At 44.9% G+C, this 144,179-nt stretch overlaps 1 protein-coding gene, 9 non-coding genes and 2 pseudogenes across 10 annotated transcripts in view; 11 read left to right on the forward strand and 1 right to left on the reverse strand.

Annotated features, from left to right (window-relative positions):
- Positions 1–4,565, reverse strand: part of FAM43A (family with sequence similarity 43 member A) — a 5,106-nt gene extending 541 nt beyond the window's left edge. The window contains exon 1 of the mRNA XM_069213162.1: positions 1–4,565. This exon is cut by the window's left edge and continues 541 nt beyond it. Within this exon, the coding sequence (XP_069069263.1) occupies positions 2,267–3,379 (1,113 nt within the window). The 5' untranslated portion in view covers positions 3,380–4,565 and the 3' untranslated portion in view covers positions 1–2,266.
- A 38,845-nt stretch (positions 4,566–43,410) lies between these two features.
- On the forward strand, positions 43,411–43,468 carry LOC138266749 (U7 small nuclear RNA). The gene has a single exon (XR_011199678.1). It is a non-coding gene; the product is annotated as a U7 small nuclear RNA (small nuclear RNA).
- A 3,077-nt stretch (positions 43,469–46,545) lies between these two features.
- On the forward strand, positions 46,546–46,603 carry LOC138266751 (U7 small nuclear RNA). The gene has a single exon (XR_011199680.1). It is a non-coding gene; the product is annotated as a U7 small nuclear RNA (small nuclear RNA).
- Positions 46,604–49,679: 3,076 nt separating this feature from the next.
- LOC138266756 (U7 small nuclear RNA) lies at positions 49,680–49,737 on the forward strand. Its single transcript, XR_011199684.1, has one exon. It is a non-coding gene; the product is annotated as a U7 small nuclear RNA (small nuclear RNA).
- Positions 49,738–51,250: 1,513 nt separating this feature from the next.
- Positions 51,251–51,308, forward strand: LOC138266748 (U7 small nuclear RNA). The gene has a single exon (XR_011199677.1). It is a non-coding gene; the product is annotated as a U7 small nuclear RNA (small nuclear RNA).
- A 1,508-nt stretch (positions 51,309–52,816) lies between these two features.
- Positions 52,817–52,875, forward strand: LOC138266753 (U7 small nuclear RNA). The gene has a single exon (XR_011199682.1). It is a non-coding gene; the product is annotated as a U7 small nuclear RNA (small nuclear RNA).
- Positions 52,876–55,285: 2,410 nt separating this feature from the next.
- LOC138266755 (U7 small nuclear RNA) lies at positions 55,286–55,344 on the forward strand. The gene has a single exon (XR_011199683.1). It is a non-coding gene; the product is annotated as a U7 small nuclear RNA (small nuclear RNA).
- A 5,353-nt stretch (positions 55,345–60,697) lies between these two features.
- LOC138266750 (U7 small nuclear RNA) lies at positions 60,698–60,756 on the forward strand. The gene has a single exon (XR_011199679.1). It is a non-coding gene; the product is annotated as a U7 small nuclear RNA (small nuclear RNA).
- Positions 60,757–63,189: 2,433 nt separating this feature from the next.
- LOC138266752 (U7 small nuclear RNA) lies at positions 63,190–63,248 on the forward strand. Its single transcript, XR_011199681.1, has one exon. It is a non-coding gene; the product is annotated as a U7 small nuclear RNA (small nuclear RNA).
- Positions 63,249–69,384: 6,136 nt separating this feature from the next.
- On the forward strand, positions 69,385–69,442 carry LOC138266747 (U7 small nuclear RNA). Its single transcript, XR_011199676.1, has one exon. It is a non-coding gene; the product is annotated as a U7 small nuclear RNA (small nuclear RNA).
- A 1,511-nt stretch (positions 69,443–70,953) lies between these two features.
- Positions 70,954–71,008, forward strand: LOC138266757 (U7 small nuclear RNA; annotated as a pseudogene).
- A 1,518-nt stretch (positions 71,009–72,526) lies between these two features.
- Positions 72,527–72,581, forward strand: LOC138266758 (U7 small nuclear RNA; annotated as a pseudogene).
- Positions 72,582–144,179: the final 71,598 nt, after the last annotated feature.

The raw sequence follows: 144,179 nt of genomic DNA on the forward strand, positions 1-144,179 counted from the left end.
AATACAATGTCAAAGTAGGTCACCTAGTGCCGGGCTGGAGAAGCCCAAGTATTGCACAATTGTCTTCCTCAGGCACGTGAGACCCCAGCGTAGGGTTCAGTCATGAACTAGAGAGGGCTGAGGCCAGGACACGTAAGTGGTGGCAGACAGCAAGGAACAATCAGTGCCTCACATTCAGAGGAACAATCCAGGTCTGTGAAGAAAAGAAACTAGTGTCCTTGGCACAAGCAGTCCATAACAAAACTTCTGTTTCATTGCTCTTCAGAGGAGTTAAGAGAGATTTTCAGCTGAACTCTACCATTCAGAAAAGATGTGTGAAGAAGAGTTTGTCGTTTGTCACCCTAGAAAGGGGCATCTGAGGAGGAATGGAGGGTTCATGGTTCACTTTGCCTGCCCACATTGTGGTTGGCAGTCCTGGAGCCGAAGCATAAGCGTGACAACTGGGGTGGGCACAAAAGTTGTCCGGTGCCAAGGACCCTTTGTAAACAATAGGTGAAGCCTGGATGGAAGACCCACCCACTCCAGACGGACTGCACAATCCATCAGTCCTACACTTGTGGAAACAAAATGGCACCTTTTATGAGCATTTCCTAGTGGTGGCAGTCACGTTGTCCTAATAACGCATTTGAGTGTATTCTTGGTTCATCACAGGAACTAGTCTCCAAAGCAATGTTAGAGATGGTTTGTGTCAGCTCTGTTGCCCCTCCAGCCCCCCCACTCAGATTGGTCCTCTCTCTACTAGAGCCCTTTCTTGTGTAACCAGCCTAAGGCTCCTGACACTCGCCCCCTGCTATTTGTGCAGATGCCCATACTATGCTCTGATCTCCAAGTCCCTGTACTCTGCAGTGCATGAGTCATTATGCCCTAAATGCATGATACCATGGAGCCAGGCCCTTTAGCCATGTGGAAGGGTTTAGGAGTCCTTATGGCTTTCCCCATCAATCACCGTGCATCTTGATAAATGTGTGTGCACACGTCCAGATACCAAGTCCTGTCCAGTGTATTGCAAAACTGAGTGCCTCATTTACAAGTCTGCGCAGCCCTGCGCCACGGGAAAAGGGCAAAAATGTGCAGTATCTTCAAGATACAGCTCATTTCTGTCCACTCCCCCTGCGCTGCCGTACAAATTCCTGCCTAGCACGAACGCATGCACCTTTGTACCATGTGCCACGGCCTCTGCACTCTCTGCCTGCCTTGTGGGGATGATTATTTTTGTGCAGGAAGGAACACCTTCCTACACACACACCAAAAAAAAAAAAACACAAGAGGTGTTTTTTTTCTCTTTCAATGTGTGCTGCAGTCATAGAAAGGGGAAAAATAAAAATATTTCTCCCCATTAAGTCATTCCTACGCCAAGCCTGAGGTGGTGTAGGAATCTGACGCATATCCAGACCTGTAAATCTGGGAATGCACCAGATTCCTTTGGGTTCCATGGGTGTTGCGTGGGAGCACCCCAAGCAACACCCTTGGATGTCCTTTTCACCTGGTGCTATGCGTGAATGGGGTATATATTAACAAGGCCATGAAAAGCCACACAAGGTGGCTTTCTCTGGCCTTGCAAATATGGACTGGCACGCTGCACCACTGAAGCGTTAAAAAAAAAAAAAAAAAGTCGAAGCTCTGGTGGTGCAATGTGGTGCTGAGGCCTTGAGTGCATTTGGCTCTAAGTCTCTACGCCTCTGGCTGCGTAAGCATCTATGCGGTCATTCTAATACAGATCTAAGTCTGACTCCTTATGCAACATGTCCTTCAATAACTGTGCCCCAAGTTAAGAATGTGTGTGCTTAGCGGTCCCCTGTGCAATGTGCTGTAAGCAGATGTGTACAGCGCCCTGTGTCAGCACCCTTGTGCAAGACCCCTTATGCCTTGAACCCTCGTCTCTAAGGTGAGCATCTGTTCATTGGCCCCTCAAGCCCATGTCTTTAGTGCACCAAATTATGTCTTTTCGTTCCGTGTGATGCCCTCCATCTCGATGCCAGGGCCCTTTAAACCCATATCTCGAGGCCCCTGGGCCTAGGCTCTTGCATTAATCCTTGGGTCCCAGAAAATGGCCAAAACACTTGGCGATCTTGTTGCCCCACCCCCCTGCCAGGCCCTCAAGGGTCCTTGGGTCTCTGGTCGCCTCAGTTCTCGCGGCCTCAGGCAGTCCAGGGGCGCTCAGTTCTCGCGCCCCAGTGCTCCGGTCCTTGGGCCTCGCGTTCCCTTAATCCTCGCAGTCTCGTGAGGTCCTGGGCCCCTTAGTTCTCGAGTCCTTCCCCTCGGCCGTTCAGCCTGTGTCGCCCCCCTCTTCCTCCTCCTCCTCCTCCTCCTCCTCCCCGTCCTCCTCCTCGTCCCCCACGGGGCTGGTGGGCTCCTGACTGCCGCTGCTCTCGATGGAGGACTCGCTGCCCGTGCTCTCCCCGGACAGCAGCCGGGTGACGCGCAGGTCTGCGCGCAGGCTCTGCAGGTCGTTGCCGATGCTGAGCGCGCCCAGGCCGTGGATGAGCTGCGCCAGCTCGGGGCTGCGGGCCCGCTCCTGGCCGGGGCCCCGCGGCTGCAGCAGCGTGTCGTCGCAGTGCTCCCTGCGCAGCGCCTCGCGGCGCTCCTCCTCCTCCCCGTGCACGTCCTCCGCGATGCAGCCCAGCTTGGGCGCGCTGCGGCTCCGCTCCACCGGCGGCTTGTAGCAGCACTGGCCGTGCAGCAGCAGCTTGCGCAGGGGCACCAGCGGCACCCCGCTCTGCTCGGCCCCGGCGCCGCCCAGCAGCAGCTGCTGCTGCTGGTGGCGCGCGTCGTCGCGGCGCTTGAGGCGCTTGAACTCCTGCAGCGCGGCCGCCGAGGTCTGGTAGAGCAGCAGCGCCATGGCCCGCGCCTTCTCGGGCCGCGACACCAGCACGGCGTGGCAGCGCAGCATCACCGCCTTGTGGCGCATCTCGTGCCGGTACACCCAGGCGAAGACGCGGGGCAGCCGGGGGTCGGCCACGCAGTAGGTGACCCGGTGCAGCAGGTAGAGGTGGCCGGGCCGGGGCGGCTGGCGGTCCTCGGCGTGCACCATGCGCAAGCCTTGCGCGCTGACCGTCAGGCGCATGCGGCTGCCCTGCCGGCCCAGGCCGCTCTTGGCCCAGATCTTGGCCACGGCGGCGTCGGTGCAGCCCTCGCCGCGGGACTGCAGCGTGGTGGCGTTGCCCAGGTAGAGCACGGTGTAGCTGGGGTCCTCGGCCGTGATGCGGATCTTCTTGCGCCGGGACTTGAACATGCTGCCCACGCGGCTCAGCGCGCTCTCCGGGCAGCCCTTGGCCAGCGTGGTCAGCGCCGAGCAGTGCAGGCTGACGGCGTAAGCCTTGGGCTTGCTCTGCTTGTCGTCCTCGATCAGCTCGAACTTGTTCTTCTTCCAGGGCAGCATGTCTGCCTCGGGGCGGCCGGGCTGGGGTGGGAGGTGCCGGGCTCAGAGCGGCCGCATGCCAGAGCGAGGGGTGTGTGGATCAGCTCCTACCCAGGGGGGATGGATTTGCTGTCAGTCTTTCGGATCCACTTACTTTGCACACACCGCCCTATTCGTCCAGCGTTGCGGTCACTCGGCTCCAGTGTTTTCTCATTTGCACGCACCAGGCTCGGCTTCCTGCTTTTTTTGCAGCTCTCGGTCTGGCCCCCGTCCGTTTAAATCTTTTGCAGCTCACAGTCTAACGTTTATTGCATGAGGGGAGTCTTTGCACGCAGTGTCTGTGCTCTTAAATTTCTATTTTTGCATGCAATCGGACTCGAATGTTGGGTCGCCTTGCAAAGTATCTGAGATCCAATCATTTATTCCATGCATGCACCGATTTGCTTTCTTGGTCGACGCCAGCGCATCCTTTCGCTGTGGACGCTGCACGTAGTGGCCGAGGTTCACCACTTTCCTTGGTTGTATTCACAGTTTCTCAGACATAGTGCTTCATGCTCCAGTGTGCAACTGTGCCTCAGCTCCAATGTTTACACTCAACCGCTGGCTGCATGCAGTGTGTTTCTTGCACGACCCCTCTCTGTAGATGCTCACTACATCTAGTGCTTAGACTCAGCCCCTGTCGTATTCCCACCGCAGGCAGTGTGCCTTTGCTGCACGATGTCCCTTATTAGCCGGCTGGCTTTCGCCTGCGGTGTTTCGCCCAAGCGCTGCGATGCCCTTTCACTGCGCGTAGCGCTGCTTGATCCGCCGATGGAGCTCACTGCCTCAGCCCCCGTGTGTGCCCGGTTCAAGTGCCAGGCTCGCGCGCCTCCTCCAGCTGCACGGCGTTTTCTCTTGTGCGACTTCCTTTGTAGCTCATGGAAACTGCTCCGATGGAAATAAAGGTCGGCGTCCCCTCCCGCGCCCCAGGTATCAGCTTTCCTGGCACGCTCGGGTCCCTGTCACAGCCCGTGTCCTGTTTCTGTCCCGGGATGCGGAGGTCTGTCTGCCGCCCTCAGTGCGCAGACGCTGCTGGCTCGGCTCCTGCACCGCTTCCCTTCATTGAATTGAGAGCAGCCTGCTGCTTCCCCTCTCGGCTGGGACCGACTTCCTCTCCCCCCGGCTGCTCCAGAAATGATGCTGTCAACCCACGAGAGCCAGTAAATATAGGCAGGAGCGAACCATGCTCACAGGTGGGGGAGGGGAGGCGTGCGCGCAGGAGCGTGCCACTTCTTTAAAGGGACGACTTTTTATTCCTGAAAGGATTAGGGGAGGAGGGGCGGGTTTACAGCTCGAGTCTGACACAATGTGGCGCAGCCTGAAGAAAGTGTATCAACAGGAAACAGTTGGAATTGGTACACAATCGCAACAAAGCTATGGTTTTGTACAGTAACAGTGTGTTTGTTTAGCCGTTGCACAACTCGCTAATAAAGCTTATTACAGACGGTGGAAACCTTATTACAATTTGTAGCAATTACATCTTGCTATGGGTTATGTTTTCGGTTAGGATGCAGAGACTTCTGAATTTCCCATCACTTCTCCCAGCGAGGGCACAGTCGAGTCCTTAAGGGGCTATCGCACGCCCCCTACTGGTGCGTCAGTAAGCTTTACACTGTCTTGCCTTAGAACCAGCTGTATAGGAACAAGCATTAGCAAAGCCAATTGTACTATGTTTCATGTGCTGATCCATTCAGCGTTAGCACCTAAGTGTGAGGCACACAGGAGAGAACCAGCAGTAGGCAGAAAAGGCTGTAGTTGTAAAATGCCAGGGTACTTACCGGTAATCTTCATTGCTCCGAGCCCTTGTCCCGATTCCTTTCTTACACAAGAGCATTTCTCTTGCTCTACAGAACCTGTCACCTAGCTAAGGTCAAAATGCTTCCTCCAATATGGCGTCTGTTACCCAGCATGCATAAAGGGGGAAGTATGTCACCAAGACAGATTGAGCATGCCAAAGAAACGCCTAAAAAAAAGAAACACAGGGAGGGTTGGAATGGAACGGAAAGACCGGGACTCGGAGTAATGAAGAGTACTGGAAAGTAACCAGGCACTACCTCCTCACAGGGGCTGCCTGTCCATTGGGGCAGAGGAGCGTTTCCCCTGTAGGAAATCACCATGAGCCGCAAAATAAACAATCTGAAAATCACTATTACGTTTGCAAATTTGCTTGCTCTCCGTCCCTACCACAGCACTTCAAGGGTTCTGGTTAACAATAGCGCCAGAGTGGGCAGGGCAAATTCTATCGACTGGCAGACGCAGGCCCCAGGGATGACTTGTATGAGTTTAGATCAATTGAGCATGTCAGGTTTGACAAGTCTTTTGCTTTGACCAGTCTGTCATGCATATAGTCCCTTCTAACATGCACTCGTTCGGAGAACTGGAGGGAGCACGCCACAGCCCCTCTGTCTCCTATGGAGCACGAGCATCCCCTGCTCCACCCAGTCAACATGCTTCAGTCGTGCTGTTCAATATGATAAACAGCATGGAAGCAATGCATAGATTGGTTTGGGTGATGGTGGTTGACCCCTGCTTACAAGGCAGCGCTTGGGTGGGAGAATTACAGAACATGGCCAACCACTGTGTGACCGTATTTTGAAGCCTCAAAGCGATTGTCCATGTTTCTGTTCCCGGCTCTACGCTCCTCATGCGCTGCGCTGATGAAGGCATTACGTTGTTCATCTCCAGCCTGCAAGCACGTTTGTTGGCCCTGCCTGTGAGAGGTAGTCAAGGCTAGTTTTTCTACTAGACACTGAACATGCTCGATTTCTTCAGTCTTCATTGTGGCAATGGTTGCTGGTAAGAATTAAATTTGTTTTATAAAGTTAAGTGGTGAGTGTCAAGGAGACTTGATTTTATCGCGCATTGAATTGGTGTGTGTGCCACAGCAGCCTTAAATTTGCTAGGTTAGTTACTTCTGGCCTGACAAAGCAACACCCGTGGGCCCATATCTTAAGCTTTATCGTTGATGCTTTCCTCGGCCACTTGTTCTACAGTGCAGATACCTTACCAGAAATTGAGTTTTACAGAAAAATGAAGCCCGTACTACACGCTGCTCCCTTTTGGTACCTGGTTGGGACTCATGGCTCAGTGCTTCCTCATTACTGCTCCAGACACAAAAGTACAGGTCCCTATGTACACCCCACAAATAGGTTTAAAGCTGCAAAGCAGGTTCCTTATAATGCTTTTCAGCACTTTAGCGGGTGAAATAGAAAGTGAACCAGAGCAGCTTTAAATTGGTATTGTGCCCAGTCATTGCTTAGTTTGCCTGGGTTTAATTAACTCTAGTTTCTCTGCTTGGTGCGTAGCAGAGTCTCCTGTCTTAGAGATGTTCCAACCCCATCTGTATATACACCTTTACAATTACTTTCAATCTACTGTTGTGGCTGCAGCACGCTGAGGAAGGCCTTTGAACCATCTTCTGTGTGTCGTTGCAGCTTCTGAAATAGTCTTGAGGTTTAGCAACTTTAAATAGCTGTTCTTCGAGTCCCTTACATCCTTTTCCTATTTCTTTATCGGGTGCACATAGGGAACGCTTTGGCTACAACATAGGGGCTGTTTAATAGATTTGGACGAACCAAGAAAACTAAAAGGAGAGCTGAGCCATTAAAACATTTAGCATGTAAATGGTCCAGAAAACGCCCTGTAAAACATGGCACTTACAGATTGAAGACAAAATATTTAGTGAACGCCTTTGGTAAACCACAGGTTAGATTTTTTGAAACAAATTCTTTCATGCTTTTTAGAATAATGCTGTGATCAGTGTCTGGATTAAGGTGGACTGTCAGAGTAGTTTGTGGATCAGTCCAGAGTGTGTTGAAGTGGGCTTCACTGAGAGAGCACTGGCCTAGTTCGTAACAAGGATAAATGTGAAGATATTTCTGTTCTGGAATAATTAGTTGGTAACATACAACATACATTCAAAACATTAAATGGGATTAAGGCATCTTCTACGGAGAACCCTGTGCACCCACCATGGTAGTTCCATCCAGTTTTCTCAGGGCAGAAAGGCCCTGAACCATCCTTATATCAGTTTGTCATGCCCACTTCACTTGCTCCTTTGTCCCCAGTTTTTACACCCCACCACTTTGAAAAGTCAGCAGCCGCCATTGCCTCCACGTCTGCCTTCCATACACATGCGCCCATACCCAAGCGCATGATGATTGATTCACACTGAAACCAAGGATGATGCAATACATGTGAAATGCTTAATGCAAAAACACACCATAAATTACAAAGCAATAGCAGAAGATCCCAGGGGGGAACTGGGGTATGGGAGATAGGCCCCTGATGCAAAAAAATTGCTCAAGAGTCATGTCACCAAGGGAGAAACTGGACATATTAGAACCACTGAAGGCACAAACGGCGGACCACTGGACCTGGATATTAGAGACAGCCAGATCCAAGAGAAGACCATCCCTTTAAAAAATCCCAAACCTTGACTGGAGCACAAGAATCGGGAGCCACCCCCTTCTGGCACCTGGAGGCAAGGTTCTTTTAATGACGATTGTAAGATTTAAGGGTGGAAGGCCTACAAGACAACTGAATGCACTGGGCGACCTCCAGCCAACAAACCTGTGCCAATAAAGTCAACATTTCAAGTGCCAGACCTCCAACCAGAGTCGTAGGAGAGGGGAAGTTGAGAAGAGGCAGCCTCGATGGAGATGAACAAATGGGAAACCTCCAGTGTGGGCATGTTGCCAAATACTGAAGAAGGAGAAATCGCTGCACCCTGGAGCATCCTGGCATTACCAGCAGAACCTCAGCCCAATCCACCCGAAGTTTCCTGAGAACCCTGGGAATCAAGGGAAACTGGGGAAAAGGCAAATAGGAGACCAAAGCAACTATTGCCCAAGCAGTCCTAGCAGGGGATAGGCTACAAAACTGAGGGAGCAGGGCAGTCTCCTCTGAAACAAAAAGATACTGCCAGGGGCGGGCAAATCTGGAGCAAATCTGTGGAAACATATTAGATGACAGACACATGGGGAGTCCGCAGGCCCATTCTCCTTCTCCAGAAGTTTGACTGCCGAGCGAGAAAGGAGACTCCTCTTGGCCCACAGGTCTCAGCCACAATGATCCCACTCGCCCCCATCGTCAGGAACTTCAGCATGAGCATCGTCTCCTACACTGATTACAACCAGTTGATCCTTTCCCTGACCAAGAACACCTCTACAACCATGAAGAATTTCAGAGATGGGATGGAAGCAGTCGCCACCTGGCTGAGGGAGAGCTGCCTAAAGCTGAACTATGAAAAACCCAGATCTTCATCTTGGGACCATCCCCTTCAGCTGGGGATGACTCCTGGTGGCCCTCTACACTCTGCTGCACCCCACCTCAACAGAGCACACTAGAAACCTTAGCGTCATCGACTCAACGCTGACCAAGACCAGGCAGGTAAACTCCGTCATCTCCACCTGCTACCACACACTCTGACTCCTCCAAAAGATCTTCAGATGGATACTAACCGACTGCAGGAAAACTGTGACACATGCCCTAATCCCAAGCAGACTTGACTACGGCAACGCCCTCTGTGCTGGAACTTCCAAGAAGGACATAAACAAGCTGCAACCAATTTGCAACGCCGCTGCCAGACTCCTCCTAGACATCCCCCGCCGTGAACAAATCACTGAACACCTGAAGAACCCCCACTGGCTCACTGTCGGGAAGAGGATCAACTTCAAACTCCCTGTACACGTCTACAGATCCCTCCACAACAGCAGACCCATCTATCGCAACCACTGCATCACCTGGTACTCCCCGTCCAGACCTCTCTGGTTCCTCTGCTGGAGGAAGATCATTCTCATACCTGGCAGCTAAAGGTTGGAACACCTTACCACTGCACCTCAGACAGTCGCCAGCACTGCCTCAGTTCAAAAAGGACCTCAAGTCCTGGCTCTTCAGCTGATCTCTGAGGATCCTCCCTAGTGCTTTGAGAACCTATGGGTGAGTAGTGCGCTCTACAAATGATTGATTGATTGATTTATCTATCTTTTGGAAGAGGAGAAACAGGCCCTTCCGCATGCCATCCCATCCCGTTTGCTGTAGGCATGCACAAACTGGTTGTCCATCTGGACATTATCTGCCTGGTTCCGCAGGAGAGGAACAAACAAAAAAATGCCTGCCAAACCACCCTTAACTAGAAGCGGGACCATCTGCCCTGGGCCATGTAATCCCCAAGAACTGCACCCATCTTTTGGTGCTCGCATTGGTGGACAGGACCACCGACCGAGGAGATTGAAACCCCTGGAGAGTTGGTAAAGAGACAACTACCACTGTAGAGATTCCTGAATTTCTGGCGTAACAGGGATGAGAGAGTCGTTTCCTGAGGAGGCGGATCCTAGTGGTGTGAGGCATGAGGGGATACAAATGGAGACAGGCCCACAGGAGAATTTATAAAATGAAGGCCATCTCCCCCTGACTCCGCAGCCAGAGATGGACAGAAACCTGAGGTTTGGACAGAACTGAAGAGATGTTGGAATACAGTTAATTGTCTCTCAGGAGCAAGGACCACCATTCCCAGATCTATCCTGTTGAGTGCCCAATGAATTTCAGGGACTGAGAGGGTTGCAGAGAGGACATCTTGAGGCTGATGAGAAATCCAAAATCTTTCAGAAGACAGCAAACCTGCAGCACCTCCTCTGTTGCCGTATTAAAAGGAGAGGCAATCAGCCAGTGATCCAGGTGAGGGTATATTTGAATACCCCGAAAATGAAGAATATCTACCCGGGTGCAAGAGTTTTGTAAAAACCCTTGCTGCCATTGAAAGACTGAAAGGAAGCACCTAGAATTGGTAATGCCTTGTGTCGACTGGCAAAGCAAAGAAACTTCTGATCTGCCAGATGGCTGGTAACGTGTAGGTATGCATCCATTAGGTCTAGGGACTCCAGGAAGCTCCACTGATGAACTAGCTGAAGGAATGGCTGTAGCTTCACCATCTTGGAGTGCTCACGAGATCTAAGTCTGGACAGTATTCGCCCAAGGCTTTCTGCACAAGAAACAGGATGCAATAATGACCCAGTCCCCTCTTCTGGGGAGGAACCTCGATTACTGCAGCTTTCTTCAAAAGAGGTCGAACACCTTCCAGCAATGCGGCTCGCTTCACATGGTCCCGAAGCAGAGGAGTCTTCTTGAAAACGTAAGCAGGGTGAGATGAAAATTTGATTCAGTAATGTGAGGATGCCGTCTGAACTGCCCAGGCATCCGATAGTCCGTGCTGCTGGTGACAGAAGGCATGGATAGTCACTGCTTTAGAGAAGGAGTGGATGAGGCCACAACAGACTGAGACCAGGCATTGTCTCCTCCAAGGGCCCCCTGGCCACAACCCCTGCCTCAAAAGGGTTGGCTAGTACCCTTAACCTGAGGATGGACAAAAACACAACAATACCCAAAACCTTTCCCACTGGATGGAGGGTGAACAGAAGCAACCAGCTTCCTATCTTCCGTCGACTGCTTCACCATCTCCTCAAGTTGGGACCCAAACATCTTCGAACCCTCAAAAGGCAACTTCAGGAGGACAGAGCTTTGTTAGGCCATCATCCAGATATGGCATTGTGCTGCAATAGATGCACCTGATGCTGCAGCAGTGGAGCACAAATTGTCGAAAGAAATGTCAGACAAATAGCAAACCTGAAGTTCCATCAAGGTCAACAGAGAGGTTGTGCCCCCCGCTTCACTCATCTGCTAAGCCAAAGTCTGAAAATCCTTCAAGAGGGACTGTACCATGTATTTAGTATAAGCTATTGCCCTGATGTAGAAATTGGAGGTCGAAAAGACCTCTTTACTACCCCCTACGCCTTCTTACCTGCAGGGTCAGAGGGAAGGGTGTCATCAGAAAGCACAATGCGTTGTGAGGATAGACCAGCCATCAGGTTATTGACCTTGACAGAATGCGGGAATTTCACTGAAAACCCCTCCAAGGCATAAGGCTTGCTGAGGAAACAAGGAAATGTAGGCTTATCAATGTCCTTTCACTCAAGAGAGAGCACTTTGCATACCATACTATGCAATGGCAAGGACTCTGGGTGAGGGCGCTGCTACTGGGTAAAAAAATCCTCTTACAATTCTTCTTCCACAGGAGTAGGAAATCCCAGATTATACCGAACACAGAAAAGAGATTAGAGAGCTCAGCCCCCTGCACAAATCAACACCACCTTCGTTCATTCTCACCTGGATCCTCTATGCCATCATCGGGATTAGGCCTTGGCACCTTAGCAGGTGGCCCTTCCACCTCCCTGGCCCTGAACGCAGCATCAGTGATTAAGAGACGCAAAGTAGGCACCTCCATAGAGCTACACGTTGCAGTCTCCATTCTGCCAAAACGCCACCAGGGACGTTTCCTGCATCGTCCCTGTTTCTAAGGAAACCAACTCTTGTGCCTCCTGAGATACCGCTGTAGCTGCTGGCATGCAAGAAACACCCATAGAAATGAAAAACTGCCCCAAATGTGTGGCTGCCACTCAAAGCCAAATGCTTCACAGCTGCAGAGGAGCTGCACGCTACGTGGAGCTGACATGCAGAGAACGCCCGTGTATGGGCCATGGACCCACAGGGGAGGAAAGCGGGTGAAAGGACGCTCATTGTCACAGCCCAGCACACATGGACTGACACCTGCTGTGCATAGCAGTTAGTACCCCTACAATGTCAGACTGATGGAGCAAGTCCCATGGTGAGGGAAAACATAAGATAAGTAAACAAAGCATGATTCTACCTTACAGCTTGACCTCACTAGAAAACAGTTCTGCAGTACAGAAAGAAAAAGACTGTCTTGGTGACATACCTACCCTTTATGCATGCTGGGTATTCTGAAGCATATTGGAGGAAGTATCTTGCCCTCAGGTGATAGGTTCTGGGGAGCAGGCGAAATGCTTACGTGTAAGGAATGGGACGGTATGATGGACATGGCGGTAATAGTCCCTTGTAGGCAATTCATTGCGGGCACTCGATTAGTAGAAGGAGGATACACCTAAATAACCAATGACATTTGGTGAGATATGAATACTCCACGGGGCTGAGCCAAGACATGATTGATGAACTCTCAAGACAGTTGCTCAAAAAGAGTGGTAAATAAAGTCAAGGCTGAAAGGGGCAGATCCAAAGGCACTCTATGTATTGATATCAACAGGTCTGTTTGCAGCTATGCTGTCAAACACCAGACCTACGAATATGTAAATTGTGAGCAAGGGCATGATCTTATCAGTAGAGCTATATTAACCCCACACTATGATCTTAGCTTTGGTTGCAGCTTCTAAGCAAGTTTGGTTTAAGCCACATCAAGGACATTTACACTGATTGGCTGGACTACAAGGGGACTAAGTAGTAATTTATTCACTCTTAGCACTAGTACATATGACTAGCTGAGCTCAAATTGTTCCTGCCACTGCTTTCACCCCGCGCTTTCCACCATCGTTCCACTGTGTTAAATGCCCCCACTAAACGTGGTAATGTGGTATTAATGCATACAGAACTGAGGCAAAATTGTTTGAAATTATTACTTCCTTTATTTACCACCACCAATGCATAATGAGGGCACAAATCATACACAATGAGTGGAGCTAGTGTTATGCGTATTGTGTTGCTTTTGCACTCATTTTTACCAGTAGTATCTTTTTGTGACCCTTTTATTACAGCCCATTAAGCTTTTCAATATTGCGGTTTTGTTTTTCTTGAGTTTATTACAAGTGCCATAGAGATAGGGGTGGGATAATTATTGCTCCTGGTGAAATTGAAGACCCCAGGGTTTAGAATTTATCGGGTGCTCAATTATACACTTGAGGAATTTCCCAGTTGGGAGTCCTGTTCGTGAGAATGGGGCACAATATGTAGATTTTTTGTGCTTTCCACAACAAAATCCGCATGTTCTGGTGTTAATCGGGATGTGTTCCCCATGTATACTGCGGAAGGTTTCAATTTCTAAAGGGGGACCTAGAGAAAATTAAAGGGGGGAATAGGTCAGTGCACCTCTTAACTAGCAAGTGCGCTAAACTCCACACAATTTGTAATTTTGTTCCCTGCTCAAACAAGGTAATGAATAGAGGTAATAATTATTTGGCCCACTTGTAATCAGGACCTAAAAGTTTTCAAAATAGCAGCACAGTTGCACTCTAAGATCTTCCAGTGTGACTGTCATCAGTAACTATCTATCATCTTTTACAGAACCCTGCTCATTTGTTGCAGTTTTTCTGTGCAAGGCATTCTTCCCCTGTGGAAAGAGACATCATTGCAGCAGAAACAAAACACCAGAATAGGACAAAACCTTAATGTGTACGGTCTGCAGGAATGATTTGGTTATGGACATGGAAACAGTCAGTTGTTAGTGTGGCGTAACAAAACTTGAGAGGCCCTCCTGCAAAGTACATGGTACCTCCACCTTGGACTCACTCAGGAGCGCTCAGGCCAGGGTACAGTGCTGAGGGTGCCCCCTGGAGCTTAGGTCCCCCACCGCACCATGGCGGCTGTGGGGGCCTTTGTTACATCACTGAATGGTTAGGAAACAATGTGGGTACAGCAACTTCCAACAGGCAGGTCAGCATGTCGGGGTGATGTGCATGCCTCAAGGTTGGAAATTTCTTGCAGAGTCCAGTAGCACGTGCACCAAAAGCTTTTTATTGAGGGAGTTTAGGGCCACCTATGAGTCTGCGCCAAACCCCCACAGACAAAACCTAAATAGTCTCTGTGTTAAATTGGAGGTAGAAACTTCTTTAGTCTGGTCTCGTCCTGCTACATGCAGTACCAGCTGATTTACCTGAAGAAACCAGGTGGGCATGGGGAAAACTACCCCTGAAGAACATGCACATGATGGTTAATCCCAGGAGCTGAAGCACCAATGGGAGCGTGGTCTTTTATCTTTCTCCACTGTTGGGACAGCCAGTATTGTTTGATCGCGTGCTCAAGGGAGTAGCTCTTTTTGGTGCAGCAGGTGCAGTGACACTGGGGCCCACAGCCCTAGGGGGGGCATTGAACCCTGCCAATGCTGCATTTTACTACACCAACAGCAGCCAAAGGGGACATAGTCCTTGCCTGCGCTCGGGCCCATTGCATCATCGCTACAATATTGCGTGTCCTCCACTCACAGAACAAACTTCTTAATTGGAAGGTCATCCACTGTTCTTGTGAAGGCATCTTGATGTGGGCCTTTCATTTTAACAAATAACCTTATGCCAATCTGCTACAAATTCGATATGTTGTCAATTCCTCTTCTTCAAACTTGTTTCTAGTTTTTACAAAGCAACGTCCAGCAGAAAGGTGGGTGTGTGCCTAAATAGAGAAGGACTCAGAATAATGAATTCATGCAATTGGGATATTATTCTGTGAGGTTTTTTTGGGTGGGGGGTGTGTTTTTGGTTTGCATGTATCAACCTCCTCCCTGAAAGTTCACTGCCAGATAGAAATAAAAAAAAAGTAAAAACGATAATTATATTGCCAATCCAAGAATATTAATTTTCAGGACAGTTTACACAGTATGAGATCTCTTTTTTAACATTTGAGATTATGCATCCTCTGTGCAAGTAAGCATGAAATTCAAAATTCCAGGCGGATAAATAAAATTAGAGTTTTTCTCTGAACACAGAAATGAGTGGTCTGCTGTTTAATTTATAACACATGCTTTCTGTACTTCTTAGGCTGGTGCACCAACATGTATTGCGCTCCTGCTTTGCGGGAGGGGAGAGGCTTCATGATTAAAAAGACGTGTGTGTTTTTTTAGAGTATTTACTAGTGCAGTTTTGCCCATTTGCACTCTTGTAATTAGGTACTGTCGTTATCCAACTCATTTTTTTAAGCTTATGAAATCGACTTCAGAAGGATGAAGGGCTGATGCCTTCTGTTGGAATTCAACTGTGGCCTGCAACAGATCTCCAGAAGGAATGCTTGACTAGCAGCTTTTGCAAAATCTGCCCCTGATCAACAGCAGCAAAAAAACACTCACGTTCCAGCGTTAGAAATCTGACGCAATGCCTGATAGTCCATCTGCCAGGTTCCATGTGAAAATATTTATGAAACATATAGAGAGCGATTTGGAAATTCACAGTAACATAATGTCTGTCGAGCCCCAGCAGATCTCCTGTGTGGGAATGTTTCTGCATTAATTAGCTGATCCCTTCTACTAAAGTGGTGCCTAACCTTTTGACTTCCGTGGACCTCCACTTTATCATTACTGGAACTCGGGGACCCCCACTGAATCATTATTGGAATTCAGGGACCCCCCTCCCCCACTGAGTCATTACTGAAAGCTGGGGACCTAATCTGTTAATATTATTTTATTTTCTAAGCAGCCACGAACCCCGTGAGGAGGCTTTGTGGACCCCCAGGGGTCCTCGGACCACAGGTTGGGAACCAATGTTCTACTGCATTGCTTCGTAAATTCTGCAGGTACTAACCCCACGGATGCCAGGGAGTCCGCAGATTTTACATTATATCTCTCCTAAACATCACAAGCCCAGAGTCTGCAGAAAAGGATCTAAAAAAAGGTGACATCAGAATATTAAGCACACATAAATATCCCTCTACAGAAATTTCAACTCGTTTTAAACTCCTGTATCTGACCTAAGCTGCTAATTACTAGGGGTGGGCATAACTCTCATAATTCACTGTAGCGCAAGCACACAGATTTACCCATAAATTCTGTGAGATTACGCATAATTACATAACGGGTAATTCTGCCTTTAGCACTATTTCTTAAAGCAAGAATGCCCCCTCGCACCCAAAATGGACGTGACACTGCATTTTGCACTACGAATTATTGCTGAATGGAGCAGAGTACAAATAGCAAAGGTGAGCAGCCCTTGTACTGGCTAAATATGCTCATGGGGTACAGTGTTCCCCCAACCTACTCCCTCAGCATTTAGCACTATTTTCTTATCACATAATGTCCCCTCACATACAAAATGGATGCTAGAAAGCATTTTGTGCTAAGAAATCCTGCTAATTGTGCTGTTAAGGTCAGAATTGTCCCCCAGTTTATGTATAGCTCTATTTTCTGACTGTAAAATGTACCCGCTTAATGCAGCAGAACACATATAGCAAGCACGAGCAGCAACTCACAGTCTCTATATGTGGTTTCGTGGTAGGTTTGTTTTCCACCAAATTACTCTTAGTTACGTGTTTAGGCATAATTCCTTTATTATCAGTAATTCCACTTCAAAGGGTAACATGGAATTACTGCAATTACTCCAGCACAATTAAAATTACATCCAAGCTCACTAATCACCTATTGTAGGAATTTGTAGCACACCTGATTCATCGCATTATGTACGAGCTAACAATTCTGTGGCCTATTTAGGCCTTGTCAGTGAGGTATAGCTTGAGTTCTGTTGCACATTGAGCACAGGGCCCACATCAGGGCACGCCTATCACACTTAAAGTGTTGCACCGAGAAAAACAAAAAGTGATTGACGGAATGCTTGAATTAATTTCATCCTTTTGGAATTAAAAAGTGAAAGATGACGTAGGCATTTTCCTCTAACCAATAATTCAAAAATTGCATAAAGTAGGCATGCCACTGGTTCGGTAAATCAAGCAGTTTCAATTTTATTTCTGAAATACTTATTGTGCTTAATTTTATTTCTGCTGTTTGCCCTTACCCCCTCCCACTGCAGAGGCCATGTGAAATGGGGCATTTTGGTCCTCTTTGCCAACCTTACTCTACCACTTTCACCTGTACAGGGCTAACTGCTTCTGTAAGATAAGGTCTCAGCACCCAGTGGCACTAGATGACTGCAAAAGGTTTAAAAAAATAAAAATGTTTCTCCAGAGTATGCAGAAACGCTTGAGGATACAAATTTTATTTTGCCTCCAGCACTGAAAACTCTTGCGCCATTCCTGATCTTGGAATGTGCAGGGATTACCATGGATGTGCAGGTATTTGTTAGGTAAACATCGGGTTGGACTGGGTACTGGCCCAATGATCTCTCTCTCTTTCTCTCCTAGTTGTATTTCTTAGTGCAGTGCATCCTATAAGACATGCCATTCATTCATTCATTCAAACATGGCCAAATTAGTTTGAGATTGGTGTGTGTTTACCTAATTTGTATTCTTCTACATAACTGCTCACGTAAAACCCCTGGAGCTTGGCACTAGCGTAAACTATAAAAAGTAAAAAGACACTCCATATGCCTATATCAAGTATTCATTATGAGCCTTAGCATCAATCCCGCTTTGTTCAACCATTGTAAACAAAGCAGTGCTTACTTTGTGCCTGTGATTGCAGATGGTGGACACCAGCGGCTGTATGATGAATATGCCGCTCTTTCGCTGTTTGCACCATGACCCACCTTTCAAAAGGTGTACCGGGAGCAAACAGGATGTGCGCCATATTACTAAGAATACACTGTCTCTAGGGCAGACGCGAACTTGCTTTATAAAAGCTACTCCGTGTTTCACAGGGCATGTGGCGTACTGCCCGCACTTTCAAGAGGGGAGAGAGATCCCCTCGTGGGCAGGTGCACGAGCCTGCATATGGGCATCTGGGGGTGCCATGGGACCCCTCCCTCCTGCCTTTACGATGCATACTGAAAGTTCACCATCCTTTTGTGGCACACTTTCAGTATGCCCCCTATAGAAGGGTGACCAGATTTTGAAAATAAAGACCAGGACAGGTCAGACATAAAAGTAAGACTAAAGCACTTAGGCCCATAGTTATACTTTTTTAGCACTGCATTTGCATCTTTTTTTTACGCAAAAGCGGCGCAAATTTACAAAATGTAATTGTATTTTGTACGTTTGCACTGCTTTTGGGTCACAAAATGATGTCGGAACACCGGGACATTCCTCTAAAAACAGGGACTGTCTGGGGAAATCTGGGATGTCTGGTCACCCTATCCTATAGGCATGTTTGCCTCTGCACCCGCGTCCATAGTATGGAGCGGGTCCAAAGGCAAAGTGATTCCCTCATTTGCGTGGGGCCACATCCCTATACAAATGAGGATACACTCTCTCATGATAGCGCTGGTGCAACATGTGCGTCAGTGCTAGTGGTATTACAGAAAGGGACGCACAAGCATCTGCAGCACCCTTTGTCATAAAATTGTGCCACAGGGGTTCACAAAGCGAGTACACATGCCCGTTGTGCCACTGGGACACAATGTATAATACAGGCCCAGCACTTTTCTTGGGTTAACAGGCTTTATTTTTCCACATCAGACTTTGCCCAGCGAAAGGCAGGAAAGGGAAAAATAAGAGAAAGATTGGAATACTGCGGCAAAATGAAGAAGAAGGAATGACGAGGCACCAGCAACACTGAGATGAAGAGACAGGAAGTGTGGGGTGATAACAAAAATGGACATGAAGTGGAATGAAAACTAGGGAGCTTTGGTGTTCGTAGCCCCCATATTTGGCAGAGAACGTTTGGGATTCTGTAGTTTTATTTTAACACATTAGACTCTGAAGTGCAAAGTGTGCATAAAATACAATTTATGAATGTTTACTCTTGGAATGGCCTCAAGTTACTCATGCATGTCTGCCATTACCCATTTAATATAATTTACACATACACAAGCTAGGTCTTCTCAGGCATGAGTCTGGATTACTCCTGGTAAAGCAGCTATGAATCAGGCAATACTTGGCAGTATTAGAGTGTATCACTTGGCCCTAAAACTCTTAGGCCCATCTAGACCGTCATGGACAAAGGCCAGGTGCACTGTTCTCTGCAAGGGAATGTCCAGTGGTACGATGAACTTGTAGGTTCGGCTCCATAATTTGGAGACACCTTGACCATGGCTAGTTCCCACAGTAATCCGTTGCGGCATGGCTTGAGTCAATGCTTGTCCAACAGCTCTTCAGCACATGGAAGGAGAAATAGCAAACCTTAGACACGTGTTGTACAGTCCTTTTGGCCAACTACGAGGTTATATTGCAATACATTAAATATAATGTTTAATAAAAAAAGTTTTCTAGCTGCATTTCGCATATTAATTTGTATGCACTTCACCTATTTATTTTTTACTAATATGTTATATAATTTGAGGCTTTAATCGATCATTGTCTCCCCTGCCTGACCCCTCCTCCTAGGCTACCTAATAGTATACTTTTCATATTGCTCTCAGTCTCCTGTTCATTTATAAGTCAGATGGGTTGCAAACACAGGCCAGCGATGCACCTCCATAGCGTAAAATATTTCTGTTTTCCTGATTCACCAAGGTTCAGCACTTATAGTTTCCACGTCCAAGACACCATTCCCGCGCCCTTTCACAAGCATGGGTTTGTAATAAATGAGCAAGTGGTCTGCACACACCCTGAGTGGTGGGCTATCGAGTGTGCCTTTGTGAAGGACAGAATAGCATGGCAGTATAAGAAAACTGCAGACTGTAGTTCCATGAGGACAGACATCTGTGTGGTATAATGTGTTACTATCATGTCATCCTCTGCATGAGACATGAAGGGACATATTAACAACATGGAATTGAGAACCCTTGTGTAAACATGAAGACGCTGAGTAAGTACTTTACTGGAAAAGGCCTGTCCTCCTCTCTAGGTTCCCCAGGTAATGGGGGGGGGGAGAGGTTGGTGGGGGGGGGGGGGGGGAGAGAAGATGCGTGGGGGGGGGAGGTCGAGCGTTCCCGGCCACAGTCCATCTGCAAAGTGCTGTGTAAAAAGACAGCACTCTGTTAATGGATGTCTGGGGTTCACATGGTTGAAGGGGTGCTTAACCTTGTCCCCTGACACAGGCAGAATCTATATTATTTAGCAGATATACTGCATAGGCCACCGGCTCCACTGTATATCTGCTAAAATGAGGTTGTCAGGATGCTGATCAGTGCATCCCTGTGGCCGGCAGAAACCCACACACATCAGCAAAGGCGGGATCCGCGCCCACGTCCCAGCTGCCGGTGGGGCTGGGCTTCCGGTGCTATCAGAAGCTGGGAGAGGGCTCGAGGCGTGCCTTCCTCTCATCGGTCCTGCCCCTGCTGCCTGGCCCGGCTCCTCGCGGGGACACTAGACACCCGGCCACAGAATCTGCTCTGCGGCCGCCATGAAGGAATGGAGACCGGCGGGAGCGGAAGGAAGTGGATTAAACGCAGTGCTTTAAATGGGCCGGTACTGTCCGGTACTGAGTACCGGCACTTTTTTATTTTGAGAGGGAGAGTACCGGCACATCTCAAGAAAAACGCAATACTTTTAATTGGAGAGTACCGGCACTTCTCGGAAACACTTTAATTTTCCAATTTCAAGCACTGATTAAACGTACATTTCAAGTGCTGCTCCGACTGTGAGTGAGAGACTGAGTGAGCTTAAGACTAGTCGAGTGAGAAGGTTTTAGAGTAGGTGAGTGAGTGCCTGAGCGAAAGTGAGTGAATGTGTGAGAGAGTGACAGCATGAGTGTGTGAGAGTGTCTATTGAAGTGAGTGCATATGTGTGTGGTAGGAAGTGTGTGAGAGAGAATGAGTGTCAGAGCAAATGAGAGTGAATGAGTAAGAGTGAATGCGTGCAAGCATGAATTTGCCTGAGTGAGTTTGTGAACGTGTGAGTGCGTGAGTGATTGTGGGTGAATGTGTGTATGTGTAATTGAATGTGAGTGTGTGTGTGTGTGATTGTGTGCATGCGAGTGTGTGTGTGTTCTGCTTGCAATATGTGGCTCGTCTACGAACACAGTCGCTAATTATTAACGTGTGAGGCACCAATCGCAAAATGCTGGCCCTGGTACACTAGAGGTAATTCTCGGCATATGGGGATATTAATGGCAAAACGCTAGCCGAGGCATACTGAAGGTAGTTCTTACATTTAGGGGCATCCGTGCTTCAGGAGCACCCATAACAAATGTCTGCCTCTGACATTTTGTCCATGGCGCGCTTGAGTTAATTATGACACATTTTCACAAACTCCCGTTTTTACTACTTGAGCAGTTTTAAGCAAGAGCCCAAATATATGTATGTATATGAACAGGCAATGTACTGTGCAAAACATCGACTCCATCAACTACTGAGCTGTACACTGCCGAGCTATACTTTCACGTTTTTAATTGCGCAGTGCCATCTATTGGATTACTTTGGTAATGCACCTGTTTCATACATTTGACTCTCTGTTGCGACCCCATCCCCGATATCTGGCAGATCACGTTACAGAAAGCAGCTCGTTGGTCATATGATCATCCATATATTATTATAGTTAATATATAGATCTTGCCGCAATTTCTTTACTGACAAAGTGACTCGGGTAGTGACTAAGGTTCACATCCCGACCAGGCTTTAGTGATCGTCGATCGTACTGCATGGTTCTCTCCACGAACCACGGAAGCAGATACTGTTGGCCACTGACACCAGAACACACAGATTGGTTCCTGTAGTCTTCCTCTTCTGGTATACCCCACAATGCTGGGATCATGATGTCACCTGCTTTTCCTGGACAGTCACTCATTCTGCAGGGTTGGCATCCTCATTTTTAGTTGTTTTATTTGACATTGGTTAAGTGCAACAAATCACCCTCAAGAAGGTCTCTTGGCGCCGGTGAACCCCACATGAGTCAAAAATAAGAGTAACAGAATTTTAAAATTAAAAAAGTCAGGTTTTAAGGGATTTTAGAGCTAGATCAGAGCAAGAGCGTATGTGCAATGGTAGCTAGTTCCAATGTATGGGGGGGGGGGGGGGAATAAAAAAGAATGCCCCCACTAGCTGGACGTACAAATACTCCTTTCCTCTTTCAGCAGGCAGGCTGGTTTGTAGGTGCTTCAGGACAGATGAACAGGTCTTACAGCAATGGGTAGACAAGTGATTTCCTCTCAACTCTGGGATGCCGTCTGTCAGCCAGACATCAGCTCTGGCTGCAGAGCGGTACTCTGAGAGTTCTGTTGAGAACTGGCGACTCCTCCATTTGGGTGGAGGAGCATCGCCCCCCACCAGCAGCAGAAGTTGCAAACCTTTCACAAGGAAGGGATAATAAACATAGCTTATTGTCCCTTCCTTGTGAAAGGGGCATGGCCATGGGGTGGCGAGCAGTGAGGGGATTGCACTGTTCACTCCCCTGACTGCACATGTATGTTTGGCCGACCGTTGCGGCCCGGCCAAACATACATGTGCAGTAGGCTCTCTCCTGCCGAAAATACAGTTGCCAGGCTGGAGAGAGCCTGCACAGTCTCCCAGTCTGCCTGGGAGTGCCCTAACTGGGCGCTCCCAGCCAATCCTGTTGCTGCTCTGAGCAGCGTCAGGATTGGCAGCAGGGCAGGCTGGGACCCTGTGCCTGCACTGCAGGACTGAAGAGAGGAGCGGTGCGGCGAGAAGCAGCGCAGAGGTACGTTTATTATTATTATTTTTTTTAAATTAAAAATCCTTTACCACCACCCCCTCCCACCTCCACACCCACGTGCCTGTAGAGAACATGGGTCAGTGGGTTTCACTTTTATATGGTAAAAGCAGAAAAGAGATTTGCATCCACTGTCTGTAGTTTAAGAACCAGTTTGAGGTGGTTTTCACGTCAAGTGTCTTTTGAAGGCTGCTCTCCAGATACTGCCTTCATGTAGAGTGATGCTTGCATAGCAGGGTTACCACCAGCCCGGAATACTCTTAACAAAGGCACAAAGAGGTGTGAGGTTTCTGCAGCTAGTTACCATCAGCCAAACTGAAGGGAGTTTGTTCAGGGAAACACAAAAGGCTGGAGCTCACCTATGTGATTCCCCATTACCTTGCACAACAGAGTCTGCAGTACCACCTTTCACCCCGCCATCTATCAAGTGACGGGTCTTCAGGCAGACTAATTAGCAGTTCTTTACTCAGCAGAAAGCTTAGCTGAATTTCTAACTGAGCTTTTCTCCTCTTTCCTCACCTCTGAGTTTAGGTCCCCTCACTCTAGCTTTAGTAATGTTAGCAATACTCTAACTCTCTGGAGAAAAACCTCACCTTCATCTTGTGTAGTGAGTCACGGTTGAGGTATCCAAAATGGATTTCACAGACCTCCATTTCTTTGGCTCACTTATATACACCATGAATGTACCACACAGGCCACATGTGCAAACCACACACACATCCACTTGGGATGTGTGCGCTAGGGTATGGGTAAGTGCCTGGAAGCAGAACTTTACATGAGTTCACCAGTATGCCTCTACTCCTACCACACAGATAAAAAGGTTTGGTGACAACGGGTTTCACAAAATATTGTATGCTGTCAATAATGCTCTATTTGCTAAACCTGTGACAAGAATAGTAGTTCAATGTAAGTTCAGATAGGGCTGTTGTGGCATGCCCTTACAGTTTACACAGATCCAGCATTTGAAACCATTCAAATTTGTACGTATTTTGACATTTTGATATTTTTACGGGCTCCATCTGGCATTTTTGGGAAAGAGCTTGGGTCACTTGAAATGGCAATTGTCTCTTGATTATTTGCTGTGATGTTTGCAATTTTTCCCCTAAATGCAAGTTAAATATTTTGGCTTCCCTTCGTGTTGTGTTTTATATGAACCGGTGGTGCAATGGCACGCAAAAATCACCTCTGCAAGCAGTAGACAGGAGAGCACCAGGCCAGACGCCATGTAAGGGTAACAAATGCCATAGTTAAAAGAGAAGTTTATCCAGGGGGACCTGGATAGAGCACGACCCAGCAATGGACATGGAGAACTGGCTAAAAGCGTAAGCACAGATGAACCAAACATAGTTAAAGTCTAATAGTGCTTACAGTATACTTGTTCCCTTGGTACATTGTCTGGCCTATATTGTTTTATGGTTGCAAATGTGTTGCTTAGTAAAAGAAGAAAGGATGCACTCACTTGTCATCTGGATAAGAGATGATAGAGAATACCATTCGGTTGAGAAAACAGGATTGAGAACAGTCCTGTGAACAACAAATATAAGTGTGAAACCATGGTTTAGAGTGAACGGGCTAACAAGGGAGATAAGCAGAAGCACCATGATCCTAAGAACAGACTGTTGAAGAATGACTGCTAGAGGAGGAGCAGTGCTTAATTTGTGCTTGTTATTTCGGTGCGGAGCACCAGCACGTATATTTAGGGCTGGCGCTTATTCTTCTGCCTCAAGCATTTGCTGCGAGCAAAAGACAAACATGGGAGAGACGAGGAAGAGAAAAACGAAAAAACGTCACAATGGGAGAAAGCAGAAAGCTATAAAAGTGAGCTGAAGGGGCAGGGAGTGGCTTTAAATGGACTGACGAGGCCCGAGACGGCTTCAGGATTACGCTGCCTCAGTATTCTGTGTTCCCACATGTAATTGCAGAAGCCGCCTGTTTAATAGGAGGGCTTTGGGCACCGGCACGCTTTTATGTACAAATTAAGCACTGAGGAAGAGCATCAATGATTTAGCTGTCCTGACCCCTTCAGAAGCCTCTCTGAGTGCTGACTGATGTCTCATTGAAGACATGGGGATGTTTGTGTGTGAGTGTATAGTACCGCCCCTCCCCTTCACAAAATCAGCTAGTAGAGCTATAACTGAGGAACCCTTTCCTTCCTTTCCCACCGCCTCCAAGGGATGAGCTGCGTGCCCGAGGCTGACCCTTTTCCTTTTACCCAGGTGTGAGCAAGTGATGAGGAGCAGATATGGGGAGAACAATCTCAGCATTGCAAACCTCAACCAAAAGGAACTTGTACCCATCATACATACCAACAATATGGTGAGGCATGTGCCAGTACTTACGAGAGTGATGGGACTCACTAACAAGGATAGGATGGGAAGAACTCCTTTCCCAAGCATGGTACCTTTTGATATAGAGAGATTAGCAAACTTAAAGAAGAAACTGAAGGATCCTAAAAATAAAAAAGATGCAGAACAATGGTCTCTCTTGCTCATAGGCACCAGCATGAACTCCTAGTCCAAAGTATGAGAAATACCCAGGAGAATATGAAGTATCAAATCAGTCACCTTAGGAACACAGTTAGAGTTGTGCTCCATCTCCTCTGTCTTCTCTATGCCACATGATGGGAACAGCGCTGCAGCCACTGATACACCTGGAAATAGAGCGCACCTGCAGGGTCACCGGTGGCTGGAGCACAAGGAGGTAATGCACAACAAAGTACTGAGGTGCAACCATTGACAGTAAAGAGGTAGAGGGTTGTGAGCAAGCGGACAAGAGGCTGACTCCACTACCATGGATGGGTCTAGGACAAGGGTATGGTCCATCCCAGAATCCCTACTAATACTCTTGAAAAGTTGAGACATATCGAATAACGATACTCAGGAGGCGTTCCCATTCTCAATGACACAATACCAATAATGAGAACTTTTCCTCCTTTATCATCTTCACCCACGCTCACAAGGCAAGGCACAACATCGGGCCAGAATACCTAAACTGACGGCTCTCCTTCTACATCCTGACCCGACAGCTTCGCTCCACTGACCTTGCCCTCACCACCGTCCAATGCATCCACAGAATGACGGCCGGTGGCAGATCGTTCTCCGACCTCGCTGCCAAGACATGGAACACTCTTCCCACCCACCTGCGACAGACACAGGACCTACTTACCTTCAGGAGACACCTCAACACGTGGCTGTTTGAGCAGTTGCAGCCCCCCTCTCAGCGCCTTGAGACCCTCACGGGTGAGTTGTGTGCTCTACAAATGCTTTGATTTATTGATCCTACTCCTCAGAGACTACCCAGTGGCGAGGAGTAGAATTTTGGTCCTCGTTCCTTGAACCCCTCTGATCTAAAGGGTTTTAGGAAATAATACCCTAGCATCCAAGAGAACCCAACTCAGTTCTGAGAAGAACTGCAGAGTATGTTTAAAATATATGACCAAACTGGGCAGATGTGAATCAGTTTTTGTTATGGATGGTAACAAGTTATGTGACAGAAAGAAAGGTGCAAAAGCCAGTGAGGCCAAGGGTTTCCTCTTGTAATAAAGGAGAGTTGGGTGCCCTAAAGGATGCGCTGCTGAATTCTATCGCAGATGTGTGCTCCATGAAAACAGATTAAACTAATGTCTCAAATTCTAAGCAAGATAAGAGTGAAACAATGGCTGATATATAGACAGACTTAAGGAAGTATTTGAAAGATACTCTGATATAGCCCTTTTATGGAGATGGGTCAGGAAACTGTAGTCACTGCATTTGTGCAGGGAATGCTACCGAACGGTACAAATGGATGACAGACTACAAAGTTAGCTGAATTGGTGCAGTACTAACCGTTGCATAGCGTTGTCAAAGAGAAAGAAAGAGAATGTAGAATAAAAACTGTTGTCACTGAAGTTGCAGAACATGCAGAGAACTGTTAAGGGTGTTGGGTCGGGAGCCTTGCAATAGGAGGAATAAAAGAGGGAGGAAAAGAAAGGAGGCTGAGCTGGGAAAGGCTATGGAAAGGGTCATGGAGAGGCCCCCCCCCATAGTGTGAGGGGCATGTTTTACATGCATGCTGCTGAGGCAGTGGAAATTGAACTGTCCCAACGTTGTATCTAATGCACCAGTCTGATCAGTCTGGGTCTTATCAGATTGCTCAAAACACTTTCACTGAATTTTAGGGCAGCCCAGGAGTTTTCAACTGTGCCATGACTACCTTTATCTCAGTAGATAAAAAGGCCACTACATAGATTGAAGAGGAAGATACCCAAAATATGCCAGTACCCATTAAAACTTAAGGCAGAGGAAGGGATCCACTTTGTAATAGCAGATTTGATTAAGCAATGGGTTTTATTATCTTTTGTTATTAGATGCAGTACCTCAATTCTCCTGATAAACAAGGTCAGGCAATTCAACCTGTACAGGTTCGTCAACGACCTTAGGGTCCCTTAATAATCTGGTTATCCATAGTCTCCGTTTGGTCTTCAATCCTGCAACCATCCTTTGTTGCATACCTGCAAACACCTAAGGGCTCACCGTGGTTGATCTCTATTCTGCTTTCTTTAACGTCCTCAGGAAGCAAGTCTGTATCTCTTCTTCTTTTCATTTTGAGGATCTGAACTTTCATGAAGCTGTCTTTCTAAAGGATTTATGGAAACCCATTCAATCTTTTCCCAAGACCTAAAATAAAAAATAAGATATGGACACGTTGGTTTTCCCCCTGGTTTCCACTTTAGTCCAATTTGTCTAGATGCTTGCAAGGTGGACTCCATCTTTCTCCTCATGGAACTGGTTAATAAAGGGCACAAGACTTCAAAGGAGAAGTTATAGTTCTCTCTTCTTCAAGGGTGATATCTTAGCCATGGTCTTAAAATCTCTGCTAGTAAGAATCACCGGGGCCCTGATCAAGTTGACGTCATTCATAAGTTGCCCTGTCTTGTAATTTTATTCCACATACATAATTGTAAGAGCAAAGGCTGAATATTCAGACAGTAGATCCTAGGCTACACAAAAATGGTGTAACCTTTGCATTTCTATTGCCTTGCACATAAAGAATTTGTCCGGGGAGTATTAATTTAGAGTCATGTAAATAAGAAAAAGCCAATAGACTATTATTCCTCTACCAGGGACACAGTCACTGGTGGCTTTCATCATATATATGCTCTGTATTGACTACTGCAAATTTTGTTGAAGCATCTGAAAATATTGTGTTGAAGTCTCCATTAAGTGTTACTGTGTCTCATTCTGTGGTTGCACTCCTCCTCACTATGAAAACTCAGCACCTTTCAACAAGCTGATTATCCTGGTATGAACTGTTACTATTGTCTGCTTCACAAATCACCTTAGCCCAGAGTCTGTACCTATCTCTTTAATGCCCACCGACGAGGAGGGGAGACCCACAACTCCATCCATGTTACTGCTCAAGTGACCAAATCCTGTGTGGATTTAATGGATGTGTCTATTCCTAATGATCATATCCCAGAAACAATGATGGTGTCCTAATTGCTGGTTATTTTATATGTACTGTGTACCAAATTGTGGAATGATGTCACTTGCAAAATGTGAACTCTGCTTAAGTTGCATACCTTGTTGCTCCTGTCCATCTTATCATATCCTGTATCTTATTTGAGGAAAAAACTTCTGACTCTGTATATGTACTCAAAGTATTTCTTTGGAGTGACACACAACTATAGGCTTTTCTTGATGCAGAGGGGGTGTTATACACGACAGCCTTATGTAGTCTTTCTCCCCAATTTTTGTGTACCTCCGTCACTTTTCCTGACCTCCTTTTTGCTGGCTTTAGAACTCAGTGCACTTTACCACTGCTAACTAGTGCTAAAGTGCTTGTGCTCTCCCCCCCTAATCATGGTAACACTGGATTTTCCCCAATTAGCATATTAGTAAAGGGTACTACATGTGCCCATGGCATGTCAATTAAATGCTACTTGTGGGTCTGCAGCACTGATTGTGCCACCCATGTAAGGATGTATTAACCATGTCTCAGGACTGCCATTGCAGAGCTTGTTTGCAAAGTTTTCCAGTGCCATTTTGACCTGGCAAAATAACCCTTTTGCCAGGCCCAACCCTTCCCTTTTTATACATATGTCACCCTTAAAGTAGGCCCTGGACAACCTAGAGGGCAGGGTGCAATGTATTTAAAAGGCAGAACATGTACTTTTAAGATTTATGCATACCGGTAGTGAAAAAGGCCAGTCATTTTTCACTACACCAAGGCTTATCTCTATCATTAAATAACATTGGCATTACCTCATTACTGCTCATAAATGTAATTCACTATCTGGAAGAGATAAACACTTCCAGTTTGCTGTCTCTGGAATCATAATTTAAAATGACAACTTATGGTGAAGTCAGATTTTAAATTGCAACTCTGAAAATGCCACTATTAGAAAGTAGTCATTTTCTTACTTTAGCCATTTGTTGCCTGCTGTCTGTCTCTGATCACTTGTCTGGGGTAGGTGACAGCTGGGCTTTGTGTACTTCCCCTAGACACGCACCCCCCCCCCCACACACACACACACAAAATGAATGAAGAGATGTCACTTGATGGGCCATGCTGGGAAGATGGAAGGGAGGAGCTGGACACAGCCTCACTTACACCTGAATAGACTGTGTCCTGTACCCACACAAAGGGCTGCACAACCCCCTGTAGTGATTCTGGAGCCAGTGCAGCAAGGACAGGGCCTCCATGCATTTCAAAGGCCTGTCTTTGAAGTCTCCCCCTCTTTAAAGGCCCAACTGGGTATAAGTACTGGATCTTCGACACAACCAACTCAGTCCATTTCTGGACCTGTGAGAACTCTGTCAGGAATAAGGACTGCTGTGCCTCTGAAGGACTGCCACTCTGCAGGACTGTGGCTTTGTTGGACTCCTGCCTTGCTGCCTGTTGCTTGCTGTTCTCCTGCCTGGGTGAGAAGGACTGGACCTGTATCACTTGAACTCAGAGTGACTCCATTGGCTAGCAGGCTGGCCTCGTGATCTGAAGTCTCAGGGACATCTAAGACTTCCAACCATTCTGCTCCGGCACCTGGTCTCGCCAACTGTGAGTCTACCCTGCCAAGTGGTACCACACCAGTCCTGGATCCTTGGTAGTGGGCCTAAGGTGTTTGCTCCATCCAAACTGATACATCCTCTAGTGCGGCAGCAGAATCAACACATCAGTGCTGTTGTGTGCAACAGAACCAGCGCACTGCCTTTGGAACAGCCACTGCGATGCTTTTCCCGGTGCAAGATCCTCACATCCCCATTGATGGCAGCCTCAACACCCCTACCGAATATCTGCATCGCAGCCTCTGTACTCATTGGGACCGGGGCATCATTGCGACTGCACAATGCATCCTCAACACTGGTCTGCGCATCTCAATCCTCGATGCCTGGATCCTCAATGTTGATGCTGTAGAAAATCACACCATAATCTGCTACATTTCAGAACCGAATCATCACCACTATTCTGTGGTAAAAATTGATCACCTCTACTGCGTGGTTCAGAACCAACGCAACGCTCTGCAACCAATATTTAAGGTGCTTTGGTTCATCCAGACCTAAATGGGACCGCGTGCCAGCCCAAGTCCCATCACAGTTGTCCTCCACTTTGATGTTGTCCCGGTCCGGCATGACCAGGTATTTCTGATTGGTGCTTCTTGCTTATCAGTGCTATTTTACAGTTTATTCTTTAACAATCCATAACTCAAGTTCTACTTTTTGGATGTTTGTGATTTGGCTCTTGTTTTTTTTTAAAGTCTACTTTATTGTTCTAAATTGGTGTGAATTAATTTTGTGTAGTGTTTTCACCTTTTTACTGTTTCAAGTGTTGCACAAATACTTTACATACTCCCTCTAAGGTAAGCCTGACTGCTCTGTGCCAAGTGACTAGAGGATGAGCAAAAGTTATTTTAGGGTTTGCCTGTCACTTACCCTGACTGGGATTGTGGTTGCTGTTTGACTCAGGTTTATACCTCAGTCAACTAATGACCCAGTTTCTAATAATGGTTTGTAACATGTTAGACTTTTTATCCTTGGCGTGGTCTCCCCTAACTTTGTGCCTCTGTTTCCCAGGTTGTTGTTGTGTGCTGGAATCTGTTTTTGCTGATTTTGTTACTCTGGTCACTTTACCACTGCTATCCAGTGCTAAAATGCAAGTGCTCCTATACAAAATGTGTATGCAATTGGTTCATCCGTGATGGGCATGTTTGAGTTACGGTGCCCAGGGCCTGTAAATCAAATGCTTCTAGTGGGCCTGCAGCACTGGTTGTGCCACCCACATTAGTAGCTCTGTAAAAATTACTCAGACATGCCACTGCAGTGTCTGTGTGTGCAGTTTTAAGCTGCCAATTCAACTTGGCAAGTGTATCCACTTGCCAGGTCTAAACCTTCCCTTTTCCTACATGTAAGACACCCCTAAGGTAGGCCCTAGGTAGCCCCAAGGGCAGGGTGCAGTGTATGTTTAAGATAGGACATATACTAATGTGCTTTATATGTCCTAACCGTGAAACACTGCTAATTTTGTTTTTCACTGTTGCAAGGCCTGTCCCTCTCATAGGTTAACATGGGGCCTTCCTTTAAATATGATTAAGGTGTAGATTCACTTTGGGAGCGGATAAACATGTGGAGTTTGGGGTCTCTGAGCATTTTCTTGCTTAAACCATTCTGTGACTCTGCCTGCTTGTGGATTCCCTGTCTGGGTCAGTTTGACAGTTGGGATGTTTGCACCTCTCTCAAGACAGTGATACAAAGGGAGCCGGGGTGTAGCCTGCATATTCTGATGAGCTAATTGTGCTAGGAGAGAGGGGAGGAGTGGTCACTCACGCCTGAAAGTGCTGTGCCTGCCCTCACACAATGAAGTCTCCAACCCACTGGTGTGTGTCTGGGGCCTGGCCTGGGCAAGGCAGGATTTCACAAACAAGATAGACTTTTCTTTGAAGTAAGCCTACTTCAGAGGGCAAAATGGGTATAAGAAGGACACCCAAAACTAAAGACTTTAGATCACTTCTGGAAATCAAGAGGAACCTCTACCTGCAGAAGAGCTGAAGAGCTGAGGAAGAGGAGCTGCCCTGCATGTGCTTTGTGGAGCTATCCTGCAGTTGCTGCTTCTGCCTGTGCCAGAGGACAAAGACTGGACTTTGTGCGTCTTCCTGCTTGTGTAGAACTCTGCAAGGGCTTGTCCTGAGCTTGCCTCCTGTTGTTGAAGCCTCAGTGCCATCAAAGACTTCCCCTGCCAGCACTTGGACTCTCTGCTGAGACTCCTGCCCTGCCAAATGTTGCCCTATCCAGTTCCTGGAGCCCTGACAGGTAAAGCTGGCAGACCAAGCCTGCAAATCCACGCACAGACGGCCGTGTGGGGAAATATCCGACGCAACCTCCGAGAGCGGCTGAAGAAACGGCGTGCCGCCGGCTCTGCGGCTGAAATTGACTCAGCGCTTGCAGTGCGGCTGGGAGATGAATGCACACAGCTGGAGAAACGACACTCTGCATCACTGATGGAGGCTTGTATAATCGCAATTCACACAGTGGGCTTTTGCTATCACCGTGCGGCACGATTTAAAATGGAAACCTTGCTGGGTATGGAAAAACAACACAACGACTGCCCGGACCTGAGTGCTGCCCGGATCGACGCATCGGAGGAAAAACGACACCCAGAGGTCCAACCGGAGAAGGAGAAAAGACACCTTTTTCGATGCATAATCGCTGTGCGTATTATTTTAACACGACCCAGGTACTTTTCAACGCTAACAGTGTTTTATCTGTTTACCAAAGCATTTTAAGACTCTTTTTGCTTTTTAATTAATACCTTGACTTTTCTATGGTGGATTTTTGTCATTTTGGTCTTGTTTTGTTTAGATAAATATTACCTATTTTTCTAAACCTGTGTTGTGTCATTTTGTAGTGTTTTCACTGAGTTACTGTGTGTGTTGGTACAAATACTTTATACATTGCTTCTGAAGTTCAGCCTACATGCCCGTGCCAAGCTACCAAGGGGATGAGCGGGGTTTAACTGAGGGCGATTGTCCTTTACCCTGACTAGAGTGAGGGTCCTTGCTTGACAGGGGGGCCTGACTGCCAACCAAAGACCCCATTTCTAACAAGAAGGTAATATAAGAAATGTAAAAATGTGTGCAACTAATAATGGCAGTGAGATTCGACTTACTAAGACAGGATGTAAACAGAACAAATAACAGACTCACACAGAGCTAGAGAGACAAACTGCTTAAATGAAACAGAACGAGGAAAGTCGAGAAGAAGAAATAGCCTAACATAAATGTGAACAGAGTAAATGGTAGAAAAAGATCTCTGAACAGAGTTTTAATTTCTTCCAAAATAAAGTGACAGAATGTATATTATTACCAGTTGCTCTTTCAGGGTTTAGTTATAACATTATCAGTGTGGACTCTGCAATGGTAAAGTGACTGCCTTGTCCAATTGAAATCTTTATTCCACTGCACTCATATTGCCTAAACAAGACTATTTTCAACTATCTGGTCCTTCTATGAAATAATAATGTGAACAGGATCAAACTCTGCTAGAAGAGAGGGCATCCTTTGTTACTTACCTGCGATAACAGAGCACTTTTGCTTCAAAGAGGTTTGTTGAAAGGTGTGCCCTCTGTGTATAAATTAGCATATTGCATTCTGCAAGATCCACAAAATCTTACTGCTATCTGCGGACCCGAATCAATAAATCAAGTTTTCTAGCAGCTGTTCACTGTTCTACAGTTGATCTTTACACCCAAATATAAATTGCACCATCCATGTATTGCCACCATCACAGTGATAAGAGATCCCTGGAATTGGGCTCTATATTTGAGCTTATCTTAGCAATGCTCAGCAATTACACCATTTACCCACTTCTAAGTAGTTTAGCTCAGAGGTGGGGTCTCTGTCTATAACTTAGCATATGCCAGTTTCCTACATCTTCATGATCATTATATATTTTGGTGGGCCTGAACTAAGCAAATCAAATGCTTTCTCAGAATCTTCCAATTCTAGATTCTTTCTTCAGATCCTTTCAAAGATTGCAGTGTCTATGCTTTGCCGCCATCACAGTGATAGGAGATCCTAGGAATTGGGTTACAGGTTTGATTTCTTTTATATTAGATATGATAGCTTTTTTGCATTTTGTCTAGCATGTTCTTCTTTAATGAGGATCCCATTTTGTTAGTGAATCATTATAGGAATGTCTTCCTTTTTGCCCTGGTCACCCCACACTTTTTGGACTGGCGCTGGTGGTTACTGACTCTTGACTGCTTACCAGTCCCAGGGCCAGTGCTCTGTGTAAAGTGGATATTCAAATTAGGCTAATTATAATTGGCAAAGTTAACCTACCTATAAGTCCCTAGTATATGTTAGGGCATGAAGGTTTAGGGACCCTAAAATGGGTAGTGCCCCCATAGGTGCACCGCTGAGGTGCCCAGTGTCATTTTAAAGGCAGGCCTGCCTTGATGGCTGCTTTTAAGTTCAAGTTATATGCAAATTCGACTTTGGAAGTAGTTCCAAAGTCTTAAACTACCTTATTTGTACATATAAGTCAACCCTAAGGTGTGCCCTATGCGCCCCTAGTGCTGGGTGCCATGTAACTATAAGCAGGGTCCTTATAAAATAGTTTTATAAGCCCTGGTGAGGTAAAACAGCCAAATTTGTTTTTCCCTCATTGTAGTGAATGGCCTCCATAGGCTAGAATGGGGAGACTTTATTTTTAATTTTAAAAGTCTCCTTAAATGACAGATACCAAGAGTTGGGTATCAAATTAATTATTATAATAAATCCCTCAACTTCCAGTTGTTGGATTTAATATAACTTGTTCAGGTAAAGAGTTTTAAACATTACCTAAAAAGTTGCCAACTTCAGCCCTGCAGTGTTTTTGCTGCTGTGCTCTGATTGGCCAGCCTCTGGCATCCTGGCCAGGCTGCCTTGTTGAGGTGTGAAGTGGCCTGGCTTGGCTTCACACAAAGAGATGTGCCTGGGGGAGGAGATCTCCCCTCAGCAGATGGTGAGGCAGGAAGAGGGGAGGGCTGCCAAACTGGTCTTCAAAGGCAGAGAAGGACATTTAGTTAGGTGCCCCATTGATTAGATTAGGAGAGGGCAGGAGAGGGGTATGTTTAGGATTTTTAGCCACACCAGTGGGTGGGCTCAGCCAGATGTAACCTCCAAAAATCACTTTCAGCCATGATCGATTTTTGAGGAATGTTGCCTCCTGAGATTGATTTTTGCCACACTTCCCAGGAAGTGGTCATCACAGGGGGAAGGACCCTGCACCTGATTGGAGAATGAGGACCCCCCGGTTTTTCACCCAGGAGCAAGGATAAAACTGGCAGGCCTGCACCCACACCTCAGATCCCCATCAGATTCCAACAAGGAAGAACCACAGAAGAAAAAGGACTGCCCTGCTGGACCCCTGGCCTGCACCTGGACCCTGCACTCTGAAGGACTGCACCAGCTGCACACTTGGGCTTCGCCACAAGAAGGACTTTACCTGGCCTCAACTGGTTCAAGGAGGGACTCCTTGTTTGCTACAGGTGAAAAATTGCTAACCAGAGTTCCCTGCACCAACTCCTGAAGAAATCAACCAACTGACCACTGTCCAGTGGCCAAAAAGGAGTTTGCCCCAGGTGCATTCTGGGAGTTATAGTCCACACCCCCAAGGATCATCTCAGAGCTTCTGGAACCTTGGGGTGAGCTTTGGACCCCAAAAGAACCTTAAAGGAACAGCTGGAAAAAGATCCAGAAGTTTGGAGAAGTTTGGAGAAGTTTTGAAAAAAAGCTCCATAGAGGGACTGACCCGCTGCGGCAACTCTAACCAGCTTGCCTCAACCGCGACCCGGCCTGATTTGCAGGTTCGTCCCGGTGAAGAAAATCTCCCAAAAAGAGACTAAGGGCCTGATTAAAACTTTGGCGGAGGGGTTTGATCCGTCCCAAATGTGACGGATATCCCACCCATCATATTACGAGTCCATTATATCCTATGGAACTCGTAATACAGCGGGCGGGATATCCGTCACATTTGGGACGGATTAACCCCCTCCGCCAAAGTTGTAATCAGGCCCTAAGTCCGAACGTAGAAAGTTGCGGGACCTCCCAGCCAGCGTATCCGAGGAGGGCTCCAAGGACGTCGGATCAAGATCCAGGTTTGCCTCGGTTGAAAGATTTTCACCTCGAAAAAATGACTAAGTCCGAAGGTAAAAGTCTCCACCGAGGGCTCCCGCGTCGCGTATCCAGAGGAGAGTTCCAGGAGGTCGGATTGGACTTGCAGGTTCGTCCCGCTGAAGAAAATCTTCAGAAAAACAACTAAGTCAGAACGTAAACTTTAGACCGAGGTCTCCCTCGCTGTAGCCGAGCTGGGTTCCATCACGGTCGGAATTAAACTTTGACTTTGCCCTGGTCGAGGTGCGACAAGAGGACCAAATTGGCGCTTTTTGTTTCTAGGCGCTAGGAAATAATAATTCTTTAAAAATTCATATCTCCGGTTCCCCTTATCCGATTGTATTAGTTTTTGTGTCATTTTAAAGATAAAAATACAATCTATTCTTATACATTGGCTTTGGATTTTTTAAATGTTTCCTGTGTTTTATTTAATTAATGTTTTGTGATATTTGAATGCTTTACACTCTGTCTCCTAAGTTAAGCCTTGTCGCTCGTTGCCAAGCTTCCAAGGGTTGAGCTGGGTTTAATTTACTGAGACCTAACTGGACCTAAGTGGAGGTTAGTGGCCTATTGCTAAGTGTAGGTACCTACCTGCCCTTATCAATAACCCATTTTTCAACATTAGTAGATTATGAATTGTTGTGATCTAAAGCAAATCATTAATATGTATTAATTAAAAAAAATTGTTTTATTCTTGTATAGCATGCTTCTATAGATGTTAATGTAGTTGTGTACGTACATTTCTTTTCAAATCATGGATCTCCTGTCTTGCAAATTAGTTGTTTGTAGAGAAGGTAATATTAGAAATGTAAAAATATGTACAGCTAATGTTGGCATCAAGATTCGACAGACTAAGACAAGATGTAAACATAGCAAATGGCAGACTCACACAGAGCTAGAGAGACAAACTGCTTAACTGAAACAGAACGTGGAACGTCGAGAAGAAGAAATAGACTAACATAAATGTGAACAGATTCAATGGTAGAAAAAGATGTCTGAACAGAGTTTTAATTTCTTCCAAAATAAAGTGATAGAGCATAGATTATTACCAGTTGCTCTTTCAGGGTTTAGTTATAACATTATCAGTGTGGACTCTGCAATGGTAAAGTGGCTGCCTTGTCTAATTGAAATTTTTATTCCAATGCACTCATATTGTCTAAACAAGACTATTTTAAACTATCTGGTCCTTCTAAGAAATAATAATGTGAACAGCTTCAAACTCTGCTAGAAGAGAGGGCATCCTATGTTACCTGCGAGAACAGAGTACTTGCGCTTCAAAGAGTTTTGTTGAAAGGTGTGCCCTCTGTATAAATAAGCATATTGAATTCTGCAAGAGCTACAAAATTTTACTGCTATCTGTGGACCCGAATCAATCAATCAATTTTTCTAGCAACTTCACTGTTCTACAGTTGATCTTTACACCCAATGATAAATTGCACCATCCATGTATTGCCACCATCACAGTGATAAGAGATCCCTGTAATTGGGCTCTATTCTTGAGATTATCTTAGTAATGCTACCATGGAGCAAGGGTGTCCATGTTGGCATATGGTAGCTTCTATTGCTCCAGTGTAGCGGTGAATATAGGAATGAGCTGCTTTTTGCAGTTATTGTGCATTCCTGCTTTTTTTTTCCTTTGGCTGTATGGCAATGCAGTTAGTATCTTTATGATACTGCTCTGCACGAAAAACCTAGTAAATGAGGTCCTAAATGCACAATGACCTATTCCATAACATAGTTCTCAAACTATTGAAGGTATCATCTTCTTAAATTAGTAGTACTCATATGAAATTATAAGGTGACCAGGTGCAAGTACAGCTGAAAGATGTTAAAGGAAAGGCCATCACATTTTCTTTGCCAGCAATTACACCATTTGCCCACTTCTACGTAGTTTAGCTGAGAGGTGTGGTCTCTGTCTATAAATTAGCATATGCCAGTCTCCTGCATATTCATGATCATTATATATTTTGGTGGGCCTGAACTAAGCAAATCAAATGCTTTAGATTATGAATTGGTGTGATCTTAGTCAAATGATTAATATGTATTAGTTTTAAACTTTCGTTTTTTTTATTGTATAGCATGGTTTTATTGATGTTGTGTATGTAAAATTATTTTCAAATCATGGATCACCTGTCTTGCAAATTAGCTGTTTATAGAGAATGCAATATAAGAAATGTAAATATGTGTACAACTAATGTTGGCAGCAAGGTTCGACCAACTAAGACAAAATGTAAACAAAACAAATGACAGACTCACACAGAGCTAGAGAGACAAACTGCTTAACTGAAACAGAACGAGGAAAGTCGAGTAGCAGAAATAGACTAACATAAATGTGAACAGAGTCAATGGTAGATAAAAATGTCTGAACAGAATTTTAATTTCTTTCAAAATAACCCCTTCGCTGCCAGGCCTTTTCCCCCTCCTGTGCCAAGCCTTTTTTGGGCTATTTGGGGCAGTTTGCGCTTAGGCCCTCATAACTTTTTGTTCACATAAGCTACCCACGCCAAATTTGCGTCCTTTTTTTCCAACATCCTAGGGATTCTAGAGGTACCCAGACCTTGTGGGTTCCCCTGAAGGAGACCAAGAAATTAGTCAAAATACAGTGACAAATTGTTTTTTTTTTTTAAAAATGGGGAAAAAAGGGCTGCAGAAGGTAGCTCGTGGTTTTTTCCCCTGAAAATGGCATCAACAAAGGGTTTGTGGTGGCAAGATCACCATCTTCCCAGCTTTCAGGAACAGGCAGACTTGAATTGGAAAACCCAATTTTTCAGTACAATTTTTACATTTTACTGGGACATACCCCATTTTTACTATTTTTGGTGCTTTCAGCCTCCTTCCGGTTAGTGACCAAAATGGGTGAGAAACCAATGCTGGATCCCAGAAAGCTAAACATTTCTGAAAAGTAGACAAAATTCAGAATTCAGCAAGGGGTCATTTGTGTAGATCCTACAAGTGGTTCCTACAGAAAATAACAGCTGAAATAAAAGAATATTGAAATTGAGGTGAAAAAAACAAACATTTCACTCCACGTTTTACTCTGTAACTTTTTCCTTGCGATGTCAGATTTTTAAAGCAATATACGGTTACGTCAGCTGGACTCTTCTGGTTGCGGGGATATATAGGGCTTGTAGGTTCATCAAGAACTCTAGGTACCCAGAGCCAATAAATGAGCTGCACCTTGCAATGGGTTTTTATTCTATACCGGGTATTCAGCAATTTATTTGCTGAAATATAAAAAGTGAAAAATAGGTATCAAGAAAACCTTTGTATTTCCAAAATGGCCACATGATAAAGTGTTGAGAAGCAGTGGTTATTTGCACATCTCTGAATTGCGGGGTGCCCATACTAGTATGTGAATTACAGGGCATTTCTCAAATAGACGTCTTTTTTACACACTGCCTTATATTTGGAAGGAAAAAATGTAGAGGAAGACAAGGGGCAATAACACTTGTTTTGCTATTCTATGTTCCCCCAAATCTCCCGATAAAAATGGTAGCTCACTTGTGTGAAAGGCCTAGCGCCCACGAAAGGAAATGGCACAAAACACAATGTGGACACATCACATTTTTTCACAGAAAACAGAGGTGTTTTTTACAAAGTGCCTACCTGTGTATTTTGGCCTCTACCTCAGCTGGCACCTGGGGAAACCTAGCAAACCAGCGCATTTTTTAAAACTAGACACCTAGGGGAATCCAAGATGGGGTGACTTCTGGGGCTCTGACCAGGTTCTGTTACCCAGAATCCTTTGCAAATCTCAAAATCTGACCACAAAAACACTTTTTCCTCTCATTTCAGTGACAGAAAGTTCTGGAATCTGAGAGGAGCCACAAATTTCCTTCCACCCAGCGTTCCCCCAAGTCTCCCGATAAAAATGGTACCTCACTTATGTGTGTAGGCCTAGGGCCCACAAAAGGAAATGGCCCAAAACACAACTTGGACACATCACATTTTTCATAGAAAACAGAGGTGTTTTTTACAAAGTGCCTACCTGTGGATTTTGGCCTCTAGCTCAGCGGGCACCTGGGGAATCCTAGCAAACCAGCACATTTTTTAAAACTAGACACCTAGGGGAATCCAAGATGGGGTGACCTGTGGGGCTCTGACCAGGTTCTGTTACCCAGTATCCTTTGCAAACCTCAAAATTTGGCCAAATAAACACTTTTTCCTCTCATTTCGGTGACAGAAAGTTCTGGAATCTGAGAGGAGCCACAAATTTCCTTCAACGCAGCTTTCCCCCAGGTCTCCCAATAAAAATGGTACCTCACTTGTGTGTGTAGGCCTAGCGCCCACGAAAGAAAATGCCCCCAAAACACTATCTGGACACATCAAAATGATCAAATACAAAACTAACTGTTTTTGCAGGGGGGCACCTGCGTTTTTGGTCCTGGGCTCAGCAGCCTTCTAGGGAAACCACCAAACCCAGACATTTCTGAAAACTAGACACCTGAGGGAGTCCACTGAGGTGTGACTTGCGTGGATCTCCCAATGTTTTCTTACCCAGAATCCTCAGCAAACCTCAAATTTAGCTAAAAAATCTAATTTTTCCCACATTTTTGTGTGGGATCACCACACTGGGACACATTTCATACCACCCAATGTTCCCCTCAGTCTCCCAGTAAAAATGATACCTCATTTGTGTAGGTGGGCTAAGTGCTTGTGAAAGGGAAGAGCCAAAAACATGTTGATAATGAGGGGAGCAAAGGGGGTCCAAAAGGGCAGTTTGCAAAAAAACATTTTTAGGCTGACAAGTGCAGCAGAATTTTTATCGGTATAGATGAGACTATGCTGGGTGCTAGGAATTTTGTGGATTCGGGCAGATTCCGGAAGGATCCATCACAAAAACGTGGGAAAAATGTGTGATTTCCAGCAAAGTTGGAGGTTTGCAGGGGAAATGGTGCGGGGTGCATGTGAAACACACCACCCTGGAATCACCCAGATGTTTAGTTTTCAGATGTGTCTAAGTCTTGTGGATTTTTCTACATGGCAGCGTCCCAAAGTCCAAAAAGTGCAGCCCTCACCATTCCAAGTGGGACGATTTTGAGAGTAAGCCAAGTTCTAATGGCCCAAATGTAAAACTAAAACCCCAAATAATCAAATGTCTTCTTGCATGCTGTGGGATAAGATGCTTTAGAATGCGGGGGAGAGCTGAAAGACTGTTACCCCCTTCAGTTGAGGTGGGGGCGTAACCAGGCCCATACTGCTTGGTAGCCACCACACCAATATTTTTTGTTTTTTTAAAATTCCCAGGCATCTAGTAGACTTTCTGCCCCCCCGGGTGTGGACCACTGGTGGGCAGAACAACTTTGGCCCCATTTACTTGGGGTGGGTGTATGACCATACCCCCACCCTCTTATTTTAGAAAAAAAAACTTCCCTGACCTCTGGTGGGCTTTCTGCCCCCCTTGGGGGCATATGGGCCTTCCAAAAATAGGCCCATCTGCCCCCAATGGGGGGCAGATATGGCCAACAGTAATGTGCCCCCATGGGGAGCGACCCTTACCCAAGGGGCTGCCCCCCTAAAGAAAACACACGCATACACACACACCAATCTCTGGTGCCTAAGTGGTTTCTGCCCCCATGGGGGCAATTGGCCTAACAAAAATCGTTTGATCTGCTCCCAAGGGGGGCAGAAATGGCCTAAATACAATTTGCCCCTCCAAGGGAGCGACCCTTGCCTAAGGGGTCGCTCACCATCTTTAAAACAACAACAAAAAAGAAAAGTCCCCGGTGCCTAGTGGTTTGCAGATCGGCCTAATTGAAATAGACTGATCTGCCCCCCAGGGGGGCAGAAATGGCCTAAAATAAATTTGCCCCCCAAGGGAATGCCCCTTGCCTAAGGGGTCGCTACCCTAGGGTGAAATTCACAAAAAAATTATACCTCCCTGGTGTCTAGTGGTTTCTGTCCCCCTTGGGGGCAGATTGGCCTCATAAAAATGGGCTAAATATAATTTTCCCCCTAGGGGAGCAACCCTTGCCTAAGGGGTCACTCCCGACCTCTAAAAAAAATAAAAAAAAAATGATCCCTGGTGCCTAGAGGTTTCTGCCCACCCCCCCGGGGGCAGAAAAGGCCTTAAAAAATAAATGCCCCCCCTGGGAGCGACCCTTGCCCAAGGGGTCGCTCCCTCATGCCAATTTCCTAAAAAAAAAAATCCCTGGTGTCTAGTGGACGTTTTAGCAGCAGGATTGCTTGCAATCAGGCTGCTAAAACGCTCAGAGAGACTTCTAAGGGAAGGAAATTCATTCCCTTCCCTTTGAAGCCTCTCCGGCCTCCTCCAACTGATCAAAAGAGAAATGCTTTGCATTTCTCTTCCGATGGGAGGAGGCCTCTGTGATAGTCAGCGCGTGATCGCGCACTGATGTTACGGGGGATGGGAGGGTAGGGGGTGGAAGGGGAAGGGCTTCTCCTTCCATCCCTGCCTTGGGAGGGTGGGGAGGAACCCCACAGAGCGAGCACTAGCGCTCCCTCTGGGCTCTGCACCCAGGACGTAATGGTTACATCCTGGGCACACGAGCACTGTGCCTCAGGACTTAACCATTACGTCCTGGTCACAGAAGGGGATAAAGTGGCAGAGCATAGATTATTACCAATTGCTCTTTCAGGGTTTAGTTATAACATTATCAGTGTGAACTGTGCAATGGTAAAGTGACTGCCATGTCCAATTGAAATTGTTATTCCAGTGCACTCATATTGCCTAAACAACACTATTTTCAAATACCTGATCCTTCTATGAAATAATAATATGAACAGGATCAAACTCTGCTAGAAGAGAGTCCATCCTATGTTACTTACCTGTAATAACAGAGTACTTCCACTTCAAAGAGGTGTGCTGAATGGTGTGCCTTCTGTGTATAAATTAGCATATTGCTTTCTGCAAGATCCACAAAATCTTACTGTTATCCGTGGACCCGAATCAATTAAATCAATTTTTCTAGCAGCTGTTCACTCATCTACAGTTGATCTTTGCACCCAGTGATAAATTGCACCATCCGTATATATGTGTCTTGCTCGCAGCAAATGCTTGAGGCAGAAGAATAAGCCCCACCCTCAAAAATAAGTGCCGGTGCTCAGCACTGGAAGCACAAACCACAAATTAAGCACTGGATCTAATACAAATGATTAATATGTATTAGTTTTACATTTTTGTTTTATTCTTCTCTAGCATGCTTCTATAGATGTTGATGTAGTTGTGTATGTAAATTTATTTTCAAAGCGTGGATCTCCTGTCTTCCAAATTAGCTGTTTGCGGAGAAGGTAGTGTAAGAAATGAAAAAATGTATACAACTAATGTTGAAGGTGTCATCTTTTAGAATTAGTAGTACTAATATGAAATTATAAGGTGACCAGGTGCAAGGACTGCTGAAAGTTGTTAAAGGAGAGACCATCAAATTTTCCTTGCCAGCAATTACACCATATACCCACTTCTACGTAGTTTAGCTGAGAGGTGTGGTCTCTCTCTATCAATTAGCATATTCCAGTCTCCTACATCTTCACGATCATTATATATTTTGGTGGGCCTGAACTAAGCAAATCAAATGCTTTTTCAGAAGCTTTCAATTCTAGATTCCTTCTTCAGATCCTTTCGAAGATTGCAGTGCTGTGCTTAGCCCCGACACAGAGCTATGAGATCCTAGGAATTGGTTACAGGCTTGATTTCTTTTTCATTCGATATAATAGCTCTTTTGAAGTTTGTCTAGCAGGTTTCTCTTAAATAAGGAGCCCATCTTGTTAGTCAATAGTAGATTATCAATTATTGTGATCTACTATGAATGATTAATATGTATTAGTTTTACATTTTTGTTTTACTCTTATGTAGCATGCTTCTATAGTTGTGTATGGATTTGTTTTTCAAATCATGTATCTCCTGTCTTGCAAATTAGCTGTTTGTAGAAAAGGTAGTATAAGAAATGTAAAAATGTGTACAACAAATGTTGGCAGCAAGATTCGACTGACTATGACAAGATGTAAACGGAACAAATGACAGACTCACACAGAGCTAGAGAGACCAACAGCTTAACTGAAAAAGAATGAGGAAAGGAGAGAAGAAGAAATAGACTAACATAAATGTGAACAGAGTCAATGGTAGAAAAAGATGTCTGAACAGAGTTTTAATTTCTTCCAAAATAAAGTGGCAGAGCATAAATTATTACCAATTGCTCCTTCAGGGTTTAGTTATAACATTATCACTGTGGACTCTGCAAAGGTAAAGTGGCTGTCATCTCCAAGTGAAATGTTTATTCCAGTACACTCAAATTGCCTAAATAACACTATTTTCAACTATTTGGTGCTTCTATGAAATAATAATGTGAACAGGATCAAACTCTGCTAGAAGACAATCCTATGTTACTTACCTGCAATAGCAGACAACTTGCGCTTCAAAGAGGTTTGTTGAAAGGTGTGCCCTCTGTGTATAAATTAGCATGTTGAATTCTGCAACATGCACAAAATCTTACTGCTATCTTTGGACGCCAATCAATTCAATCAATTCTTTCTAGCAGCTGTTCACTGTTCTACAGTTGATCTTTACACCCAAAGATAAATTGCACCATCCGCGTATTACCACCATCACAGTGATGAGATCCCCCGAATTGAGCTATATCCTTCAGATTAATTTAGCAATGCTATCATGGAGCAAGGGTGTCTCTGTTGGCGTATGGTAGCTTGTATTGCTCCAGTCTAGTGGTGAATGTAGGAATGAGTTGTTTTTTGCAGTAATTGTGCATTCCTGCTTTTTTTGTCTTTGACTCTAGGGCAGTGCAGTAAGTGTCTTTATGATACTGTTCTGCACCAAAAACCTCATAAATGAGATCCTATATGCCCAATTACCTATTCCATAACATAGTTCTCAAACTACTGAAGGTATCATCTTTTAAAATTAGTAGTACTAATATGAAGTTATAAGATGACCAGGTGCAAGTACTGCTGAAAGATGTTAAAGGAGAGGCCATCACATTTTCCTTACCAGCAATTACACCATGAACCCCCTTCTATGTAGTTTAGCTGAGAGGTGTGGTCTCTGTCTATAAATTAGCATATGCCAGTCTCCTACATCTTCATGATCATTATATATTTTGGTGGGCCTGAATTAAGGAAATCAAATGCTTTTTCAGAAGCTTCCAATTCTAGATTCTTTCTTCAGATCCTTTCAAAGATTGCAGTGTCTGTGCTTTGCCCCATCACAGAGACATGAGATCCTAGGAATTGGTTACAGGCTTCATGTCGTTTTCATTAGATATAGTAGCTCTTTTGGAGTATGTCTAGCAGCTTTCTATTAAATGAGGACCCCCATCTTGGTAATCAATAGTAGATTGTGAATTATTGTGTTCTAATATTAATGATTAATATATATTAGTTTTACATTTTTGTTTCACTCTTATGTAGCATGCTTCTATAGTTGTTGTGTATGGATATTTCTTTTCAAATCATGTATCTCCTATCTTGCAAATTAGCTGTTTGTAGAGACGGTAGTTTAAGAAAGGTAAAAATGTGTACAACAAATGTTGGCAGCAATATTCGACCGACTACGACAAGATGTAAACAGAACAAATGACAGACTCACACAGAGCTAGCGAGACAAACTGCTTAACCGAAACAGAATGCGGAATGTCGAGGAGAAGAAATAGTCTAACATAAATGTGAACAGAGTCAATGGTAGAGAAAGATGTCTGAACAGAGTTTTAATTTCTTCCAAAATAAAGTGGCAGAGCATAAATTATTACCAATTGCTCTTTCAGGGTTTATATATAACATTATCAATGTGGTCTCTGCAATGGTGAAGTGACTGCCATGCCCAATTGACATTTTTATTCCAGTGCACTCATATTGCCTAAAAAACACTATTTTCAACTATCTGGTCCTTCTATGTAATAATAATGTGAACAGGATCAAACTCTGCTAGAAGACAATCTTATGTTACTTACCTGCAATAATAGAGTACTTGCGCTTCAAAGAGGTTTGTTGAAAGGTGAGTCCTCTGTGTATAAATTAGCATATTGAATTCTGTAAGATCCACAACATCTTACTGCTATCTGTGGACCCGAATCAATTAAATCAATTTCTTCTAGTAGCTGTTCACTATTCTACAGTTGATCTTTACACCCAAATATAAATTGCACCATCCTTGCAGTACCCCCATTACAGTGATGAGATCCCTGGAATTGGGCTATATCCTTGAGATTAATTTATTAATGCTACTATGGAGTAGCGGTGTCTATGTTAGTTGCTTGCTGTTTCTATTGTTCCAGTCTAGTGGTAAATATAGGAATTCGTTGTTTTTCGCAGTAACTGTGCATTCCTGCTTTTTTTTGTTTTTGGTTGGAGGGCAATGCAGTAAGTCTCTTTATGATACTGTTCTGCTCCAAACACCTCATAAATGAGGTCCTATATGCCCCATTACCTATTCCATAACATAGTTCTCAAACTATTGAAGGTATCATCTTTTAAAATTAGTAGTACTAATATGAAATTATAAGGTAACCAGGTGCAAGTACTGCTGAAAGATGTTAAAGGAGAGGCCATCACATTGCCCTTACCAGCAATTACACCATATACCCACTTCTACGTAGTTTAGCTGAGAGGTGTGGTCTCTGTCTATAAGTTAGCATATGCCAGTCTCCTACATCTTTATGATCATTATATATTTAGGTGGGCCTGAACTAAGGAAATCAAATGCTTTTTAAGAAGCTTCCAATTCTAGATTCTTTCTTCAGATCCTTTCAAAGATTGCAGTGTCTGTGCTTTGCCCCCATCACAGAGACATGAGATCCTAGGAATTGGTTACAGGCTTGATTTATTTTTCATTAGATATAATAGCTCTTTTGCAATTTGTCTAGCAGGTTTCCATTAAATAAGGAACCCATTTTGTTAATCAATAATAGATTGTGAATTATTGTGATCTAATATTAATGATTAATATGTATTAGTTTTACATTTTTGTTTCACTCATATAGCATGCTTCTATAGTTGTTGTGTATGGACATTTCTTTTCAAATCATGTATCTTCTATCTTGCGAATTAGCTGTTTGTAGAGACGGTAGTTTCAGAAAACTAAAAATGTGTACAACAAATGTTGGCAGCAAGATTCGACCGACTACGACAAGATGTAAACAGAACAAATGACAGACTCACAAAGAGCTAGAGAGACAAACTGCTTAACCGAAACAGAATGCGGAATGTCGAGGAGAAGAAATAGACTAACATAAATGTGAACAGAGTAAATGGTAGAAAAAGATGTCAGAACAGAGTTTTAATTTCTTCCAAAATAAAGTGGCAGAGCATAGATTATTACCAATTGCTCTTTCAGGGCTTATATATAACGTTATCAGTGTGGACTCTGCAATGGTAAAGTGACTGCCATGTCCAATTGAAATTTTTATTCCAGTGCACTCATATTGCCTAAAAAATACTATTTTCAACTATCTGGTCCTTCTATGAAATAATAATGTGAACAAGATCAAACTCTGATAGAAGACAATCCTATGGTTACTTACATGCAATAACAGAGTGCTTGCGCTTCAAAGAGGTTTGTTGAAAGGTGTGTCCTCTGTGTGTAAATTAGCATATTGAATTCTGCAAGATCCACAAAATCTTACTGCTATCTGTGGACCCAAATCAATTAAATCAATTTTACTAGCAGCGGTTCACTATTCTACAGTTGATCTTTACACCCAAAGATAAATTGCACCATCTGTGTAGTACCACCATCACAGTGATGAGATCCCTGGAATTGGGCTATATCTTTGAGATTAATTTATCAATGCTTCTATGGAGTAGGGGTGTGTATGTTGGTTTCTGGCAGGTTGTTTTGTTCCAGTATAGTGGTGAATATAGGAATGAGTTGATTTTTGCAGTAACTGTGCATTCCTGTGTTTTTGTCTTTGGCTGTAGAACAGTGCAGTAAGTGTCTTCATGATACTGTTCTGCACCAAAAACCTCATAAATGAGGTCCTATATACCCAATTACCTATTCCATAACATAGTTGTCAAACTATTGAAGGTATCATCTTTTAAAATTAGTTGTACTAATATGAAATTATAAGGTAACCAGGTGCAAGTACTGCTGAAAGATGTTAAAGGAGAGGCCATCACATTTTCCTTACCAGCAATTACACCATATACCCACTTCTACGTAGTGTAGCTGAGAGGTGTGGTCTCTGTCTATAAAGTAGCATATGCCAGTCTCCTACATCTTCATGATCATTATATATTTTGGTGGGCCTGAACTAAGGAAATCAAATGCTTTTTCAGAACCTTCCAATTCTGGATTCTTTCTTCAGATCCTTTCAAAGATTGCAGTGTCTGTGCTTTGCCCCCATCACAGAGATATGAGATCCTAGGAATTGGTTACAGGCCTGATTTCTTTTTCATTAGATATAATAGCTCTTTTGCAATGTGTCTAGCCGGTTTCCATTAAATAAGGAACCCATTTTGTTAATCAATAGTAGATTGTGAATTATTGTTATCTAATATTAATGATTAATATGTATTAGTTTTTCATTTTTGTTTCACTCTTATGTAGCATGCTTCTATAGTTGTTGTGTATGGACATTTCTTTTCAAATCATGTATCTCCTAGCTTGCAAATTAGCTGTTTGTAGAGACGGTAGTTTAAGAAAAGTAAAAATGTGTACCACAAATGTTGGCAGCAATATTCGACCGACTACGACAAGATGTAAACAGAACAAATGACAGACTCACAGAGAGCTAGAGAGTCAAACTGCTTAACCGAAACTGAATGCGGAATGTCGAGGAGAAGAAATAGACTAACATAAATGTGAACAGAGTCAATGGTAGAAAAAGATGTCTGAACAGAGTTTTAATTTCTTCCAAAATAAAGTGGCAGAGCATAGATTATTACCAATTGCTCTTTCAGGGTTTAGTTATAACATTATCAGTGAGGACTCTGCAATGGTGAAGTGACTGCCATGCCCAATTGACATTTTTATTCCAGTGCACTCATATTGCCTAAATAACACTATTTTCAACTATCTGGCCCTTCTATGAAATAATAATGTGAACAGGATCAAACTCTGCTAGAAGACAATCCTATGTTACTTACCTGCAATAACAGAGTACTTGCGCTTCAAAGAGGTTTGTTGGAAGGTGAGTCCTCTGTGTATAAATTAGCATATTGAATTCTGCAAGATCCACAAAATCTTACTGCTATCTGTGGACCCGAATCAATTAAATCAATTTTTCTAGTAGCTGTTCACTGTTCTACAGTTGATCTTTACAACCAAAAATAAATTGCACCATCTGTGTAGTACCACCATCACAGTGATGAGATCCCTGGAATTGGGCTAAATCCTTGAGATTAATTTGTCAATGCTACTATGGAGTAGGGGTGTCTATGTTGGTTTCTTGCCGTTTCTATTGTTCCAGTCTAGTGGTAAATATAGGAATTAATTGTTTTTCGCAGTAACTGTGCATTCCTGCTTTTTTTGTCTGGGGTTGGAGGGCAGTGCAGTAAGTCTCTTTATGATACTGTTCTGCTCCAAACACCTCATAAATGAGGTCCTATATGCCCCATTACCTATTCCATAACATTGTTCTCAAACTATTGAAGGTATCATCTTTTAAAATTAGTAGTACTAATATGAAATTATAAGGTAACCAGGTGCACATACTGCTGAAAGATGTTAAAGGAGAGGCCATCACACTTTCCTTACCAGCAATTACACCATATACCCACTTCTATGTAGTTTAGCTGAGAGGTGTGGTCTCTGTCTATAAATTAGCACATGCCAGTCTCCTACATCTTCATGATCATTACATATTTTGGTGGGCCTGAACTAAGGAAATCAAATGCTTTTTCAGAACCTTCCAATTCTGGATTCTTTCTTCAGATCCTTTCAAAGATTTCAGTGTCTGTGCTTTGCCCCCATCACAGAGATATGAGATCCTAGGAATTGGTTACAAGCCTGATTTCTTTTTCATTAGATGTAATAGCTCTTTTGCAATGTGTCTAGCAGGTTTCCATTAAATAAGGAACCCATTTTGTTAATCAATAGTAGATTGTGAATTATTGTTATATAATATTAATGATTAATATGTATTAGTTTTTCATTTTTGTTTCACTCTTATGTAGCATGCTTCTATAGTTGTTGTGTATGGACATTTCTTTTCAAATCATGTATCTCCTAGCTTGCAAATTAGCTGTTTGTAGAGACGGTAGTTTAAGAAAAGTAAAAATGTGTACAACAAATGTTGGCAGCAAGATTCGACTGGCTACGACAAGATGTAAACAGAACAAATGACAGACTCAGACAGAGCTAGAGAGACAAACTGCTTAACCGAAACAGAATGTGGAATGTCGAGGAGAAGAAATAGACTAACATAAATGTGAACAGAGTAAACGGTAGGAAAAGATGTCAGAACAGAGTTTTAATTTCTTCCAAAATAAAGCGGCAGAGCATAGATTATTACCAATTGCTCTATCCAGGTTTATATATAACATTATCAGTGTGGACTCTGCAATGGTAAAGTGACTGCCATGTCCAATTGAAATTTTTATTCCAGTGCACTCATATTGCCTAAATAACACTATTTTCAACTATCTGGTCCTTCTATGAAATAATAATGTGAACAGGATCAAACTCTGCTAGAAGACAATCCTATGTTACTTACCTGCAATAATAGAGTACTTGCGCTTCAAAGAGGTTTGGTGAAAGGTGTGTCCTCTGTGTATAAATTAGCATATTGAATTCTGTAAGATCCACAAAATCTTACTGCTATCTGTGGATCCGAATTAATTAAATCAATTTTTTCTAGCAGCTGTTCATTATTGAACAGATGATCTTCACTCCCAAAGATAAATTGCACCATCCTTGTATTACCACCATCACAATGATGAGATCCCTGGAATTGGGCTATGTCCTTCAGATTAATTTAGCAAATCTACTGTGGAGTAGGGTTGTCTATGTTGTTTTCTGGCAGGTTGAATTGTTCCAGTCTAGTGGTTAATATAGGAACGAGTTGTTTTTTGCAGTAACTATGTGTTCCTGCTTTTATTTTGTCTTTGGCTGTAGGGCAGTGCAGTAAGTGTCTTTATGATACTGTTTTCAACCAACAACCTTGTAAATGAGGTCCTATATGCCCAATTACCTATTCCATAACATAGTTCTCAAACTATTGAAGGTATCATCTTTTACAATTAGAAGTACTAATATGAAATTATAAAGTGACCAGGTGCAAGTACTGCTGAAAGATGTTAAAGGAGAGGCCATCACATTTTCCATACCAGCAATTACACCATATACCCACTTCTACGTAGTTTAGCTGAGAGGTGTGGCCTCTGTCTATAAATTAGCATATGCCAGTCTCCCACATCTTCATAATCATTATATATTTTGGTGGGCCTGAACTAAGGAAATCTAATGCTTTTTCAGAAGCTTCCAATTCTAGATTCTTTCTTCAGATCAATTCAAAGATTGCAGTGTCTGTGCTTTGCACCCATCACAGAGATATGAGATCTTAGGAATTGGTTACAGACTTGCTTTCTTTCCCATTAGGTATAATAGCTCTTTTGCAACTTGTCTAGCAGGTTTCTCTTAAATGAGGAACCCATCTTGTTAATCAAGAGTAGATTATGAATTATTGTGATCTAATACTAGTGATTAATATGTATTAGTTTTACATTTTTGTTTTACTCTTATGTAGCATGCTTCTATAGTTGTTGTGTATGGACATTTCTTTTCAAATCATGTATTTCGTGTCTTGGAAATTAGCTGTTTGTAGAGACGGTAGTTTATGAAATGTAAACATGTGTACAACAAATGTTGGCAGAACGATTCGACTGACCACGACAAGATGTAAACAGAACAAATGACAGACTCACACAGAGCTAGAGAGACAAACTGCTTAACTGAAACAAAATGAGGAAAGTTGAGAAGAAGAAATAGATTAACATAAATGTGGACAGAGTCAATGGTAGAAAAAGATGTCTGAACAGAGTTTTAAGTTCTTCCAAAATAAAGTGGCAGAGCATAGATTATTACCAATTCCTCGTTTAGGGTTTACTTATAACATTATTAGTGTGGACTCTGCAATGGTAAAGTGACTGCCATGTCCAATTGAAATTTTTATTCCAGTGCACTCATTGCCTAAATAACACTATTTTCAACTATCTGGTCCTTCTATGAAATAATAATGTGAACAGGATCAATCTCTCATAGAAGGCAATCCTTTGTTACTTATCTGCAATAACAGAGTACTTGCGCTTCAAAGAGGTTTATTGAAAGTTGTGCCGTCTGTGTATAAATTAGCGTATTGAATTCTGCAAGATCCACAAAATCTTACTGCTATCTGTGGACCCGAATCAATTAAATCAATTTTTTCTAGCAGCTGTTCACTATTCTACAGTTAATCTTTACACCCAAAGATAAATTGCACCATCCTTATATTCCCACCATCACAGTGATGAGATCCCTGGAATTGGGCTATATCCTTGAGATTAATTTATCAATTCTGTGATGGAGCAAGTGTGTCTATGTTGATTTCTGGTAGGTTGTATTGTTCCAGTCTAGTGGTGAATATAGGAATGAGTTGATTTTTGCAGTAATTGTGCATTCCCGCTTTTTTTTGTCTTTGTCTCTAGGGCATTGCAGTAAGTGTCTTATGATACTGTTCTCAACCAAAAACCTTGTAAATGATGTCCTATATGCCCGATTACCTATTTCATAACATAGTTCTCAAACTATTGAAGGTATCATCTTTTAAAATTAGTAGTACTAATATGAAATTATAAGGTGACCAGGTGCAAGTACTGCTGAAAGATGTTAAAGGAGAGGCCATCACATTTTCCATACCAGCAATTACATCATATACCCACTTCTACGTAGTTTAGCTGAGAGGTGTGGTCTCTGTCTATAAATTAGCATATGCCAGTCTCCTACATCTTCATGATCATTATATATTTGGGTGGGCCTGAACTAAGGACATCAATTGCTTTTTCCGAAGCTTCCACTTCTAGATTCTTTCTTTAGATCCTTTCAAAGATTGCAGTGTCTGTGCTTTGTCGCCATCACAGAGATATAAAATCCTAGGAATTGGTTACAGGCTTGAATTATTTTGTATTAGTTATGATAGCTCTTTTGCAATTTGTCCACCAGGTTTCTTTTAAATGAGGAACCCATCTTGTTGCTCAATAGTAGATTATTAATTATTGTGATTTAATACAAATGATCAATATGTATTAGTTTTACATTTTTGTGTTATTCTTATGTAGCATGCTTCTATAGTTGTTGTGTATGGATATTTCTTTTCAAATCATGCATCACCTGTCTTGCAAATTAGCTGTTTGTAGAGAAGGTAGTATAAGAAATGTAAAAATGTGTACAACAAAGGTTGGCAGCAAGATTCGACTGACTACGACAAGATGTAAACAGAACAAATGACAGACTCACACAGAGCTAGAGAGACAAAGGGGCATATTTATACTCTGTTTGCGCCGGATTTGGGTCGTTTTTTTTAACGCAAAACTAACTCCATATTTATACTTTGGCGTTAGACCCGTCTAGCGCCAAAGATCTTGGAGTTTGCGTCATTTTTTTGCGTGGACACCTTCCTTGCGTTAATGATATGCAAGGTAGGCGCTCCCTTCTAAAAAATGACTCCGAGGCATGTGCGCCGTATTTACACTCCTGTGCAAAAATGACGCCCGGGAGTGGGCGGGTCAAAAAAAATGACGTCCAGCCGCTTTAGCGTCATTTTTTAACGCCTGGTCAGGGCAGGCGTTAAGGGACCTGTGGGCTCGGAAGGAGCCCAGAGGTGCCCTCCCATGCCCCCAGGGACACCCCCTGCCACCCTTGCCCACCCCAGGAGGACGCCCAAGGATGGAGGGACCCATCCCAGGGAACTTAAGGTAAGTTCAGGTAAGTATATATATTTTTTTTTTGGGTGGCATAGGGGGGTCTGATTTGTGCCCCCCTACATGCCACTATGCCCAATGACCATGCCCAGGGGACATAAGTCCCCTGGGCATGGCCATTGGGCAAGGAGGCATGACTCCTGTCTTTGCTAAGACAGGAGTCATTTAAATGGGGGTTGGGAGTAAAAAAAAATGGCGCAAATCGGGTTGAGGCAAAAATTTTGCCTCAGCCTGACTTGCCCCATTTTTGGACGCCTAAGCTCCATTTTCCCCTACGCCGGCGCTGCCTGGTGTAAGTCATTTTTTTTTACTCACACCAGGCAGCTCCGCCGGCTAACGTCATTCCATAAATAAGGCGCCCGCATGGCGCTTTGGAATGGCGTTAGCCGGCATTAAAAATGTTTACGCACAACTGCGTTGGCGCAGTTGTGCGCCAAAAAGTATAAATACGGCCCAAACTACTTAACTGAAACAGAATAAGGAAAGTCGAGAAGAAGAAATAGACTAACATAAATGTGAACAGAGTAAATGGTTGAAAAAGATGTCAGAACTGAGTTTTTATTTCTTCCAAAATAAAGCGGCAGAGCATAGATTGTTACCAATTGCTCTTTCAGGGTTTATATATAACATTATCAGTGTGGACTCTGCAATGGTAAAGTGACTGCCATGTCCAATTGAAATTTTTATTCCAGCGCACTCATTGCCTAAATAACACTATTTTCAACTATCTGGTCCTTCTATGAAATAATAATGTGAACAGGATCAATCTCTGATAGAAGACAATCCTATGTTACCTACCTGCAATAACAGAGTACTTGCACTTCAAAGAGGTTTGTTGAAAGGTGTGTCCTCTGTGTCTAGATTAGAATATTGAATTCAGCAAGATCCACAAAATCCTACTGCTGTCTGTGGACCCGAATCAATTAAATCAATTTTTTCTAGCAGCCGTTCACTATTCTACAGTTGATCTTTACACCCAAAGATATATTGCACCATCCTTGTATTACCACCATCACAGTGATGAGATCCCTATAATTGAACTATATCCTTGAGGTTAGTTTATCAATTCTATTATGAAACAGGGGTGTCTATGTTGGTTTTTGGCAGGTTGGATTGTCCTAGTCTTGTGAATAAAGAAATGAGTTGTTTTTCGCAGTAACTGTGCATTCTTGTTTTTTTTTTGTATTTGGCTGTAGGGCAGTGCAGTAAGTGTCTTTATGATACTGTTTTCAACCAAAAACCTTGTAAATGAGGTCTTATATGCCCAATTACCTATTCCATAACATAGTTCTCAAACTATTGAAGGTATCATCTTTTAAAATTAGTAGTACTAATATGAAATTATAAGGTGACCAGGTGCAAGTACTGCTGAAAGATGTTAAAGGAGAGGCCATCACATTTTCCATACCAGCAATTACACCATATACTCACTTCTACGTAGTTTAGCTGAGAGGTGTGGTCTCTGTCTATAAATTAGCATATGCCAGTCTCCTACATCTTCATGATCATTATATATTTGGGTGGGCCTGAACTAAGGACATCAATTGCTTTTTCCGAAGCTTCCACTTCTAGATTCTTTCTTTAGATCCTTTCAAAGATTGCAGTGTCTGTGCTTTGTCGCCATCACAGAGATATAAAATCCTAGGAATTGGTTACAGGCTTGAATTATTTTTTATTAGTTATGATAGCTCTTTTGCAATTTGTCCACCAGGTTTCTTTTAAATGAGGAACCCATCTTGTTGCTCAATAGTAGATTATTAATTATTGTGATTTAATTCAAATGATCAATATGTATTAGTTTTACATTTTTGTGTTATTCTTATGTAGCATGCTTCTATAGTTGTTGTGTATGGATATTTCTTTTCAAATCATGTATCACCTGTCTTGCAAATTAGCTGTTTGTAGAGAATGTAGTATAAGAAATGTAAAAATGTGTACAACAAATGTTGGCAGCAAGATTCGACTGACTACGACAAGATGTAAACAGAACAAATGACAGACTCACACAGAGCTAGAGAGACAAAGGGGCATATTTATACTCTGTTTGCGCCGGATTTCCGTCGTTTTTTTTTACGCAAATCCGACGCAAAACTAACTCCATATTTATACTTTGGCGTTAGACCCGTCTAGCGCCAAAGATCTTGGAGTTTGCGTCATTTTTTAGCGTGGGACCTGTGGGCTCGGAAGGAGCCCAGAGGTGCCCTCCCATGCCCCCAGGGACACCCCCTGCCACCCTTGCCCACCCCAGGAGGATGCCCAAGGATGGAGGGACCCATCCCAGGGAACTTAAGGAAAGTTCAGGTAAGTATTTTTTTTTTTTTTTTTGTGGCATAGGGGGTTCTGACTTGTGCCCCCCTACATGCCACTATGCCCAATGACCATGCCCAGGGGACATAAGTCCCCTGGGCATGGCCATTGGGCATGGAGGCATGACTCCTGTCTTTGCTAAGACAGGAGTCATTTAAATGGGGGTTGGGAGTAAAAAAAAATGGCGCAAATCGGGTTGAGGCGAAAATTTTGCCTCAGCCTGACTTGCCCCATTTTTTGACGCCCAAGCTCCATTTTCCCCTACGCCGGCGCTGCCTGGTGTAAGTCATTTTTTTTTACGCACACCAGGCAGCTCCGCCGGCTAACGTCATTCCATAAATAAGGCGCCGCATGGCGCTTTGGAATGGCGTTAGCCGGCGTTAAATTTTTTTACGCACAACTGCGTTGGCGCAGTTGTGCGCCAAAAAGTATAAATACGGCCCAAACTACTTAACTGAAACAGAATAAGGAAAGTCGAGAAGAAGAAATAGACTAACATAAATGTGAACAGAGTAAATGGTTGAAAAAGATGTCAGAACTGAGTTTTTATTTCTTCCAAAATAAAGCAGCAGAGCATAGATTGTTACCAATTGCTCTTTCAGGGTTTATATATAACATTATCAGTGTGGACTCTGCAATGGTAAAGTGACTGCCATGTCCAATTGAAATTTTTATTCCAGCACACTCATTGCCTAAATAACATAATTTTCAACTATCTGGCCCTTCTATGAAATAATAATGTGAACAGGATCAATCTCTGATAGAAGACAATCCTATGTTACCTACCTGCAATAACAGAGTACTTGCACTTCAAAGAGGTTTGTTGAAAGGTGTGTCCTCTGTGTCTAGATTAGAATATTGAATTCAGCAAGATCCACAAAATCCTACTGCTGTCTGTGGACCCGAATCAATTAAATCTATTTTTTCTAGCAGCTGTTCACTATTCTACAGTTGATCTTTACACCCAAAGATATATTGCACCATCCTTGTATTCCCACCATCACAGTTATGAGATCCCTGTAATTGAACTATATCCTTGAGGTTAGTTTATCAATTCTATTATGAAACAGGGGTGTCTATGTTGGTTTTTGGCAGGTTGGGTTGTTCTAGTCTTGTGAATAAAGAAATGAGTTGTTTTTCGCAGTAACTGTGCATTCTTGGTTTTTTTTGTATTTGGCTGTAGGGCAGTGCAGTAAGTGTCTTTATGATACTGTTTTCAACCAAAAACCTTGTAAATGAGGTCTTATATGCCCAATTACCTATTCCATAACATAGTTCTCAAACTATTGAAGGTATCATCTTTTAAAATTAGTAGTACTAATATGAAATTATAAGATGACCAGGTGCAAGAACTGCTGAAAGATGTTAAAGGAGAGGCCATCACATTTTCCATACCAGCAGTTACACCATATAGCCACTTCTACGTAGTTTAGCTGAGAGGTGAGGTCTCTGTCTATAAATTAGCATATGCCAGTCTCCTACATCTTCATGATCAATATATATTTTGGTGGGCCTGAACTAAGGAAATCAAATGCTTTTTCAGAAGCTTTCAATTCTAGATTCTTTTTTCAGATCAATTCAAAGATTGCAGTGTCTGTGCTTTGCACCCATCACAGAGATGTGAGATCCTAGGAATTGGTTAAAGAGTTGCTTTCTTTTTTCATGAGGTATAATAGCTGTTTTGTAACTTGTGTAGCAGGTTTTTCTTAATTTTAGGAACCCATCTTGTTAATCAATAGTGGATTATGAATTGTTGTGATCTAATACTAGTGATTAATATGTATTAGTTTTACATTTTTCTTTTACTCTTATGTAGCCTGCTTCTATACTTTTTGTGTATGGACATTTCTTTTCAAATCATGTATTTCCTGGCTTGCAAATTAGCTGTTTGTAGAGACGGTAGTTTAAGAAATGTAAAAATTTGTACAACAAAGGTTGGCAGCAAGATTCAACTGACTAAGACAAGATATAAACAGAACAAATGACAGACTCAAACAGAGCTAGAGAGACAAACTGCTTAACTGAAACAAAATGAGGAAAGTTGAGAAGAAGAAATAGACTAACATAAATGTGAACAGAGTCAATGGTAGAAAAAGATGTCTGAACAGAGTTTTAAGTTCCTCCAAAATAAAGTGGCAGAGCATAGATTATTACCAATTGCTCTTTTAGGGTTTACTTATAGCATTATCAGTGTGGACTCTGCAATGGTAAAGTGACTGCCATGTCCAATTGAAATATTTATTCCAGTGCACTCATTGCCTAAATAACACTATTTTCAACTATCTGGTCCTCCTATGAAATAATAATGTGAACAGGATCAATCTCTCATAGAACACAATCCTATGTTAATTACCTGCAATAACAGAGTACTTGCGCTTCAAAGAGGTTTGTTGAAAGGTGTGTCCTCTGTATATAAATTAGCATATTGAATTGTGCAAGATCCACAAAATCTTACTGCTATCTGTGGACCCGAATCAATTAAATCAATTTTACTAGCAGCTGTTCACTATTCTACACTTGATCTTTACACCCAAAGATAAATTGCACCATCTGTGTAGTACCACCATCACAGTGATGAGATCCCTGGAATTGGGCTATATCTTTGAGATTAATTTATCAATGGTACTATGGAGTAGGGGTGTTTATGTTGGTTTATGGCAGGTTGTTTTATTCCAGTATAGTGGTGAATATAGGAATGAGTTGTTTTTCGCAGTAACTGTGCATGCCTGTTTTTTTTTGTCTTTGGCTGTAGGACAGTGCAGTAAGTGTCTTTATGATACTATTCTGCACCAAAAACCTCATAAATGAGGTTCTATATGCCCAATTACCTATTCCATAACATAGTTCTCAAACAATTGAAGGTATCATCTTTTAAAATTAGTAGTACTAATATGAAATTATAAGGTGACCAGGTTCAAGTACTGCTGAACGATGTTAAAGGAGAGGCCATCACATTATCCTTACCAGCAATTACACCATATACCCACTTCTACATAGTTTAGCTGAGAGGTGTGGTCTCTGTCTATAAATTAGCATATGCCAGTCTCCTACATCTTCATGATCATTATATATTTTGGTGAGCCTGAACTAAGGAAATCAAATGCTTTTTCAGAAGCTTCCAATTCTAGATTCTTTCTTCAGATCCTTTCAAAGATTGCAGTGTCTATGCTTTGTCCCCATCACAGAGATATGAGATCCTAGGAATTGGTGACCGGCTTGATTTCTTTTTCATTAGTTATAATAGCTTTTTTTGCAATTTGCCTAGCAGGTTCTCTTAAATGAAGAACCCATCTTGTTAGTCAATAGTATATTATGAATTATTGTGATTTAATACAAATGATTAATATGTATTAGTTTTCCATTTTTGCTTTACTCTTAGGTAGCATGCTTCTATAGTTGTTGTGTGTGGAAATTTCTTTTAAAATCATGTATCACCTGTTTTGCAAATGAGCTGTTTGTAGAGAAGGTAGTATAATAAATGTAAAAATGTGTACAACAAATGTTGGCAGCACGATTCGACTGACCACGACAAGATGTAAACAGAACAAATGAAAGACTTACACAGAGCTAGAGGGACACACTACTTAACTGAAACAGAATGAGGAAAGTCGAGAAGAAGTAGACTAACATAAATGTGAACAGAGTAAATGGTAGAAAAAAATGTCAGAACAGAGTTTTAATTCCTACCAAAATAAAGCGGCAGAGAATAGATTATTACCAATTGCTCTTTCAGGGTTTAGTTATTACACAATGGTAAAGTGACTGCCATATCCAATTGAAATTTGTATTCTAGTGCACTCATATTGCCTAAATAACACTCTTTTCAACTATCTGGTTCTTCTATGAAATAATAATGTGAACAGGATCAAACTCTGCTAGAAGACAATCCTATGGTTACTTACCTGCAATAACAGAGTACTTGCGCTTCAAAGAGGTTTGTTGAAAGGTGTGTCCTCTGTGTATAAATTAGCATATTGAATTCCGCAAGATCCCCAAAATCTTACTGCTATCTGTGGACCCGAATCAATTAAATCAATTTTACTAGCAGCTGGTCACTATTCTACAGTTGATCTTTACACCAAAAGATAAATTGCACCACCTGTGTAGGACCACCATCACAGTGATGAGATCCCTGGAATTGGGCTATATCCTTGAAAATAATTTATCAATGCTACTATGGAGCAGGGGTGTCTAAGTTTGTTATTGGCAGGTTCAATTATTCCAGTCTGATGGTAAATATAGGAATAAGTTGTTTTTTGCAGTAACTGTTCATTTCTTTTTTTTTTTGTCTTCGGTTGTAGGGCAGTGCACTAAGTCTCTTTATGATACTGTTCTGCACCAAAAAACTCGTAAATGAGGTCCTATATGCCCAATTACCTATTCCATAACATAGTTCTCAAACTATTGAAGGTATCATCTTTTAAAATTAGTAGTACTAATATGAAATTATAAGGTGACCAGGTGCAAGTACTGCTGAAAGATGTTAAAGGAGAGGCCATCACATTTTCCTTACCAGCAATTACACAATATACCCACTTCTACTTAGTTTAGCTGAGAGGTGTGGTCTCTGTCCATAAATTAGCACATGCAAGTCTCCTACATCTTCATGATCATTACATATTTTGGTGGGCCTGAACTAACGAAATCAAATGCTTTTTCAGAACCTTCCAATTCTGGATTCTTTCATCAGATCCTTTCAAAGATTGCAGTGTTTGTGCTTTGTCGCCATCACAGAGATATGAGATCCTAGGAATTGGTTACAGGCTTGATTTCATTTTCATTAGTTATATTAGCTCTTTTGCAATTTGTCCAGCAGGTTTCCCTTAATTGAGGAACCCATCTTTTTAGTCAATAGTAGATTATGAATTATTGTGATATAATACAAATGATTAATATGTATTAGTTTTCCATTTTTGTTTTACTCTTATGTAGCATCCTTCTATAGTTCTTGTGTATGGAAAATTATTTTCAAATCATGTATCTCCTGTCTTGCAAATTAGCTGTTTGTAGAGAAGGTAGTATAAGAAAAGTAAAAATGTGTACAACAAATGTTGGCACAAGATTCGACCGACTACGACAAGATGTAAACAGTACAAATGAAAGACTTACACAGAGCTAGAGAGACAAACTACTTAACGGAAACAGAATGAGGACAGTCAAGGAGAAGAAATAGACTAACATAAATGTGAACAGGGTAAATGGTAGAAAAAGATGTCAGAACAGAGTTTTAATTTCTTCCAAAATAAAGCCGCAGAGCATAGATTATTACCAATTGCTCTTTTACGGTTTATATATAACATTATCAGTGTGGACTCTGCAATGGTAAAGTGACTGCCATGTCCAATTGAAATATTTATTCCAGTGCACTCATTGCCTAAATAACACTATTTTCAACTATCTGGTCCTTCTATGAAATAATAATGTGAACAGGATCAATCTCTCATAGAACACAATCCTATGTTAATTACCTGCAATAACAGAGTACTTGCGCTTCAAAGAGGTTTGTTGAAAGGTGTGTCCTCTGTATATAAATTAGCATATTGAATTGTGCAAGATCCACAAAATCTTACTGCTATCTGTGGACCCGAATCAATGAAATCAATTTTACTAGCAGCTGTTCACTATTCTACAGTTGATCTTTACACCCAAAGATAAATTGCACCATCTGTGTAGTACCACCATCACAGTGATGAGATCCCTGGAATTGGGCTATATCTTTGAGATTAATTTATCAATGGTACTATGGAGTAGGGGTGTTTATGTTGGTTTATGGCAGGTTGTTTTGTTCCAGTATAGTGGTGAAGATAGGAATGAGTTGTTTTTCGCAGTAACTGTGCATGCCTGTTTTTTTTTTGTCTTTGGCTGTAGGACAGGGCAGTAAGTGTCTTTATGATACTATTCTGCACCAAAAAACTCATAAATGAGGTTCTAAATGCCCAATTACCTATTCCATAACATAGTTCTCAAACAATTGAAGGTATCATCTTTTAAAATTAGTAGTACTAATATGAAATTAGAAGGTGACCAGGTGCAAGTATTGCTGAAAGATGTTAAAGGAGAGGCCACCACATTTTCCTTACCAGCAATTACACCATATACCCACTTCTACATAGTTTAGCTGAGAGGTGTGGTCTCTGTCTATAAATTAGCATACGCCAGTCTCCTACATCTTCATGATCATTATATATTTTGGTGAGCCTGAACTAAGGAAATCAAGGGCCATATTTATACTCCGTTTGCGCCGGAATTGCGTCTTTTTTTTGACGCAATTTCGACGCAAAACGAACTCCATATTTATACTTTGGCGTTAGACGCGTCTAGCGCCAAAGTCCATGGAGTTAGCGTCATTTTTTAGCGTGGACACCTACTTTGCGTTAATTATATGCAAGGTAGGCGTTCCCGTCTAAAAAATCGACTCCGAGGCATGTGCGTCGGATTTATACTCCCGGGCAAAAATCACGCCCAGGAGTGGGCGGGTCAAAAAAAATGACGTGCGGCTGCTTTTGCCCCATTTTTTAGCGCCTGCAAAAGGCAGGCGTTAAGGGACCTGTGGGCTCTGAAGGAGCCCAGAGGTGCCCTCCCATGCCCCCAGGGACACCCCCTGTCACCCTTGCCCACCCCAGGAGGACACCCAAGGCTGGAGGGACCCATCCCAGGGACATTAAGGTAAGTTCAGGTAAGTGTTTTTTTTGTTTTTTTTTGTGGCATAGGGGGGCCTGATTTGTGCCCCCCTACATGCCACTATGCCCAATGACCATGCGCAGGGGACAGAAGTCCCCTGGGCATGGCCATTGGGCAAGGGGGCATGACTCCTGTCTTTGCTAAGACAGGAGTAATTTCTATGGGGGTTGGGAGTCGTAAAAAATGGCGCAAATCGGGTTGAGGCGAAAAAATTGCCTCAACCTGACTTGCCCCATTTCTTGACGCCCAAGCCCCATATCCCCCTACACCGACGCTGCCTGGTGTACGTCGTTTTTTTTAATGCACACCAGACGTCGCCGGCGGCTAACGCCGGCTAACGTCATTCAATAAATACGGCGCCCGCATGGCGCTTCAGAATGGCGTTAGCCGGCGCTAATTTTTTTGACGCAAAACTGCGTTGGCGCAGTTTTGCGTCAAAAAGTATAAATATGGGCCCAAATGCTTTTTCAGAAGCTTTCAATCCTAGATTCTTTCTTCAGATCCTTTCAAAGATTGCAGAGTCTGTGCTTTGCCCCCATCACAGAGACATGAGATCCTAGGAATTGGTTACAGGCTTGATTTCTTTTTCTTTAGCTATAGTAGCTCTTTTGCAATTTGTCTAGCAGGTTTCCAGTAAATGAGGAAACCATTTTGTTAATCAATAGTAGATTGTGAATTATTGTGATCTAATATTAATGATTAATATGTATTAGTTTTACATTTTTGTTTCACTCTTATGTAGCATGCTTCTATAGTTGTTGTGTATGGGCATTTCTTTTCAAGTCATGTCTCTCCTATCTTGCAAATTAGCTGTTTGTAGAGACGGTAGTTTAAGAAAAGTAAAAATGTGTACAACAAATGGTGGCAGCAAGATTCGACCGACTACGACAAGATGTAAACAGAACAAATGACAGACTCACACAGACCTAGAGAGACAAACTGCTTAACTGAAACAGAATGCGGAATGTCGAGGAGAAGAAATAGACTAACATAAATGTGAACAGAGTCAATGGTAGAAAAAGATATCTGAACAGATTTTTTATTTCTTCCAAAATAAAGTGGCAGAGCATAGATTATTACCAATTGCTCTTTCAGGGTTTAGTTATAACATTATCAGTGTGGACTCTGCAATGGTGAAGTGACTGCCATGCCCAATTGACATTTTTATTCCAGTGCACTCATATTGCCTAAATAACACTATTTTAAACTATCTGGTCCTTCTTTTAAATAATAATGTGAACAGGATCAAACTCTGCTAGAAGACAATCCTATGTTACTTACCTGCACTAACAGAGTACTTGCGCTTCAAAGAGGTTTATTGAAAGGTGTGCCCTCTGTGTATACATAGCATATTGGATTCTGCAAGATCCACAAAATCTTACTGCTATCTGTGGACCCGAATAAATTAAAGAATTTTTTTCTAGCAGCTGATCACTATTCTATAGTTGATCTTTACACCCAAAGATAAATTGCACCATCGTTGTATTCCCACAATCACAGTGATGAGATCCCTGGAATTGGGCTATATCTTTGAGATTAATTTATCAATGCTACTATGGAGTAGGGGTGTCTATGTTGGTTTCTGGCAGGTTGCATTCTTCCAGTATAGTGGTGAATATAGGAATGAGTTGTTTTGCGCAGTAGCTGTGCATTCCTGTTTTTATTTTGTTTTTGGTTGTAGGGCAGTGCAGCAAGTGTCTTTATGATACTGTTCTGCACCAAAAGCCTCGTAAATGAGGTCCTATATGCCCAATTACCTATTCCATTACATAGTTCTCAAACTATTGAAGGTATCATCTTTTAAAATTAGTAGTACTAATATGAAATTATAAGGTGACCAGGTGCAAGTACTGCTGAAAGATGTTAAACGAGAGGCCATCACATTTTCCATGTTAGTCCACCTTAGTTATGACCCCTGCTTTACTCATACATAATAGCTGCACCCCCTATTTTCTCTTCCCCCTCCACCTGTTGGGGATTACCTACACTAGCAATGACATTAATAGCGATTAGCTGCATCTTTAATTAGCAATTAATTAAGCACATAGTTTTCAAGCTGTATGCTGTTTTAATTTCTTCTTCTTTGCATGTTCATGTTGTTTTATACTTGCTATCATTGCTTCATTAGATATAGTAGATCTTTTGCAATTTGCTTAGCAGGTTTTTATTAAATGAGGAACCCATCTTGTTAATCAATAGTAGATTATGAATTATTGTGATCTACTACTAGTGATTAATATGTATTAGTTTTACATTTTTGTTTTACTCTTATGTAGCATGCTTCTATAGTTGTTGTGTATGGATTTTTTTTTCCAAATCATGTCTCTCCTATCTTGCAGATTAGCTGTTTGTAGAGACAGTAGTTTAAGAAATCTAAAAATGTGTACAACAAAGGTTGGCAGCAAGATTCGACCGACTAAGACAAGATGTAAACAGAACAATAGACAGACTCACACAGAGCTAGAGAGACAAAATGCTTAACTGAAACAGAATGCAGAATGTCGAGGAGAAGAAATAGACTAACATAAATGTGAACAGAGTCAATGGTAGAAAAAGATGTCTGAATAGAGTTTTAATTTCTTCCAAAATAAAGTGGCAGAGCATGAATTATTACCAATTGCTCTTTCAGGGTTTAGTTATAACATTATCAGTGTGGACTCTGCAAGGGCGAGGTGACTGCCATGCCCAATTGAAATTATTATTCCAGTGCACTCATATTGCCTATACAATACTATTTTCAACTATCTGGTCCTTCTATTAAATAATAATGTGAACAGGATCAAACTCTGCTAGAAGACAATCCTATGTTACTTACCGGCAATAACAGAGTACTTGCGCTTCAAAGAGGTTTATTGAAAGGTGTGCTCTTTGTGTATAAATAGCATATTGGATTCTGCATGATCCACAAAATCTTACTGCTATCTGTGGACCCGAATAAATTAAATAATTTTTTTCTAGCAGCTGTTCACTATTCTATAGTTGATCTTTACACCCAAAGATAAATTGCACCATCGTTGTATTCCCACCATCACAGTGGTGAGATCCCTGGAATTGGGCTATATCTTTGAGATTAATTTATCAATGCTACTATGGAGTAGGGGTGTCTATGTTGGTTTCTGGCAGGTTGTATTGTTTCAGTATCGTGGTGAATATAGGAATGAGTTGTTTTTCGCAGTAGCTGTGCATTCCTGTTTTGTTTTTTGTTTTTGGTTGTAGGGCAGTGCAGTAAGTGTCTTTATGATACTGTTCTGCCCAAAAACCTCGTAAATGAGGTCCCATATGCCCAATTACCTGTTCCATAACATAGTTCTCAAACTATTGAAGGGATCATTGTGAGAAAGTAGCCTCTTTCTAGCCTTGTTACCCCCACATTTGGCCTGTTTGTGAGTATATGTCAGGGTGTTTTCACTGTCTCACTGGGATCCTGCTAGCCAGGGCCCAGTGCTCATAGTGAAAACTCTATGTTGTCAGTATGTTTGTTATGTGTCACTGGGACCCTGCTAGCCAGGACCCCAGTGCTCATAAGTTTGTGGCCTATACGTATGTGTTCCCTGTGTGATGCCTAACTGTCTCACTGAGGCTCTGCTAACCAGAACCTCAGTGGTTATGCTCTCTCTGCTTTCTAAATTGTCACTAACAGGCTAGTGACCAATTTCACCAATTCACATTGGCATACTGGAACACCCTTATAATTCCCTAGTATATGGTACTAAGGTACCCAGGGTATTGGGGTTCCAGGAGATCCCTATGGGCTGCAGCATTTCTTTTGCCACCCATAGGGAGCTCTGACAATTCTTACACAGGCCTGCCAGTGCAGCCTGAGTGAAATAACGTCCACGTTATTTCACAGCCATTTACCACTGCACTTAAGTAACTTATAAGTCACCTATATGTCTAACCTTCACCTGGTGAAGGTTGGGTGCAAAGTTACTTAGTGTGTGGGCACCCTGGCACTAGCCAAGGTGCCCCCACATCGTCCAGGGCAAATTCCCCAGACTTTGTGAGGGCGGGGACACCATTACACGCGTGCGCTATACATAGGTCACTACCTATGTATAGCGTCACAATGGTAACTCCGAACATGGCCATGTAACATGTCTAAGATCATGGAATTGTCACCCCAATGCCATTCTGGCATTGGGAAGACAATTCCATGATCCCCCGGGTCTCTAGCACAGAACCCGGGTACTGCCAAACTGCCTTTCCGGGGTCTCCACTGCAGCTGCTGCTGCTGCCAACCCCTCAGACAGGTTTCTGCCCCCCTGGGGTCCAGGCAGACCTGGCCCAGGGAGGCAGAACAAAGGATTTCCTCTGAGAGAGGGTGTTACACCCTCTCCCTTTGGAAATAGGTGTGATGGCTGGGGAGGAGTAGCCTCCCCCAGCCTCTGGAAATGCTTTGATGGGCACAGTTGCTGCCCATCTCTGCATAAGCCAGTCTACACTGGTTCAGGGATCCCCCAGCCCTGCTCTGGTGTGAAACTGGACAAAGGAAAGGGGAGTGACCACTCCCCTGACCGGCACCCCCCAGGGGAGGTGCCCAGAGCTCCTCCAGTGTGCCCCAGACCTCTGCCATCTTGGAAACAGAGGTGTTGCTGGCACACTGGACTGCTCTGAGTGGCCAATGCCAGCAGGTGACGTCAGAGACTCCTTCTGATAGGCTCTTACCTCTCTTAGTAGCCAATCCTCCTTCCTAGGTAGCCAAACCTCCTTTTCTGGCTATTTAGGGTCACTGCTTTGGGGAATTCTTTAGATACCGAATGCAAGAGCTCACTAGAGTTCCTCTGCATTTCTCTCTTCACCTTCTGCCAAAGGATCGACCGCTGACTGCTCAGGACGCCTTCAAAACCGCAACAAAGTAGCAAAGACGACTACTGCAACCTTCTATCGCTTCATCCTGCCGGCTTTCTCGCCTGTTTCCTGGTGGTGCATGGTCTGGGGGTAGCCTGCCTCCTTCTTGCACCAGGAGCTCTGAAGAAATCTCCCGTGGGTCGACGGAATCTTCCCCCTGCAACTGCAGGCAACAAAAGACTGCATCACCGGTCCTCTGGATCCCCTCTCAGCACGACGAGCATGATCCCTGGAACTCAGCAACTCTGTCCAAGTGACTCCCACAGTCCAGTGACTCTTCAGTCCAAGTTTGGTGGAGGTAAGTCCTTGCCTCCCCACGCTAGACTGCATTGCTGGGTACCGCGTGATTTGCAGCTGCTCCGGCTCCTGTGCACTCTTCCAGGATTTCCTTTGTGCACAGCCAAGCCTGGGTCCCCGACACTCTAACCTGCAGTGCACAACCTTCTGAGTTGTCCTCTGGCGTCGTGGGACTCCCTTTTGCGACTTCGGGTGGACTCCGGTTCACTCCTCTTCTTAGTTGCCTGGTCTGGTACTTCTACGGATGCTACCTGCTTCTTTGAGGGCTCCCTGACTTGCTGGGCGCCCCTCCATCTCCTTATCCAAGTGGCGACATCCTGGTCCCTCCTGGGCCACAGCAGCATCCAAAAACCCTAACTGCGACCCTTGCAGCTAGCAAGGCTTGTTTGCGGTCTTTCTGCGTGGGAACACCTCTGCAAGCTTCTTCACGACGTGGGACATACATCTTCCAAAGGGGAAGTTCCTAGTCCTCTTCGTTCTTGCAGAACACCAAGCTTCTTCCACCCGGTGGCAGCTTCCTTGCATCCGCAGCTGGCATTTCCTGGGCATCTGCCCACTCTCGACACTGTCGCGACTCTTGGACTTGGTCCCCTTGTCTTACAGGTACTCAGGTCCAGAAATCCACTGTTGTTGCTTTGCTGGTGTTGGTCTTCCTTGCAGAATCCCCCTATCACGACTTCTGTGCTCTTTGGGGGTTGTATGTGCACTTTACACCTACCTTTCAGGGTCTTGGGGTGGGCTATTTTTCGAACCCTCACTGTTTTCTTACAGTCCCAGAGACCCTCTACAAGCTCACATAGGTTTGGGGTCCATTCGTGGTTTGCATTCCACTTTTGGAGTATATGGTTTGTGTTGCCCCTATACCTATGTGCTCCTATTGCAATCTACTGTACCTTTACATTGCTTGCATTACTTCCTTTTGCTATTACTGCATAATTTTGGTATTGTGTACATATATCTTGTGTATATTAGGCATCATCATACTGAGGGTACTCACTGAGATACTTTTGGCATATTGTCATAAAAATAAAGTACCTTTATTTTTAGTATATCTGTGTATTGTGTTTTCTTATGATATTGTGCATATGACACCAGTGGTATGGTAGGAGCTTTGCATGTCTCCTAGTTAAGCCTAAGCTGCTCTGCTATAGCTACCTTCTATCAGCCTAAGCTGCTAGAAACACCTCTTCTACACTAATAAGGGATAACTGGACCTGGTACAGAGTGTAAGTACCCCTTGGTACCCACTACAAGCCAGGCCAGCCTCCTACAATCATCTTTTAAAATTAGTAGTACTAATATGAAATTATAAGGTGACCAGGTGCAAGTACTCCTGAAAGATGTTAAACGAGAGGCCATCACATTTTCCTTACCAGCAATTACACCATATACCCACGTCTACGTAGTTTAGCTGAGAGGTGTGGTCTCTGTCTATAAATTAGCATATGCCAGTCTCCTACATCTTCATGATCATTATATATTTTGGTGGGCCTGAACTAAGGAAATCAAATGCTTTTTCAGAAGCTTCCAATTCTAGATTCATTCTTCAGATCCTTTCAAAGATTGCATTATCTATGCTTTGCCCCCATCACAGAGATATGAGATCCTAGGAATTTGTTACAGACTTGCTTTCTTTCCCATTAGGTGTAATAGCTCTTTTGCAACTTGTCTAGCAGGTTTCTCTTAAATGAGGAACCCATCTTGTTAATCAAGAGTAGATTATGAATTATTGTGATCTAATACTAGTGATTAATATGTATTAGTTTTACATTTTTGTTTTACTCTTATGTAGCATGCTTCTATAGTTGTTGTGTATGGACATTTCTTTTCAAATCATGTATTTCCTGTCTTGCAAATTAGCTGTTTGTAGAGACGGTAGTTTAAGAAATGTAAACACGTGTACAACAAATGTTGGCAGAACGATTCGACTGACCACGACAAGATGTAAACAGAACAAATTATAGACTCACACTGAGCTAGAGAGACAAACTGCTCAACTGAAACAAAATGAGGAAAGTTGAGAAGAAGAAATAGACTAACATAAATGTGGACAGAGTCAATGGTAGAAAAAGATGTCTGAACAGAGTTTTAAGTTCTTCCAAAATAAAGTGCCAGAGCATAGATTATTACCAATTGCTCTTTTAGGGTTTACTTATAACATTATCAGTGTGGGCTCTGCAATGGTAAAGTGACTGCCATGTCCAATTGACATTTTTATTCCAGTGCACTCATTGCCTAAATAACACTATTTTCAACTATCTGGTCCTTCTATGAAATAATAATGTGAACAGGATCAATCTCTCATAGAAGACAATCCTATGTTACTTACCTGCAATAATAGAGTACTTGCACTTCAAAGAGGTTTATTGAAAGGTGTGTCCTCTGTGTATAAATTAGCATATTGAATTCGGCAAGATCCACAAAATCTTACTCCTATCTGTGGATCCGAATCAATTAAATCAATTTTTCTAGTAGCTGTTCACTATTCTACAGTTGATCTTTACACCCAAAGATAAATTGCACCATCTGTGCAGTACCACCATCACAGTGATGAGATCCCTGGAATTGGGCTATATCCTTGAGATTAATTTGTCAATGCTACTATGGAGTAGGGGTGTCTGTGTTGGTTTATTGCCGTTTCTATTGTTCCAGTCTAGTGGTAAATATAGGAATTAGTTGGTTTTCGCAGTAACTGTGCATTCTGGCTTTTTTTGTCTTTGGTCGGAGGGCAGTGCAGTAAGTCTCTTTATGATACTGTTCTGCACCAAAAACTTCATAAATGAGGTCCTATGTGCCCCATTACCTATTCCATAATATAGTTCTAAAACTAATGAAGGTATCATCTTTTAAAATTAGTAGTACTAATATGAAATTATAAGGTGACCAGGTGCAAGTACTGCTGAAACATGTTAAAGAAGATTCCATCACATTTTCCATACCAGCAATTACACCATATACCCACTTCTCCGTAGTTTAGCTGAGAGGTGTGGTCTCTGTCTATAAATGAGCATATGCCAGTCTCCTACATCTTCATGATCATTATATATTTTGGTGGGCCTGAACTAAGGAAATCAAATGCTTTTTCAGAAGCCTCCAATTCTAGATTCTTTCTTCAGATCCTTTCAAAGATTGCAGTGTCTGTGCTTTGTCGCCATCACAGAGATTTGAGATCCTAGGAATTGGTTACAGGTTTGATTTCTTTTTCATTAGTTAGAATAGCTCTTTTGCAATTTGTCCAGTAGTTTTCTCTTAAATGAGGAACCCATCTTGTTAGTCAATAATAGATTATGAATTATTGTGATATAATACAAATGATTAATATGTATTAGTTTTCCATTTTTGTTTTATTCTTATCTAGCAGGCTTCCATAGTTGTTGTATCTGGAAATTTAGTTTCAAATCATGTATCTCCTGTATTGCAAATTAGCTGTTTGTAGAAACGGTAATTTAAGAAAAGTAAAAATGTGTACAACAAATGTTGGCAGCAAGATTCGACTGACTACGACAAGATGTAAACAGAACAAATGAAAGACTTACACAGATCTAGAGAGACAAACTACTTAACTGAAACAGAATGAGGAAAGTCGAGAAGAAGAAATAGAGTAACATAAATGTGAACAGAGTCAATGGTAGAAAAAGATGTCAGAACAGAGTTTTAATTTCTTCCAAAATAAAGCGGCAGAGCATAGATTATTACCAATTGCTCTTTTAGGGTTTATATATAACATTATCAGTGTGGACTCTGCAATGGTAAAGTGACTGCCATATCCAATTGAAATTTTTATTCCAGTGCACTCATATTGCCTAAATAACACTATTTTCAACTATCTGGTCCTTCTATGAAATAATAATGTGAACAGGATCAAACTCTGATAGAAGACAATCCTATGGTTACTTACCTGCAATAACAGAGTACTTGCGCTTCAAAGAGGTTTATTGAAAGTTGTGTCCTCTGAGTATAAATTAGCATATTGAATTCTGCAAAATCCACAAAATCTTACTGCTATCTGTGGACCCAAATCAATTAAATCATTTTTTTTCTAGCAGCCGTTCTCTGTTCTACAGTTGATCTTTACACCCAAAGATAAATTGCACCATCTGTGTAGTACCACCATCACAGTGATGAGATCCCTTGAATTGGGCTATATCCTTGAGATTAATTTATCAATTTTATGATGGAGCAAGTGTGTTTATGTTGATTTCTGTTAGTTTGTATTGTTCCAGTCTAGTGGTAAATAAATTAATTAGTTGGTTTTCGCAGTAACTGTGCGTTCCTGCTTTTTTTTTGTTTTTGGTTGGAGGGCAGTGCCGTAAGTCTCTTTATGATACTGTTCTGCACCAAAAACTTCATAAATGAGGTCCTATATGCCCCATTACCTATTCCATAATATAGTTCTCAAACTATTGAAGGTATCATCTTTTAAAATTAGTCGTACTAATATGAAATTATAAGGTGACCAGGTGCAAGTACTGCTGAAACATGTTAAAGAAGATTCCATCACATTTTCCATATCAGCAATTACACCATACACCCACTTCTCCGTAGTTTAGCTGAGAGGTGTGGTCTCTGTCTATAAATGAGCATATGTCAGTCTCCTACATCTTCATGATCATTATATATTTTGGTGGGCCTGAACTAAGGAAATCAAATACTTTTTCAGAAGCCTCCAATTCTAGATTCTTTCTTCAGATCATTTCAAAGATTGCAGTGTCTGTGCTTTGTCGCCATCACAGAGATTTGAGATCCTAGGAATTGGTTACAGGCTTGATTTCTTTTTCATTAGTTAGAATAGCTCTTTTGCAATTTGTCCAGTAGTTTTCTCTTAAATGAGGAACCCATCTTGTTAGTCAATAATAGATTATGAATTATTGTGATATAATACAAATGATTAATATGTATTAGTTTTCCATTTTTGTTTTATTCTTATCTAGCAGGCTTCCATAGTTGTTGTATCTGGAAATTTAGTTTCAAATCATGTATCTCCTGTATTGCAAATTAGCTGTTTGTAGAAACGGTAATTTAAGAAAAGTAAAAATGTGTACAACAAATGTTGGCAGCAAGATTCGACTGACTACGACAAGATGTAAACAGAACAAATGAAAGACTTACACAGATCTAGAGAGACAAACTACTTAACTGAAACAGAATGAGGAAAGTCGAGAAGAAGAAATAGAGTAACATAAATGTGAACAGAGTCAATGGTAGAAAAAGATGTCAGAACAGAGTTTTAATTTCTTCCAAAATAAAGCGGCAGAGCATAGATTATTACCAATTGCTCTTTCAGGGTTTATATATAACATTATCAGTGTGGACTCTGCAATGGTAAAGTGACTGCCATATCCAATTGAAATTTTTATTCCAGTGCACTCATATTGCCTAAATAACACTATTTTCAACTATCTGGTCCTTCTATGAAATAATAATGTGAACAGGATCAAACTCTGATAGAAGACAATCCTATGGTTACTTACCTGCAATAACAGAGTACTTGCGCTTCAAAGAGGTTTATTGAAAGTTGTGTCCTCTGTGTATAAATTAGCATATTGAATTCTGCAAAATCCACAAAATCTTACTGCTATCTGTGGACCCGAATCAATTAAATAATTTTTTTTCTAGCAGCCGTTCACTGTTCTACAGTTGATCTTTACACCCAAAGATAAATTGCACCATCTGTGTAGTACCACCATCACAGTGATGAGATCCCTTGAATTGGGCTATATCCTTGAAATTAATTTATCAATGCTATTATGGAGCAGGGGTGTCTATGTTGGTTTCTGGCAGCCTGTATTGTTTCATTCTAGTGGTGGGTATAGTAGTGAGTTGTTTTTCGCAGTAACTGTGTATTCCTGCTTTTATTTGTCTTTGGTTGTAGGGCATTGCAGTAAGTGTCTTTTGTACACTGGTTTACACCAAAAATCTCATAAATGAGGTCATATATGCCCAATTACCTATTCCATAACACAGTTCTCAAACTATTGAAGGTATCATCTTTTAAAATTAGTAGTACTAATATGAAATTATAAGGTGGCCAGGTGCAAGTACTGCTGAAAGATGTTAAAGGAGAGGCCATCACATTTTCCTAACCAGCAATTACACCATATACCCACTTCTACGTAGTTTAGCTGAGAGGTGTGGTCTCTGTCTATAAATTACATATGCCAGTCTCCTACCTCTTCATGTTCATTATGTATTTTGGTGGGCCTGAACTAAGGAAATCAAGGGGCATATTTTTACTCCGTCTGCGGCGATTGTGCGTCAAACATTTTGATGCACAATCAGCGCAAACGTTGCCCCGTATTTAAACTTTGAAGCCCGAGCCCGCGGATGACAAAATTCCGCCGTGTGCGTAATTTTTGGGATGCGGCAACCCGCCTTGCGTTAATAATATGCAAGGTAGGCGTTCCCGTCCAAAAAATGGCTTAAACGGCCATGCGTCGTATTCATGCTTTCGGGCAAATATGACGCACGGCCGGGAGGCGGAGCCAGAAAATGGCGCACAGCCCGATTTGCATCAACAATTAATGCCTGGGTTAGGGCAGGAGTTACAATGGGGCAAACACACCTATAATTAATCAGAACACCCAGAACAAACAGCAGAGCAGCAACAGGGAGCCATGGAGGTGATACTAATCCAGGGTGCACGCAGACGCAGAGCCCAGCAGCAACAACAGCAGCTACAACAACACCAGCAGGGACCTCAAAGGCAGCGCAGAAGGCAGGAGAGGATATTCCGCCCAAGAACCACCCTGCAGGGCCTCAGGGAGCACAGCATCATACAGAGGCACCGGTTGAACTGGCAGGCCATTCAGCAGCTGCTGCGCAACATTGAACAGCAGTTGGCCCCCACTTTAGGGACACCCCGCGCCATCCCAACAGAAACAAAGCTGCTTGCCGTACTTCATATGCTGGCAAGTGGCTCTTTCCAAACAACTGGTGCCCTGGTTGGTGGAATATCACAACCATCATTCTCTGCCTTTTTGCCCAAAGTACTGGATGCCATCATTGGACTGACACCCCTCCATATCTGCTTCCCTAACACACTGCAGAAGCAGCAGGAAACAAAACAGGGGTTCTACCTCATCAGTGGCTTCCCACACGTTCTTGGTGCAATCGACTGCACACATGTACGCCTTGTGCCACCTGCTGCAACTGAACACCTCTACCGCAACAGGAAGCACACACATTCCATCAACGTGCAGGCCATAGTTGATCACCAGGGATTGATCACCAACATCGTGGTTAAGTATCCTGGGAGTGTACATGACTCATACATCTTCCGTCACAGCACCATCAATCAACACTTACAGGATGGACGGTATGGCAATGGACTACTTGTTGGTAAGTACAAAAACCTACTTATATACCCACTGCACAGCAACCCTCTAGGACACACAACACATACACCACAACAGCAACATGTCAACAGGAACACACTGAGGTCCTGACATCACTAGCCATGGTTCTTGAGTCACCATTGAACCTGTCACACATCGGAATTTACTGTACAGCCTAATGTGAAGACATTAATGAGTGTGGTAGCCGAAATGTCACCTTGCAAATTGTATGTGTCCCAATGACCTTTACATTAATATACTGCCTAAGTCTAAAGGTATGGGATGTCCAGGGTACTTTCATATGAACGTGCTAACAACACTTATAAATGAAACTCTACATTGAACTATCTACTCACCCCAAGTGAAGATACAAGGACATCTGTATCACAAGTCACAATGCTAGGGAGGGCACACTGCACTGAAAATCCCAAAACATACTGATGACAAAATGTTAGCAGACAAACACTTGCTCAGCCAAGGAAACAACACAATGCAGATGGTATAGCCTACAAGTATAGGATGTCACATTAGTACACTAAATAGTCACAGACAACACAAGACAACTACTGTCATTGAAGGTCTTTTCAATAGTGCAAGCTACATCAACATGATCCCATTCTTTTTCTCTTTCAACTGATCAGGGGTATGGCATCCAGCCATGGATTATGACACCATTTGGCAACCCGAGTACTGCTGCAGAGCGGGCATACGACGACGCCCATTAGAGGACACGCAGCATTGTCGAGCGGACCTTCGGCGTCCTCAAGTCAAGGTTCCGCTGCCTCGACATCACTGGTGGTAGCCTACTATATTCCCCTGAGATGGTCTGTAGGATCATCCTCACATGTGCAATATTGCACAACATTAGTGTAAAAAGGAACATTCCCGTCCTCGAACCAGACCCATACATGCCTGAAGACGAGGAAGAGGAGGATGCTGGCCTGCAACAGGAGGGGGAACAACCAAACACGGCTGCTGGAGTGCATAGGCGCCAACACATTGTGAACAATTTCTTTTCATAATTATCACCATCACCACTTAATGAACTATTGTAAATAAACACTGATATCAAACACCACATCATGGTCTGGCTATTCATTTCTGCACACCTTCAGCTCTAAATATCAGAAGAAGAATGTCGTCTCATGGAGCATTAATGATATAACAATCAGGACACAGAAAAATACACTACAAATGTAATGCCTATCATACAACGGTCACATACACACACAATGTAAATGACTGACATCATGTACAGTTCACCTTTGAAGGTCAATAGCTGAGGACCACACCTATTACACACATACATGTAGGAAACATGGTTCATCGCAGCAGATGGCACACAACTAAAACGCCATCACTCAACTAGGGGAAAACAGGCCTCATACATCAGGCAGTTGACATGCTTTTGCTTCAGGAACAGGAATGTATTACCAGACTCTTGGCAGCAGTAATTCCAACTACTCACAATCTTTGCAATGACTATCTGTCACTAGAGTTACACATAAGCAGAACATACATAGCACAAGTGCCACACATATGACAAGCATCCAGCACATCACATCCCATCTACATGTCAGCCCTTTTCTAAAAACCTTACACACCCATGCGGCTGGTCACACCCCACCTGTCTGAAGAGGTCCCTGGAATGCTGATATGTGTACCCTGAGATTGCCTCATCTACATACACACACTCACAAGAGTCATCCAGTGTGCACACCCTTTCCTATACCTACCATTCTCATAGTACCATCTGACTGCATGGAACTCAGCTCATATAATACACTGGCTTGGAGTTTTTAAGGCCTGGTATCACCTGTAGATTGATTCTCGTGTGAAAGGTACTGTAGGCCATTTTAAAGCAAATCTCATCCGACAGGACTAGTGAGACACTGATGGAGGCCACACCAGTGATCCCCTCCATGCACACCACCCAATTTTACATGCCCCGTCCCTGCTGATGCCTCCTACAGCATAGATGTAGACATTTGGGCAATTACACCATTAAGCATTGCTACTAATGTGGCCATGTAACACTTTATCAGGGTTCATCTGTCACTTTCAAGACAACACAGGACATACACAGTGTGACATGTCAACTGTCTACTCCTCCCTCTGACCAGGTCTAGTCAGACCACTGATCATGTAATTTGTGAAAGAGCTGGCTCCTGATTGATCAAGCATCCTGTCAGCCTGACTGGCACCTGTCCGTGGGTCACCCTAAAGATACCCGGTGTCCACCTATGGGCCACACTTGCTGTCCAAAACCTCTCGTACCTCATAGGCTAATTTGTAATTTGCCTCATCAAAGTATACTCAAATGCATTGTATTGCATCATCTCACTATTATTTGTATCATATTTGTGACAGTGCCCTTGAATAGCTAAATCATGGCCCTTCCGTTGTCTGGGCCTCATTAATGCCTAAACTACAAAGTGTGACAGTGTACCTGGCCCATAGTGTTTGATGGTGTACGTGGCCTCCAGCAGAACCAGCAACCTCAGATAATGTCCATGAAAAGTCAACACATATGAGGACCCTGACAGTTCACACGCTGAGTAACATTGTTCAAATAATAGAGATGAGTCGTGTGTGCTGAATACCAGCCATTTACTTCTGCACAGAGGCTATGATGTTTCCTGATGCATTTCCATCCACAGAGGCCAACTTGAGTACAAATGTTGCAATGGCACATGCCGGATCCAGACACCTGAGACATTCTCTCACTCAGCACACCACGGTTGCCCAGTTGAAAGTCTCATTACACGTCTTCAGTGATAGGGTGGGACCATCCACGTGTAGGTTACCATGTCCTCAATGACTTTTGTCACATTTAGCTACAAACGATACTCATTAGATACACGATTAGCTGCCAATAATTCATGATGAGACGTGGACGTTACAGTGGCAACATACACCTTAACAGTTGATACTGGATCAACATTGGACCACACACATGTACATGTACCATCCAATCAACAAAATGGTTGCAAGCAGCCTATCACAGTAGTGTCCCAGTTGTAACCTAGCAGGAAGAATGAAACAAGCCACTAAACCAGGTAATGCATAAAGGGCCACATACATCAACAACCTATTTGCTATCATGACATAAGGAACGTTGAGATTTTGCTATTAAATCAATGCTAAATGGTATGTCAGAATTCTCGAAAGAATCAATAGGGCAAACGTCAAATGGGCAAATGGGATTACAGATTAGCAAACAGAGAATCATACTCAATTTGCTTCCATGGGCCTGCTGCCAATGGTTTAGCATTACTGAATTTGGGAAAACCTTGGATAAAGTTGCAAGTCAGGAACAGCAAACCCCAGGGTGCTGGGGGCCTAAGTCCCCCTCTGCTGCACCCCAAATATACATTTTTTATGCACATGTGAAGCACACACATGCATAAGGCGCATGAGTGCTCTACATGTCAATAGTGAAACACATTTTAGCTACATTAACTCGTAATTAGGACATGGTTACCCCCAAAAAAGGTTTAGGCGACAATTGCATTCCCTAATTGGCCTTTATGCAATTTGGAATAGCTTGATACATGTGCTCACAATTTTGCTAAGGAATACATCCTGGTATCTCTTTCATATTTTGAAATTTGCAATCAGCAATTACCTACATATGTGCACAATTATGAGTAATATCCATTCTGGCCAATCATTACTATTGCACTGTGAATACCTTCTATGCATCCTATAAGGGACATTTGCTATAGCTAACCCCAAAGTTTATCACTTAGCACCGTTTGGTCATGCAAAATTCCATTTCTCATTTGGACAGATGAAATACATATTTGTCATAATGCGTCATATTTTCACGCATACAGCTTGTGCGTCATCATTTTTGACGCACAGGAGTGCAAATAATGCAGAGTCAAAAATATTTTTCATAAATAGATATCATAATTGGCTGCCACTTAATTTTCACCTCTAGAACTGTAAAATATGCCGCAAACAAATATTAATTCCGAAATATGAAAAATATTTTGACTCTGCATTATCTGCACTCCTGTGCGTCAACAAATATGACGCACAACCTGTATGCGTGAAAATATGACGCATAATGGAAAAAAACTGCGGCCATGTTATGCAGGATGTGATGTAATAGGATATCCTGTTTACAGATTCTGTACAGTGGGTGTACTTTCACTTTCACTTTGCAGTCTCTGATTATTCTAGACTGTGTGGCTGTGTGCAAAGTGTTGTCCTGTGTATTAGTGCTTTTGTGTCCAGAGTGCCATCTTACTTGTTGTTTTGTCATCAATATATTGTTGTAGAATACTGAGTCTGTGTTGTATAAATTTGTCCAGTCCAGTGTTGTATTTATTGTCTGTGGGAGTCTGTTGTGGGTACTGTGATATAGGGGATAGTTGGGCTCTTCTATTTGTTAAGTTTTCTTTGTATTTCCTCACTCTAACTTTCCCCATTTCCCCCTTTTCTTTTTTTCTACTACTTTTTCCCCTTTTTCAGTGCTTAAATGTCTGGGAGGCCACCGCTTTCCAGGATGGGTGAGGAGGAATTGGGGGGGTTTATATGGCTGGTTTGCCATTTCCTCCCACTTATGCTGGAGGCTGGGGGTAGGGTGATACAGGGGTATCACACGGAGGCCCGAAAAGTCAGGTGGGGGAAGGTGCGCCATCACTTGGTGCGTCTGTATGGGAGCCAACGGAATGACCATCATTTGAAGCACCGCTGGGCTGACCTGATCTCCAGGGAGCAAGATCTGCTGGACGACCTGGGAATCAGGATTGGTGGCCATGTTGGTGAGTACAGATCATGTAAATGTGCACAATTTAAAGCTGTGTAGTGACATGTGATGATTGGTACCCAATCTGCCAGATAAGTAGCTGACTGTGTGTAATGCTAGGGAAACATACAGGGTAATTGATGCACTATGTGAAGGATGACAAATGCTAGCAGTCACGCAGCTCATGTTTTCCACACATACAGGTTGCTTGTAGCAGAATGTAATGTAGTGCCGCCTTTGTGTCAGACAAGCAACACATTAATGAGGCAATCAGGACTCTACAGGTCACAATAGCCAGTGAAGTACCTACATATGTTGACGCTATAGCTAGACTGACATTTGAAACCCTACATGATGCTGAAAATGAGTGCTGCCTTCACGTCAATTGAAGTTAGCAATGTGGCCCACACATATGTCACATGTGTGTCTGGTTAGTGTGTAGGGAAAGTGTTCACGGAAGTGCCATGCCTGTTCGTGATAAATGTGCTCCTTCACATTTTATTGATACATGCCAGATCTGAACATGAACCATATTTGTAAAGGACTCAGGTGCCCTCAGCTAACATATTAGACAGGTATTTATTGTCACTTGTGCCAAAATCCGAATAGGGATGGTAGTCCAAAGGTATGGACTAGGGTACAAACATCTATGTTTGGTGCCAATCACCATTGTTTGGACACATCAATTTATGAAACTGTAACAACATGAGGTATTGCCAAAGTACCTGGCCCTCTGTACCATGTACCTAACTGTCACAAATGTGTCATGACCACATAGGCTGTTTGACAGGTCATGCAGTCCTCAAGTAACCAGCTTTTGGATGTCTCTCTTGGATGCACATGATGAGATGAATACACACCTATATTGTTGCTGCACACTAATGGAGGTGCATGTTTGCCACCACATGACAGTCCGGGCCACTGCATGTGTGTAGAAGTGTGTGTAACTGTAGCAGGAGACCCATCCTATGTAAATGTTACGCAGGAATTATTCCATGCAGTATGAGCAGGTGTGAAGGTGTTTCATTACTCATGTCAGATTATCACATTGTGTTTGTATTTGAAATTGTTTGTCAGTGCACGGATTCTGAGCATATTCTTCCTTCCATGCTTTACAGGTAGACCTGCACCGTACACAGTGGGAGAGGTGGCTCGTTTTGAGGACCCCGACACCTACAGTGAGTGTTGACATGTGTGGTATGTTTTTTGTTTGCTGGTGATGTGTGATGGACTACTGTGTGTTGAACAGATTGCAAGGTTTGATGCGCTGCCCAATCATTAGTCTTGTTCCATTAGTGGGATTTCAGTTATCACTTCATTTTGAGTTGACCTATGCTTATCCATTTGTCTGATCTTGGGTCTGTAGGCCATTCCTGTAGGGCCCGCTATGGGAAATGGGGTGAGTCATGTGGAATACACTAGTTACTTTAAGAGTTGCACTGGGACTCGTCTCGGACTGAGTCTGCATGTCAGACTGACATTCTCCCAGATAGCTTCTGCAAATGGCTTGTCTGAAATCTGCTGCTTCCCTATTAACCGATGTACTGAGTACACTGTAGGTTGGATCTTCCGGGAGCATGTACTTCCACAAGTTGTACTAGAAGTGTGTGGGACTAGAGTGCAACGGCCTAGGTGTGCATGCTATTCATGATCATGGGTGTTCTTGCTCCTCTGTGTCTGTAGAAAAATATGCCTCACTAGAAGTATGTGATGTTGGCCTAGGTCAGTACATTTTGACATGTGTGGACCTTGGATAGGACAAGGTTTAGCTGACTCCAATTTGTTGATAGCCCTTCACTGGTGGTGTGTGTGTGGAGGCAAAAACATGTAGAGCTTTCTATACACTCCTGGGTGTGCATCTATTTTGGGATTGTTTGTTGTTCTTCCCACCCCCCCTCAAAGACAGGCATGGGTTTGTGAATAGGGTACCTAGGACTGAAGCAACCAGTAGGTTACACATACTTGCGATTATATGAAATATGGTTTTGAACCTAGTGTACACACTCAGTTATGGCACATGAGTTCTATACTACCAAATCCCATTACAAATTGCAGACCTTGAAGTTTGTGATTGTTATCACATACACTGACATATGTAGTCCAGGCAATAGGCGGAGGAGGTGCAGCATGATTGTTAGCTGCAACTGTAAGTACTTTGATGACAAGTTATTGCCAGTTGTTACCCATCATGTAGATTATTGTATATGCTATGTGTGAGATGACCTTTGTAGTCAGGCTTCCCATGTACTTCCTCTGAGACTTTCAATGATCTGTATGGTGATATGAGCTGTTACAAGTACAGTAAATGTATTGTCAGATTGACCACTTGTGCTATTCCACACAATGCAGTTCCTATGGTAAATAGTTGCCCTTTGTCTTCACAGCTGCAAACATGAGTGCCGCACAGAGGCATGAATTTGAGAGGCGGGCCATGAGGTACCGACACATCCTGCAGGTGCAGTCGGGGTTCCGACGGATGGCCCGTAAATACCAGTCGGATCGGGCCTCCGGAGCATGGTGGGCTTCACCACAGGGTGGCCCAACGTTGCCCACTACAGCCACCACCACCACAACCACTGGTTCTCCCCAAGTGGCCCCAGCCACAGCGGGGACAGTTGTCCCTGCCTCTGCAGCACAACCAGGACCCAGCAGTGTGACAGCTGCAGGACAGTCCAGTGGGCTAGGCTCAACACCCACACAGAGCACCTCTGCCGGGACCCAAACAGCAGTAGCACCTCCAATCGACCCTGTGGCATTCCAGGCTTTGGAACGCAAAATGGACAAATTTATGAGGAAGGTGGACAAGCTTAGCCAGGATGTGGCCTACATCAAGAAGCGGGTCAGGTCTCTCAGGCGGACCCTCCGGAGGGCCAACCTCTATGACTGTTATGTTCAATTTACATAATACCCTGCCCTCCCTCCTCTTTCCTTGTTATCATGATTAGTGGGCGTGGGGGATTAGTGTTAGGTTAGTATAGGTTGTTAGCTTAGTTAGTGTTAGGGAGGAGGGTGGGGGGTCCTGATTCTTTCTACTTTTCATTATTAAGTGTGTTTGGTCAATGTTGGGGTTCCTGTGTGTTTAAAAAAAAAAGAAAAAAAAAAGAAAACATTTCAAAACATTTACAAAAAAATATATGATTGTTTAGGATAGTATAGTATGTGTGTAGGTTAGTATGTGTCCTGTCTCATAATGGTGGGTGGGGGGGGGTTGATGTTTAGATCGATTCGTTATATGTGTAGAGTAAGTTTAGCTTAGGTTAGTTAGGGACAGTTGTGGGTAATGAGTAGTCAGGTTAGATTAGTGTAGGTATGACTTTTCCCTTAGTTGCCTCTGGTGTGATTAGTTATGAATACATATATAGATAACCCTTTGCATTACGTGTTAACTGCTACTTGATCATGGCCTTGCCATCAGTGTAGGTGATTGTTGTTCTATGACATTTGTGTCCTATGCTACAAACCAAAACAAACTTAGGTGTAAAATGGCAGGTACCCCTGTGCTACCTTGGTAAGTATCCACCATTTGTTAGAACCACCAATCGGAGTTGACATGGATCACAAAGGATTTGTGTCGATGAGTATGTTTTCTACGTCACAAAGTGTGCTTCCAGACTTGGTATTGTGGGAAAAATTTTAGGTCGGACTGCAGTGTGATGTTCAGGGACATCTTTGAAGATGAGGTCTTGTTAACACTCTTGTCTTCTTGTCTTCATAACCGACATTGATCAGTTGTGCTAAAATTCAGCATGATTACCTATTTGGATGTTTACTCAGAAAGGTTGATTGATGCTGTGTTTTGTAGTGTTTGCTTAGATTAGACTGCATAATTCAATGTGTTAGTATTGCATGGTGACAACATTGATCAGCCACTATTAGTTGACTTTGATTTCTCTTGATGAAGCATTGTTCTGTACAACACAGCATGATTGTGTGTGGTTTCTCCCTTCATCAGTTATTCTCCTCAGGATGGGCAGGCTATGATGCAATCCTGGCCACTGCACAGATGTATCTGACTACCTTATGTCAGGACAGTTGTATTGACAAGCTACATGGTTGTCACACAGGCACATTTGTGTTATCTACTGCACAGTTGATGTGTCAAATTACACAGAGACATATTTGGTGTGCAAGTGCAATTTATTGATAGGTGCTGTAGTGCAATATGTACATTGTCCATGTTTGCTGAGTCCGTTCTACTGCAATCTTACATGGTGATCCTACAGAAGGGGTGTGGATAATGCTCCTGACATGCTGGGGTGATGTTACAGACAGTGCAGAGGGACAGGATTTGCTGATTAGTAGGAGAGAGACATTCACTGGCAATGCTGACAAGTTATACAGTGGTTAGCAGAACAGTCATTGAGTATAGTTGTAGTAAGACTGGCATTTGACAAAACATAGGACCTTGGTCAAAGTAGGCCATGGTGCAGGGACTAATGCTTCCGGGTACTCTTCCGTGTGAATGTGATCTGTTCCATGTCTTCTTCTTCTGATGTGTGTGTTGCCTGCTTTGTCCTTGTTGTTGTTGGTTGTGAAGGGGCAACACACATCTCAGTGTTAGAAGACGTGGAGTCAGACATCCGGTCGCTGCTCCCTGTGAAGGAGGGTCTGCTGGTTTTTGAGAATAGCAGCCACATCACGATGGTAGGCAGCCAGGTCGGCCCTGGGGGGGTCATGATTGCATTCCTGCATGCAGTGGAAGGTTTGGGGTGCGAGGTGTTGTGGCAACTCCCTTACTGCAGTGGTGAATTCCTTGACAGTTTCTTGTAGTTCTTGCAGTATGGATGTTAGGGCTTGCATAGCTGCTGCCTGATCTGCAGATGACATCATGCACGAGCGCACCCCCTCAAGGCTGGCTGCCATAGTTTGCATCCCCACCCGCACCTCCTTGGCCAGCTCCCGCTGTACTCCAACTACAGTTCTTTCAAAGCTGGTGCCAGTGTCGTCAGAGTCTTCAGCTGTATTGGAGCTGGCAGGTCCTGCAATTGGGGTGGTGGGTGGTTCTTCTGTGATGGCTGCTTGTTCTGTGCTCCTCCTTGTGACTGAAGGTGGGTCTGGAGGGTTTCAAGGACCTTTTGGATGGTCTCCTGGGGAATGTTTATGGGCTCGTCATCCATGTCATCAGGGAAATCTGGGACAGGCATATCGGCAGGTGATCCATCTTCCTCTGCAATGAAACAGGGTACAATTAGTGTGTCTGTGTTGTGACAATTTTGACGTGACGTGCCTGCCTTTTGATGAATTCACTTTGTGATCTTGTTTGTTATTGGTATCTGCTGTCCTTCAGATGGGCATTGTTATAGGCCTATGGCCTACCTGTGTGTCACATGTATGTTATTGAGTTATCAGACTTGTCAGCCTCATCGCCTCTAGGTGTTGCTTTATACCAAATAGAGAATAGCCACCTTTTTGTCCTACTCGACCCTCCGTGTATATCCATTCTCATGGTGAGACCTTTCACTGGCTGTGGGTGTTCTGATGGTCCTGGCAGCACAATCGACTCTCAGGACCTGACCCAATCCCTGATCGTTCACATTGACTTAAATGTAATTGACATGTAGCATATCCTATGCATGGCAATGTTATGATGAGATATGGATGTTGATATTGTTAATGTGTCCTGCTGATGTCGGGTAGTGTGTGTTACATTGGATTGCCCTGATAGTCGTATCAGTGTCCTATTTCACCCTCTGACTGTGCAGGTGTATTTCAGTGACCAATTCCATGTGTCCCCTCCTCAATGCTGTTGTCTGAGCAGTATGACTTTTGTGATGTTGCCTTGTTTGCCAGGCACGGGAAGGACCGTGACATATGCAGCATGGGTGTGTCCTTAGTGCTGTGTCACTCCTATTGTTGTTTACATTGGCTGATGTTTGTGACACCTATGGGCATTGACATTTGCGTGTACTGGGGCCTTTGTCTTGTTTCAGGAGATTGTTGCAGATGTCATCCTCACCCCCTAATTTAGGTATGTATGTTCCATGGGGAGGTTACTGCCATTGGCTACTTGAGCTGCACACAGATCAGAGGTGGTAGTGTCAAATGTTGTTGCAGTTACATTGCAGTTGTCGTTTTGGCTAGAGGATTGCTAATAGGGCACTAGTTAATGTAGGAGATATGTTGGCTGAGGAGTGACAGGATGTAAGTTTGACGTAGTGGCCTTCCCTCCTATCGAGGCTTTCCCTTTGCTCCATTGTTGGCATGACAGCATGCCCCAAAGGACTGTTGTTGGTGTAGTGTAATGTTGTGCCCCAGCTTCTGTCTGTGCAGGCCATGCCCCCCTGCGGTGCCCCTTTACCCATGCCACTCCATGTATATGATGACTTACATGCAATGTGTAGTAGGTATTTCCCCCCCTGCTTACAGTCAACATTATTGTATTTTATTTCCCCATGCGACTTACCCTGCATGTGTGTTGTCTCGTGGTAGTCTGCGCTGTCCTGTCCTTGAATCCCTGTGACGATCTCCTCAGGGATGACGGCTGCGACCATCTCCTCCATGTGGTCCAGGGCCTCCTGGTGTGCTGGACTCCCACCTCCAGTCTGCAGTGCTGCCTTCCCGTTCCTGGCCATTTTTTCCTTTGTCCTACGTTTGCAGTCATGCCAGCGTTTCTTACACTCGGTGACTGTCCTGCGTACTTCAGCCACACTGTTGATCTTGTCAACAATTTGTTGCCATATGGCCTCTCTCCTTCTGATTAGCAACTTTGAGGTGATAAACTGTTGGTCCTGGTGTTCCGTCACCTCTTTAACCAGGATTTCCTGCTCCTCTGCACTGAAGCGACACTTTCTTTTCTTTCTATAAATGTCCTGGTACTTGTATGGATCGTCCTGGCTGGTTCCTGGTCTGCTGTCATCTTCCTGGGGTCTGTAGTGGCATCTGGGATCCATTTTGGCTCTCCTCTGGTGCACTTCCAGTGTTTGCATTTTTTTTTTATGCTATTGCGTCAAAAAACGGCGCATATCCGGGTTGCGGTGTCGTAAATCGACCCAAAGTCATTTCCGCCGCGTTAACGTCGTTTTCCTTTACGACTTGACGCCGCGATGTGCGTCAAAAATAATGACTCCCACCTGTTGATTACGCCGCCGTGCGTCAAAGTATAAATTTGACGTCCGCACGGCGCTACGAAATGGCGTTAGCAGGCAGTAAATTTTTTGACGCAAAACTGCGGCAGCGCAGTTTTGCGTCAAAAAGTATAAATATGGCCCTAAGTGTCCCAAAGACCTTTCCATTAATCCATTGCCTAAGTCTAAAGGTATGGGATGTCCAGGGTACATTGATATGAACGTGTTAAATACACTGTCAATTTTAACTGTGTATGGAACTATCATCTCACCCCCAGTGAAGACACACGGACACCTGTATCACAAGTCACAATGCTTGGGAGCGCACACTGTACTGCAAATCCCAAAACATACTGCTGACAAACGGTTAGTAGACAAACACTTGTTCAGCCAAGGAAACAACACAATGCAGATGGTACATCCTACAAGCCTAGGATGCTACATTATTACACAAAAGAGTCACAGACAACACAAGACAACTACTACCATGAATGGTCATTTCAATAGGGCCAGCTACATCAACATGATCCCAATCATTTTCTCTTGCAGCTGATCAGGGTTATGGCATCCAGCCATGGATTATGACACCATTTGGCAACCCAAGTACTGCTGCAGAGCATGCCTACAACGACGCACATAGGAGGACACGCAGCATAATCGAGAGGACCTTTGGCATCCTCAAGTCAAGGTTCCGGTGCCTCGACATCACTGGTGGTAGCCTCCTATATTCCCTGGAGATGGTCTGTAGGATCATCCTAACATGTGCAATATTGTACAACATTTGCATCAAAAGGAACATTCCCCTCCTGGAACCAGAGCCATACATGCCTGAAGAGGAGGAAGAGGAGGATGCTGGCTTGCAACATGAGGGGGAACTACAGAACACGGCCGCTGGTATACGCAGGCGGCAACAGATCGTCAACAATTTCTTTTGAATATGATCACCTTCACCACTTTACTTAACGAATTTAAATAAACACCTATTATAATCACCATATAATGGCCTGGCTATTCATTTTTGCACACCTTCATCTCTACTTATCAGAATAAGAGTGTTGCCTCATGGAGCATTGCTGATATACTGAGTAGGACACTGAACATCCCAGAGGTAATGTGATGCCTAACATACAATGGTCACATACACACACACTGTTAATGACATATATCATGTACATTTCTCCTTTGAAGGCCAATAGCAGAGGACCACAACTATTTCACACATACATGTTGAAACAAGGTCCAACGCAGCATATGGCACACAACTAAGACACCATGACTCAATAAGGGGAAAACAAGCCTCATACATGAGGCAGTCAATTTGCTTTGGCATCAGTAACAGGAATGCCTGACCAGACCCTTGACAGCAGTAAGTCCAACTGCATCCAATATTTGCAAGGACTATCTGTGACCAGAGTCCCATAGAAGCAGAACATAGACAGCACAAGTGCCACACATATGAGCAGCATTGCACACATGACATCCATGTACATGTCAGCCCATTTCCGAACTCCTGACACACCCATGCACCTGGTCACAACCCACCTGTCGGAAGAGGTCCCTGGAATACTAAGACATGTACCCTGATATTCCCTCCTCTACAGACACATACCAACATTGGCAAACCAGTGTGCTACACCCTTTTCTATGGTATGCCATTGTCATAGAACATCTGACTGCATGGACATCAGGTTAATTTATACACTGTCTTCTAGTTTCAAAGCCCTGTTAGCATCTGTAGATTGCTTCCCGTGTGAAAATGTCTGTTGGCCCTTACAATGCAAGTCTCACCTACAGGACTGGTGAGAAACAGATGCAGCCCACACCTGTGATCAACTCCATGCACACCACCCATTTAAAAAAGCACTGCCCCTGCTGATGCCTGGAACAGCATAGGAGTTGCCATTATGTCAAATACACCGTTAAGCATTGATACTAATTAAGCCGTGTAACACAGCCACTGGGTTCATTTGTCACCTTCAAAAACACAGGACATACACAGTTTGACATGTCAGCTCTCTAGTTTGTCCTCCAAACAGTCTGAGTCAGACCACTGATTATGTAACTTGTCAAATAGCTGGATCCTGAATCACCTTGCATTCTGTCAGCCTGACTGGCATCTATCTGTGCTTCACACTAAAGTATCCCTGTGTATACAAATGTACCACACTTGCGTTAGCAAACCTCTCATTCATCAGGTGGTATTGGGCATGGGCTTCTTCAATGCATACACAAATACATTGTATAGCATCATCTGCCTTTTAACTGTACCATTTGAATTACATCCTCTTGGAAAAGCAAAATTCATGGCCCATCCCTTGTCTGGGCTGCATTTATGCATGAATGACAAAGTGTGACAGTGTCCCAGGGCCGTAGGCAGGGATTGGGTACGTGGCTTCCAGCACAACCAGCAACCTCTGATAATGTCCATGAAAAATACAGAAATGTCAGGACCATGACCGTTCACACACAGAATCACAGTGCTCACAACATAGTGATGGGCCGTGTGTGGTGAATAGCTGCGAGAATAATCAGCACAGAGGCTATGATGTTCCCAGATGCAGTGGGAATTGCAGAGGCTAACCTGTGTACAAATGTTGTAATGACACCTGCTGGAACATGACAACTGAGACATTATCTCACTCAGCACACCAAGGTTGCCCTGTTGACTGTCTCATTACACGTCTTTAGTGACAGGGTGGGACCATCCACATGTTGGTTCACATGTCCACTTCCACTTTACTCACATTGATCAACCAAGGATACTCAGTAGATACAGGAATAGCTGCCACTGACTCATGATGAGTTCTGGACCGAACTGTGACAAATTACACCCCAAATAATATAAGGATCATCATTGGACCACACACATGAACAAAACACCTATGTGCAATTGATCACTGGAATTATGTGGACATGTGCTGTCTTGTATGCTGGTCCACCACAGCCACTTGATAGTTGGGGCTCAATTCTATGGCCTCAACTGTGGTGTCATCATACATTTGAGATTCACCCTTGTCTGTCTGTGCAAACAACATGGTACCCACTTCCTCAATGCATGTGTATGACTCACCGTGGGATTCACCAACTAGTGCCTAGGAAGCTCTTACCAATACTCTAGGACATAGGATGTAGAAAATGTGGACCATTGACATGAACAAGCGACTGCCATCCATCTGGTGCATGCTATGTCACATGTGGTGTCTACGTGACCCTAAATCTTGGAAGTCCACTTTACAGGTGTTGTTACATGTATGACTAACACATGCCCTCTCTCATTTCCACAATGACTTGCATCTAAGGATTGGACACATGGATGTCACATTCATACAAGCATATGTACAAATATGCTTCATGTGATACACACACACTTGGTCAACAAATACATTAGTTGCCAAAGCACACACTTTGAGCCAAAGGCATTTAGGTATTGTACATATGTGCGTCACATTGCTATCCTCTCCTTATGGCAAACATTTGCAATTTCTGCAACACATATATGTAGGTCACACTTATGACCAACTATTGCATCAGCCAACCGTAAAAATACTGTGAAGGGAGTAGCGGATCATGGTCCTCTGCAGTATGATGTCACACATGTGAACATACACCATCAACACCATAGTGTCTTCAATCAGCTTATCTCTGATGTGTCCCAAATGTAACATAACAAAAAAACAAGAAAAATTGCCCAAAACCAGTTAATGCACTGAAATGTTGACGTTCCTAGCATTATGCGTCATTTTTTGTCTACCAAAACTGTATTTGCGTCATTTTTTTTACGCACAGGAGTGAAATTTATCCCGCATCCAGATATTTGTAAAGGCCATGTACTATTATGTGGATGCGGGCTAATTTTCACTTCTGTGCGTCAAAACAAATATATATACTATATATATACTATATATATAATTTTATGATCTGATATGGATGTTGACATTGTTAATGTGTCCTGCTGATGTTGGGGAATGTGTGTTACATTGGATTGCCCTGATAATCGTATCAGTGTCCTATTTCCTCCTCTGATTGTGCCGGTGTACTTCAGTGACCAGTTACATGTGTCCCCCCGCAATGCTGTTGTCTGAGCAGTATGACATTTGGGATGTTGCATTGTTACCCAGGCACAGGATGGGCCCTGACATATGCAGCATGGGTGTGTACTTAGTGCTGTGTAGCTCCTATTGTTGTTTACATTGGCTGATGTTTGCGACAACTATGGGCATTAACATTTGAGAGTACTGGGGCCTTTGTCTTGTTTCTGGGGATTGTTGAGGTTGTCATCCTCACCCCCTAATTTAGGTGTGTATGATCCATGGGGAGGTTACTGCCATTGGCTACTTGAACTGCACACAGAGCAGAGGTGGTAGTGGCAACTGTTGTCGCAGTTACATTCCAGTTGTCGGTATGGCTAGAGGTTGTTAAGAGGGCCCTAGTTAATGTAGGGGTATGGTGGCTGACGTGTGCCGGGATGTCAGTTTGATGTTGTGGCCTTCCCTCCTGGCGTGGCTTTCCCTTTGCTCCATCGTTGGCATGACAGCATGCCCCCATGGGACTATTGTTGGTGTTGTGTAATGGTGTGCCCCAGGTCTTCTCAGAACGGGCCATGACCCCCTGCCGTGCCCCTTTACCCATGCCACTCCATGTATATGATGACTTCCATACATTTTGTGGTCGGTATCCCCCCGCTCACAGTTGACATTATTGCATTATAATTCCCCTTGCGAGTTACCCTGCATGCGCGTTGTCTCCTGGTAGTCTGCGCTGTCCTGTCCTTGAATCCCTGTGACGATCTCCTCAGGGATGACGGCTGCGACCATCTCCTCCATGTGGTCCAGGGCCTCCTGGTGTGCTGGACTCCCACCTCCAGTCTGCAGTGCTGCCTTCCTGTTCCTGGCCATCTTTTCCTTGGTCCTGCGCTTGCAGTCATGCCAGCATTTTTTGCACTCGATGACTGTTCTGCGTACTTCTGCCACACTGTTAATCTTGTCGACAATTTGTTGCCATGTAGCCTCTCTCCTACTGATTGGCAACTTTGACATGACAAACAGTTGGTGCTGGTGTTCCCTCACCTCTTTAACCAGAATTTCCTGCTCCTCTGCACTAAAGCAACACTTTCTTTTCTTCTTAAAAGTGTCCTGGTTCTTGTGTGGGTCCTCCTGGCTGGTTCCTGGTCTGCTGTCATCTTCCTGGGGTCTGTAGTGGCATCTGGGATCCATTTTGGCTCTTCTCTGGGTTTTTTTTACGCTATTGCGTCAAAAAACGGCGCATATCCTGTTTGCGGGGTTGTAAATCGACCCACAGTCATTTCCGCCGCGTTAACGTCATTTTGCTCTACGACTTGACGCTGCGGTTTGCGTCAAAAATAATGACTCCCACCTGTGGTTTGTGCCGACGTGCGTCAAAGTATAAATATGACGCCCGCACGGCGCACCAAAATGGTGTTAGCCCGCTGTAATATTTTTGACGCAAAACTGCGCCGCGCAGTTTTGCGTCAAAAAGTATAAATATGGGCCATACTATCCTATACTAAACAAATATATATTTTTTTGTATCTTTTAAATGTTTTTTTTTTTTTTTTTTTCTAAACACCTAAGAACCGCAACATAGCCCCCCTCCCATCCACCCATACACTAAAAAATAAAACATTGAAATAATCAGAACCCCCACCCACTAATACTAACTAAACAAACAGCCTATACTAACCTAACACTAAGCCCCCTAAGCCCACTAAGTATAAGAACAAGGAAAGAGGAGGGAGGGGAGAGAATCATGTCCATTTACAAAGTCTAGAGGTTAGCCCTCCGGAGGGTCCGCTTTATGGACCGCACACGCCTGTTTATATGGCGAACATCCCGGCTCAGGTGACTAATTTTACGGAGGACACGGTCCATTTTGCGCTGCATGTCCTGAAAAGCTGCAGGGTCAACTGTAGCAGCTGGGGCGGTATGGGTACCAGCTGGGGACGTGTGTGGGCATGTATAGTCAATGCCTGTGGGCTGCCCTGAAGGTGGTCCACTGCTAGGGCCTGGAGTACTTGCAGACGTTGTTGGGACAACAGTCCCAGCTGTGGGTGGTGCCGCCTGGGTGGAAGCGGTGGTCGTGCTGGTGGTGGCTGTGGTGGGCAAAGTAGGGCCACCCTGTGGGAAAGCCCTCCATGCTCCGGAGGCCAGTTCGTTCCTGTATCTTCGGGCCATCAGTCTCAACCCCGACTCTACCAGCAGGATATGCTGGATATGCTGGTAATGCATTGCCCGCCTCTGGAACTCACGGACCTAGATGGGTGTCATGTTAGCAGCTGTGAAGACAAAGGCAACAAATTACATTAGGAACTGCATTGTGTGAAATGGCACAAGAGGTAAATCAGACAGTACATCTACTGTACTTGTAACAGATCCTATCATCATACAGATCATTGAATGTCCCTGAGGACGTACATGGCAGGCCAGCCTAAAAAGGTCGTATCACACATAGCACATCCAAACCCAACAAGATGGGTAACAACTGGCATTAATTTGGCATCAGAGTTCTGACAGTTGTCAGCTAACAATCATGCTGCACATCCTGAGCCAATGCCAGGGCTACAAATGTCAGTGTACGGGATAGAAATCTAGGGCCACATGATCTGCAAGTTGTAAATGGACTTGCTAGTATAGTACTTCTGTGCTATACCTGAGTGTGTATACTAGTTTTCGACCAAATAGTCACTGATTTACATGTCTGTGTAAATTGTATGATCAGTCCTATGTACACTATTCACAAACCCATGCCTGTGTTTGAGGGTGGGGGGGTGGAGAAACAACTAACAATTTCAAACAACATGGACACCCAAGAAGCTTAGGAAAGCTGGACATGTGTTTGTCTCTACACACACCACAGGTAAGGTGTATCTACAAATAGGAGACAGTAAACCCTTGACCAATCGCAGTGCCACACATGTCTGGAAATGCAGACCTTTGTCCACATCATATACTTCCAGTAAGGCATGACTTACAACAGGCACAGAGTTGCAAGAACACCCCTGGCCATGATTTGCATGCACACCTAGGCCATTGCACTCAAGTGCCACATACTTGTAGCACTACATGTAGAGCTACATGCTGCTAGGAAGTTCACCCTACAGTTTCATAAGTACTTTGGTGAATAGGGAAGCAGAAGTCTGTGGGTAAGCATTTTGCAGCCACATTCTGGGAGAGTGTGGGTCTGACAGGCAGACTAAATCTGAGATTAGGTCCAGTGCGACTCTTGTTGATACAAGTGTTATCTACATGACCCACCCCAGTTCACATTGCGGGGCCTACAGGAATGACCTAGAATCCCTAGATAAGACAATAGGATAAGCATTGGCAAACTCCAAAATGCTTAGAAAATGAAATCCCACTCATGAAACAAGACAAATGATGGGCCAGAGCATCACACCTTGCTATGTGTTCAACACAAAGGAGTCCATCACACATCACCAGCAAACACAACACATAACAGACATATCAACACTTACTGAGTTGTCGGGGTCCTCAAATGAAGCCACCTCGCCCACAGTGTAGGGTGCGTGTCCAACTTTAAGACATGGAAGGGAGAAATTTGCTCAAAATCTGTGCACTGACCAACAATTCCAAAGACAAAAACTATGTGTAAGATGACATAAGTAGGTATAGCCACTCAGACATGATGATACTGCATCCGATATAGCACGGCTAACATGTACATAGCATGGGTCTCCTGTGACAATTACACACATATCTGCACACATGCAGTGGCCCTAACTATCATGTGGTGGCAAACATGCTCCTTCATTAGTGAGCTGTCCTAATAATGGAGTGTATTCGTCTCATCATGTGCATCCAAGAGAAACATCCAAAGCCTGGTTACTTAAGGAGTGCATTACCAGTCAAACAGCCATTGTGGCCATGACACATTTATGACACATAGGTACAATGTGCAGAGGGGCAGGGACATTTGTAAGCCCTCATGTTGTTACAGTTTCTTCATTTGATGTGGCCCAGCTATGGTGATTTGCACCAACCATTGAGATATGACCTTTGGCCTGCCACCCCTAAACGAAAGGTGGAACACCAAACACCAAGGGGCATATTTATACTCCGTTTGCGCCCGAATTATGTCGTTTTTTTTTACGCAATTTCGACGCAAAACTAACTCCATATTTATACTTTGGCGTTAGACGCGTCTAGCGCCAAAGTCCATGGAGTTAGCGTCATTTTTTAGCGTGGACACCTACTTTGTGTTAATTATATGCAAGGTAGGCGTTCCCGTCTAAAAAATATACTCCGAGGCATGTGCGTCGGATTTATACTCCCAGGCAAAATTCACGCCCGGGAGTGGGCGGGTCAAAAAAAATGACGTACGGCCGCTTTTGCGCCATTTTTTGGCGCCTGCAAAAGGCAGGCGTTAAGTGACCTGTGGGCTCTGAAGGAGCCCAGAGGTGCCCTCCCATGCCCCCAGGGACAACCCCTGTCACCCTTGCCCACCCCAGGAGGACACCCAAGGCTGGAGGGACCCATCCCAGGGACATTAAGGTAAGTTCAGGTAAGTGTTTTTTTGTTTTTTTTTTGTGTCATAGGGGGGCCTGATTTGTGCCCCCCTACATGCCACTATGCCCAATGACCATGCCCAGGGGACATAAGTCCCCTGGGCATGGCCATTGGGCAAGGGGGCATGACTCCTGTCTTTGCTAAGACAGGAGTCATTTCTATGGGGGTTGGGAGTGAAACAAAATGGCGCAAATCGGGTTGAGGCGAAAAAATTGCCTCAACCTGACTTGCTCCATTTCTTGACGCCCAAGCCCCATATCCCCCTACGCCGGCGCTGCCTGGTGTACGTCGTTTTTTTTAACGCACACCAGACGGCGACGGCGGCTAACGCCGGCTAACGTCATTCAATAAATACGGCGCCCGCATGGCGCTTCAGAATGGCGTTAGCCGGCGCTAATTTTTTTGACGCAAAACTGCGTTAGCGCAGTTTTGCGTCAAAAAGTATAAATATGGGCCCAAATACCAGTGTAAGATGTTAGCTGAGGGCACCTTACACTTTTTCCCATGTTTCCAAATCCAGATCTGACTTGTGTCCAAAATGATGAAGGACCACAATAATCCCTAACATTCATAGAACTTCCGTGAACGCTTTCCTCACACACTCACCAGACACACACATGAGACACATGTCTGGGCCACATTGCTATCATTAATTGACGTGAAGCCTGCACTCAATTTCTGCATCATGTCATGTTTGTTTAGAAAGTCAGTCTATCTGTTGCGTCAACAAAGGTTGCCAATATTTTGGAAAATCTATACTTCACTGGCAAATGTGACCTACATAGACATGATTAGCTCCTAATTTGTGTTGCTGTCTGACACAAAGGCGGCACCAAATTACATTAAGCAAAAGTATTCAGTAAGTTTGCAGAGCACTTGCTACCTGACAGCTAGCAATTGTGGTCCTTCACATAGTCCATCAATTACCCTGTATGTTTCCGAAGGATTCTACACACTCAGCAACTTAGCCGGCAGATATTGTACAAATCATCTGATGTCACTACAGAGCTTTTAATTGTGCACATTTACATGATTTGTACTTACCAACAGGGCCATCAATCACTATTCCCAGGCGGTCCAGCAGATCTTGCTCCCTGGTGATGAGGTCAGCCCAGCGGTGCTTCAGCTGGTGGTCATTCCTCTGGCTCCGATACACGCGCTGCAAGTGATACAGGACCTTTCCCCACCGGATTCGTCGTGCCTCGGTGTGATACCCCTGTATCACCCGCCCCCTGCCTCGATCATCATTGGGAGGAAATGGCACACCAGCCATATAAACCCCCAAGCTCCTCCTCACCCATCTTGCCAAGATGTGGCCTACCCAACATCTTAGCACCGAAAAGGGGACTAGGGGATAAAGAAGAACAAAGGAGAAAAGGGGGAAAGTAGAAGGAAAAAAAAGTAAACTTAACAACTAAAAGAGCCCAACTATCCCCAAACTAGCACTACGCACAACAGACTCCCACAAACAACAAAGACAATACAATACTGGACAATAGTACACAAAACACACTCAGACAGTACACAACAAGAATATTTATTTCACAAACTAACAAGTAATGGAGCACACAGAAGACTAAAGCACAATTTGACTGGACAAAACTCAGAACACAGCCATACAGTCTAGAAGAATCACAGACTGCAAAGTGAAAGTGAAAGTACCACCACTGTACATAATCTGTAAACAGGATATCCTATTACATCACTTCCTGCATAAAATGGCCACCGTTTTTATCGTTATGCGTCATATTTTTTCACGCATACAGTATGTGCGCCATTTTTTTCGATGCACAGGAGTAAAAATTAGGCCGCATCCATATATTTGGAAATAGTCTTAACACTTAACCAATTTTCAGGGCATTATGTGTCGTTTTTCAGGCAGAAGCGTCATTTTTTGTCGCTTGTGCGTCATTTTTTGGCGCGTTTGCGTCAAAATTTCAGGGCATGAACTGGTTTTGGGTATTTTTTCCATTTTACTGTAATGTTACATTTGTGACACAACTGAGATAGGCTGATTGCATCCACTTTGGTGTTGATGGTGTATGTTCACATCTGAGACATCATACTGCTGCGGACCATGACCCGCTAATTCCTTAACAGGATTCTCACGCTTGGCTGACGCACTAGATGGCCATATGTGTGGCCTACACATATGTATTGCACAATTTGGGCATGGTTGGCATCAGGAGAGGATAGCAAGGTGACGCACATAAGTACAATACCTCAATGCCTATGGCTCAATATGTTTGCATTGGCTACTAATGTAGTTGTCGACCCAGTGTGTGTGCATCACAAGATGCATTATTGCAAATATGCTTGTATGAATGTGAAGTCAATGTGTCCAAACCTTAAATGCAAGTCATTGTGGAAATGAGAGAGGACATGTGCTAGTCATACATGTAGCAACATCTGACAAATGACAAAGCATGCACCAGATAGATGGCAGATGCTTGTTCATGTCAATGGTCCACAAGTTGGCCATCCCATGTCCTAGAAATTTGGTAACTGCTTCCTAGGCACTTCTTGGTGAACCCACAGTGAGTCAGGCACATGCATAGACTAAGTGGGTACCATGTTATTGACACAGACAGCCAAAGGTGAACCACAAATGTAATATGACGCCACAGTTGTGGTCATATGACTGAGCCACAACTCTCCTGTGGCAGTGGTGGACCAGCAGACGAGGCAGCACGTGGCCTCATATTTCCAGTGATCAATTGCAAAGAGGTGTCTTGTGTGTGGTCCAATGTTGATCCTGTATATTTTTAGGGGTGTACGTTGCCACAGTTACTTCCAGGTCTCATCATGAGTCGGTGGCAGCTATTCCTGTATCTACTGAGTAACCTTCGGTGATCAATATGAGTGAAGTCGATGAGGACATGAGAACCTACATGGGGATGGTCCCACCCTGTCACTGAAGACGTGTTATGAGACTGTCAACAGGGCAACCTTGGTGTGCTGAGTGAGATAATGTCTCAGGTGTCATGTTCCGGCAGGTGTCATTACAACATTTGTACACAGGTTGGCCTGTGAAGTTCCCACTGTATCTGGGAACATCATAGCCTCTGTGTTGATTAATGTAGCAGCTATTCAGCATGCACAGCCCATCAATATGTTGTGAGCAATGTGATTCAGCGTATGAACTGTCAGGGTCCTAACATGTGTGGACTTTTCATGCACATTATCAGAGGTAGCGGGTTCTGCTGGAGGCACCATACCCAATCCTTGCATACGGCCCTGGTACACTGTCACACTTTGTCGTTCATGCATACATGAGACCCAGACAAGGAATGGGCCATGATTTTGGTATTCAAAGACAATTTTACTAATATGGTACAATTAAAAAGCAGATGATACTATACAATGTATTTGGGTATGCATTGAGGAAGCACATGACAAAATACCCTCTGAGGAATGAGAGGTTTGGTAACACAAGTGTGGTACATATGTAACCACAATGAACCTTTAGGGTAACGCACAGACAGGTGCCAGTCAGGCTGACAGGATGCAGGGTCAATCTGGATCCAGCAATTTCACATGGTACATAATCAGTGGTCTGACTAAGATTGGTCGGAGGAAGAACAAGACAGTTGACTTGGAAAACTGTGTATGTCCTGTGTTTTTGAAGGTGACACATAAACCCAAGGGCTGTGTTACACGGCTTAATTACTAGCAATGCATAACGGTGTATTTGACAAAATGGAAACTTCTATGCTGTTCCAGGCATAAGCAGGGGCAGTGCATGTTCAAATGGGTGGTGTGCATGGAGGTATTCACAGGTGTGTGCTCCATCAGTTTCTCACAAGTCCTGTATGTGAGATTCGAATTCAAATGGTCAACAGTACCTTTCACATGGGAAGCAATCTACAGGTGATAACAGGGCTTAGAAACTACAAGCCAGTGTATTAATTGACCTGACGTCCATGCAGTCAGATGTACTATGACAATGGCATAACATAGGAAAGGGTGTAGCACACAGGATTAGTATTGTTAGTCTGTGTGTGTAGAGGAGGGAATATCGGGGTACACATATTACCATTCCAGGGACCTCTTCAGACAGGTGGGTTGTGACCAGGAGCATGGGTGTGTCGGGAGTTAGGAAATGGGCTGACATGTACATGGAATGTCATGTGCGCAATGCTTGTCATAGGTGTGGCACTTGTGCTGTCTATGTTCTCCTTATATGGAACTCTAGTCACAGATAGTCCTTGCAAAGATCGGTGCAGTTGGACTTACTGCTGTCAAGGGTCTGGTCATACATTCCTGTTACCAATGCAATAGCACATCCACTGCCTCATGTATGAGGCTTGTTTTCCCCTTATTGAGTGATGGTGTCTTAGTTGTGTGCCATATGCTGTGATGAACCATGTTTGCAACATGTATGTGTGAAATAGGTGTGGTCCTCTGCTATTGCCCTCCAAAGGTAAAATGTACAGGATATATGTCATTTACAGGGTGTGTATGTGACTGTTGTATGATAGGCATCACAATTGCTCAGGAAATTTCTGTGTCCTGATCGGTATATCAGCAATACTCCATGAGGCTACACTCTTATTCTGATAGTTAGAGATAAAGGTGAGCAACAATAATTAGCCAGACCATGATATGGTGATTATTATTGGTGTTTATTTGCATTAGTTAATACAGTGGTGATGGTGATTAGTTTTAAAAGAAATTGTTCACTATATGTTGGCGCCTATGCGATCCAGCAGCTGTGTTTTGTTGTTCCCCCTCATGTTGCAGGCCAGCATCCTCCTCTTCCTCCTCTTCAGGCATGTGTGGCTCTGGTTCTAAGAGGGGAATGTTCCTAAGTATGCAAATGTTGTGTAAGATGGCACATGTTAGAATGATCTTACAGACCACTTCTGGGGAATATAGGAGGCTGCCACCAGTGATGTCGAGGCACCTGAATCTCGACTTGAGGATGCTGAAGGTCCTCTCGACTATGCTGCGTGTCCTCCTATGTGCGTCATTGTAGGCACGCTCTGCTGCAGTGCTTGGGTTGCCAAATGGTATCATTATCCATGGCTGGATCCCATACCCCTGATCAGCTGAAAAAGAAAATGAATGGGATCATGTTGATGTAGCTTGCCCCATTGAAATCACCTTGCATGGCAGTAGTTGTCTTGAGTTGTCTGTGACTCTTTTGTATTATTGTGTTCCTTCCTAGGCTTGTAGGATGTACCATCTGCTTAGGTTGTTTCCTTGGCTGAACGCGTGTTTGCCTGCTGACCGGTTGTCAGCAGTATGTTTTAGGATTTTCAGTACAGTGTGCACTCCCTAGCATTGTGACTTGTGATACAGGTGTCCCTGTGTCTTCACTGGTTGTTTCCACGTTTCTCCTCATCTGTGGCCCTTTGCGGAACATTTTTCACACGAACCAGGGACTTTGTACTTGAAAGAGACTTTGTTTGCTTTTAAAAGACTTAAGACACTTGGGGGCATATTTATACCCTGTTTGCGCCGAATTTGCGTCGTTTTTTTCGACGCAAATTCGACGCAAAACTAACTCCATATTTATACTTTGGCGTTAGACGCATCTAGCGCCAAAGTACATGGAGTTAGCGTCATTTTTTTGCGTGAACACCTTCCTTGCGTTAATGATATGCAAGGTAGGCGTTCCCGTCTAAAAAAATGACTCCGATGCTATTGCGTCGGATTTATACTCCCGGGCAAAAATGACGCCCGGGAGTGGGCGGGACTAAAAAACCCGCATTTGCGCCAGATTTTAGCGCCTGGGTCAGGGCAGGCGTTAAGGGACCTGTGGGCTCAGAATGAGCCCAGAGGTGCCCTCCCCTGCCCCCAGGGACTCCCCCTGCCACCCTTGCCCACCCCAGGAGGACACCCAAGGATGGAGGGACCCACCCCAGGGAAGAAAAGGTAAGTTGTGGTAAGTATTTTTTTTTAAAAAATGTTTTGGCATAGGGGGGCCTGATTTGTGCCCCCCTACATGCCACTATGCCCAATGACCATGCCCAGGGGACAGAAGTCCCCTGGGCATGGCCATTGGGCAAGGGGGCATGACTCCTGTCTTTGCTAAGACAGGAGTCATGTTAATGGCGTCTGGGCGCCAAAAACAAAATGGCGTAAATCGGGTTAAGACGTTTTTTTTGCCTCAGCCTGACTTGCCCCATTTTTGGACGCCCAAACGCCATTTTTCCCTACGCCGGCGCTGCCTGGTGTACGTGTTTTTTTTTTCACGCACACCAGGCAGCGCCGGTCGGCTAACGCCGGCTAACGCCATTCAATAAATACGGCGCCCGCATGGCGCTTCAGAATGGCGTTAGCCGGCGCTGATTTTTTTGGCGCAAAACTGCGTTAGCGCAGTTTTGCGTCAAAAAGTATAAATATGGGCATTGGGGGCATATTTATACTCTGTTTGCACCAAATTAGTGTCATTTTTTTTAACTCTAATTCGGTGCAAAACTAACTCCATATTTATACTTTGGTGCTAGACCCCTCTAGCACCGAATTTATGGAGTTAAAGTAATTTTTTGAAAGTGGAGACCTACTTTGCCTTAATGAGATGCAAGGTAGGCGTTCCCGTGCAAAAAATGACTCTATGGCCTTAACGCCATATTTAGGGGTATATTTATACTCTGCAGCATATTTATACTCTGTTTGCACCAAATTAGTGTCATTTTTTAAAACTCTAATTCGGTGCAAAACTAACTCCATATTTATACTTTGGTGCTAGACCCCTCTAGCACCGAATTTATGGAGTTAAAGTCATTTTTTGAAAGTGGAGACCTACTTTGCCTTAATGAGATGCAAGGTAGGCGTTCCCGTGCAAAAAATGACTCTATGGCCTTAACGCCATATTTAGGGGTATATTTATACTCTGCAGCATATTTATACTCTGTTTGCACCAAATTAGTGTCATTTTTTAAAACTCTAATTCGGTGCAAAACTAACTCCATATTTATACTTTGGTGCTAGACCCCTCTAGCACCGAATTTATGGAGTTAAAGTCATTTTTTGAAAGTGGAGACCTACTTTGCCTTAATGAGATGCAAGGTAGGCGTTCCCGTGCAAAAAATGACTCTATGGCCTTAACGCCATATTTAGGGGCATATTTATACTCTGCGGCATATTTATACTCTGTTTGCACCGAATTAGTGTCATTTTTTTTAACTCTAATTCGGTGCAAAACGAACTCCATATTTATACTTTGGTGCTAGGCCCATCTAGCACCAAGGCCCTGATTTAAACTTTTTTTGCACCGCATTAACGTCATTTTATGACACAAAAGTGGCGCAAACTTACAAAACTATTGGCCCTTATTTATACTTTTTGCTGCAAAACTGCACTAACTCAGTTTTGCACCAAAAAGTTTAGCACTGGCTTGCACCATTTCTGTGCACCAGCCGGGCCCCATATTTATGGAATGGTGCAAGCCGGTGCAAAGGGTAGGCTAGAGTTAAAAAAAATGACTTTAGTCGGGTGGGGCTGGCAGTATAGAAGAAGAGGGTTTAGCACCAAAAAATGGCTTTAGGCAGGTTAGAGTAAAATAAAATTACTCTAACCAGATTAGCGTCATTTTATGGTGCTAAACCTACCATGCCACATGACTCCTGCCTTAGAAAAGGCAGGAGTCATGCCCACAACCCCAGTGGCCAGCACAGAGGACAGGGGTCCCCTGGGCATGGCCATTGCACCCTGTGCCATGTATGGGGGCCCATTTCAGGGCCCCCTTTGGCACTTTCAAAAATAAAATGCACTTACCTGTACTTACCTGGGATGGGGTCCCCCATCCTCGCAGTCCCTCTAGTGTGGGTGGGGGTGCCCCGAGGGCCTAGGGAGGGCACCTCTGGGCTTATTCCATGGTGTTCACCATGGAAATAGGGCCACAGGTCCCCTAACACCTGCCCTGACCCAGGTCTTAAAAATGGGGCAAAGCAAGCTTTGCCCCATTTTTTTACCCCTCCTCCCTCCCTTGCACCATTTTTACATGGGAGTATAAATATGGTGTTAAGGCCATAGAGTCATTTTTTTGCACGGGAACGCCTACCTTGCATCTCATTAAGGTAAGGTAGGTTTCCACTTCCAAAAAATGACTTTAACTCCATAAATTTGGTGCTAGACGGGTCTAGCACCAAACTATAAATATGGAGTTAGTTTTGCACTGAATTAGAGTTTTTAAAAAAATGACGCTAATTCAGTGCAAACAGAGTATAAATATGCCCCTTAGCGTCAAAAAATTATGCTAATCTGGTCAGAATCATTTATTTTGACTCAAAACTGCCTAACATCATTTTTTTTTAAGCTAGCCTACCCTTTGCACCGGCTTGCACCATTCCATAAATATGGTGCCCAGCTGGTGCTAAAAAATGGTGCAAGCCGGTGCAAAACTTTTTGGGGCAAAACTGCCTTAGTGCAGTTTTGCACCAAAAAGTATAAATAAGGCCCTTGATATCACTTTTCAGTGATATCTCTACATTTACTTATTGCATCTTTGATTGTTGTGACCTGCAAATATCCAGATAAATATTATATATTTTTCTAAACACTGTGTGGTGTATTTGTGTGGTGCTATATGGTGTTATTGTATGATTTATTGCACAAATACTTTACACATTGCCTTCTAAGTTAAGCCTAACTGCTCAGTGCCAAGCTACCAGAGAGTGGACACAGGATAATTTGGATTGTGTGTGACTTACCCTGACTAGAGTGAGAGTCCTTGCTTGGACAGGGGGTAACCTGACTGCCAACCAAAGACCCAATTTCTAACAATAATGATGTATTTTTTTAATATCATCAGTGGCTGTATCACACAATGATGTAACTAATGGTTGGCTTTCTCTTTTAACAGCAGCCAATATGGATGCCAATCAGATCCACAAGTTCCAGAAGAGGGTGATGCGTTACCGACACATTCTGGATGTTGAGTCTGGGTTCCGCCACATGGCACAGCATTATCGTCATAAGAGAGCCACAGGGGTGTGGAGGGCATTTGACAGGGATTGGACAAGGGGGCCCATCCCTGTCCACAACAGCCGCCACCACCAGCACCACCACTCCAACCCAGGTGGCACCAAGGATGACAGCCACCACTGCAGGTCTGTCAACATCCTCCGCTCCTAGACCACTGACAGCAGCCCCTGCACCTCCCCCTCCAAGTATGGCACTGACAACTGCACAACCCTCTACAACTTGAACACAGACGACCCCTGCTCCAGTCATTGACAATGTAGAAGTTCGTAACATGCAATGTAACATGCAACGGATGTTGCACAGGCTGGACAGGCTGCAGCAGGAGGTGTCACAGATCAACAGGAGGGTGCGTGGGATAAAGAAGATCCTGTGGCGGGCAAACTTGTAACTGTTGGATCCTCCGCCATGATTCCCTCCCCTCGCTCCTCTTTCCTGGTTCTTATATTTAGTGGGTTTACGGGGGTTAGTGTTAGGTTAGAATAGGCTGTTAGTTAAGTTAGTATAAGTGGGTTGGGGGTGGAGAGTATGATATTCTTACATGTGTATTTTTTGTGGGTGGGTGGGTGCGGGATGATGTCGGGGTTTTTGTGTATTAAACAATAAAAAAACAAAAAAACATAAAAAACAAAAAATATATAATTGTTTAGGATAAGATAGTATGGGGCATATTTATACTCTGTTTGCGCCAAATGTGCGTCAAAAAGTTTGACGCACATTTGGTGCAAACCGTGCACCATATTTAAACTTTGACGCCCGAGCCCGCGGATGTCAAAATTCCTCCGTGTGCATCATTTGTTGGATGCGGGAAACTGCCTTGCGTTCATGACATGCAAGGTAGGCGTTCCCACCCAAAAAATGACTTTAAGGCCTGTGTGCCTTATTTATACTCCAGCGTCATTTTGACGCACAGGAGGGGGCGGGCCTTGAAAAATGGCGCACAGCCTGATGTGCACCGTTTTTTAACGCCTGGGTCAGGGCCGGCGTTAAGGGACCTGTGGGCTCACTTCCAGGAGTCATTTCAATGGGGGTTGTGTGTCAAAAAATGGCGCAAGTCTGGTTTGAGGCATGGTTTTTGCCTCAAACCTGACTTGCACCATTTTTTGACGCACAACTCCCATTTTCCCCTACGCCGGCTAACGTCATTCCTTTAATAAGGTACCCACATGGCACATAGGAATGGCGTTAGTCGGCGGTAATATTTTTTACGCAAACCAGCGCTGGCGCTGGTTTGCGTCAAAAAGTATAAATATGGGCCCATTAGTTTAGGTTAGTATATGTTGTCCTCCATATGTCCCGTCATATAAGGGGGGGTGGGGAGTTAATGTTTAGAGTATTTAGTTAAATGTGATAAGTAAGTTTAGCTTAGGGTAGTTAGGGCCAGTGGTGGGTAATGTGTAGTTAGGATAGGTTAGGTTAGTTAAGGTGTTTCCCCTAGTTTTAGCATCCTATTTTTACAGTTAAATAAATACTTAGGTACTCCTTTACAGTATGTGTCATATGCTTGGGGATCAAGGCCTTGGCATGGGTGAAGAGTGTCAATTTAGTATTTGCATTTGTGTGCCATCCTGCATCCAAATCACAATTGAGCTGTCACATTGGCAACTACACCAAAACTACTTCTCTATGCATCTGCCATCTATTGCACCGACCACTCAAGGTTCCTATAGTTCCCAATGTGTTGTTAAGTTTGGATGTATGTTTTAAATCTGTCATACTTTGAGATAAGATTTTGTATTGAGGACACTGTGGCACGTCTGCCTGCAGCCTGATGTTCATGTAAACCCTGATAAGGTGAGTGATGAGGTAATCTTATGTAGTATAGTATACATGACTCACACCTATCATTTCTTACATTGTACTGCCAGGTTACTTATTTGTCCGTATACTCGTACACATCCATTCCTGCTGTATGGTGTGTGTGTGTGTGATTACATTTTAGAGTCAAATGTCACATACCTAAATATTGTCTAGAAGAAAAATTTGAAGACATTGATTTTCTGCTTGTAAATCTCTTGAAGCAGACTTTTTCTGTCCAACACAGTATTATACTGTAATTTGTCTATTTACTTCAGAATTAACCCTCAGGAAGAGCAGATGATGGTTCAATTCCCAGACCCCATTGCATAGTTATCAGTCCACAATCTTTCAAGGCAGCAGTATGGACATTCTATGGGCATTGACATGAGGCAAACATCACTAATCTCCCTCACGGTTGAAGTGTCACATTACATAGAGACGAAGTGGTTCTGTAAGTGCTATTTAATTTAAAGTGCTGTAGTGCTATATTTACATAGTCCAGGATTGTGAGACCATTAGTGTGATGCCTTCTATTCTGATTCTACACAAGTGCAAAAGGACATGTTATTGGACATGCTGGGGTGAAGTGTCATACAGTGCAGAGGAACATGCATTGCCAATGAGGTAGTGAGAGACAATCACAGAGCATAGTATCAAGCTAAACAGTGGGCTAGAGAACAGTGCTTGTGAGCAGCTGTTGCATGACCAGCATGTTATGAAGCACAGGACCTTGGTTATAAGTACCCATTTGGCATGAACTAGTGCTACTGGGTACTCTTACGGGTGAAGGTGATCTGTTCCACATCTTCATCTTCTGATGTGTATGTCGTCTCCTCTACTCTTGGTGGTGGTGGGTTTGAAGGGCAACACACACTTCAGTGTTTGAAGACGTGGAGTCTGGAATCCCGGTAGCTGACCCCTGTGGGGCTATTAGGGGCAGTACTGCAGCAAGGAGGGGCTGCTGGTTCTTAAGGATAGCAGCTACATCACTGTGGTAGGCAGACATGTCGTCCCTGAGGGGGTCAAGATTGCATTTGTGCACGCGTTGAAAGGTTTTGGATGCCAGGTACTATGTCAACTCCCTTACTGCTGTGCTGATTTCCTTCTCACTTTGTTGGAGTTCTTGCAAGATAGATGTTCGCCCTTGCATAGCTGCTGCCTGTTCAGCAGATGACATCATGCACAAACGCACCCCCTCTAGGCTGGCTGCAATATTTTGCATCCCCACCCGCACCTCCTTGGCCAGCTCCCGCTGTACTCCAACTACAAAGCTGGTGCCTGTGTCATCTGAGTCGTCAGCTGTATTGGAGCTGGCAGGTCTTACAATTGGGGTGGTGGGTGGGTCCTCTGTGATGGCTGTTTGTTCTGTGCTCCTCCTTGTGACTGAAGGTGGGGTCTAGAGGGTTCCAAGGACATCTTGGAGGGTCTGGTGGCAGATGTGTGTCAGCTCGTCATCCATGTCATCAGGGTAGTCCTGGACAGGCATATCCGCAGGAGATCCATCGTCCTCTGCAATGAAATAGGGTACAATTAGTGTGTCTGTGTTGTGGCATTGGTGATGTGACATGCCTGCCTTGTGATGATTTTCACATTGTGATCTTGTTTCCTGTTCATTGCTCCAGTCTTTCAGATGGGCATTCTTCCTGGCCTATGCCCACCTGCACGTCACATGTATTGTGGTAAGTTATTTGACTTGTCAGCATCATCTCCTCTAGGTGTTGGTTTGGGCCAAACAGTGATTTGCCACCTTCTTGTCCTACTCAACCCTCCCCTTATATCCATTCTCATGGTGAGACCTCTCACTGGCTGTGGGTGCTCTGATGGCACTAGCAGCACACTTAACAATCTGGACCTGCCCCAGTCTCTGATCTTTCACATCCACTTATATGTAGTTAAAATGTAGCATATACTATGCATAGCATTGTTATGGCACGATATGGATGTGAGCATTGGTAATGTGTAGAGCTGATGTTGGGAAATGTGTGGTACATTGGATTGCCCTGATAGCTGTAGCAGTGTCCTATTTCCTCCTCTGACTGTGCAGGTGTATATCAGTGAGCAGTTACATGTGTCCTCCCCCTCAATGCTGTTGTCTGAGCAGTATGACATTTGGGATGTTGCATTGTGACCCGGGCACAGGATGGACCCTGACATATGCAGCATGGGTGTGACCTTAGTGCTGTGTAGCTCCTAATGTTGATGACATTGGCTGATGTTTGCGGCAACTATGGTCATTCACAATTGACAGGACTGGAACATTTGGCATGTTTCAGGAGATTGTTAAAGTTGTCATCCTCAACCCTCAAATTTAGGTGTGTATCATCCATGGGGACGTTAATGTCATTGGCTACTTGAGCTGCACATACAGCGGAGGTGGTAGTGGCAAATGTTGTCACTGTTACATTCCAGTTGTCAGTATGGCTAGAGGTTGTTAATTGGGCCCTAGTTAATGTAGGGGGTATAGTGGCTGACGATTGACAGGATGTCAGTTTGACATTGTGCTCTTCCCTCCTGGCGTGGCTTTACCTTTGCTACATTATTGTCATGGCAGCATACCCCCATGGAACTGTTGTTGGTGTTGTGTTATGGTGTGCCCCAGCTTTTCTCTGTACAGGCCATGGCCCCATGCTGTACCCCTTTAGCCATGCCACTCCATGTATATGATGACTTCCATGCATTTTGTAGTCGGTACCACCCCCCGGTTGTAGTTGACATTAGTGTATTTTAATTCCCCATGCGACTTACCCTGCATGTGCGTTGTCTCCTGGTAGTCTGCGCTGTCCTGTCCTTGAATCCCTGTGACGATCTCCTCAGGGATGACGGCTGCCACCATCTCCTCCATGTGGTCCAGGGGCTCCTGGTGTGCTGGACTCCCACCTCCAGTCTGCAGTGCTGCCTTCCTGTTCCTGGCCATCTTTTCCTTGGTCCTGCGCTTGCAGTCATGCCAGTGTTTCTTGCACTCAATGATTGTTCTGCGTACTTCTGCCACACTGTTAATCTTGTCAACAATTTGTTGCCATATTACCTTTCTCCTACTGATTGGCAATTTAGAGGTGACAAACAGTTGGTGCTGGTGTTCTGTCACCTCTTTTACCAGGATTTCCTGCTCCTCTGCACTGAAGCGACACTTTCTTTTCTTCTTCTCCCTGTCCTGGGTCTTGTGTGGGTCCTCCTGGCTGGTTCCTGTTCTGTTGTCATCTTCCTGGGGTCTGTACAGGCATCTGGAATCCATTTTGTCTCTCCTCTGCTGAAATGGCTGTGTTTGGGGGGAATTTTGACGCTATTGCGTCAAAAAACGCCGCATATCCGGTTGGGATGTCGTAAATCGGCTCACAGTCATTTCCGCCACAATAACGTCATTTTCCTTTACGACGTGACGCTGCGGTGTGCATCCAAAAAAATGACTTACACCTGTGGTTTGCGCCGCCGTGCGTCAAAGTATAAATTTGACTCCCGCGCGGTGCAAAGAAATGGCGTTAGCCGGCGGTAATAATTTTGATGCAAAACTGCATCGGCGCAGTTTTGCGTCAAAAAGTATAAATATGGGACTTAGTGTGTCTGTGTTGTGGCATTTGTAATGTGACGTGCCTGACTTCCTATTAGTTGCACATTGTGATCTTGGTTCCTGTTCATTGTTCCTGTCATTAAGATTAGCATTCTCCCAGGCCTGTGCCCCACCTGCATGTCACATGTAGGGTGGGCAGTTTGGGGAATTGTCTGCGTCACATCCTCTGGGTGTAGGTTCTGCCCAAATTGTATGTTGACACCTTCTTGTACAACTCAACCCTCCGTCTACTTCCATTATCATGGCGTGGCCTTGCACTGACTGTGGGGTGTTCTGATGGCAATTGCACCACACTTAACTATCTTGAAGTGACCCAGTCTCAGATATTTCACATCCACCTATATGTTGCTGAGACCTAGCATATACTATGTATAGCATTGGCATGGCACAATACAGGTGTCAGCATTAGTAGTGTGTAATGTTGATGATGGGGAATGTGTGCCACATTGGATTGCACTGGTGGTCCTAGCAGTGTTCCATTTCCTCTTATGACTGTGCGGGTATGTTTCACTAGCTGGAAAAATATGTCCTCCCCGTTAATGCTGTTGTCTAAGCACTATGACACTTGAGATGTTGCATGGTGGCATTGCAGCTATTGCGACACAGGCACAGGGTAGACACTGATATGTGCAGCATGGGTATGACATTACTGCTGTGTACCTCATAATGTTACATACAATACCTGATGTTTGTAGCGCCTATAGACATGAACATTTGACAGGATTTGCACATTTTTATTAATTACAGGGGATTGATAACGTTGTCATCCTGAACCTTCTAATTTGGGTGTGTTTGATCCATGGGCACGTAACTGCCATTAGCTACTTGACCTGCACACGCAGCAGAGGTGATAGTGGCAACTGTTGTCATTGGTAAATACCACTTGCGGATATGGCTTGAGACTCGAAATTGAGCCCTAGTTCATGTAGCGACAATACCAGCTGTCGTATAATAGCAGGCCAGTTTTACGTTGTACCCTACCCTCCTAGACTGGCTTTGCTTTTCCAACATCCTTGGCATGGCAGAGTACCCCCATGCAAAGGTTGTTGGTGTAGTATTGTGCTGTGACCCAGGTTTGCCCTGCACAGCCCATGCCCCTGTGCCGTGCCCCTTAGCCCTTTCCACTACCTGATTATTATGGCTGACATGCATTGTGTAGTAGGTATGTCCCCCCGCTTGCAGTTAACAATTAGGCATCTTTGTTCCCCATGCCACTTACCCTGCATCTGTGTTGTATCCTGGTAGCCTGCACTGTCCTGTCCTTAAGTCCCTGTGACGATCTCCTCAGGGATGACGGCTGCTACCATCTCTTCCATGTGGTCCAGGGCCTCCTGCGGTGCTGGACTCCCACCTCCAGTCTGCAATGTTGCCTTCCTGTTCCTTGCCATTTTTTCCTTGGTCCTGTGCTTGCAGTCATGCCAGCATTTCTTGCACTCAGTGACTGTTCTCTGTACTTCTGCCACACTGTTGATCTTATCGACAATTTGTTGCCAAATTGCCTCTCTCCTACCAATTGGCAATTTAGGGGTAACAAAAAGTTGATGCTGGTGTTCCGTCACCTCTTTCACCAGTATTTCATGCTCCTCTGCACTGAACCGACACTTCCTTTTCTTCTTCTCCCTCTCCTGGGTCTTGTGTGGGTCCTCCAGGCTGGTTCCTGGTCGGTTGTCATCTTCCTGAGGTCTCTCATGGCTTCTGGGATCCATTTTGGGGCTCCTTTGCACATTTTGTTGTGTTTGCGCCACTTTTTGACGCTATTGTGGCAAAAAATGGCATGTATCCGGTTTCCGACATCGTCGGAAATGGCCCTTTGAACTTGATTCTCAACTCCACAGCTTGTGAGAGACTGAAGCTGCACACACCTGTGAGCACTACAATGCAGACCAGGCATTTGACTCTGCCCTGCCCTTGCTGCTGCCTGGAACTTCTTAGAAGCTGCCATTTTCTGAATCTCCTTGTTGTGCATTGGCGTAAAAATCACTTGTGTACCAGAGCCCTTGGGGGATTGTGTGACTGTGCAGACCACAGCAGAAACAGTTTTTTGTTCCCACAGTGTTGTTCCTGCTTGTCCCAGTCAGAGTCATCTCACTGTGTATTTGCCTTGTTCATGCATGTTACTGACAGAGCCTGCATCCTGTTAGCCAGACTGGCTACATTTGTCTCATAGTTGCTTTCCATGCCCTCTGTTTCCTCCTGAGGTATTGTGTCTGGTAGGTCTACAATGAATCCTCAAATTTACAGTATAGTTTAATCATTTTACTTATCGTATTCTGTTCTGGGACATGTATTCAAATGGCCTACTCCAGCCTCCATCCCTTGTCTAGTTTTGCATGTATTCATTAGTGCCAAACAGTGACAGTGTGCTATGGCTGTATGCATGGATTTGGTACGGTGCCTACAGCACAACAAACAAGGGTTGCTAATGTGTATGTAAGGACAAAACATGTGTGTGCCCTGACGATCCAGACACAGATCCACTTCTGCTGCCACCTTCTGATGGGGCTTGCTTGGTGACTAGCTGTGAGATTAATCAGCACAGAGGCACTGAGGTTCCCAGTTGCAGTGGGAATTTTAGAGCCCACCCTGTGTTCAAATGTTGTGAAGAAACTTGCCTGTTTCATATTACTGATCCATAGCATATTTGAGCACACCAAGTATGCTCTGTCGTCAGCCTTCTAAAAGTTCTGCTGTGCCATAGCTGGGCTATCACTATGTGTGTCTTTAGTTTATCTTTGGTTTTAGCGCAAATGTGCTTTGAAGGATACTCTGTTAATTGAGGGAATGGCTCGACAAACTCATGACTAAACCTGCACGTAACTATGACAACATGGAGGCCAATACTGACACAGGTTACACATGGCCACACACTTGAACTAGACACATTTGTGCAATGAACCACTGGAAATATGTGAACACATGCAGCATGGTCTGCTGGTACTCCACAGCCACATGAGAAACATAGGTAATTTACATGACTCAAACTGGGGTGTACCAAAACATTTTTGGATTGGAGTTGGGACTCTGTGTCACAAACACTGTTCCTACCTAGCATGTTCAAATGCCTGACTCAAGGGTAGTATACACAAAAGTGACCATGAAGTGGTATCCAACATTCCATTACATGTGATGGCTTACATTTTTGACATTGCCTTTATCAACCGTCCTCTATCTATCCCGTGTATAGTTTGTCATGGGAGATGTTTTGTCCCCAAAGTCATGGAAGTTCGCACAGCATAAGACGCAACAGATATGACAAAGACATATCATGACTGATGTACCTCAATGAATGGCATCTGATGGTTATCCACAATTACAACACATGCATACATGCACATTATGCAAAACCTGTCTTGTGACGTTCACACAGAGGCACAACAACAATTGAAATAGCCAATTCACAGACATAAACACACAGGCCATGAGTGAATACTTTAAGTTGCGTGGGCTTGCTATCCTCTATTGATGCAACACCTGCTCAAACTAGGAAATACCAATTTTAATTCAAAAAGTTTGTGTTGCTGTTGCATCAGTAAAGAGTGCTTATCCGGCACAACAACATGAGTATGATGGTCCGCAGTAATGTGGTCCGGCACATGTGCCCAAACACTAGAACACACACAGCAGCCCATAAAATCCTTTCTTTGTGTAGTTATAGCCTTCATGTATGTTATAAAAGAGAACAATTACACAAACACAGTTATAGACAGATATTTTGAAGCAAAAGCGTAAAAAAAGATGCATATGCGTCAAAATATGACGCATATGTGTTAAAAAATGACGCTCACACCCATTATACATCGATTGGTCCCTAGCGTTAATTCCAACACTGCACCCCATGAAATTGGTTATCCATGAAAAAAATATTGATCCTTGAATGCGGGGGAATTTTTAAGCATATGCGTTGAAAAATATTGACGCTAAGCCAGTAAGCGTCATAAAATTCCATGCATCATAATAAAAACGCACCGCATTTGAGACAGGAAGTGATGTAATAGGATATCCCGTTTACAGAAATGGCACAGTGGGTGTACTTTCACTTTCACTTTGCAGTCTGTGATTCTTCTAGACTGTGTGGCTGTGTAGAGAGTTGTGTCTGTTAATATTGTGCTTTTGTCTCCTGTGTGCCATTCCCATTGTCATCTGTTGTTTTTGTAAGTGTCTGTGTAAATCAGTGTAAGTGTGTTTTTGTCATTTTTTGTGATTAAATTTGTCTTTGTACTGTTGGGAGTGTGTAGTGGGTATTGTTAGTTGTGGTAGTGTTTGGCTGTTTGTGGGTTCTTTAAGTTTCATTTCTATACCTCCTTTCCCTGTATTTACCTCTTTTCCCATTCCTATCCCTATTATTTTTTAGATGTTGGGAACGCCACGTCTCGGGAGAATGGGTGAGGAGGAGCTGTGGGCTTTTATTTGGCTGGTGTGCCACTTCCTCCCCCTGATGTTAGAGGTTGGTAGCAGGGTGATACATGGGTATCACACCGAGGCTAGGAGACTCAGGTGGTCAAAGGTGCTGTTCCACCTAAAGGGGGTGTCCAACAGCCAGCGCAACGATCGCCAACTTAAACATCGCTGGGCTGACCTGGTGGCCAGAGAGCAAGACCTGCTGGACCAGCTGGGTGTGGTGATTGGTGGCCCTGTTGGTGAGTACAAATTAGACTAATGTGTATAGTAAAATGCTCTGTTGTGACAGTACCAGATTTTGTGACATGCTGCATGCAATGTTTGTGGACATGTGGAATGCAAGTTGAACAAACAGTGGCCCTGATTAATTCAATTTTTGCTACGCATTACTGTCATTTGTTGATGCAAAAGCTACACAAACTTACAAAATACAACTTTATCTTGTAAATTAGTGCTGCTTTGACATCAATAGAAGATGGTAATGCGGCACAAACAAAAGTATTATTCAGGGCCTGTGAGTGTACCAGGAATGAGATGTTTTTCGCATGCTAATGCAAGGAACCAATATAGTCCCCAAATCTTTTAATACATGTCTGAACAGTATTCATGGGCATCCGTACAAAGATCTGCCTAACCTCTGGTAATATCTTAGGCTGATATTTTGACTTGGTTTGTGCAGCATTTCAATTAATTATGGATGCCACAGTAATGCACACTTGATAATATCTAAATATTTTGTGCTACTTTCCATAGCTGTGGCGTAAACAAATGAAGCAAATGCTTCACATAAAAAAAGAACATCTGGCCCTAAGTTCATTGTTTCTGTATGTTTTTTTGCCTTGGGCACAATTGCTGGTACAGGGCAGGTGCATTTGCCATCTGTGTCACTTTATAGCCAAACAATTTTCTAAAGTTAATGGGTCATCATGGGATCCCTGAACTTTGTGAATGCATGGTCACAAATTAATTATTTGCATGATGTTGTGCAAGGGACCCCTGACTGCTTCCATCATACATTTAAAGTGACAAAATAGTTTGGTAGTTTACGTTTGGTACACCACTGCTGAACTAGTGCAGCATATGTACAATTGTTAACTTCTCAGTATGGAGGCTATTACAGACATGAGTGTATGCTAAGATGAGCAGGCCAGCATTCCTGTGAGTGCCACCATTCCCAAGGTGCATACAAATACAGACCTACGTCATAAAGATTGCCAAAGTAGGACATTTGCTAAACCATGGCCCATATTTATATTTTTTTACACGAATCAGCGCTTGGGCAGATCTGCGTCAAAAAGTTTACCGCCAGCTAACACCATTCCAACTCGCCAGCCGGGCGCCTCATTTACGGAATGATGTTAGCCGGTGCTGCAGCCTGGTTAGCGTCAAAATAAATTACTCTCACCGGGCAGTGGAGGCGTAGGGAAGAATGGGGGTTGTGCGTCAAAGAATGGTGCAAGTCAGGTTCGAGTAAAAAAAATTGGCTCTAACCTGACTTGCGCAATTCTTTTACGTACAACCCCCCTGGAAATGACTCCTGTCTTAGCAAAGACAGGAGTCATGCCCCCCTGCCCAATGCCCATGCCCAGGGGACTTCTGTTCCCTGGGCATGGCTTTGGGCACAGTGGCATGTAGGGGGCCCACGTCAGGCCCGCCATGCCACTTAAAATAAATAAAAAAATTATACTTACCTGCACTTACCTGAACTCACCATGGATGGGTCCCTCCATCCATGGGTGTCCTCCAGGGGTGGGGTAGGGTGGCAGGGGGTGTCCCTGTGTGCAGGGAAGGGCACCTGTGGACTGCTTCCATGGTCTCCCACCATGGAAAAGAGCCCACAGGTCCCTTAACGCCTACCCTGACCCAGGCGTTAATTTTTGACGCAAATCGGGATTTACGTAAATTTCTAGATCCGCCTCCCAGTCGTGTGCCATTTTTGCCCGGTTAGATAAATATGGCACACAGGTGTTTAAGTCATTTTTTGTACGGAAACACCTACCTTGCATGTCGTTAACGCAAGGCGGTTTCACGCATCCAGAAAATGACGCACACGGAGATATTTTGACGTTAGCCACTAAAGATAAGAACCAGGAAAGAGGAGGGAGGGGACGGAATCAAGGCTGAGGATGCAAAAGTTACAAATTGGCCCTCTGCAGGATCTTATTAATACCCCGCAGTCTCCTGCTAATGGGGGACACCTCCTGCTGCAGCCTGTCCATCCTGCACAACATCCGTTGCATGTCATGTCTTATGGACTGAAATTCTGCATTGTCTAACACAGCAGCTGGGGTTGTCTGTGTTCCATTAGTTGATGGCACTGCTGGTGCCGGTGCCGTGCTTGGAGGGGGAGGTGCAGGATCTGCTGTCTGTGGGCCTGGAGCAGATGAGGTTGACGGATCTTCAACAGTGGCTGTCATCCTTTGGGTGACTGTGGTCTGAGCTGTAGTGCTTGTGGTGGTGGCTGTTGTGGGCAAGGCTAGCCCCCCTTGGGCAAATGCCCTCCAGACCCCTGTGGCTCTCTCATGGTGATAACGCCGTGCCATATTGCGGAACCCAGACTCCACATCTAGTATGTGGCGGTAACGCATTGCCCACCTCTGGAATTCCCTGATCTCATGGGCATTCATGGTGGCAGCTGTAAAAATAGAGAAAGCCAAATATTAGTGACATCATTGTGTGATACATCTACAGATGATATTCTAACACTTCCTCAAAAATAGCACATACTGTCCAAATCACAGTACAGATCATAGAATATCCCTGAGGAATGACATGCCAATGTAGCCTACACATCTACTATCTAACAGCACAGCAATCCACAACAAGGTGTGTACCTACTTAAATGATCTGTGCCTCTTTGTACTGCTATTAGTCACATAACAAATGCTGCAAGTACTCCACAAGTGACAGGCCAACTAATGACTATCTTCTGGATGACAATCAAGGCCCACAAGACCTGTGATTTGTAAATGGAATTGCCTGGACGGTATGCAGTTGCTAATCATGAGGGGGTATCCTAGGTTAGAACAAATGAATGTTGGAATTACATGTCTGTCTTCTATACTGGGATCCTCACACCTAGGTACACATATTTTATAACCCTAACGCTGTGCCTCAGGGGGTGATGGACATGCAACACATACTTTCAAACACCAAGGACAGCCAGGAAGCTTTGGACAGCTGTCCATGGGTTTAGTCAGTCCACCACAGGTAAGGAGGGCTGCCAACTAGGATTGATTCAAACATTGGACAATCACATCCACATTAAGGTTCCTATTTGCGGACAATTGTCAACATCATTTGATCTCACTGATACCTTCCCAAAAACAAGCACATAGATGCAAGCACCCATCTGGGCTTGAGCTGCATGCACACCAATGACATTCTACTCAAGTGCCACATAAACAGAGCACAACATGTGGAGCTAGATGCTGCTAGGAAGTCAAACATACATTCTAACATGTTCATTAGTAAACAGGGAGGGTAAAGTATGTGGGTAATACTTTGGCATCCCTACTCTGTGTGAATCCGGGTATGACTTGCTGAATAATTCATGAAAATGCCCACCTCCAAATTAATCATTGGCATACATTTAGCTAAAAATATCACCCTGTTCACCTGCCCATGCCTATAGTGCAGCACTCGACTCCCAATATATGATTCTCCGCCACAGATTGTCCAACTCAAACATGGAACAAAATGTCAAAGTCCAGTCAAGTCACATATCAGATCATGTGCCAGCACATCATACCTTGCAATGAGTCTAACACACAGAAGTCAATCACACAACAGCTGCAAACACAAAACAAGACGAACATATCAACACTTACTGGATATATCTGGGTCCGCAAATCGAGCCACTTCACCTATTGTGTAGGGGCCTGGTCCACCTGTAAAACATGGAAGGGTGAAATGTGCTCAATATCTGCTCCCTGTACAGAACTTGGATCAACAAATTATTATGTGTGACATTTTATATGATAGAGCAGCACATCGGGCATGTAGACACCCCAACAGACATACTACTGCAAATGCATTGACCCTGTCACTCCAGTGAGTGATAGACACACATATGCACACATACACAGGCCCTAACAATCATGTGGTGCCAAACATGATTACTCAATTTTGTGCAGAATTATTTCTAGAGGGTACTCCATTTCATCATTTGTTGTTATCAGAGACATGCAAAGCCACATTCCTGGTGCACTGCAATACCAGTCACTCAGGTATTGTGGCTTGTGCATCAAGGGACAATGAGGTACTGTGTGATGCTCATGTGGGTTCAGTTTAGTTCAGGAATTATTGTGCTTCCTATGGACCATTATATGTGTGCCTGTGTTGTATGTAGGTTACATATGCAACATTGGCAGTGTACCCAGAGCTGTATATGCACCCTTTGACACCATGATGGCAGGGATCCTGTATGTTACTTGATGACAATGTTACGCTAAACATTGATTGGCCATTTATCTAAATCAAAACAACAAAGAAATATATGATGACAGTGTCTAATTTGATCATCTGTGACAGAATGCGTGGGCACATGTGTAGTCATTGCACCTGAAATGTGTTGCTCAGGGCCCTGTGTACCTATTTCAGGTATTGTAGATCACAGTTAGCCACATTCATTATCTCACATTTGCCAAGTTGGGTGGTCTGTTGTTATACAACCGAACTGACACTGCCCCCTAATTGAAACATGGGCCCATATTTATACTCTGCTTGCGCCGGATTTGCGAAAACATTTTTAAATAAAGTTTTAGGTACGGATGCAGGATGGAACACAAATGCAAATACTAAATTGACATTGTTCACCCATGTCAAGGCCCTGATACCCAAGCATATGACACATACTGTAAAGGAGTACCTACGTATTTATTTAACTGTAAAAATAGGATGCTAAAACTAGGGGAAACACCTTAACTAACCTAACTATCCTAACTACACATTATCCACAATTGGCCATAACTACCCTAAGCTAAACTTACTTATCACTGACCCCCTGAGGCTCTCTCATGGCGATAACGCCGTGCCATGTGGTGGTACCCAGACTCTACATCCAGAATGTGGCGGTAACCCCTGAAATTCTCTGAAATTCGTGGATCTGGTTGGCATCCATATTGGCTGCTGTTAAAAAAGATAAAGCCAAACATTAGTTACATCATTGTGTGATACAGCTACTGATGATAATCAAAAAATACATCTAATGTAGCTGAAACAGGCCATATCACCGTACAGATCACAGATTCTCCCTGAGGAAGTACATGCCAACGCAGCCTACACATGTCCTATCTAACAGCACCGCAATGCTCAAAAAGATGTGTACATACTTAATTGCTCTAAGTATCATTAGTCACATAACAAATGCTGCAAGTCCTCCACATGTCACAGGCCAACTAATGACTACTTCTGGATGACAATCAAGGGCCACAAGATCTGTGATTTGTAAATGGAATTTTCAGGATGGTATGCAGTTACTAATCAAGAGTGGGTATCCTAGGTTTGAATAAATGAATGTCTGTGTACTACACTTGGATCCTCACGCCTAGGTACACATATTTCATATCCCTAAGCCTGTGCCTCGGGGGGATGGACAAGCAACACATACTTTCAAATACAAAGGACAGCCAGGAAGCTTTGGACAGTTGTAGATGGATTTAGTCAGTCCACCACAGGTAAGGAGTGCATCCAACTAGGATAGACACAAACATTGGACAATCCCATCCACATTTATGTTTGTAATTGCAGACAATTGTCAACATCATTTGATACCCCCAATACCTGTCCTACAACAACCACATAAATGCAAGGATCCATCTGGGCATGCGCTACATGCACACCTATGACATTGTACTCAAGTGCCACATAAACGTAGCACAACATGTGGAGTTAGATGCTGCTATGAAGTCAAACATAGTCTAACATGTTCATTGGTGAACAGGGAGGCTCAAGTCTGTGGGTAAATACTTTGGCATCCCTACCCTATTCTATGTGATTCAGGGTATGACTTACTGACTAAATCATGCAAATGACCCTCTCCAAATTTTTCATTATAAGAAATGTAACAACAAATATCACCCTATTCACATTGCCATGCCTACAGGGCTGCACTACAATCCCAAAATACGACTCTACGCCACTGATCGTCCAACTCAAATATGGAAAAATAAGCCAAACTCCAGTCAAGTTATATATCAGATCATGTGCCAGCACATCATACCTTGCTATGTGTCCAACACACAGGAGTCAATCACACAATAGCTGCAAACCCAACACAGAACTGAAATATGAACACTTACTGGATATGTCTGGGTCCGCAAATCGAGCCACTTCTCCAATTGTGTAAGGGATAGGTCCACCTGCAAAGCATGGAATGGTGAAATGTGCTCAATGTCTGTGCACTGTACAACACTTTAAAGTAAAATTATTGTGTGTGACATTATGTCTGAAAGTCCAGCACCTCAGGCATGATGATACTCCAACATACATACCACTGGAAACATGTATAGACCCTGTCACTCCAGTGAGTGATACACACACACATATGCACACATGCAGTGGTCCTAACTATCATGTGGTGACGAACATGATTCCTCAATTGGTTGCAGACTCATTTATAGAGTGTACTCCATTTCATCATTTGTTGTTATGAGAGACATGCAAAGCCACATTCCTGGCGCACTGCAATACCAGTCGCTCAGGTATTGTGGCTTGTGCATCAAGGGACAATCAGTTACTGTGTGATGCTCATGTGGTTTGAGTAAAGCTCTTGATTTATTATTTCTTTGGTCCCTTACATGTGGGCCTGTGTTGTGTGTAGGTTACATATGCTACATTTACAGTGTACCCTGAGCCACATATGCCCCCTATGACACATAATGGCAGGGTTCCTGTGCGTTATTTGATGACAATCTGACGCTAAACATGGATTGACCATTTTTCAAAATTAATACAACAAAGAAATATATGCTGACAGTGTATACTTTGGTCATCCATGACAGAATGCATGGGCACATGTGTAGTCATTGCACCTGAAATGTGTCACTCATTGCCCTGTGTGCCCATATTGGGTATTGGAATTCACAGTTAGCCACATTCATCATCTTATATTAGACAAGTTGGGATATCAGCGGGTATACAGCAAACTGACACTGTCCCATTATTGAAACATGGTTTAGCAAATATCCCTCTGTGTCAATCATGATGATGTAGGTTTGAATTTGTATGTACCTTGGGAATGGCAGCAGTCACAGGAATGCTGGTCTTCTTATCTTAGCATACACCCATGTCTGTGATAGCCTTCATACTGGGAAGTTAGCTATTGTACATATGCTGCACTAGATCAGCAGGGGTGTACCAAACGTAAAGTAGCAAAGTATTTGGGGACTTTATATGTATGATGGAATTGGTCAGGGTTACCTTGCCCAACATCATGCAAGTAATACATTGTGATCATGCATTCCCCAATTTCAGGTATCCCATGATGACCCAATAACTTATGAGAAGTGCATGGCTATGAAGTAACACAGATGGCAAATGAATCAACTCAGTTCCAGCTACTGTGCCCAAGGCCAATTTAAAACACACAGGAACAATGAACAGAGGGCCGGGGATATTTGTTATTCCTCAATTTGTAGCATTTGCTACCTGTTTTACGCTACAGCTATGGAAAGTAGCACCAAACATTTAGATATGAACCCGTGTGCATTACTTTGGCATCCATTCCTAATTTAATTGCGACACAAACCAAGTCAAACTATCAGCCCAATATATTACCTGAGGTTAGGAATAACTTTGTACGTATGGCACAGAATACAGTTCAGACATGTAGTCAAAATAGTTGGGGACCACATTAATTCCTTGCTTTAGCTTGTGAAAAACATCTCTTTACTGGTACTCTCACAGACCATGGATAAAACATATGTTTGAGCTGCATTACCATCATCTATTGACGTGAAAGCAGCACTAATTTACAAGATCAAGTTATGTCTTGTAAGTCTGTGCAGCTGTTGTGTCAACAAATGATAGTAATGTGTAGCAATTATAGTATAACTCAGGGCCACTGTATGTTTAACTTGCATTCCACATGTCCAAAAACACTGCCTGCAGCATATCAACAAATCTGCTACTGTCACTACAGAGCATTTAAATGTGCACATTACTCTGAATTGTACTCACCAACAGGGCCACCAATCACAACACCCAGGTGGTCCAGCAGGTCTTGCTCTCTGGCAACAAGGTCAGCCCAGCGGTGCTTCATTTGGTGGTCGTTGCGCGGAGTGTTGAAAATGTGACGCAGATGGTACAGCACCTTGGACCACCTGAGCCTCCTCGCTACGTGTGATACCCCTGTATCACCCTGCCACCTGCTTCAATCATCAGGAGGAGGAAGTGGCACACCAGCCAAATGAATGCCCTCAGCTCCTCCTCACCCATTCTCCCCAGACGTGGCCTACCCAACATGACAGAAATAATAGTACTAATAAAGGGTACAGAGGAAAATAAAGAGAAAGGAGTGAGGAAAATGAAAGTAAACTAACACACAAACATGCCCAACTATCCCCAAACTAACAATACCTACTACTGACTACCAACAGTACAAAGACACAATTAGACACCAAATAAGATAAATACACACTTACAATGAACAACTGAAACAATTACAAATAAAATAGATGACAAATAGGATGGCACACAGGAGACAAAAGCACAAATTGGACAGACAAAACTCTCAGCACAGCCACACAGTCTAGAAAAATCACAGACTGCAAAGTGAAAGTGAAAGTACACCCACTGTACCATTTCTATAATCAGGATATCCTATTACATAACTTCCTGGCATGTTGCGTTTTTATTATGATGCATCAAACTTTTATGACGCTTACAGTCTGTGCGTCAATTTTTTTTATGCAAATGCTTAAAAATAACCCCACATTCATTGTTCCAAATATTTTGCAGTGGTAACCAATTTCATGGGGTACAGTGTAGGAATTACCGCTCGGGGCCAATGGATGTATAATGGCTGTGAGCGTCATTTTTCAACGCATATGTGGTGATTTTTTACGGATATGCGTCTTTTTTTACCCGTTTGCATCAAAATGTGTCTTTTACGGTATTTGTGTCATTTCTCACATTTTTAAATACATGACAGCTGTAACTGTACAGAGATAGGCTGTTTGCACCTGCATTGTGTATTCCAGTGTTTGGGCACATGTGGCAGATCACACTACTGCGGCCCATGATACTCATGTTGTTGTACCAGATGAGCATTCTTCACTGATGCAATGGATACCAAAACTTTTTTAATACAAATTAGTATTACCCAGTTTGAGCAGGTTGTGCGTCAATGGAGGATAGCAAGGCTATGCAACTTAATACATTAACTCATTGCCTGTGTGTCAATGTCTGTGAATTGGCTATTTCAATTTTTGTTAGGCCTCTGTGTGAACGTCACAAGACGTGCTTTCATTAATGTGCTTGTATGTATGTGTTGTAAATGTGGATACCCATCAGAAACTATTCAGTGTAGATATGAGTCAGGATATGTGTTTGTCATACACTTAGCATTTAATGCTGTGTGAACTGCACTGACTTTTGGGACCTCCCATGACAAACTATGCACAGGATAGATAGCGGACGGTTGACAATGGTAATAAGTAAGACATCACATGTACAGGAATGTTGGATACCACATCCTGGTAACTTGTTTGTATATTAGCCATGAGTCAGTCATTTGAAAATGCTATGTAGGTACAGTGTTTGTGGCACCGAGTCGGAAAACAATCCAAAAATGTAATGTCACTCCACAGTTTGAGTCCTATATTTGACCTATGTTTCTCGTGTGGCAGTGAAGGACCAGCAGACCAAGCTGCATGTGTCCACATATTTTCAGTGGTTAATTGCACAAAGGTGTCCAGTTCAAGCATGTAGTCATGTGTACCCTGTGTCGTTATTGTCTTCCATGTTGTCACTGCTACAGGAATGTCTACTCATGAGTCTGTGGATCCCCATTCTCTGCATTAACAGAGTATCCTTCAAAACAGAATTGACCGAAACCCAAAGGGGAATCGACAACACACATGGGGATATTTGAGCTATGGCACTGCAGAAGTTTTATGAGGCTGACAACAGGGCAACCTTGGTGTGCTCACAAATGTACTGGATCAGTAAATAGAACCCAGCAGCTTTCATCAGAACATTTGTACAATGGGTGGCATTGAAAATTGCCACTGCAACAGGGAACATCAGTGCCTCTGTGCAGATTAATCTCACAGCTAGTCACCACGCAACCACTATTATTGGGTTGCAGCCAATGTGAATCTGTGTGTGGACCGTGAGGGCACAAACATGTTTTGTCCATTCATGCACATTAGCAAACATTGTTTTTTGTGCTGGAGGCACCATTCCCAATCCATGCATACAGCCATAGTACACTGTCACTGTTTGTCACTCATGCATACATGAAACACAGGCAAGGGATAGTGCCGGGATTAGGCTATTTGAATACATGTCCCAGACCTTGATACCATATTAAACTGATTAAGCTATACAATATATTTGTGGATTCATCTTAGACCTACCAGACACAATACCCCAGGAGGAAAGTGAGGGCATGGAAAGCAACTATGAGAGGAATGTAGCCACAGGGAACCTCTATGGTAACACAAAGAGAGGTAACAATCAGGCTAACAGGATGCACACTCTGTCAGGAACTAACACAAACAAGGCAAATGCACAGTGAGCAGACTCAGACTGGGGAGAAGCCTGAACAAAACTGTGGAAAATTAAAACTGGATTTGTGCTGTCGGCTGCAACGTTACACAATAACCCAAGGGCTGTGTTACACAAGTGTTTTATACGGCAATGCACAACAAGGATATTCGGAAAATGGCAGCTTCTAAGCAGTTCCAGGCAGTAGCAATGGCAGTGCAGGTTCAAATGCCTGGTCTGCATGGAAGTGCTCAGAGGTGTGTGCAGCTTCAGTCTCTCAGAAGTCCTGTAGGTGTGAATCCAGTTCAAAGGACCAACAGTACCTTTCACATGGGAAGCAATGGACATGTGATTACAGGTCCTACAGACTACCAGGCAGTGCATTTTGGGACCTGCAGTCCATGCAGTCAGATGAACTAGGACTATGGCATGCCATACTAAAGATGGAAGCACATTGGAGTCAGAATGTGAGTCTGGGTGTGTGTAGATGATGGATTATCAGGGTACAAACAGTCCTGTTACAGGGCCACCTAGAGAAGGGTGGGGAGAGACTGAATAAATGCCTGTGACAGAACTTATAACCTGGGATGGCATGCACAGGGCATGTCTTGTGAGCAATGTTTGTCATACTTGGGGCACTCGTGCTATCCATTTGCAGCTCACATGGACTTCTTGTCACACATGCTCATTGCAGAGATAGCGGATGTCACACTTACTGCTGTCACGGATGTGGTCATACATTCCTGTTACTAATGCAATTGCAAATCCACTGCCTCATGTATGAAGCAGGTTTTTTACTTGTAATTGATGGTGTCTTAGTTGTGTGCAATATGCTGCAATGAACCATGTTGCCAACATGGATGTGTCCCATAGTTGTGCTACTCTGACATTGCCCTTCAAATGTGAAATGAACACCATATATGTAATTTACACTGTGTGTGAAGTTGGGTGTATATTCATACCCAACAAATGTGATATGGCTTTTTCAGTATTCTAATCTGTATTACTGCACTGCTCCATGAGATTAAACTCTGATTGTGATTCCTAGGGATCATGTGATGCATAAATATTTACCCAGACCATGATTTAGTAATTAGATTAGGTGTTTAATGAGATATGGTAAGAAAGTGGTGATGGTGACTATAGTTAAAAGAGGTTTTGTACAATGTGTTGTCTGCAACACAATCCTGCAGCAGTGTTTGGATGGTCCCCCTCATGTTGATGGACAGCATCCTCCTCTTCCTCCTCTTTGGGCATTTGTGGGTCTGGTTCATAGAGGGGAATGTTCCTCCTTACACATATATTGTGCAGGATGGCACAGGTCAGAATGATCCTGCAGACCATTTCCGGTGAATATAAGAGGCTGCCTCCGGTGATGTCGAGGCAGATGAACCTTGGCTTCAGGATGCCAAAGGTCCTCTCTACTATGGTGCGTGTCCTCCGATGTGCCTCATTATAGGCATGCTCTGTTGCAGTGCTTGGGTTTGCAAATGGGGTCACGATCCATGGCTGGATCCCATACCCCTGATCAGCTGAAAGAGAAAATGAGTGAAATATTTTGATGGAGTTGCACCATGATTATCACTTTGCATTGCAGTTGTTATCTTGTGTTGTCTGTGACTCATCTGTGTTTGTGTTATTGTGTGGAATCCTAGGCTTCTAGGATGTACCATATGCATTGGGTTGTTTCATTATCTGAACTGGTGTTTGGCTGATTGACTGGATGTCAGCGGTATTTTTGTACACTTGCAGTACATTGTGTACTCCCATGCATTATGTCATGTGAAAGAGGCGTCCATGTGTCTTAACTGGGGGTGACATGATACTTCCATACACAGAATCAATTCCACAGTGGTGATAACACAGTTGCATCTATATGGCCTGAACATCCCATTCAATTTAACATATGCAATACAATTTGTTAAACATCAGTGAGGCCCTTTGATATGGCTAGGTGACAATGTACAACACATCTCCATAAGTTGGCAGCAGCACTGAAGTGTTGACAATTGACAATGCACAAATATCTCATGTGTGACAAGTTCTATGCAAACCTATTTTTCTGCCCTCACCGAGTTGGCTCATGTTCAAACGTGTACCTACACTACTGAACCTGGTCCACGTAATGTGGCTAACTTGGTTGTGGGGGTAAAGGTTTAATTGTAAGAAGGTCCATATACCTGTACATCTGTTGTGTATATGTGTAATATGTGTAATTGTCTCAATCCGTATGTGTAGCAATGTGCACTTCGCAATATTGTCACATCAATATGTGTTCTTTGCACAGTCCACTTGCTTATTGGTAGTGGGCAATGTCAGCCCAGGAAGTCATCATCATCATCATGCTATGTGTCTCATGGTGTTTACCCTGCAGCGAAACACATTGCACACCCCTTACACAGTACGTATTGGTTGGAAGGGTGTGTGATTGAGTGTTATTGATGTGATGTTGGAAGTTTCATCTTCCAAGTTGTACTGCCAGTTAAGGCCATGTCATTGTCACTGTGTGGTTTTAAATTGTTCCCTTGTGTCTCTGGAGTGGCATCTGTTGTTATTTGCATCTGTCATTTGTCCATAGGTGTGTATCCCATTGGGTCAGGATATCAAACATGACTAGCAGTGTCACAACCTTAATATCTTCCTGGCCACGTGTCAATGTAGTGGCGTAAATGTGTTGTGTATCCTACAGGGTTGCTGTGCTGTGTGTATATATCACTAGGTTTCTGTAACAACAAGTAGGCCATTTCCATATCGTCCATCCTGGAAGTGTTGATTGATGGTGCAGTGGCGGAAGATGAATGAATCATGTACACTCCCAGGATACTTTGCCACGATGTTGGTGATCAAACCCCGGTGATCCACAATGGCCTGCACATTGATGGAGTGTGTGTGCTTCCTGTTGCAGTATAGATGCTCGGTTACAGCAGGTGGCACAACCTGTACATGGGGCATATTTATACTCTGTTTGCGCCAATGTGCGTCAAATATTTTGACGCACATTTGGCGCAAACTGTGCACCATATTTAAACTTTTATGCCCGCGGACGTCAAAATTCCTCCGTGTGCATCATTTTTTGGATGCGGGAAACCGCCTTGCGTTAATGACATGCAAGGTAGGCGTTCCCGCCCAAAAAATGACTTTAAGGCCTGTGCGCCTTATTTATACTCCTGTGTCATTTTGACGCAGAGGAGGGGGCGGGCCTTTAAAAACGGCGCACAGCCTGATGTGCGCCGTTTTTTAACACCTGGGTGAGGGCAGGCGTTAAGGGACCTGTGGACTCACTTCCATGGTCTCTGACCATGGAAGGAGTCCGGAGGTGCCCTTCCCTGCCCCCAGGGACATCCCCTGCCACCCTCGCCCACCCCTGGAGGACACCCATGGATGGGGGACCCATCACAGGTAAGTACAGGTAAGTTGAGGTAAGTATTTTTTTTTTTTAAGTGGCATAGGGGGGCCTAATTTGCCCCCCCTACATGCCACTATGCCCAATGACCATGCCCAGGGGCCAGAAGTCCCCAGGGCATGGCCATTGGGCAAGGGGGCATGACTCCTGTATTTGCTAAGACGGGAGTCATTTAAATGGGGGTTGTGCATCAAAAAATGGCGCAAGTCCGGTTTGAGGCATGATTTTTGCCTCAAACCTCACTTGCACCATTTCTTGACGCACAACCCCCATTTTCCCCTACGCCGGCACTGCCTGGTTTGAGTCATTCTTTTTTTAACTCTGACCAGTCCGCAGCGCCAGCTAACGTCATTCCTTAAATAAGGCGCCCGCATGGCGCGTAGGAATGGCGTTAGCAGGCTGTAAAATTTTTGCATCAAAAAGTATAAATATGGGCCATGGGTGCAGTCAATGGCACAAAGCACGTGTGAGAAGCCGTTGATTTGGTAGAAGCCCTGTTTGGTCTCGTGCTGCTTCTGCTGTGTGTTGGGGAAGCTGATGTGGCAGGGTGTGAGGGAGATGATGCCATCCAGTACCTTGGGTAGGAAGGCAGAGAATGAGGGCTGTGAGATCCCGGCAACCAGGGCACCAGTGGTTTGAAAAGAGCCACTTGCCAACATGTGGAGGACAGCTAGCAGCTTGGTCTCTGGTGGAATGATGTGGGGTGTCTGCAAGCTGGGTGCCAGCTGTGGCTCAATGTGGTGCAGCAGCAAAGGTATGGTTTACCAGTTTAGTCTGTACCTCTGGATGATGTCATGTTCCCTGAGGCCCAGAAGGGTTATCCTGGTACGGAATATCCTCTCCTGCCTCCGGCGTTGCCTGTGGGGTCCCTGCTGGTGTGGTGGAAGCTGCTGATGTTGCTCCTGTGCCCTGCGCCTTCGTGCATGTTGGACGAATAGCACCTCCATGTCTTCCCTTTGGAGCTCTGATGTTGCTTCTGTGTGTTTTCCTTAAGTATAGGTGTGTTTTCCCAATATTAACTCCTGTCCTGACCCAGGCTTTAATTTTTTACTCAAATTGGGCTGTGCGCCATTTTCCGACTCTGCTTCCCAGCCGTGCTGGATTTTTGCTCGGTAGGATAAATATGGCGCACAGGTGTTGAAGTCATTTTTTGGACGGGAACGCAAGCCGGTTTCACGCATCCAGAAAATGGCGCACAAGGGGGAATTTTGGCATTCGCGGGCTCGGGCGTCAAAGTATGAATATAGTGTTAGGTTTTGCTCCAAAGTGTCTTTAGTCTCTTAACAGCAATATGGCCCATATTTATACTTTTTGACGCAATTCAGCGCTTGGGCAGATTTGCGTCAAAAAGTTTACCGCCGACTAACGCCATTCCAATGCGCCAGCCTGGCGCCTTATTTATGGAATGACGTTAGCCGGCGCTGTGGCCTGGTTAGCGTCAAAATAAATGACGGTAACCGGGCAGCGGAGGTGAAGGGAAGACTGGGGGCTGTGCACCAAAGAATGGTGCAAGTCAGGCTAGAGTCATGACTCCAATGTATTCTGTCCCCTGGGCATGGTCATTGGGCACAGTGGCTTTTAGGGGGGCCCAAATTAGGCCCCCCTATGCCACTTTAAAAAAATAAAATAAAATACTTACCTCAACTTACCTGTACTTACCTGGGATGGGTCCCCCCATCTATGGGTGTCCTCCAGGGGTGGGCGAGGGTGGCAGGGGGTGTCCCTTGGGGCAGGGAAGGGTACCTCTGGAAGGGTCCTCACCCAGGCGTTAAAAAACAGCACACATCAGGCTGTGTGTCGTTTTTTAAGGCCCGCCCCCTCCTCTGTGTCAAAATGACGCAGGAGTATAAATAAGGTGCACAGGCCTTAAAGTAATTTTTTGGGTGGGAACTCCTACCTTGCATGTCATTAACGCAAGGCGGTTTCCCGCATCCAAAAAATGACCCACAATGAGGTTTTTTGACATCTGCAGGGTCGGGCGTCATAGTTTAAATATGGGGCAAGGTTTGCGCCGAATGTGCGTCAAAATTCGGTGCAAACCGAGTATAAATATGCCTCCAAATATGACATTCCTACTCCTTTCAGATCAGCAGCTACCACTCAAACGGTATATGAGGGTAGCTCCAATGTTCCAATGAAAGGAGCAGGCCTCACAGCAGTGTAAAAACGAATTTAGGAGTTCTACACTACCAGGACATGTAAACTACAGCCTACTAGCCTTTTGCCTACACAGTCCCTGCCCTTTGGGTTACCTAGGGCATACCTTAGGGTTACTTATATGTAGAAAAAGGGGAGTTTTTAGGCTTGGCAATTACTTTTAACTGCCAAGTGGGATTGGTAGTGAAACTGCACACACAGTCCTTGCAATGGCAGGCCTGAGACATGGTTAAGGAGATACTTAAGTGGGTGGCACAATCAGTGCTGCAGGCCCACTAGTAGCATTTAATCTACAGGCCCTCAGCACATATAGGGGGTCATTCTGACCCTGGCGTTCAGTGTTAAAGCGGCGGCCAACCCGCCAACAGGCTGGCGGTCCAAAAATTGGAATTCTGATCCTGGTGGGAACTCCGACCGCCATGGCGGCACAAACAAACAGCGCGGCGGTCACCGCCAACAGACAGGCGGCAGACAATGTACCGCCCACCCTATCACAACTCACCAATCCGCCACCTTTTCCGGGGCGGGAGCCCCGCCGATAAAAACACGGCGGAAACAGACATTTCCAATGGAAAACGCTCACCTCGACACACTCCACGCGGAATCGGGACAGCATGGAACCGGAACTCCACATCCTCCCAGCCATTGCCTTCCTGCTCTTCTTCCAGGATCACGAACGTCGCCGCAGACGACAACGGTGAGTACTGCACCTACGACACAGGGGAGGAGGGAGGAGGAAAGGTTACGGGCACACACATACGCCACACACCCACCCCCACCCTCACCCCCACCGAAATACCTACACACCAATGCAGATTGAAAAGTCAGAGTGACACCCCCAAACCCCCAAAACAAAAATGCAAAGACAAAAGGCAATGATTGTAAAAATAGAACTATATTAAATCAATAATTAAGTATAGTGAACTTACCAATATATAAAGAATTAATACACATCTAGAACTATATACATACAAGTAGCAAAAGTCCGGCACAGTTTTGCAAAGTCCAAATGTCCGTGGGCCAATGTGCACCAACACATGGGCAAAGCCCACACACGAGATCGAGTCCATTGGAGAGAACACTGCTGGGGCATCACAAAAATAAAAAACTGGCACCTCAGGGGGAAGGGAAGGGGGGGGCACCTCAGCCACATGAGTCCACGACGCCAGATCCACGAAGGGCCTCCATGCCCACTGTGCCATCCTGGGGAGTGCAAAGCCACAGTCTCTACAGTGGGTGGATTGCCCACTGTGCCATCCTGGGGGGTGCAAAGCCACAGTCCATCAGGTGGATTACAGCGGAGCGGTGCTTGACAGGAGGGCCCAGTGGAGCGGTGCTTGAGATGAGGGCCCAGCGGAGCGGTGCTTGACAGGAGGGCCCAGCGGAGCGGTGCTTGACAGGAGGGACCAGCGGAGCGGTGCTTGACAGGAGGGCCCAGCGGAGCGGTGCTTGAGATGAGGGCCCAGCGGAGCGGTGCTTGACAGGAGGGCCCAGCGGAGCGGTGCTTGACAGGAGGGCCCAGCGGAGCGGTGCTTGAGATGAGGGCCCAGCGGAGCGGTGCTTGAGATGAGGGCCCAGCGGAGCGGTGCTTGAGATGAGGGCCCAGCGGAGCGGTGCTTGACAGGAGGGCCCAGTGGAGCGGTGCTTGACAGGAGGGCCCAGCGGAGCTGTGCTTGAGATGAGGGCCCAGCGGAGCAGTGCTTGAGATGAGGGCCCAGCGGAGCGGTGCTTGACAGGAGGGCCCAGCGGAGCGGTGCTTGACAGGAGGGCCCAGCGGAGCGGTGCTTGACAGGAGGGCCCAGCGGAGCGGTGCTTGACAGGAGGGCCCTGTTCAGCGGTGCCTGTCTTGGCGGGGCCCTGTTCAGCGGTGCTTCTCACGGCGGGGCCCTGTTCAGCTGTGCCTGTCTTGGCGGGGCCCTGTTCAGCGGTGCTTCTCACGGCGGGCCCTGTTCAGCGGTGCTCTTCACGGCGGGGCCCTGTTCAGCGGTGCTTCTCACGGCGGGGCCCTGTTCAGCGGTGCTTCTCACGGCGGGGCCCTGTTCAGCGGTGCTTCTCACGGCGGGGCCCTGTTCAGCGGTGCCTGTCTTGGCGGGGCCCTGTTCAGCGGTGCTTCTCACGGCGGGGCCCTGTTCAGTGGTGCTTCTCACGGCGGGGCCCTGTTCAGCGGTGCTTCTCACGGTGGGGCCCTGTTCGGCGGGGCCCTGTTCAGCGGTGCTTCTCACGGCGGGCCCTGTTCAGCGGTGCCTGTCTTGGCGGGGCCCTGTTCAGCTGTGCTTCTCACGGCGGGGCCCTGTTCAGCGGTGCCCTTCACGGCGGGGCCCTGTTCAGCGGTGCTTCTCACGGCGGGGCCCTGTTCAGCGGTGCCTGTCTTGGCGGGGCCCGGTTCAGCTGTGCTTCTCACGGCGGGGCCCTGTTCAGCGTTGCCTGTCTTGGCGGGGGCCCTGTTCAGCGGTGCTCCTCACGGCGGGGCCCTGTTCAGCGGTGCCTGTCTTGGCGGGGCCCTGTTCAGCGGTGCTTCTCACGGCGGGGCCCTGTTCAGCGGTGCTCCTCACGGCGGGGCCCTGTTCAGCGGTGCCTGCCTTGGCGGGGCCCTGTTCAGCGGTGCCTGTCTTGTGTTTCGAGTGAACCACACCTGGCCAATACTTCCTGCTCAGTCAGCATCGGACCTTTCCGTTGCGGGCCCTCCTGTGATGGAGTCCTGGGGCCCTGGGTCTCCTCCGATACCCCCGGAATGGGGCTGGTGGGGCCCTCATGGCCAGGTCGGCTGCTCCCTGCCTTTTGCGCTTTGCTGCCCTTGCCCTCCTTGGCAGACTCTCCGTGGCCCTTGGCTCCCTTACCCGATGTGGCAGGTGACGGTGCAAGGCTACCCTCCTTGGGGGCAGGCGTATCAGGCCTGTCGCGCCTGCCCTTCAGTTTTTTGCTCCTCTTCCCAGGGGGGGGCTGGCTGTGCCTTTGCTGCTGGCCGATGTCCCTGCACAAGGAAAGGGCGGACTCCAAAAACCAGCCATGACGTTCTTGGGAGTTGCTGGGCTGGTGGTGGCTGAGGTGTTTTTGGAACTCTTACGAGATGGAGGGGGTGGGTCAGATGAGGAAAAGAGGTCCAGTTTATAGAGGATTAGTTTTTTAGGAGCCATGGGAAGGGTAGCTGGAGTGGGTATGGGAGTGGAGGAAGAGGATGTGGTTGTAGGAGAGTCAAGTCTGGTGTCTTTGGGTGCAGGTGCTTGGGCTGGAGGCTGACGTGAGGTGGATGGCTGTTGGTTGGGTGCCTGCCTGCGTTTGTGTGGTTTGGAAGCGGGGGTGACAGACACACTGGGAGAGGACACAGGGGACGTGTACATGGCAGTGGGGGTGGTGACTGCACGTGTGCGGACTGGTGTGAAGGGTGTGCTGGTGATGGGTGTACTGGCTGATGGTGGTGTGCATGCAGGTGTGAGTGTAGACGTCACAGGGAGGGAGGAGGGAGACGAGGAGGTGGGGGACACTGAGGAGGTAGTGGCTGTTGGCATGTCTGCATCTGTATGTTGCTTGTGTGAATGCTTGTGTGTTCTGTGGTGCTTATGTCTGGATGAGCTTCCCTTGGGTGTTGAGGTGTGTGCAGGCTGGTCTGTAGGTGTGGATGGGATAGGCAGAGGAACAGGGGAGTGGGACTGGGTGGAGGGAGTTAGAAGAGGGAGGCTGGAGACAGGGACAATCGCTGCCGTCAGTGCTGAGGCCAGAGCGTTGAACGATCGCTGATGGGCAGCCTGACCCGAATGAAGGCCCTCCAGGTATGCATTGCTTTGATGCACCTCCCTCTCCACACCCTGGATGGCATTCAAAAGGGTAGACTGCCCAACAATGATGGTCCTCAGGAGGTCAATGACCTCCTCACTGAGGGCAGCAGGGGTGACTGGGGCAGGGCCTGAGGTGCCTGGGGGGAAGGAGATGGCCGCCTTCCTGGCCGTGCGGGCACAGGCCGAAGGCCGAGGGGCTGCTGGGAGGGCGGAGCTGGTGCGCTGGGTAGCGGCTGTACCTGTGGTATCGGTGGGCACGGATGTTGCCGCCACCGCAAGGGAGCTCCCATCCGAGGACGTGTCGGTGTCACTGACGTCTGCACGGGTCCCTGTGGTGGAGCCCCCCTCGCCCTCCGTCTCACTGGTCATGTCGGAGTCCGTTGCATGGCCCTCCGGGGCAATGTGAGATGCAGCTCCCTCTTGCGCCGATGCCATTTCTCCTCCGCCTGATGATGCTAATGCACACATTCACCGAAAAACAAAGAAAATGGGGGTGGGGATGGAGAAATAAAGACAAGTTGAGTGCATGCATTGGGGACACTGTTGGCGGAGAGGACAGACACAGAAGTCCCGTGCACTACGCTGCGCACTTGGGGTACACTACTCATTCCCTGGGACATGCCCTACAAGCCTATGGGCGACAACTGCCCACACAGAATACACAGGTCCATGAATATCGTTACTAGGCACCCTACAGAGGTGGGGGGCGGGGGCACAGGACCATACCTCACGGAGGGGCCTAGCCTACAAAAATCGCCCTGGCCTAGGGATACCCACAGCCCTCCTCCCCCACTCAGGCACCTCCACTGCGCGCAAATTTAGCTGAATGTGCTGGTACTCACCCCCTTGTGTCTGCTGTGATGTCCTCAAGCGCCCATCTAAATCGGGGTAGGCCACCGCCAGGATCCGGGACATCAGGGGGGTCAAGGTACGACTGGCACCCCTCCTAGGTTGGGAGGCCATCCCCAGCAGAGCCTCAGCGGTCTTCCCGCTCCCGCGGTGGATGTCCTCCCACCTCTTGCGGCAGTGGGTGCCCCGTCTGTTGTGGACCCCCAGGGCCCGGACGTCCTTGGCGATGGCACGCCAAATATCGATCTTTTGATGGGCGCTGACCTATGTGACATGTACAGGGGGGGAAAAGAAACATCATCACTTTTCTGCATGCTCGATGTGAGTGGCCCCCCCTCCCCAAACTTGCCAGGTGGCACATGCTCTCATCTGTCGTGCCATGCATTCGTAATTCGCTCCCCTCCCCTCCATCGTACATCCACCCCACTCATCACAGGCATTGCCCACTATGCATTAGCCCCCGTGTACTCACCTGTTGGTCTGGAGGACCGTAGAGTAGCGCATACTGGGGGAGGACCCCGTCCACGAGCTTCTCCAACTCTTCGGAACTGAAGGCGGGGGCCCTTTCCCCAGTCGCAGCAGCCATTGTCACTTCCAGACCGAGGTCACAGCAGCACTTGCAGTATAGGTCCTCTCCTGTGGATGGTCAGGTCTTGTGTGATTAAGCAGAGAGAAAATGGCGGTCACGCCCGCGGCGGTGCGTACCGCGGCGGTGCGTACCGCGACCACCGGCTCACATCGTCATTGGCTCCTGAAACCCATAGGGTTCAATGTTAACCAATGCTGCTTTGCGCCGCGGTCTTCGACCGCCTACCGCCACGGCGTGCCACGCCAGCGCAATGACCTCACTTCACATTGTCACACTTCACAGGTCAGGCAGCCGCCATTTCAAGGGCCCACATGGCTTAATTCCTACTGCGTCACACATGGCTAGGCCTTGCATCGACACTCATACAAGCCATTCAATCCAGAGAGATTCGTGTACTGTGCAGGCTGTGGGAACTTACCTGTGGGTTGATTGACTCTGTGCTCCATGTTGTCCTTCCTAGGCACCGTCCGCTGGGACTTGCGAGGAGACGGAGGAATGTTCCCGTGTACAGACCGCTGGTGGACCTGTCGACAATGGAAGAACGACATGTCATACTCACCTACAGACTCAACAGTGCCACTATACAGGAACTGTGTGCCCAGCTGGAGCCAGACCTGATGTCACCCATCCGCCAACCCACAGGGATTCCGCCTCTAGTGCAGGTGCTGTCAGTACTCCATTTTTTGGCTAGTGGATCATTTCAAACTACAGTGGCCATTTCATCTGGGATGTCTCAGCCTATGTTTTCAAAGGTATTGTCCAGAGTGTTGTCTGCCCTGATGAAATACATGCGGAGCTACATCATATTCCCTGAGGTGGGTGACTTGCCTACAGTGAAGGGTGATTTCTATGCCCTTGGACACATTCCCAATATCATTGGTGCCATTGATGGTACCCATGTGGCTTTGGTCCCCCCCAAAGACAATGAGCAGGTGTACAGGAACCGAAAAAGTTATCATTCGATGAATGTCCAGGTGGTCTGTTTGGCTGACCAGTACATCTCCCATTTGAATGCCAAGTTCCCAGGGTCAGTGCATGACGCGTACGTCATGCGAAATAGCAGCATCCCTTATGTGATGGAACAGCTACAGAGACAGCGTGTGTGGCTAATTGGTGACTCTGGTTACCCCAACCTGCCTTGGCTATTGACCCCAGTGAGTAATCCCAGGACAAGGGCAGAGGAACGGTACAATGAGGCCCATGGGCGTACTAGGAGGGTGATCGAGCGGACCTTCGGCCTCCTGAAGGCCAGGTTTAGGTGCCTGCATATGACAGGTGGATCCCTAATGTACTCACCAAAGAAGGTGTGTCATATCATCGTGGCCTGCTGCATGCTTCACAACCTGGCTTTGCGACGCCAGGTGCCTTTCCTGCAGGAGGATGGTCCAGATGGTGGTGTTGTGGCCGCTGTGGAGCCTGCGGAGAGTGAAGAGGAGGAAGACGAAGAGGAAGACACAGACAACAGGGACAGAGTGATACTGCAGTATTTCCAGTAACACACAGGTAAGAATCTACTCCTGCATTTTATTATATCTGTAACAGTACTGGCTCTCTACTGTCTGACCTTTCACCCCAATGTATGGTAACTTAGTTGTGAATTTGCCTTCCTATTTCAGTGATCTGGTCCCCACGGAGTGCCCTCTGGTTTATTTCCCCATGGACTACCGCTGTGTGACACTGGTATGTTGTCATCACAATGTATTTGGAAATTTTTGGTTGGTTATATCGAATACATTTGGTTTAGAAAAATAAATAGCAGACTCCTGATGGTTTTTGTGCAATAATTGTGTTTATTGAAGTGCAAAAATTGGTGTATAGTTCAAAAAGGGTGATGGGTGATGGTGGAGGCATGTCCATGGCAGAGTCCAGACTCACGTTCGCACAGGTGCATTGTCCATATGCCTGTGGAAGGTGGAGCAGGGGCAGTTCAAGGTTGGACAGGGTGAACAAGTGGGACAGTGGGATGACATCCGGGGGGATCCGTGCATGGCGGGGGTCTTGACATCCTACTCTGTCTTCTTCCTCGATCTCAGGCCTTTCTTGCGGGGTGGTTCATGTTCTGCAGGGGGTGGGGTCCGGGTGGGCCGTTGCTGTTGTGTCAGGGCCTCCTGACCACTAGCGCCGGCGGAGGTGGTGGGCTGTTCTTCCTCCATGCTAGTGGCAGGGGCCCTTTGGGGGGGGCACATGGTCCCGCAATGTGGTGACAATCTGGTTGAGTGCCACCACGATTGTACCCATTGCGGAACTGATGCTGCGCAGTTCTTCCCGGAACCCCATGTACTGGCCCTCCTGCATGGCCTGGATCTCCTGGAACCTGGCCAGGACCGTCGCCATCATCTCTTGGGAGTGGTGGTACGCTCCCATGATGGTGGTGAGGGCCTCTTGGACAGTGGGTTCCCTAGGCCTGTCTTCCCTCTGTCGCACAGCGGCCCACCCAGTTCCCCTTTGTTCCTGGGCCTCTGTCCCCTGGACGGTGTGCCCACTACCACTGCCCCCAGGTCCCTGTTGTTGTTGGGGTGGTGGGTTGCCCTGGGTGCCCTGTAGTGGTAGACACACCGCTGCTTGACCTGTCCTGGAGACAGAGGCATGGGCCCGCTGGGTGGGTGCTGTGCTGGGGTTTCCAGAGGGGGGTAGGTCTGCTGTGGCCTGTGGCTGCCTGAGGGGAACCGACTGTCTAGAGGTCCCCGATGGTCCGGGCTGGTCATCAGGTTCTAGGTCGACAGAGCTGCTGTCATCACTGGGGGCCTGTTCTGGGGGTGGGATGGTAATTTCTGGACCCTCCGGGCCGGTGTGTTGGCGTTCGGGCCCTGCAGGGGTAAAAGAGTATGGTTATTGCTTCTGTGTGTGCCATGGTGTGCGAATTGTGGGTGCCCTTGTCCCCCAGTGCTGGCATTCCCTTGTGGGAGGAGTTGTGAGGGTGGTTTTGGAGGGGGGATGGGTATGTGCAGTGGTCATGCTTAGGTGATGGGTGTCCATGGTTTGTGTTGGCATTCAGGGGTTGGTGTTGGTTTGGGTGGGTTGTGCTGGTGAGACATTAGCAGGGAGGATATGTGCTGGGGGGTTGGGGGTGAGGGTGGGGGTGGGGGTTGGCATGCTGGTGGTTGGAGGGGGGGAAGTAGTTGAGATTAGACTTACCAGAGTCCATTCCTCCGCCTACTCCAGCGAGGCCCTCAGGATGCAGGATGTTCAAGACCTCTTGCTCCCATGCTGTGAATTCGGGTGGAGTGGGTGGGGGTCCGCCGCCAGTCTTCTGCACAGCGATGTTGTGTCTTGACACCATCGCCCGCACCTTCCCCCGTAGGTCGTTCCAGCACTTTCGAATGTCTTCCCGATTTCTGGGATGCTGTCCCACAGCGTTGACCCTGTCGACGATCCTTTGCCATAGCTCCGCCTTCCTGGCTATTGTGGTGTGCTGCACCTGTGTGCCGAAGAGCTGGGGCTCTACCCTAATTATTTCCTCCACCATGACCCTGAGTTCTTGGTCCGAGAACCTGGGGTGTCTTTGGGGTGCCATGGGTGGTGTGGGGTGGTGTTTGTGGTGATGAGTGTAGTGGTGTGTGGTGTTTTGTGCGTAGATGTAGTGTGGGGGATGATGTTGGGTTCCTGTGTGTGTTGTGGTTTGCGTTCCCTGTGCTCTCTCTCTGTGTATTGCGCCTTGTCTCTGAATTTCGATTTGTGGGGGTATGTGGGTGATGTGAGTGTGTGTTTTATATCGTATTGATTGTGTGGGAGTGGTGTTTGTATGTGTATCAGGTATGTGTATTTTGAATTATCCAATGAGGCTGTGTTTTGTGAAGGTGTGTGTATTTTGAGCGCGGCGGTGTGTACCGCCAATGGGATACCGCGGTTGAAAGAACGCCGCGTGGATTGGTGGGTCGTAATGGCAAGGGCGTATTTCTGTTGGCGTGACGGTGGAGGTTTGGTCATCTCCAGTTTATCGCTGACCGCTGATGTGGCGGCCTTCAGTGGAGGTCGGGTTTTTGGCGGTTTGGCAGTTGTGGGTCAGAATGACCCTGGCGGGTTACCGCGGCCGCGGCGGTGTTATGGCGGTCTTCTGACTGGCGGTAACTGCCTTTTACCGCCAGGGTCAGAATGACCCCCATAGTGTACTTTACTAGGGACTTATAAGTATATTAAATAATCCTATTGGGTATGATCCAATGTTATCATGTTTAAAGGGAGAGAGAATATGCATTATAGCACTGGTTAGCAATGGTAAAGTGTGCAGAGTCTTAAAACCAGCAAAAACAGTATCCAAAAAGTGGAGGGAGGCAGGCAAAAAGTTAGCGGTGACCACCCTAAGGCTGTCAGGTCTAACACTAACCTATACCTACCCTACACTAACCTAATACTACTCATCTAAAACCCAGTCTCAAACTATGTACAACAGTAAAATGAAGGGGCCCGAACTGGGAGGCTGTTGAACAACATAGTCGCATTTTTTAATTTTCTTTAGTTTTTTCTTAATGTACCGCAACACCCTCCTGTTGTCTGCACTCTCCTCCTCCAATGTGTCCACTCTGGCTAATATCTTGGCCATGTCCCATTTCATGTCTTGTTCAAATTGGCTGCTTACTACTGCAGCAGGTGGCTGAACAGGTGCCTGGCTCCTGACAGGTGCTGCTGATGTGAGGGGCTTAGCTCTGCAGAGGCCCCCTACACCCCTGATGTCTTCCCAACACTGTCCTTTTTTGGCTGCTGTGGAGGTCCCCCACGTGCAAACGCACGCTATTCCCCAGTCGCCTTTTCTTTGTGGAACCTTCTTTCTATTCTGCTGTATCCTCATCCACCTCCATAATGTGCCGGGAGCGTTCTGCCCTCTTGTGGAATGTGTGCCTTTGATCTGGTGTCATGTTGGCAGCTGAAAATTGTGAAGAGTCAAGCATCAGATTCAGCATTGGGTGGAGGTTGAACAGACATATTGGGGGTGATTCTGACCGCGGCGGTCGGCGGTCACCGCCCGCCAAGCGGTTCCCGCCGAAAGACCGCGGCGGTCATTCTGGCTTTCCCGCGGGGCCGGCGGGCGACCGCCAGAAGACCGCCGGCCGGCCCAGCGGGAAAGCCCCGTCAACAAGGAAGCCGGCTCAGAATTGAGCCGGCGGAGTTGAAGGGGTGCGACGGGTGCAGTGGCACCCGTCGCGATTTTCACTGTCTGCAAAGCAGACAGTGAAAATCTTTGTTGGGCCCTCTTACGGGGGCCTCTCAACACCCCATACCACCATCCTGTTCCTGGCGGGCGAACCGCCGGGAACAGGATGGCGGTATGGGGTGTCAGAATCCCCATGGCAGCGCAGCAAGCTGCGCCGCCATGGCGGATTCCCATGGGCAGCGGAAAGTCGGCGGTACACCGCCGGCTTTCCGCTTCTGGCCGCGGCTGTACCGCTCGGTCAGAATGCCCGGCGGAGCACCGCCAGCCTGTTGGCGGTGCTACCGCCAACCTCCGCCCTGGCGGTAATTACCGCCAGGGTCAGAATGACCCCCATTATGTACACTGCAACTGCAGATAACACATACATTCCACCACACATTCCTCAACAATGACTTACTTCTCATCTATGACTATTTCCTACCAGCCACATACGGTATCATGTACATGTCCCTCGGATGGCGGCTATCCATTGTTAACTATCAGGGCCCAGAGGTGAGTGGACTAAATTGTCCATGATCAACATTTCTGTCATCAAACTTGTGAGGATCATGTGCCCCAACAAGTCTGGGTTTCCTGTGTCCTTGTTCATACCGGGTGCTGTGCATGCAATCCACCACCTCAACACCCCTAATGAAACACCAAGGCTTGCTTAGCCATCATGGATGCAAGGTGGGGGCCATATGATAGGGGGTCTGGAAACTTCCCACCGGCTATGTAAGGTTTGGTGAATCATCATTCATGTGACCTAGAGTAAGACCTGGGCTGACCATATGTCACAAGGGGGCACACCATTGCCCATGATGTGCCCACATGTACAACTAATGCAGTGTCCCCAGACGTTTGGCCAAAGCCTGACCTGCACTTCAAAGTTGTCTACAAATTACATAACTAATGCCACCCCCCACCCCAATCTATGTTGTGCTACATGTGTAAAACGGCACACACATGGTGGTTGTATGGGTGCCCTTAGGCCCACTGTGAGTTTGCCACTGCATTGGGTGCTGCAACAGTATCCTGATATATTTAACATAATTTGCTCATGCATGTCAGACATCAAAGTACTAGGTACGCACACAGCTTTCACATCATATGCATATGTGCAGTGACCTACATCACTCACAAATATCATGGTGTCATGACCATGTTGTGAAAGCTGCTGAGATCTGGCTTGGGACAAATCATAGACTTTCCCTACAGCCATCTGGAGTTGAGTTGTGTCCTAATTGTGTACCCTATTGGCTGTTGTCCAGCACAATATGGGTCCTGGCAATGGTACAGACTCAATATATATATCTGAAGGAGAGTGAGGCACATGTGGTGCATGTGTTTCCTACATAAGCCCCTTCGAGACCTCTAAAGATATAACCCACATCTGTACCGTCTTGTGAGAAAGTGTAAGCTATGTGTGGCACACAGTGCTGTCAATAGAGCTGTGACAAAGTAGTTGTCAACAGGCATGCTATGCACATAAACAGCTGCCCTGACACCCATCATGATAGACATCAATGAATATATACGGCCAGCCATTCCAATTCCTAATACACACGTTGCCCCTTGTGCTACAAGCAAGCCAATCTCATTGCACAACATTCCAACAGACATGATGTCACCATCCATACTCCAATGACATCATATCATTGGTCGGGCAAAACCATCATTTATAGCATTCACACATCAGACTGATTCACACCAAACACTGGATAGGCACACATGACGCACAAGATGACACTTATTGGCTGCATCGGGGTCTTCAAATCGGGCCACCTCACCAACGGTGTAGGGCGGAGGTCCACCTGCAAGACATGAATGCAAAACACTGCTAAGTGAAATTTGTACATATCAGTTAATGAACAACATTGTTCATTACCAACTTGTTAGGCTGAGTGAGCAAGTCATCCTATTGGTAGATCAGAGCAACTGACAAACATCTATGATCAGTCAATCACACATAAGGGCAGATTTATGGAAAGTAGTGCTGCACCGAGTGCAGCACCACTTTCCCTGCACCCACTATCATTCCCCTACCGCCACTATGTGTGCCCCTTATTTAAAATATGGTGCACCATGGCACAGGGTAGGGGGCAATAGTGTCATTTTATTATGACGCTATTGATGTACTCTGCAGGAGTAGCACCAAAATATTGGCGCTACTCCTGCAGAGTACATAGGGGCCCATTCTAAAGAATGGAAGCCCCCGTTGTAACGCCTGCTCTTGAGCAGGCGTTAAAAGTGCCATAATAAATGGCACAAGGAAATCCCATAGATTTCCTTGCACCATTTTCTGGCTCCCCTAATGGGGGAACATCCCCTTTGCATACATTGTGCCTGGCGCAGGCATAATGTAGCGCAAAGGGTTACAGGGTGCATGCATTGGGCCACCCTGTAAATACGGCGCAGGGATTATTGGCTTTGTTGGGCCACAGTAACGTAAACATAAATGATGATAATGTTGCACAAGGTGGCGCTAGGGGCCTTTAAGGATGCCCCTAAGTCTCACATAATGTAGACACGCGCACATACAAACCATCCCTTTCCTACACACTCCTGTGATGCTTTTCAATGCACCATTTATACATGGCTGTATCCCATTACCTTGATCAACTTCAAAGGAATGAGAGACGATGTGTTGGTAAAGCTTGATAGTGGTTTAGAATATACCATGGCAGTTGACTGTGTTGCTGGGCATCACAATCTTGGGTAGTGGCTCAAAGACGTGGGAATTTTCATATTGATTCCAAACTGATAGTTATACTATTGCAAAAATGTGTTGTGTAGTCCATATTTGAGGCAGTGTCCTATTGTTGGATGGAACCTACCACCTCCTTGCACCACAATGGTGTCAGATGTAGAGACACCATGTTAGCCCTACGATGCCAAACTGTGCTGTCCATTTTACCATGTGGTACAACGCATGCAGTGCGACACTTAGTTACCCTTTGTGGAAGATGATGGTTGTGCCAGCCATCAAGTGTACGAGGGTGTGTATCACACATGTGTAGGTTGATTTAATTAGGTGCAGTAGTATCTCCTAGCTTCTAATACATGATTTATCACAGACACTTTCAACCCATGCAAATTGCAGGCTTTGGGAGGGGCACAACTGTTTTTCACATGGGTCCTTTAGAACGGTGCATGTAAGGTCAGGTATGTCCTCTATACTCCTGCCGAGTCCTACTTTGCCATTCATGATCTTTACAGTCTTGCACAAACTCTGCACCATGGTGAACCTTTTCTAGTATACGGAACAGACATGGTGCTGTTAGAGGTTGCTAAGGGGCGCATGTGAGGTGGCACTGGAGTACGTGCTGCCCCATTTCTCATGATTCTGCCCCCATGGTCTTTCATGGCAGGTTAATTTGTATTCGTATGTGTACGACACAATGCAGCAGACAGGCGTATGTGCACACTAC

This window comes from Pleurodeles waltl, chromosome 11 (assembly GCF_031143425.1).
Source record: "Pleurodeles waltl isolate 20211129_DDA chromosome 11, aPleWal1.hap1.20221129, whole genome shotgun sequence".
Lineage (NCBI taxonomy): Eukaryota > Metazoa > Chordata > Amphibia > Caudata > Salamandridae > Pleurodeles > Pleurodeles waltl.